This window comes from Protopterus annectens, chromosome 2.part0 (genome assembly GCF_019279795.1).
Source record: "Protopterus annectens isolate FY-2018-M chromosome 2.part0, PAN1.0, whole genome shotgun sequence".
NCBI classification, from domain to species: domain Eukaryota; kingdom Metazoa; phylum Chordata; order Ceratodontiformes; family Protopteridae; genus Protopterus; species Protopterus annectens.
In genome coordinates, this window is record NC_056728.1 from 644,806,741 (window position 1) to 644,950,919 (window position 144,179).

At 39.0% G+C, this 144,179-nt stretch overlaps 1 protein-coding gene across 1 annotated transcript in view; it reads right to left on the reverse strand.

Moving 5' to 3' along the window:
* ACO1 (aconitase 1) overlaps positions 1–8,337 on the reverse strand; it is a 1,039,508-nt gene extending 1,031,171 nt beyond the window's left edge. The window contains exon 1 of the mRNA XM_044061006.1: positions 7,980–8,337. The gene's annotated coding sequence lies outside the window, so the exon portion shown is untranslated. The remainder of the gene's footprint in view (positions 1–7,979) is intronic.
* Between the last annotated feature and the right edge of the window lie 135,842 nt (positions 8,338–144,179).

Here is a 144,179-nt window from a genome sequence, read left to right on the forward strand (position 1 = left end):
ATAATAATCTAGACAGAAATTCTTATCCTCTTACAGAGACAAACTAAATCAATATATACCTAAAGATACAAAACATGAAAAATCATACCAGGAGATACAAATTGTATCAACAATCTAAACATGAACTATACACCTTTATACAACTGATACAACAACCTAAAAGAATTGTTACTAATAATGCTATCAGACTTGCTATGGACTACAAAGCCATAGAATATAAACAACAATCTGGTGTACTACCAGACTCACTAAGTGATCATCATCCTACCTATGTAGTCAGGACCCACACAAGCTCAAAACCTCCCACATTTTTTAAGGGTTAATCTGAACCAATAAAATAGCAAATCACCGAAAGTCTCCCATAAAATGACAACTACCACGCTCAATAATATACTACTAAACAAGCAGGTACCCCTCATAAAAACTCAAACTGTAGACTGTCACCCTGGTTGATTTCTATACGAGACTTGTGAAAGAAGATAAAATTTGCAACTATGACACAAGAATAGATGGCCACGTTATCAACAGTATACACAAAAATAGATGGCCACATTATCAACAGTATACTTAGAAACAAAACATTACAGAAATAAGGACACAAATTAATGCTACCAGAAATAAAATATTAAAATAATCCTAACCTATTCTGGGCCATTATTAACAAACTACTCAAACCTATCAAAAACCATCAGGCATCCAACGCCAAAACAGCTAGAAAATGAAACTGCTGCAACTTTCAACTCATACTTGATTATTGCAGCCACCTCACTACTAAGTACCCTCCTGCCTCTGCCCACTCCTTCTCAACTCACTCAAATTACCCAAGTAATTGAACCCAAGGAGTCAAATGAAAGGTCTACCCACTCAGTATTTCTCCCTGTACAGATAACAGTCCCACAATGATCAATACCACTTTCCTTTAAAATATTCATCAACAAGCTCCACACTACCACAAGTTCATCCAAAATAATTCAATGTAGTGATGATACCACATAACTATGAGCCCCATACATTAGCTGCAAAACCTTACACAAGATGTATCCAATTCAGTCGAAAACTGGCTACGAGCTCACAAACTAATACAAACCCCTCCGCCGCCAAACAAGCTACAATTATGGTCTTCCATTCCTAGAACATAACTGTTCCAACACTCAATACAATTTCATACCAAAATATAAAAATAGATAGCATCCCACATGTAAACTGCTAGTGATTACAACTGACAATCAACTCAAATCTGACATGCACATCCAACACACCAAAGATACTTATCAGAAGCTTAATAGTGTTAAAAACTTTCTATTATACAATGACCCTCCATTAATATTCCAAAACGTGCACACTGATTGGTCATTATAGAAAAAGTTTGGGCGGACTTTTTCCATTAGTATAACGTTTTTTTACAGCAACGGAGAACGCAAGATCTCCGTTGCTTTTTTACACAAAGTTCGGGCGGACTTTTTCCATTAGTATAACTTTTTTTTACAGCAACGGAGAACGCAAGATCTCCGTTGCTTTTTTACACACCGTCTCGCTATGTTAAATGAGTTTTAACATAGCGACACAGCTTTAAAAAAGTAATGGAGATCTTCCTATCTCCATTGCTTTTTTTTTTTAAAGGTGTCTCGCTATGTTAAATGGGTTTAACATAGCGAGACAGCTTTAAAAAGCAACAGAGATTCTCTGTTGCTTTAACACAGAGAGACAGTTTAGCGAGACAGCTTTAAAAAAGCAACAGAGATTCTCGGTTGCTTTAACACAGAGAGACAGTTTGTAAAAAGCAACGGAGATCTTGCTTTCTCCGTTGCTTCCCGCCACAGCTCTGATGTACTGCGTAGCATGCGCAGTACATCAGAACTGCCGCAGAATACCAGACAGCTGTGGAAGGGCAGCAAGGAGACCTCATACAATGCTATTATTTAAGAACAGTAATTATTTTTTTCTTAAATAATGTCATTAGATAATAACAATAACCACTTCTGGGTGTGGGTAATGCTGAATTTACCCATGGTTGTCTTTGTTTGGCCACTCGGGCTTCGCCCTCGTGACCAAACCACACCAACCGTGGGTAAATACAGCATTACCCACACCCAGGCGTGGGTTATTGCTATAATGAACTCTAGTCGGAAAGCCACTGCTCATCCCCTACATAACCTATGCCTCCCCATATTTAATAATCTTCAAACACTTCAGCTACGCAAGCTCCACCAATGTATGTACATCTTTCGGCTTTTCCCTGTTAGGAGTCGCCACAGCGGAACTCCAGTCTGCTCATGATTGGCAGTGGATTTTATGGTGCAGACTTAGCAGCCCGACGCCCAACCTTCAACCTGCATTCCCTTAACGTCACTCGACTGCGGGGAGGGCATGCAAACTCCACACAGAAGGCACTCTAGCCGAGAATCGAACAGGAGAACCTCTTGCTGTGAGGTGACAATGCTAACCGCTGCACCACCGCAGCTTACGTAAGCTCCCCCAATGCAATAACAAAATGGTCAGATTTGCCATTGCTCTACTACCAAGAACCCACCACTGCGCAGCTTTATACAAGCGACAGTGGCTAGAACTTCCAACTTTCATCAAATGCTCATAACTGAAAGGGTCTCGCTAACTACTATACCAGTACAATACATGTCCATCCAAAACTACCTTAATACAATACGTCAAGCCCCACAGACATTTGCAATCACAAGGAAAAGCACTGGCCGTTGTTAAATCACAAAATGACAACTCCTATCACTACTAAGGAACAGCTTACCTGTAAAACTCATTAAATCCAAATTAAGTTTCTTCAAAGCCCTTGCCTTCACTCTCACTACCTCCATGACGGATAATGCAAGTGCCCCTACTACCTGATTGAAATACAGAATTTAAACCTTCCTTCCTCATGCCATTCCAACTCATTACCTCCATGATGGACAACGTAAGTGTAACCGTACTATCTCACTGAAATACAGAATTTAAACGTTCCTACCTCACGTCTTTCCAGTCAACTGCTGCACTCGTCATATGGCTTTCAATTCACAAATCTGTACATACTCATGGAAATTTCTTCCAGTTTGTCCCAAAACATGCCTGTTTTAAAATGTACTTGTTTAGATGTGTTTGTGAAAACTGTATTTGCATATCTTTCATATCATATTTGCATACGTATATGTATTTACATCCGCCCACCTCAGCTTTACCAACATTGTAAACCATTACAGAAATCAAAACAGACTTCTCTGCCATCTTTCTAGACCTTTCTAAGGTCTTTGATACTGTTTCACACAAAAACCTACTGTCAGAACTGGCTACCCTAAACCTTAGTCACTCCACCCTAGCATCTAACCAGGTGACAAGCTGTTTGGTGGAATCAGCAGCTATTACTCCCTGTTAACACTGGAGTCCCTCAAGGTTCTATACTAGGTCCCCTGCTTTTTAATATATTCACTAACCAACTGCATCAATGCACTCCACTTGCCTCAAGTTATCCAATATGCAAATGACTCTACCATCTTATGTAATGCATCCTCTCACACACAACTACAGGACACCACACAGTAATCTTTCTTGGAAGCTGAACATTGGCTAAACAAAGCTACCCTCATACTAAACCCAAACAAAGCTAAGCTTATGCTATTTCTCCCAACCAAATCTACCACACCCCAACCTCTTTTCATATATATTCCTCAAACACCACAATTATTACTGCCATCTCCCAAACCAAACTACTAGGTGTAACTATTGACAGACTAAAATTTTATTTGAATCCATTAAAAAAACTTCCATCAAACTCAGCTCTCTGTACCGCATTAAGCAATTTTTGACAAATCAAGCCAGATTTGACATAGCTACAACTCACCTCCTATCTGCTCTACTTTACACATCCTCCATACTTACCTTACTCTCCAAACTTGAATTCTGCTATAATAAAATTGCCAAGTTTGCTACAAATTCCCCACATAGGTCACACCATTGCTCCTCCCTACATCAATTAAAATGGCTAGAGCTCCCTCAGTCTTACCTATACCCAACTTACTCACCCACCACTTATCTAAATGACAGAACCCCAGCCTTGCAACAATTACTCCAACCCTATGTTAATACTCAACAACTTCATTCTACAAGTCTCCAAAAGTAATAACAAGGCTTGAGATTCCCTTTACTTTCATCATATTTCCAAAACCTGGAACACAATTCCACAGCATATTTTAAACACTACCAACCAAATTCAATTCAAGAAACAGTTAAAAGACCACATATACAGTAGATGGATTTATTCTTCTATCAAACCAGGTAAACGTCCCCTCTACCAAAACAGTAGCTTTTATGACCTGTTTCTAACTATCAGAATTCTTTCAGCTTCATCTATTTTCTTCTTTCTATACTAAACTGACTAATATATACTCATTTAAAAACTTCTAAACTCTGTAAACAATGCTCATGATATTATTCTATTATCTTAATGTTTATTTTCAATGCCAATATATAGTTGTATTTCTCTTATTTTTAATGCATCTTTTTCTCTACATTTATGTTCATTGCACTTGTGGTGCTTTTCTCCCGGGACTCCATTGAAAATGGGCTTATACCCAGATGGAGTATCCTGGTAAACAAATGTAAATAAATAAATCTCTCAATGTAGGACATTGTGCACTCCCTTGGAGACATTAATTTATTATTAATAAATATTGATATGTAAAAACTACTGATCTTTTAAAGAATAGCATAAAAATAAATGTGCTGCAGTATCACCATGGAGAGAGAAATATGTAGTTAAACAGTGTAAAATCACAACAAAATTTTTTAATGACAAAGTCCTTCCAAAACAAACAGGATAAGTGCTTTTTCTGGAATCCCAAGTGAAGAAGACTCTACCTAAAATGAGAACAGAAAGACACCTCAGAATTTTACAGCTACTGCATGAATGTACAGTGAATCTGGACAGAAGAGAAGGTCTTACAATTGTAACAATGGATGTTTAAAGTCTATTCAAGGTGATTGCCAATGAATATTGGATAAGATCCATTCAAGAGCTTCTGAGAAAGTATGAAGTTTTTGATGGTTCTATTATCACAGATATTCTTATTACTGAATAATATTTTCACCTAAGGAACTGACTACTATTGGCAAAAATGGGGCATAGCTATGGGCACATCATGTGCCAATAGCTACGCTAATTTGGTCATGGCACACTGGGAAGAAGAGTTTGTGTTTAGTGAACTGAATCCTTGAACAAACATCATCATCTATGGAAGATGTTGATGATCTGTTTATTCTAGGGGGAGGTGATGAAAATGAACTGCCAGGATTTGTGAATTTTCTGGGGTGTACATCATCATTTTTGGAGTTTGACATCTAGAGTTCCAGAAAGGAAATACATTTTTGGAAGCAACTACCTTATTGGCAGAGGATGGCAAATTCAACACACGCCTACACAGGAAAAAGAGTGTTGGCGGAACCATATCTTGCATAGGACAAATATGAATCCTAAACATATATATTCACAAATAATCAGTGGTCAGTTTTTATGTGCATCAAGGCTTTGCACTGATGATGAGGTACATTAATATGACTCAGACCAAGTACGGAAGGATCTACTGGCTCGAGGCTACAAAGACTCTAGATCTGACAGGGAACCCTGAGAACAAAGAACAGAGAAGAAATACAGGAAGACCTTACTTTTCAGCGAGAAGAAAGAAGGACATGGAAGAGCAACACAATGAATCAGATACCATGAGATGCGAAAACTCGGCTGTGAGGTTATCAGAAAGAACTGGAAGATCCTAACCTCGGATGAAGATTCAAGACCTATAGTTAGTTGGTGATGCTCCAAGATTCACCTTTAAAAACAAGTTGAACTTGAAGAGACTACTATGTCATAAAGAAAGTTTTACTCCCCAGAGAGTTACCTCCAGGAGGGGCACTTTTTCCGTGTAGTTACCTCCAGGAGGGGCACTTTTTCCGTGTATAAAGTGTAAGGCATGTTCCCATATAGATACCAGTAATTGTTTTAAACACCATGTAACTGGTCGAACATATCAACTGAGGATGTATGTGGATTGCAGTACCAATATCATCATATATGTAGCCACTTGGGATAGCTGTTCATGGTTCTATGTTGGGAAAACCAATATACACTTTAAGGACAAAATTTTGCATCATCACAGTGACATCAGACTCAATACTCAGCCAAATGCTCTATCACAGCATATTCATAGGTAGGTACTAGGCTATTGGCCCTAGGGCTTATATAAGTCTAGCCAAACGGTACCCTGACTTTCACCATCCAAGAAAATTACTTTCCTGTGCCCCTGTCGAGCAGAGCCACAGAAGTGATCCCCGGGGTGAATTTCCTCTCTCCCATCCAATCAAGATTTTTCTTGAAGAGTGCTAATGAGGAGCTTTGTTTGATACAGATAGGTAGCTTGTTCCAGATTATGGGAAGTCTTTGGGACAGGAATCTATCCCTCCAGTTTATTCCAGAGTATGAGAAGTCTCTGGGACAAGAATCTTTAGAAACACGTTGGATAGCTGATTTACAGGCAGACAGCAGCCCTGGACTTAATGGAATGGTTCCTTTAAAACCTATAGTGAAGGGCAAGAAGCTCAGGAGTGGATTTGATCGCATTGGCAATAATATAAGAAAGGGAAGGGTTTTAATTTAAACAGGATCTAATGAAGGCATAGCCAAAAAACGCTTATCCTGTTTGTTTGTAAGGACTTTATTTTATCTGTTTGTTATTACAAACTTTTGTGGTGATTTTACACTATTTGACTAAATATTTCTCTCTCCGTATTGACACTGCAACGCGTTTATTTTTACGCTATTGTTTTTAGCACAACCGTCTTCATCGTAATAGTGCCCTACATTTGGTTCCGCTTTTAAAAATTGTTTGCATACTTAAAAAATGGAGCTTTTTCCTAGGGCCTCTGCTGAAAAGAGATCTTGTATGGTGGCCCAGTTAGATCAGCCTGGTCAACTAATGTAAATAAAATATACTACAGTAAGGAAAAAGCATCTCTTTAGAATCAGAATTCGGTCATAAACTTCCTTCAAACATATATTAATATACATAGATGCATAAAGCAGAGACAGACACATATACTATAGACCCTGAGATGTGTTTGTCACTGACAAATTGTCACAAGTATAAAATAGCAACAGGTGGTTATAGCAATCAAGCTTCTTGAAGGCCAATACGTCATAAGTTTGAAAGCCAAATGTATTGATCAAAACTACAGAAACTCAGTTCACGGGCATTCGTGCCCTGATGCTGCTCATATTATTCACCGAGCCTGTGTTTTGTCTTCACTACTACTACTTGTGTCAAAAGCATTAGTGGTGGCCAATGGCCAGTCTACCTACGCACAGTGCAGCCTAGTCCATTTCTCACCTGTTAGGCATGACACCGGCTATCAGAATGTCTGCTCCTTTCATAAAACACATGTCACATTTTCACACTGGCAAATTTAAAATTAATAGTTCCTATCTACAGTATTATACGTTAGGCACCTACCAATTAAATCGGCAACGTTATCCAGTTTCAGTAACGGAGAGATAACACGCACCCTCCTAACCCCATCGCAAATACATTGTATTAACCATAAAAAGGCAATACATATGTATGGCATAAAATATTACTTTCCTGCTATACCTTTATAAAGCTTATTACCACATTAGAACACCAAAACACTGTTAAAGCAAAGTTGCATCAGCACGCAAGGGTTGTTAAAATACAACATACAGTTCGTTATTGATGTCAAGAGAATTAGCTTTTTAAGAATGAAAGCCAGTATTAACACTGGCCTAGCAAACTTCTCGTGACAACTGGCAACAATTAGGACAATTAGCTAACTGACAAAGCAAACATAAAAGAGCTCCTTGTCAACTTAAGACAATAATGGAAGGGAGAACGTCGTAACAACAGAAAACCTGAACCGTATCTTTAAACTACTAACAGCTGTTACTATCGTTTCAGAAAAAATGTACTTACAATTTAATTTTCCTTGTACTAATGAAGCACCCTCTTAAACAGCCGGTCAGGATCAAGATCACTTACTGCGCTGCTATGCCATACACTGCGGTAAATGAACAAAATCCAGCCAGCTTCCTTGAGAAAAATCAGGTGCCCGCGTTTAACGCATGCGTAATATTACAATTTCATCTGTCTGTAAATCTGCTTGTTACTTTTCCGTTTGAATATTACTAATCATTAATACAGACGCAAGTCCCATTTACAGCGGAGAGCAGTTAGCTGATGTCCTTAAGGATCGGTTTATGGAAAATAAAAATGTATTGGAAACACGCAGTTAGCCTCTCCTCTCATTCAGCATGGTCACAGATCACCCCATCTACGACCGACTAACACGTCTGGCCACTGTTGCGCAAATTACATTATGACGAGCAGTAAATGCAATCGTGCCTTGTTTGCTAAACAACTGACATTTAACGGCATATTATTTGACATAATGTTAGTTCACCCTTCTGGTGTACACTCCTTACCCTGATTCACAAGACCACCCCGATTTTCTTTTCTAACTTTAGAATATGTAAATTGTAATTTCATAAACAGTCACGAACCATTACAATCCCTAAATGGTGTTACGTATTCAATTCATGGACTTCAGTTATTCAGAAAAATATATATGTAAAAATGTTCCACCTCTCAACTGTCTAGAAGCATTTTCAATTTGTAATATGGAGCCTTTAACCCCGTTTATTTTCTGCGTTACCCACTGTTTATAAGAAAGTTTAATTTGTAGGGGGAGGTTCCCCCTCTCCATTATATTACTCTGTAAACTATAATTCTTCCCTTTCCAAAACATAGCATAGAGTAATATAATGGAGAGGGGGAACCTCCTCCTACAAATTAAACTTTATTATAAACAGTGGGTAAGGCAGAAAATAAACGGGGTTAAAGCCTCCATATTACAAATTGAAAATACTTCTAGACAGTTGAGAGGTAGAAAATGTTTACATATATATTTTTCTGAATAATTGAAGTCCATGAATTGAATACGTAACACCATTTAGGGATTGTAATGGTTCTAGGGTTACCAACTGTAGCACTTTGTGCGGGACAGTCCCTCTTTGGGCAGTTGTGTCCTTTGTACTGGCCATGGGTATGTTTTGGCCTGCAAAATCTGATGTTTGTACCAAAAACAAAAATGTCCCACTTTGGGCATTTGAAAAGGTGGCAACCCTAGGTCTCCACTGAAAATGGGCCTTTCGCTCAGCTGGACTAACCCAGTTAACAAATGACAAATACATAAATAAAATATGTGACATATCATCTTAGGATGTGAATAACATGCTAACATTCATCAAATAAAGATGTATCACACATATACTTTGCAAGAAAATAATTGTAGTGTAGCCATGTGGTTATTGTGGCATTTTAAAACTATTAGATAATTCAAATACCAACTGACTAAACTGTCTGTTGTGTGCAGGCTGCAGGATTTGAAAGGAGAACCACTCATGCCAACCAAATGAATAGCCAAAATGTAAGTAGTTTTTTATTTACAGTTTGTTGACCTGGTTAGTCCCAGTAGATCAATGGCCTCTTTTCAGGGAGGAATGGAGGTGGTATTCCTACTGACTAGGGAACTTTGGCCAGGACACCGGGGAATTTCCAGATAAGTGGCATGGGATCTTTCATATCCACTTGATTTATCAGAAAATCAAGCAGATGGGGGCCTCAGTGTAACATCTGAATGTTTTAAGAATTGTGATCCCTCTGTCAGGAATGAAAAAGAAATGCCATCATTTTTCTGGGGGGGTAACGATGTGAGGTATTGCCAGCTATGTCAAAAGGAGTAGGGCAGTCGATATGTAACATATGTCAGCACGGCTAGCTGGAATTTTGTAAAGAATTATATGTCATTTGTATATCAAACTGATTATTTTACAGATGCTTGTGTTGAAAAATGTATTTGTAAAGCTGCTTATGTTAAAAATGTGCCAACAGTGTGCCCTGCTGGACAGAAAAGAATATACATGTATTATTGTAACTGTTTAAATATATGTGTTTTAACAGAGGATACTGGAATAGAAAAGGTTAATCTCAATCCACCTAACTTTGAAAATAGTAAGAAATTAAATAACTTAATTTAGTCCGTAAAGATTGTATTTTACTGCTCTAAATGCAGCCAGAGACAAAAGATATGTACTAGGAAGCTTTCTGTATTGTATTTAGCAGTGAACTAATTACTACTCTGGAAGGGCAGAAGTTTGAAATTGTTTTATGACTTCCAGAAGCTGCATCAGATCTTAGCAAGCTCTATGTGTGTGCATTATTGACATATATGTGCTAAATCCTGGCAGTTTCTAGCAACAGGGGGGGGGGGTTGCATGGGGACCAGAAGTCAGATGACCAGATGTATGCAATGTCATTCTGTAATCCATTACTAAAATACTGTTTTAATACTAGCTGAGAATGAAGTCTCAGAGCACTCTGCTTTTGTAACCTGACAAAAAAGGAATTCTCACCTACTCCAGCTTGCCTTGCTCTAGTAAGTAACCAGGGAATAATAATTCTTTAGACCAGTCAGGAAAATATAGTGAGATTAGTAAAGTATTTTTTTCTGTAACTGTGTGAACCAGTCCACCTGTGTTATTTTTTAAATATTTCCTGTGATTGAAACTCTGGTATTTATTGTAAATAGATATTTAGTAATTTCATGTTCTTTATTTATTATTAAATATATTTAAACATTTCATTGTGGCTGGTCCTTTCGAGAATATTTTAAACTTTGAGAGGACGTATATCTATTTAGTGACACCATGGACACTCCTGGAAGCCTTACTGCACTGGTCAAACATTATCATTTGTATTAATATTAATTTCACTCAGTATAATTGGGTACCCTTGTAAGAGTCTTAGAGTGGATGGCTTTGGCATGTCTGGGTTTGTTTCTCCTGTAAAAAAATCTTTCCATTTTTTACTTTATTTATTTTTAGTATCTTATCTTGATTTTTATTTTTACTATTTAATTTAATCTTATCTTCCTTCTGTAAACTGTCATTCATATGGTACAAGCCTGAGTATCGAAATTTCATGCAGTGATACACAGTTTTTCCTCTGTGTTGATCTGTTTGACAATAAATTTTACTTTGACTTTGGTGGCAGTGTAGCTATCTTATAGGTGGGTAGAAGGGGGCATAGCTAGTAAATGTGTGCCAGCCTTTTGCAGGTGTGTGTGTGTGTGTGTGTGTGTGTGTGTGTGTGTGTGTGTGTGTGTGAAAATCAAATCTCAAAGAGTGTGTGTCTGTGTGTGTGTGTGTGTGTGTGTGTGTGTGTGTGTGTGTGTGTGTGTGTGTGTGTGTGTGTGTGTGTGTGTGTGTGAGCTGCTTGGACCAGGGACACGAAGCACTGGTTTCACAGAGATGCTGCTGGAGAACATGGCTTGAACACTCAGCTGAGTACTCAACCTTATGGCTGTGACAGTGGGGAGTCTTATTATGAATCTGAAGAGAGAGAGAGAGAGATGAACCATATCCTGGACTGACTGTGTTCCTTGTGTGCTCTTAAGGGAAATTGTGGTTGATGCAGAAAGCTGCATCTGGAAATACTGGGTGTATCCATGTTTTATTCCAGGTGAACGTCCCTCTCCAGTGTCAGTGGTGAGGATTCAGGTTCATTGATTACTTGCCTAGAGTATGGATGTCACAGGGGAATACTGTACAAAGTTTAATACTGGACTGACAGCAGCCCTGAAACCTTCACATAAATACAATCGCAAGAAGTGCATTTATTTTCCACTATTATTTTCACTATAGCTTATTCAATGCTATTCAGTTTTGAAAACACTCTAATATATTCCAGTGTATATGCATTTCAGTTTTTGTTTTAGGGATAAGAGCACAAGGCTCTGTCCTGACCTGACTGAAATTCGGACTAGAATTTATTTCTAGTTTCATTTTTGCCCTTTTGACTTTTAGTTTTCCCACATGTTTCTTTTAGTAAATAATTGTTTAGCCTCTATTAATAAATATGACAACTTCTCCATTTGCGGTGTGATTATTAGTGTCCTTAGCTGCCAACTGCATTCTGTATCTGCCACCTGCAGCTGCATAATAAAGTACCTGTTTATCCTGAATCCTTTAATCCATTTTCTAACACATAATGCTGCCATTATTGCATCATGTGCTATGCCTTCATATGCCACTAGCATATTATTTTGCAGATTGTGAAACTTTGTCACCTGGAAATATCTTTAGCAACATTTTGGAGTCTACTAATGGCATGCATGCAAATAATTAATCAGATTCTTTCATGGAAATCATTAGTAAAGCATCTCTGATGTCCGGCTACATTTTTACTCTTGCTACTTCTACAGTGATCCAAATTGTCTTTATCAGTTTGACAGTTCTAAATACATATACTCTGATATTCACAAAATTAGTGTCCAGAAGCACACAAGCACTGTGCCACCATGTTTAGTATACTGACAGTTAGGATCTTGATTCATTGACATGCAAGATGACCTTTAATAACGGCATAGAAACCCGCCTATGCTTTACAAATTGTAAACAGAAGTGCCTAGCACACAGTGATGTGCTAAATGCTCCTGTGCTCAATTAATCTCTACTCTTGCTTGCAGCAGCAAAACTGCTGCACTGTACTTTACTGTATGACACTGCAGAATAAAAACAGCACAGCAGGGAAATACTAGTTAGTAAGATATACTTAGTTTTCCCTATGCTGCTGTACTCCTCTGTCATTCATATGGATGATTCAGTTTTATTTTTATTTTATTTTCATTTTTAACTGGGAGAATATTTTCAGAATTAGCACAGGAAACACAATACAAGTATAGGATATAATTAAATGTAATGAAATGCAGGTATAACAAAGATGAAATCACATGCATACATCAGTATATACGTTTATGTGTTGCATATCTAAGATAATTTTATTTGCAGTAAATGAGAAAACAAAAAGGTCCAGCACAGAGAGGGTGATAACTCAAATTATTTTATTATGGTAGCTCAAAAGACAAACAGCATACCGGGTGGCACACTATACTAAACAATAAAGAATCAGGTTGGATTTCTAGGCTGGGGGGTTTGTTTAAACATGGCCTAAATGAGTTGTCTTAGATTTCTAGCCAACCAATAATATTCTTAAATGCTAATGATGTTGCCTGTTTAAGGGTAAGGTAATTTTTGATTGCTGTGAAGCACTGAGGAAGGCTGTTGCCGAAACCGGTATGCTGTTTGTCTTTGAGCTACCATAATAAAATAATTTGAGTTATCACCCTCTCTGTGCTAGACCTTTTTGTTTTCTCATTTACTGCCTTTGGTTTGGTCCATGCGCATCCGCATGTGCAGGTGTCTGTGTTTGCTGTTAGTTGGTTTCTCCCACTGTTGGAACTGGGGGTGAACTCAATTTTGGTGGCTGAAGCTTTTTCGTAACATCCTTTGTATTTATTCATGTGGTACCAACGATATTGTATGGCTGTGATTTCTACCTTGGACGTGTCTTTTTGAGGAGTTAGATATATGGTGTGCTTTACTGTTTTTTCATCATTCCACTACTCCAGCTATGGAAACGGATGTGTCTGGTGAATTGGGGCTGAGTTGCTTGGCATAATACGACGCCATTCTTCATATGGTCATACGAAGGTGAGCTGAATGGCGGATTGGGACTTATTCCAGTTCCTTTGTGGTTTGGAGGCTGTTTTTTTACATTCACTTTTCTATCCGGCCAAGGAACGATTATATTTGGGGTATTGGGCCGAGTGTTTGGCCTAATACGACATCATTCTCAATTGTGAAACACAGAGGTGAGCCGAATGGTGGATTGGTATTTATTCCTGTTCCTTGGTGGTTTTTAGGCCAGTTTTACCACTAGCTGAAGAGTTATCAGTGGATCTCTTGTTGTTGGATTTAGGTGTTTTGAAAACATCCAGTCATGATGATCATTCATTCTATGCCTATAAATCAGTGTGGTAAGGCTTTTTTAGCTTATATGTGTTTTTGACTTGATTGGGACTACATCAAGGGCATAGACTGGAGGTGACTGTATTCACTTGCATTTATAACCATATTTCATGTAAGGAGTGGATGTACTTGGGGACTGAGCTACAAGGGCCATTCAGACATCCAATCTCATTTCTGGGGGAATTGATACATACGGAGGCGAGCCGAACAGTGGATTGGTATACATATGTTTCCTTTTTCGTGGAGGTTTGCAAACAGTCAGTGACTAGTTTGAATAGTTGCTGAATTTGGAATTGGGACTCTTTACATCCAGAGGTCAATATGTTCAGTCACTTTTGGACTTTCTACTGATCACATTTTTTGATCCTATTGGTTATTGGGAGTCTTTCATTGACATTTTTCTAATATATTTGGCACTGATATTAATATATAAGCATTTTGTCATCTTATTGTTCATATTTATTTTGTTTTTGCTGGTTTAATAATTGATATGTTTTTGTCAAAAGGACATATGTACATGTGTTTTCTTAAATGCATATCGGAACAAACATCTCTATGCTAACTAGTTGATGGGCATTAGGAACCTCTTTTATACAGGTTCATTATCTGAAATGGGACATTGATTGCTTGGCAGTTGAATTGTTAATATTTGGTGGACACTTTTATTATATACATTGGTGCCACATACATCAATATTTTTTGGCTCTTGTCTTCAAGCCTCTTACACCTGGACACTAATTTGTCCTTATTTATTGACCTTTCATTATACATTGGTTTTGGATGAAACTTTTTTACTCAAGCCCATCTTTTTTGGGAGTGAATGTAGGTTTCTTTTTGTAAGGCATTGTTGTTTGCCAATTGGTATATTGGGTTAACACGCCTTATATGGTTTGAAATTTACTATTATTCAATATGGATTTCACTAAACTTTTACAAGGTCTATCAGCAGACCGTGATGATTTATATGCCTTTGGGTTAGGTCCTAATAGCATGGAAGGGAATGCTTTGGGTTCTAATCCCGAAGATATTTGTGCCAACATTTTTCTCAAAATGACTAAAAGCATGAAATCTCTTAGGACTAACATGTGGCATCTCAAGTTATTCAAAGCCTATAAGGTTCGAGGGGTTTCCCTTCGTGGGCTCCGGGTAAGAATACAACCATGGGTTAGTATGATGGATGATGTTCTGTTAGACGATTGGGCTCAGGCCCAGTAAAAATCCTCAGTGATGTTTGTGGATGCCCTCATTCCTCATTATGAAAGGAACATTGATAAATTTAGTGCTGAAGTACACTCTAGGTATGAGGAGGTGAAACAATTTGAGGGTGAGCCATTTTTCACTAAATATTTTAACCAGCTAGCCAAGGATTTATTCGTCCTTGAACAACAACTAAAAAACAAAAAGTTACACAAGTTTAATAGAGATGTTATGGATTATGAAAGGGGTAAGCCCTTTGGGGCCCAACAGAAAAATGTTAGATTTGCTGATTCTGATAGGAATCAATTGGGGCCAATACAAAAAGACCATGCTCCATACTTAAAAAGAGCTGTAATGGGCCCAGTGGCACCTCAGGCGATGAGTTTTCTTTGGTCACTGATATTGACTTCACCCCTTTTTCCGAATCTGCCATTGCAGAGAAACGCCCTAGCAATGACCCCTTAGGGGGAGCAGACATAGGGGTGGGAGGAAACATAGGGCCAATAAACAATTTACAACAGTTGTTGGATTTAATAATACCTCAGTAAGTTCTAGCAATAATGTACATAACATTTCTAGTTATGTTCTCTCAGAAAGTGAATTAAAGCTACTCAGCAGAGGTTTGAATTTTGTTCCTGTTTTTTTTGTATATGAAAATTCATTGGTCAATGATGTTTTGAATTTTTGTCGATTATTGAATCAGAGACTGTTTTTTTGGAAAAATGATAATACCCAAAGATCTACTGATTTTCAGTTTCATAGGTCTAACTTTATTCCTCCAGTTGATAAGTATGTGTGTATTTTCAAGGATTATGTGTTAAAATACCTTCCTTTTAATAAATCCTTATTGCCTAATATTAATCATAATCTAACCATTTTGGAACAACAAGCAATGCACCAGTTGATGGCACAAGACTTGGTAATATTACCAGCAGACAAGGGAGGGGCAATAGTGATTATGGACTGAGCCAAATATTTGGCTGAGACTGAGAGACAATTGGGGATGCACAATTGTATATGTGTATGCCATTAGATCTGACATCACAGTTTATAAAGGAGATCGATAGCTTTCTTAATCTAGCTTTGGAACCGCATATTATTAACAAGAAAGCTGTCTATCATTTGACAGTTTCTGACTCTCAATCACAATATCTGTATCTTCTACCTAAAATTCATAAGGATTTGTCTAACCCCCCCTGGGAGACCTATTATCTCGGGCCGTGGCTCATTAACTGAACCATTGTCGGCCTTTTTCTTACAAAATATCTACAGCCTTTGTTGCCTTTAGTTCGTGCCAGGATTCAGGACACTACACTTTTTTTTACAAATTATTGAAAATATGCAATTAGAGACAGATTGACTAATATGTACCCTGGATGTGTCCTCACTATATACCAACATCCCACACTGGGCTGGGCTTGAGGCTTTGCAGTTTTGGTTGGATCAGGCCAGCCTCTATCCCCCTGGATTCAATGCTTTTTTAGTTTGTTTAACTGAACACATGTTGACCAACAATGTTTTTTATTTCTTTGGTAAATGTTTTTGGCAAGTGAAGGGTACAGCTATGGGGGCATCTTTTGCCCCCATTTATGCAGATCTGTTCATGGGCTATATTGAACATCAGCTTCTTTATGATGCCTCACATAATTTATATCTTGGGGAAATTCACATTTGGCGACACTACTTGGACGATTGCTGGATGGTGTGGAGGGGTGATACTGTTTTCTTACAGGAATTTGTTGAATACCTAAATCAAAATAAATGGGGTATTCAGTTTACTTTGAGTGCTCACAAGGAATCCATCACTTTCCTAGATGTTACCATCACTAGGAATATAGACCATACCATAAAAACTGAGGTTTTTCACAAATACCCTCAGTACAACACACTACTGCATGCTCACAGTCACCACCTCCGACACATCATCCAGAATATACCCAAGTCACAATTTCTGAGAATGTGTCGCATTTGTTCTTCATAGGACACTTAAGCCCAGGATCTGCATAACTGCTTCATCCAGAGGGGATATAGTGATGGTAATATCTGTCAGGCTATCAATTTTGCTAGGCAACAATCCAGATCTAATTTGTTACAATATAAACAGTTTGATGTTGACAAAGATAGACAACAGCCCATCCGATTGGTTACAACTTTTGGATGAAATTTTCAAACCTTTAAACATATTATTAACCATCATTGGGACATTTTAAAAGCCAATGTTAAGCTCAATGAAATTCTCCCTTCTACATGCTCTTTTTCTTTTCGTAGGGGACCCAATTTGGGGTCTCATTTCAGCCATTATAAACACAAGGTTCAGCTTTCATTTTAACAATCCACTATATTTGTTAATAAGGTTAGGGGCTGTGTACCCTGTGGACATTGTTCTGCATGTCCCCATATATTCAAAACTAAGACCTTCACCAGTTCTAATACTCCCAAGGTCTATGATATTTTATGTTTTGGGAATTGTAGTTCTGAATGGATTGTTTATTTGGCTATCTGTTCTTGTTCCGTGTTTTATGTAGGACAAATGTCCATAACATTGAGGCTTCGGATTTCCAAACACCTCAGTAAGATCAGGAACAGGAGAGCCACAAATGTTTTGTTTAAGCACACCTTAATTCATAAAACAGCCAAGTTTACATTCACAGTTATTGATAAGGTCCAGGGTCAGAATTTTTCTAAAGTTGGTTGGCATACTATACTAAACAATAAATAATCAGGTTGGATTACTAGGCTGGGGGGTTTGTTTAAACCTGGCCTAAATGAGTTGTCTTAGTTTTCTATCCAACCAATAATATTCTTGAATGCTAATGATGTTGCCTATTTAAGGGTTAGGTAATTTTTGTTTGCTATGAAGCACTGAGGAAGGCTGTTGTCGAAACCAGTATGCTGTTTGTCTTTTGTGCTACCATAATAAAATTATTTGAGTTATTACCCTCTCTGACCTTTTTGTTTTCTCATTTACTGCCTTTGGTTTGGTCCGTGCACATCCATACATGTGGGTGCCTGTGTTTGCTGATAATTTTATTTGCAACCAACTTCTTAATGGTCTCTGTAATGCATACAATAATTAAGTATTATAGTAACACTTTGATAAAACACTGCTACGCATGATATATACACAATGCACATAAGGTACAATGGAAATGGAAGAAGAAGAAAAAGAGAGAGTAAAGATGAAATAGGTGATGGGTTTAGGTGGATGGTGAGAAACGAGAGAGGGGGAAGAGGGGATTATTTCTCTTATGTGCTCAACTGGTTTAGGTTTCTGAGGAGAATTGGTTGTCTAGCAGGAAATGGGAATATAGTGATTATGTAATAACACTTCAGTTAAAGCATTTACATGTAGCTTCTTTGATAAGAAATAGTTTGAGTTACTTCCAGGATGGCTGCGCACTGAGTAACAGCTTAAGTTCAGCTCTCCCAGTGTGAAATTAGAAACTTAGAAAAGAAAGCCAGCAAACTTGTCTTTTGGGGTAATTTTTAGTTACAGGTGTTAAGGCCACTCCCTGGATGTCAGCAAAGAAAAAAAAAATAGAGAACCTGAAAGAAAATCAGCCACAAAAGGTGAGGAGAAAAGACTGACTGAGAAGAATCCTGTAGCTGTTCAGCAAAAAGAAGTTCAAGCTGAAGTTTTGAAGCAAGACATGACTTCCAGTAGTCTGGAGGAAAAGCTAAGTCATGTGTGCTCAGAGGTGATTAAAACAAACAAAAGAGTGAAGTATATCACACTAAAAAAATAAAAGTCTGGAAAATGGAAGAAACTTTAAAAAGATACTCAGATGAGCTGATAAAACTGCAAAAGTCATAGGCTGTAAAGAAGAAAAGGCCTGCTGAGTATGTGACTGCTCACAAATAGGTGTTTGAATAATGGTAGCATTAGAGTACACAGCATGTAGGAAAACCTGAGATTTTCTGCTGTACCACAGAAAGTGGAAGGAACAGACTATTAATTTTATGAAAGTAGAAATGAGAATTTGGACTTATACTACACAGCAGAAATTGTTAATTGAAAGGGCACATCATGTGTATGCTTCAGACTTGGTCATAAGAAAGCAGCTAAGACATTTAATAGTAAAGATGCTATCCTGCTAGAAGAAAGAGTTGATTCTGACAAAACTGTGGCAGAAGGACAAAGTACTAAAAGTTGGAGACAGTAGAGTGTTTGTGGAAAATGAGTGTACACCAGACATGAGGAGTAAATTTATTCCTTTTCCAGTGTTCCAATTGAAAATGCTTGAGAGACAGAGAGAAAAGCACAGGAGTTGACTAGATGAAATAGAAGTATGTTGGAATGAACCAGAGACTGGAGATGGGAGATGGAATCAACAGGAAGAAAAATAGCAGCTCACAAATTAACAAATTAATGTGGGTTTATAAAGCATCAATCACATTTGTGAAATATGGCTAAACAGGAGAATTAAGAAATATTTGGACTTTTTTGTCATTAATGTGTGGAAGAACATTAAGGAGAGGAGGAAGTAAAGAAGTAACTGTAAGTAAAATAATTTTTGTTCTTAACCACATTTTATGTAAAATATGACATACACTGCATGTTATATAGTAAAGCATTTTCAGATATTTTATGTGTTATAGGTATACTAAAGTAAACAGAGGCCATGCCCTTTTTCTTGTTCTTTCTTTCTTGTTTAGTTTTAAGAAATTAAGGTATTGCAATGTTAAAAGAGAAGAAAACCTGGACAAAAGCATATTTAAGTTAATAGGCTGTAATCTTGTGTTGATGAGGAGAGGGAAGGGTTGTAAAAGTATACAGATCATAATATAGCTAAAAATTGATATGCTTTTTTCTTACTTTTGTATAGGGGAATGACTAGATTAAGGCAACTGGCTTGATCTAACAGGTTTTTAAGTGGAAGCAAGTAAATAATAGGAAACTGAATATAATGAAGTTTTCCTTTAGCAAATTAATGTAAACATGACAGACTTGTAGCCAAAGGCAAAGGTGGTTCTCATGTTTCTATAGTGACAAGCGGAAGCAAAGGGAAACCACAAAGCCTTCTTCAGTTATGTCAGGAACCTCCATGGCAAAGCCCAGGTTTGTTCTGAACTAGTACTTAAGGGTACCACTTACACTGAGCCTGTTGACTTAGCCAACCTGCTAGCAGATAGGTTTAGCACAAAGTTCACCCCCCTGTCCACTACAGAGGCCCTTTCGACATCCCCGATACTTGCCCTCACCTCACATTTCTGTAGATCAAGTGCTAAAGGCCTTATCCAAGGCAAAGAGCACAGGTTCCATGAGACTTGATAGTATCCCAGGCTGTATTTTGCACCATCTCCAGCAAGAGCTGGCTTTGCCATTTAGCACCCTATTCAACCACAGCCTAAGTACAGGCTTCATTCTAGCAGAGTGCGGAACTTCCATTGTCATCCCCTTGGACAAAGATGGTGCCAGTACTGACCCTGGAAACTATCACCCCATTAGCTTGACAAGTCAGATCTGTAAAGCCATGGAGCACATTATTATGTATCTCATAAACAAGGACATAGGCAATCTTCAAGCACTTGACCCCACCCAGTTCAGATTCATTAAGGGTAGATCTTGTCTGTTGAACCTGGTTGACTTCTTTGAGACTGTCACCAAGGCCCTGGATGAGGGAAAGTCAGTGCATACATTTTACCTTGACTTGCCCAAGGCCTTTGACACAATCATTCACTCGAGCATCATCGAAAAGCTAACACAACTTGGTGTAAATCCCTATCTCATCAGGTGGGTGATGAACTGGTTCACTGATAGGATCCTCAAAGTCAAAATAGGTGCACCCGCCTCCTATAGCAGACTTGTCACTAGTGGAGTTCCCCAGGGATCTGTCCTGGGACCCCTACTGTTTGACATCTACTTCTCAGAGGTCCAGGCAAAGACAAAAGGACTGTGGCTGACCAAGTTTGGGGATGACTGTAAGTTGGGTGCTGTCATTGACTCCCCAAATGATGTTAACATACTACAAGAGGGTTTCACAGTAATGAATGACTGGTGCCAAAGTCATGGCCTCAAGCTAAATGCAAAAAAGTATCATCATACCATTCGGCAAAAACACGGCCCGTACTGTTTACCACATCAATGGCAACCCCCTAAGCATGCAACCTGTGGTAAGAGACCTGAGCACTCAGATTGATAACAACCTCACATTCAACCACCATGTAGCAGCAGTGGTTAGAAAAGCCTTTTATTTGGTTCATCTCATAAATAAAGGGATTGCATCCAGAAAAAAGGAGGTTATTACCTCTCTATACTCCTCCCTCATTAAACCAATGATTTAGTATAATGCCCTGTTTGGTATATAGTTCTCCAAACATCTGCACCAACTGGAAAGGCCACTGAAATACCTCACAAAGAGAATACATGGCCTGCAACACCTGTCCTATGAGGACAGGCTCAAATCACTATCACTCTATTTGGTATCATATAGACTGTTCTACTAGAGATGCTCCATATCTGTAACTCTAGCTTCTCACACATTACCTGCCCGAAAGGCCTAAATCTAATATGAGACATCAACAAAACCTGCTGGAGAGACACATTTGTCTGCCAGAGGCTGCACTATCTCACGAATAGACTTCTCATACATGTCAAACAGACCACCTTGCTGACCCTCTTCAAGCGCAACCTTGATGAGTGGATGGGAAACCACAAATTTGTCCCAGGGGTTTCACCGGTGTCCCTCATTGACAGGGGAAACAGGTGCTGACTAAGGTTTCTTTTTGGGGATAAACTCTTGGCTAGGCTTCTAAAGGCCCCAGGGCAATTAGTCTAGTAACCTCCTATGATCCTATAAGAGGGTAATAAAAACAAAATACTTTTTTGATGGCTAAAAGATAATATTTTCTGAAACATTCAAGTTGTTTTTTTACATCTGGGGGAGAAATAAAGATAAGAGAAAAACAGACACCACTTAGTGTAAGTAGAAGCACAGGCTGTGCCATGCATCCTAACACTGATAACCTTAATTATAAGTCAATTAAAGCCTGATAGTGTAGCTGTCAATCTGAGACAATTGCACCAATTGGGAGGGCTAAACTTCATTATTTGAAGATGTACAGTAAACTCTCAGTTAACCAGAACTCAAGCAACCGGCACTCTCAAGTAACCAAAAAAAAAAAAAAATCAAAGAAATACAGTACAATTTTCATGTGTTGCATTTTCTGTTTCTGCCTACAGAAAAATACCTTACATTTTTAGAGTTTTAGCATTTTAAAAAGGAAGATAGGAATAAATTCCCTCTCTCCCAAACTTGAGAACAAGTCAAATCAAACAAATAGTATAGGGTACAGTATTAGCCAGGCCTATTTTTAGTAGTAACTCTCAAGCAATCAAAAACTACAGTTATCTGGCATTTACCAACCCCCATGGGTGCTGGTTAACTGAGAGCTTACTGTACATAGTTTTGTGTGTTTGTATTAAGTTAGTAAGCTATGGGGTGTTCTGGGGTGTTTTTTTTTTGTTTGAGGGTTTTCATTAAAACGAAAAGTCATGGAAGATGTGACATAGGCTCAAATGGATATGATGAAATACAGTTGTATAAATGGTAAACCTGCCAAACATTGGTGTATGTATGTAACACAAAAACTGAGGGTAATGCTACTCAATGCCAGAAGTCTAAACCTCAAAATGCATGCACTCGAGGCACTCCCTAGTATGGAGAAAATCGATAGGGAGGATGGCAGAATGGTTAAGGTGTTTACCTTGCAGACACAAGATGCAGGGTTTGATTCTCACATGGGGTAACTGGCTAGGATTAAAATGGCCCACAAGGGCAATTAGCCTAGTACTAATCTATGAACCTATGATATATGGGCAGTAACAGAAACCTGGTTTAAGGCTCCAGAGAGCACCCCAGCACTACCAGGCTACAACTCATACCATACATTTTGGCCACAAAACCCGGATTGAAATACAAAAGGCGGGGGCATATCCATATTCATCGAGGATACCCACACCTCCAGGTTAGTGGCACAGCATGATGTTTCAGAGATCATCCACGTGCAACTAACAATGGGCAGAACTGCAATTCAAACTGTAGCTTGCTACAGATCACCCACCATGTCCCAGGACTCCCATTCCACATTTCTGGAAACACTGGGAAACATAAAGGTCCTACCAAACACCCTGATATTGGGTGATTTCAATGGGTCTAGACATTACTGCAAACGCTCACATGAAGGAAAATGCCGGTAATCGAACTTGGTATTGTGTGGGGCTGTGCCCCCCCCCCCCGCTAACTATATATTCTAACTTCGAGGTCACACTACAGTGAGGAAAGGGCAAATATCCCACTCCTCACTGTACCATGACCCCACAAACACACTTTCGATTCTCGGCATTTTCGCTCATGTGAGTGTTCATGGTAATGTCTTTTTGTGCTTCTAATATAGACCCGATTTCAGTTACCCAAACATTAACTGGGAGAACTACTAACTCCCTTGCCCAACATTTCCTAGAAATTATAAACTCAAATGCCCTGGATCAACTGGTCAGCACCCCCACCAGAGGTGACAACATACTGGACGTAGTCATCACCAACATGGGCGACCGGTGTTCCACACCGAAGGTCAACCCCAAGCTGGTTAGATCTGACCATAAACTAATCACTCTGGATATTCACATTCTGCCCCCACCCCCGGTCAAAGAAACCAACGTGAAAAACTTTTTAAAAGCAAACTTCACGTTACTTAAGACCGAGGTGGAAAGTTTCAAATCCCCCACGCTAAAGGATAACGCTGCCCAAGCTGCAAAATCCTTTGCTAATGCACTCTACGGGCACCTACAAGAATGCATGGATTGTGCTATCCCAAGCAAAACCAAGACACTCCTCCAAGAAAAGGAAAGCAGTCTGGTGGACCCCTGCCATAAACAAGCTATACAATAGAAGGAGGAAATTAGTACAGAAAAGAGTAAAATCCCAAGAGGGGAAGACATCCCTGATCAGTATCAGCAAGAAACTACGATCTGTCATAAAATCATCCAAGGCTAGCTTCAAAAGAAAAATTGCCAAGGAACCCAAAGATAACCACAAGGCATTCTTTAGCTATGTCAAGACTTTAAGTGGCAATTCCCAGATCTGCTCGGAGTTAGTGCAGAATGGCACAAAATACACTGAACCGACCAATATCGCCAACATCCTGGCAGACAAGTTCAGTGCAAACTTCACCCCCTTTCACCCCAAAAGGGCCCATAACCATACCAGAAAAAAGTAGTGCCCCTGAAATCACAGACAGGTTAAAACAGCCCTCTCCAAAGCAAAAAACACAGCATCAATGGGACTGAACGGTGTCCCAGGCTGCATCCTACATGAGCTCAAAGATGAACTAACCCATCACCTAAACACACTGTTCAAACTCAGCCTCTACACAGGCTACATGCCCATAGGGTGATGCACAGCAATGGTTATTCCACTCCACAAAGGTGGAGCCACAACAGACCCCAGGAACTATCACTCCATAAGCCTGACTAGCTTGGTCTGCAAGGCCGTGGAGTGCATCATCATGGATCTCATTAACAGAGACATTGGGAACCTCCAATACTTAGTCCCTACCCAGTTCGGCTTTGTTAAGAGGAGATTATGCCTTCTAAACCCGGTGGACTTCTTTGAGACAGTTACCAAGGCTATAGATGAGGGAAAGGTGGTACACACAGCCTACCTAGACCTCGCAAAGGCCTTTGACACCATTCCCCATTTTGGTATTATAGACAAGCTCACTAGCCTGAACATAAACCTCTACATCATGAGATGGGTTGCCAACTGGCTCACAGACAGAATCCGCATGGTAAGAGTTGCAGGAGCTAGGTCTGACTCTAAACTGGTTACAAGTGGCGTTCCCAGGGCTCAGTCCTAGGACCCCTCCTGTTCGGCATGTACTTCTCAGAGGTACAGGCAAGCACAGGAGGACTTTTGCTGACCAAGTTCACAGTCGACTGCAAACTAGGAGCCATAATTGACTCTCCAACTGACACAGACATCCTCCAAAAGGGTCTCACTGAGACAGATATCTGGTGTCAAAACCATGGCCTCAACCTAAATGCTAAAAAGTGCATAGTCATCCCCTTTGGAAAAAAACAAAGTACCCAGAAATTACCACATAGGTGGTAGCCCCCTAAATATGGAAGACAAAATAAGGGATCGGAGGACCCAAGTAAATAGTAATCTCTCCTTTGATAATCACATTGCCAAAGTGGTTAGAAAATCCTTCTATGTGGCCCACCTAATCACAAAAGGTTTTGTATCCAGATCAAAAGAGGTCATTGTGCCCCTCTATGCATCACTCATCAGACCCATCATAGAGTACAATGCCCCATTTGGGATGTACCTTATAAGACACTTGCAACAGCTGGAAATACCACAGAATTACCTCACCAAGAGGATCATTGGCCTCAAACAGTTGCCCTTTGCAGCTCGACTGAAGAAACTCCAACTGTACTCGGTTGCATACCGCCTACTTAGAGATGATCTCTGCTTGAGATACAAGGCCACGTCCAACCAAGAATTGATGTACACACTCCACTTAAAGAAAACCATATCCCCTTGAGCCACACACTCTAGGGATCTAAACCTCACCACAGCAATAAATAGGATGTGCTGGAGGGATAGATTCCTGTCCCAGAGACTTCCCATGCTCTGGAACAAGATTCCAGTCTACATTAGGCAGAGCTCCTCACTAACACTCTTCAAGAGAAACCTTGACGAGTGGATGAGAAACAGGAAGTTTACCCCGGGGATCACTTCAGTGGCTCTGCTGGACAGATGCATATGGAACTAATCTAAGGGGGCGGCGAAAGGCAACACATTCCAGCTAGGCTTATAAATGCCTTTGGGCAGATAGCCTAGTACCTACCTATGAACCTATAAACCTATGTAACACAAAAGCTGAAACTAGACATTAGAAAAAGCTGTTATGCATAACAGGTGGGACTAATAACTTCTGTCATAATGACAACATTTCCATATTATCTTTAAATGTGAATGGTCTCATGGATACATACAAAAAAGTAAAGAATAGTAAACTACATTAAGAAATGCAGACTGCAAATAGCTCAGGAGACACATTTTGAAAGAATTAAGCATATGAATTTGATAAAGAAAGAAAATAATGATATATTTGTAGTAGTAATAGGCTACTGGCAAGGGAGGAGGCTTATGCTGGCATGCATTTATATTCAACTTAAAACTGTTACAATGGAGCTTAAGAAAATTCAGGGAGAAATAATCGGCTTTCATGAGAGAATATTACTTATTGGTGTGGACTAGAATTTGATTTGTAAAAGTGAGGATGTATCTGGGGGCCTACAAGGGGAAAATATAGCAAAAGAGGGTAGATCTCTGAAGATATCTTTGAAAATATTGTATATGGTAGATGTAAATTCAGTAGCAGGAAGTCAGAGAGAATTTACATATTATCCCACAAGGTGCAAAAACTGGGATAGATTAGAGAGAAATTATATTTCACAAGAATATGAGCATTTAATTGAAAGTTTTGATATGTATCCAATAACTGTTTCATATCCAGCACCAATAATAACTAAAATAAAAATGCAGGATAATGAAATAAAAATGAGAGGTGCTTTCCCACATCTGTTAGACAGAGAGGAATTTAAGGAATGGGTACTGGAAATTATTCAGAAGTTATTTGGAAAGATAGAAATTTCTTTAGAAAATATAGCTAGGGAGTAGGATAAAATAGGGTAGAAATAAAAGAAAAAGAGATATGGTTAAGAAGCAACAATAATTATTTAGGGGGACTGACAAAGGTTAAAATATTGCAGAATAAGGGGAATCTCACAGAACAAGAAGAAGTGTAATTAAAGAGTACTAAAGAGAAAATAAGGCACTACCTGGATAAGATGCATGAGTTTAGAAAGATTGCTGTTAAGCAGCTGTTTTTTTATATTAACTCCAGAGCACAAAAGCTTTTAACACAACATCTTATGCAACAGAAAGCAGAAAGGGCTGTTGCCAAGCTTAGGGAGCCTATAAGAAGGAAAATAACCAGAGATTCTACAGAAGTAATAGTGGTATGTCAGAAATGTTATAAAAATAATTATAAAGCAGAGAAATGTGGAAGTAAAAAAAAGTACAAATGAAAATATTTATGGAATAATTAAATATGCTAACGTTAGCAGTAGATGAGGTTCAATTATTAGCAGTTAGGATAGGAGGAGATGAGAGACCACAGTCAGTCTGGATCTGCTTTCTCCCGCTTTCTCCAGATCCCCAATAAGACTCCCCACTGTCACAACTATAGAGTTGAGATCTCAGCTGAGTGACCAAGCCAAGATCTCATGCACCCTCTCTGTCAAACCAGTGCTTCATGTCCCTGCTCAAGTAGCTGGCACACACACTCTTTGATATTTGATTTACACACACACACACACACACACACACACACACACACACACACACACACACACACACACACACACACACACACACCTGGGAAAGGCTGGCACATGTTTACTAGCTATACCCTCTTCTGCCCAGACTATAAGGTAGTTTTTACAGCCACCAGCCACTACTTATCAGCTACTTTAAGGCCCTTAGAAGAGGGTGTCCAATCTTACTGTGTAATGTTACTATTAATCCAAATGGTAGTTTGACTTAGAGCAAGGCTATTAGAAGTGACCTGCACAGTATCACCAAATAGATATGCAAGTACCCTAAGAGCTTAAATATCTCTAGACAGACCAGCCACAATTGACATGTTCAAATATATTTAATAACAAATAATAAAAGAACAAGAAAATACCCATTAAACAACCACAGTTAATTGAGACACAGTTAATGCAGGACAATTTCAAATAAACAAAGCATCTAAGCTATACTTCACTATATTCCTAACTGTGTCTAAGATAAATTACTGTACCCTAGACATACCTACTCATAGCAAGGCAAGACAGATGTGATGAGTGGGTTTTCCAGCTGATGGTGTCAGATCAAAGACAAAATACAAAATGTTGAGTCTCTCTCTCTCAGAGAATTCTTAAATTAATATTTCAACTATTACTGCTGAGGTACTTGCAGCATGACATCACTTCTTGTCATCTGACTATCCCAGGTGAAAATCCCCACTGCAGCTGGTAGCATTTAGCATCTACCCACGAAAACACATAGACCTTAGATCTTTTGGCAAATGGTGGAAGTCATAAAATAATTTACATTTCTCCACATTTAAAGACAATACAAAAAACTTCTAGTTCTAGACATTATGTCTCATGTTGCACTGAAACTGAAATATAACATCTCTTTTATTATGTGGTTATAAAATAATTTAATTTCAACTATTTTTTTCAGAAGTTTTGCAAGTTAACCTTCTATGTGCCAGTTCCCACTGTTAAAACATATACATTTACATAGTTACAGTAGTTTATATGCATTTCTGTTCTTTTCCAGTAGGGTACAGTGTAGATAGGGTAGTCTACAACATATCTCTTCAGCACACATGTCTGTACAAACCATCTTATATGACATATTTTCTAATACATTTGTAAAACAAGCATATGAATCATGTTGATATTCACAAATGACACATAACCATTTACAAAGTTCCAGACAGCTGTCAAAGTCAAAAGTCAAAGTAAACTTTGTTGTCATTCAGAAATCACACAAGTGCAAAAACTGAATGAAAGTCTGTGTCTCCGGACTCAATGTGTAGACAACATATAGAGTATTTTCACAGACATTTAAACATATCACATCTAGCATGCAGGTAGACAGACTAATATTGCACATAATTGGAAACACATTTTAACACTTTTCAAAGTGAATACTTACTTGCATAAGACTTTAGTATTGCACAGGTACTTGGTTAAGACATTGTATTGATCTTTGCACAGAAAGAGATATTTGAGTATTGCACTGTGAGCATTAGAGTATTGCACTATGGACCTTAGAGTATTGCACTATGGTTAATTTATGAATTTGCAACATGTATTGCACTGAAAGAAGAGATATTTTACTGCATTACTACAGCCATAGATGGTCTATAAGTTATAGTCATGGTGAATATTGCACTAAGTATTAGAGGAGATTGGCAACCAGGCTAATGCACACTTCGAGACAGTTTCTACTGACCCAGATGGACACCATGGTGTGTAGTGGTTACTAGAGTACAGCAACTTGATAACATTAGGGAAGAAGCTGTTCCTGAATCTCATAGTCCTGTAGTGTATGCTTTGGAAGTGCTTTCTAGATGATAGATGCAGAAACAGTCTGTAAGCAGGGTTAATGCAGTCTTTAATTATTCCTCTGGCCCTGCTGAGACATCTGGATAAGTACAAGTCATGGATAGGTGGTGAGGTGGTCTTAATGATCCTCTTGGTTGTCTTCACCACTCTCTGGAGGGATTTGCCCTCAGAGGTAGAGCAGCTTCCATACCATACTATGAGGTTGTTCATCAGGATGCTTTCTATAGTACCTCTGTAGAAGATAGTGAAGACTCTTGATGGAAGATTCGCTCTCCTCAGCCTTCTTAAAAAGTGCAATCTCTGGTGTGCTTTCTTGACTATGGCATTTGTATTTGTGTTCCAAGACAAGTCCTCATTGATGTGCAGTCCCAGAAACTTCATACTTCCCACTCTTTCCACTGTTTTCCCATTGATGGTGAGGGGAGAATGTTCCTTGCAATTTTTCCTGTAGTCCACAATTATCTCTTTTGTCTTGTTCACATTTAGTGTTAAGTTGTTATTTCCACACCAGGTAATCAGTTGTTCCACCTTATCTCTATACAGTGTTTTATCGTCATTACTGATGAGGCCTCCACCCTTGTGTCATCAGCAAACTTGATGATGTGATTTGTATTTTACCTTGCTGCACAATCATGTGTTAACAGGGTGAAAAGCAAGGGACTTAGTACACATCTTTGTGGAACTCCAGTGTTAAGAATGGTGCTATCTGAGGAGTTATTTCCTGCGCACACTTTTTGAGGTCTGTCTATGAGAAAGTCAAGAATCCAGTTACAAAGTGTTGACACCTACTTGGAGTAGCTTCATTACCAGATGAAGAGGGACAACTGTGTTAAAAGCAGAGCTGAAGTCAAGGAATAGTACCCTCGCGTAGGTGTTTTTATTCTCAAGGTATTCCAATGATAGATAGAGTGCTAGAGAGATGGCATCTGCTGTAGAGCGGTTTGCTCAGTAAGTAAATTGCAGAGGGTCAAGATCAGCAGGCAGCCCAAATGTTATGGCGGCCTTGACCAGCCTTTCAAAACACTTCATTACTGTGGAGGTGAGGATACAGGGCAGTAGTCATTTTGGCAAGATGGTGGAGACTTCTTTGGTAATGGAATGACTGTTGTATCCTTGAACTATTTGCTGACTCAGAGAGTTATTGAAGATATCTATGAGAACATTTGTTAGTTGCATTGCGCAGTCTGTGCTGGCAGTATCTCCCTCTGTCACACTTCCATATAAATCATATTAATATTCACAAATGATATATAATTATTTACAAAATTCCAGATAGCTAGGCTGACAGTATTTCCTTTTGTGACAGGGAGTTCCTCTCTCAAAAATTCTGTTTGAACAGAGGATCCAGGTGAAAATGTCCTCTTTCCCCTTTAGTATTTGCATTGTGTTTTGAACCATTGGCAAAGAAAATAAGGGATTCAGAAATGCAAGGATATACTGGTATGGTAATCAAGAAAAATGTGTTTAATATGCAGATGATATTATTTTGTACCTGATAAAGCCAGACAATGATATTTCAGTATTGTAGAACATTCTGAGACAGTTTGAAGTCTTTTCAGGATACAAAATTAACGAAGATAAAATAAAGGCAATAGATGTAAACTGTGTACACACATGCAAAGTGGTTCAGCAATGCTCCTATTTATGGGACATGATAAAATGAAATACTTAGAAGTATGGGTTAAAAAGGATTCTGTTATGAAAGCAAAGGGTATGTGGGAAGAGACTAAACAGAAGATAATACAAGCACTGAGAAACTGGAATCTCTGTTTCATGCATATGGATAACAAAATACAAGCAGTGAAAATGTTTTAGTCCCTTCAGTTTTATACCCAGGTCAGGCATATTTTTATCAACTAGGGGTGAAGTTGTGGATAGCAATTAATAGAGTTGAAAGATTTTATCTAGGAAGGGAAGAGGGCAAAAATCAAGTGTGATAAGTTAATCCTTCCAGTAGAACAAGGTGGTTTGAAATTGCTTGATTTGAAGGCTTATTTCAGAGCTACATCGTTACAGCTCTCATACATAACACAAGCAGAAAGCTGTAACTCAAACTGAAAAGGGATGATGATGAAACAGAGAGGAAGCTCAAGAATTAAGTAGAGAATGGGATTTTGGATGCAGATCCTTAAAGAGAATTAACTATAGATTTACAAAATATTGTATTCATAAAGCAGCAGAAAGTATTCTAAGAACTAACATGGGAATGGAGAAAAGTGAGTCTGCCAACAGGAATGACTGCAATTAGGGGTACAGAGAATAGTTAAGAGGGGTCTGGCATTTACTAGAGAAGACTGTCAAAGGAGCCAAGGTATTGGGAGCAAATAATTAGAGAAGAAAGGAGATAGAATGGAAAGAGGTTAGTAATACATCTGGACTGCAGGCTAGAGACTGCCTTCCCAATCAAGGACTGATCTCAGACTATAGGCAAAGAGAAATAATAGGGGGATCCTAAGTGAAAGAAAAGGGATCCCTATTTAATTTCAAAATACTGAAATCCCGAATTTCAATATTTCAAAATTTAAATACCGAAGTCTTGAAATACCGGTAAACTAGAAGCACGAAATTCAAAATCTCAAAGTACGGAGATTTTGAATTAGTGCTTCTGGTGTTGTGGTGTGTGAATGGTAAGATGTGAGTTTGGGTATGTATGTATGTGTATGTCTACTGGTTAGGGGCTTTAGTGTCTGTCAGTGTGTGTTTCGACTGTGATGTGCATTTGTGAGGGTGTGCACAATGTGTGGGAGTGAGTTGCTTGTGTGTGTGTCTGATTGTGCGATCTCGGAGTTACTATATATAGGTAGGGGGTGTGGGGGGTGCTTATCTGTAGTGCAGGATGTTATTATTTGAGTTGGGGGGAAGTTGTGTGCATGTGTTTGTGTGTGCTGTATCTGTAGTGTAGCGTCAGGATTTTGAATTTCGCGGTTTTAGAGTTTCTGTGTTTGGTGTCTTCGGCTATGTAATTTAGAAATACTGAAAATAGGGATTTCAGTATTTTGAAATTACATAGTGAATCTCAAAGAAAAGCACTGGTAGAATTTTTTCTTGAATCCAGAACAGAAGCTGTTATTAAAAAGGGATAATTAGTAGGGCATATAGAATATTGCATGATAACTATAGAAATAAATCTGAGGAGGTTAAAAAGGATTGAAAGAGAGACTGGATAAGTAATTCACAAAGAAACAATGGAAGGATATATGTATGGCTCCCAAATATGCAACAAAGTGTAGAAGATTTAGGGTTTTTGCTTGGAAGTGTTTGCATAGGTATTGTTTATACTCCAGGCAAACTCCAAAGACTTTTTCTCAGGTAGCTGAGGTGGATACCAAATGTTGGAGGTGTGATGAGGAAGAAAGAAGTAATTGGGAACATATTTTGGGGAGTGAAATGAGTTGGCAGACTTCAAAAATTCCATGCAAACTACTCTTTCAGAAATACTGGGCGAACTAATTGCTGTAACTAAGGAAATGAGTTTTTTTGAGCTGTGATACAAAATCAGAATTGCATAGACATAGTAAGGTCTTGCTGAGTTTAAATCTGATGGCTGCCAAAAGAAAAAAAAACAGTTACTAGAAAATGGAAATCAAAGTCTAAACCAACCGCTTTAGAAGGAGTGAATATAGTAACAGAGAAAAAAGAACTGGGAGTGGGATCCTTAGAAAAAGGCATGAGCAAATTACATAAAAAATGAAATTTTGGGAACAATACATGCAGAATAATGCTTTGGAGGAGGATGAAGTTTAAGGGAAGGCAGGGATTAAATGAGCTATGTAATGTTTGAGTGACAATGATTGTACAGAAGATAATGTGTGATGCATAATGTTTGCAACTGAAAATATGTCAATATAATTTGTTTTCATTTATATAAATGCCTGATTGCCTGTGTCATAAGTAATAATTCAATAAAGATGTTTTTTGTTAAAAAAATGTTTGAGTTGTGCACAGAACTCTAGGAATGATGAGATAGATCTGATTTTTGAGGCTAGGGATTCCCAAATACAGGGGACCATAGTACAGATGATGTGAGCCATGCTATGAGTTTTGTTTCTTTCAGATCAGTTAAGATGGAGAGGAAAGGGATTGGTATCTTGGGTTGTAACTGGGTCTTCATTTGCTCAGTCTGCTAGCATAGTATGAGAAGGAGACTGTTCAAAATGTTTTGGGTAGAGAAGCTATTAATAGTGCATTTTGCTTTTCTCACTAATGTGTAGTGGTTATTTTTTTGGTGGGGGGGAGCATTATGAATCTACAAATGATGTTAGTAGAACACTGAAAAAAGATGTTAGTTTTTTCTTTGAAACATTGGCAATGACTGACAATCTATATTCAGTTTGGTCTAGCAGAATGCCTTTGCCAAAGGCTAATCTAATTTCTGGGGAAAAGAAAGTGTAAGATTTTTTTTCTAAAAGTGTAGATGGATAATTTTTGATTTTGTTAAAGTGATGTTGTAACCAAATGTGAGAGTTTGGTCTAGCCAGACTACTAAATATTTGATAAGGAGTAGTTTTGATGAGTTAATTGTTGCTCAAATGTATGATCTAATTTTGCCGGGCAACTGCAGGTTTTTGTCTTGTTCCAAAAAATAATAAATGTGCGTTTTTAAGCATGTAGGATGAGACTACTATGGATGAGCCGGATGAATCCTGTGAGGGGGTATTCTTCCAGTCATTTTTTAACGACGAAGGGGGGGAATGGTAGGCCCTGTTATGAACCAAGACATCAACATATAATATGATTTTAAGTATATAAAAACAGGGAAAACAATATCAGGGATAAAACTGAGCCATGGGGAATGCCTTTAGTTAGGTGGGTAGAGGGAGAGATGGCAAATCCTATCTTAAGGACTGCTTTTAGTTAGAGGGAGAACTGTAGAGTCTGTCTTAACTTTACAATTGTCTCTTGATAAGGAAGTATTTTTACCAGGCTATCAGATAATGACTAATTCCTACATTAAGAAGTGAATTTAATGTCAAAGAATGATGGCACACCTGCCACCAGTGTTATAAAGTAAGGATGCCACTGCCACCAGTATGACCTCTAGATGGAAGAATGCTACCCACAATGATGCCAAGATGGCTAGCACTGATGTGGTTTGAATCCCCCCACTGACAGCCATGAATGACGTAATAGCAAGAAAGTGCACAAAAGTCTATTTCAATAATTAAGTCATGAAGTACAACTTGGCCCTAAGAGTATAAAGGGAATATTTACTGATGTCTTGGGCATAGGCTTCCAATATCCACATGCAGACTGAACACAAGCCACTTACAGAACTGAGTCTTTGACCAAATAACAGCAGACCCCCTCCTCACAGCTCCCTCCCTGTGAAACAAAATCTTTGAGTTCTCCTTTATCCATAGTAACTGCCGCTATTATTATGTTCACACACACACACACACACACACACACACACACACACACACACACACACACACACACACACACACACACACACACACACAACTCCCAGGAAAGGCTGACAGGATCCACCAATACCTTACAGCTTTCTTCCTGGCATGGTAGTACTGCCACATGGATCTACACGTACCTGCTGCTCTAAAATTAAGTCAAATGCAAACACACCAGTGAATATCTCTAATAAAGAAAACAGCACAAATGCAGATAAAACACATGTAGTTTGGTATACACCAAGAAATAAAATAAAAGATAACAAAAATGGACCGGATGAATACAGAAACAACTAAACTCCAGTTACCTGAGTTCTCTTGCTGTAGCATATTTTAGAAGTACTGTTTATGAATAGTGCCCAATGTCATTTTGTTCATTTTCATTTTCTGCACTTGTTTTCAATTTAACCATGAACCTTCTTCGCTTCCTGTAGCTAACATTTTGTGCATGAAAATTAATAAGTAGCATGACGTCCCTCCTCTGCACCTAATCAAGGAGCCTGAATCCTCACTACTGACACCAGTGAAGGACGTTCACTTGGAACAAAGATAGATACATACAGTATTTCCAGATGCAGCTCTCTGCATCATGCACTGTTTCCGTTAAGAGCACACAGGGAACATACTCAGTCCGGGGGCTGGGTTTCTCTCTCTCTCTGTCTTTCTCCAGGCCCCCAATAAGACTCCTCACTGGCACAGCTGTAGAGCTGAGTCCTCAGCTGAGTATCTCTCTCTGTCTTTCTCCATGCCCCCAATAAGACTCCCCACTGGCACAGCTATAGAGTTGAGTCTTCAACTGAGTATCCAAGCCAATTCCTCCACCACTGTCTCTGTGAAACCAGTGCTCTATGTCCTTGCTCCAAGAAGCTGACACGCACTCTTTGAGATTTGATTTATACAGATACACACACAGACACACACACACACACACACACACACACACACACACACACACACACACACACACACACACACACACACACACACCTGGGAAAGGCTAGCACAGATTTACTCCCTATGCTATCCTTTGCCAAGACTATAAGGTAGTTGCTACCACTAGACACTCCAAAGCCAGCAACTCTAATGCTCTTACAAGGGTACCCAATTGTACTGAGTGAAATTAATATTAATACAAATGGTAATGTTGATCAAGCAGCAAAGCTTTCAGGAATGGCCACAGTGTCACCAAATAAATATGAGTATTATCAAGGGTTAAAATATTCTGTAAAGGACCAGCTGCAAGGAAAAGTTTAAATATATTTAATAATAAATGATAAAAGAACATGAATATAGTTACTAAATATCTATTTATAATAAACACCAGTGTTTCAATAACAGGAAATATTAAAATAACACAGACAAACAGATTCATACAGGTACAGAAAAACAGTACATAACTATTCTCACTATATTTTCCTGACTGATCTAAAGAATTACCATTCCATGGTTACTTTCTAAAGCAAGGCAAGAGGGGTTCTTCTTTGTCAGGTTCCAAAAAAAAAAAAAAACAGACTGCTCTGAGACTTCTGTCTCATCTAGTATTAAAACATCGTGTCATCACATACATCTGGTCACCTGATTTCTGGTTCCTGTACTAACCCCCTTTAGTAGAAACTGAACCAGAATCTTGCACATATGTGTTACCATACACACAAATAGAGCTTTGCTAAGATGTGTTATAGCATCTGGAAGCCATAAAACTATTTCAACAATTCCACCCTTCCAGGATAGCTATTAGTTCACTGTTAAGGACAATACAGAAAGCTTCCTAGTACTTGTTTTTACAAATATTTAATCTCTGGCTGCATTCAGAATTGTAAGATACAATCTTTATGTCCTACTAGGTAATTTAATTTCAGTCTATGTATTAAAGTTAGCTGGACTGAGATTAACCACTCCTCTTCCAGTATCATCTGTTACAATATTAATTTCAGCAGTTATAATACAGTCTGACATAAAGGTGTATTTGTTTCTGTCCAGCAGGACCTACTGTTGGTACATTTTTAACACAAACAGCTTTACAAATACATTTTTCAACACAAGCATCTGTACAAATCAGTTTGATATACACATAACATATAATTCTTTACAAAACTCCAGCTAGCTATGCTGGCATATGCTACACATCCACTGCCTTACTCCTCCTGCCATAGCTGGCAATGCCTCCCATCATCACAAGTAGTACACACAGATTGGTCCACCACAAATAAGAAAATACCAATATCTTCTGAGCATAGCCCAGCACATAAATTTGCACAAAACAGCATTAACATCTTGTTAACAAAGCACAGTACATAAAGTTCCATACAATGTTTTCGCCAGCTCATTGTTCATCGTATGACACCACCTTCCTGAAGCTAAAGAAAAACAAGTTGTAAAACTAGTTTTTGCTTGCCATAGCAACAACAGAAATTGCCAATACATATCCAACTCTGCCTCCTCTCCTTGAAGCCACAAATGTGTGTCTTGGTGATATGCAAGCTATTATGTTCTTTGGACATTACAGTAATTACATCTCCGAGCAAAAGACACTTCCTAGTCTTTCATCTTTTTTGTTACTTAAATGAATACAAGAAGTCTGGACATCCAACACACTTCAAAGGACATTCCTCATTCTTTTATATTCAAACAAGACAAAAGTTGCACATTCCTAAGCCATGACAACAACACATTGATTTCAAATGAACAAAGGAGAAGAAAACATATGAAAAAATACATTACATTTTAACTGAGTTTCCATAACCTGGTATTACCCCGACATTAAATTTAGTAGTAGACCATGATCTACCAGATCAAAGGCTTTTATGAGATTAATACATACAATAAATGTTTCACACATTATGCATGATGGTGTCGCTGGAATCATTGCCATAGTGTGGTAATGAGGGGAGTCTTGTGCTGTGCAAATTCCATTGGTGGGAGCTCTGTAGTGACCCTTTGTGTGAGTGAGGTATGGGGTAGTTTTAGTAGCAAGGTTACCCAAACAACAGAGAACTCTTTGGCTGGTATGGTTTTTCCTACCATATAACAGAGGTTTTGCATTTTTTAAACAGCACTAATATGATTTGCAGATCTGTACATGGCTAGAGTCTCATAGGTTACCCCTTTTGGACCAGCAAGTATACTAATAGGATAAGACTCTCAGCTGACTCAGTTGCATAATGTGTCATTGTTACTTTGGGATGGGTGCTTGTTGCTCTTTGTTAGTCTGGCAGTTGGCACAGAGACTTAACACTGTGCGTTTAATTTCCTCAGCCCTATTTTGCCTATGTGATCCTGAGCAAGTCACTTAACCAAACAGTGCTTGGTTACAACTGAGAATCTGGGCAAGTCTCCTCGGTGATCCCCTGAACTGCAAGCCTAGTAACTTCCCATGAACCTACGAACCTGCACACAACTGGGGAGGGTGATTGTATGCATATCTATTGCATGTGTGGATACAATGCCTTCACAAGGGAACATGTCAGGTTCCTAAAGGTATTTTTGTCAAACGTGAAATGTTCAATGAGTGTTCACCAAAACTACATTTGCCAACAGTGGATTTAACCACCTTCTCTATTGTTGTATGACCTTTGAACTGGTATATATAAATTTGGTTAGTGTGGGTTGTATCCTCCCACATGGTGGTAAGGGTGCTTGCCTTTGGGGGAAAAAAAACTCCTGTTAGATTTTCACTGAATGTAGTTTGAGTGAACCTTTTTAATTTTTTTTTTTTTTTTTTTACAAAACTACCTTTGTTGATTTGACATGAATCTCTCCATAATAGGGCAGGACTGCATGCAGTGTCTTACCCCTGTGTATAGTTTGCTATTGCTATACCATTATATGGCATATCAGTTATTTTTGCACACAACTTACTGTTCTGAATAGTATTCAATGTCATTTTGTTCATTTTCTATACATGCATCGATTTTGACTGCACCTCCTTCACTTCCTAAAGATACCATTTTGTGCCCACATTGACATTAATCCTTGCCACTTTGCACCTTGTATTTGCCATTTACTTTCTTTCTTTTATTCTTACATATGCACATATTGTTTTGGTATGACCATTTTTATAGCATCTTCTACTGTCTTTTTATTTAAACCATCAAATACCAATTTTATGTCAGGTTTATTGTATTGTATTTAAAACGTTCATGTTTCTTAGAGGAATTGTCTGATGCTCTATTAGTAAACTGCTTCTTACTGTGATTCTGTGACGTCCTTAGCTGCTGCATACATGAAACTGCCGTTTTTGATTGTTGCCCATATTTCTGGATTCCTTTGGACAACAACCCTATTTGTATATTTTCACAATGTAAAGTACCAGTTTGTCCGTATTGTTCCAAACTGTCAACTCCTAGCTAATCGGTGCAGCTCTACAGTTTAGTTCAGAATGCTTTTATGCCTCATTTTCCCTCATGGAATTTTAATTGATCTGCAGTTATCAAGTGTTTTTTGATCTACATGTTTCTTTAAAATGTTATAATAAGTGTAAATTATCTTTATGAATGTGCTTTCAGAACAATACAACAGTCTAAATCCTGATGCTCAATACAGTTAACAAGACTGGTACGTTTTTATCACTTTGATTTCCAGTTACAATATAATCTACCTTCACTCTTTTGGTGTAAGTTCCCAGCCTTCCCTAGCTGCATCAAAAACAGTATTACAAAGGGCTCAGTCACTTTAAAACTATATCCAGGGATGCTGATTTTCTATTTCTCCAGGAAAATTCTGATACATCTCAAATTTGGACTGCTTGACTAGTGGGAAAACACATGATTTTCATGAAATGTGTCATTTTTAGGTCAGAACACCCATTCAACAAATTCTGTATTTCTTCTTATATTTAATTTTTATAATACTGTCAGTTTATAGAATCTGATTTAATTTTTCATAAAGATAGATGCACTAGAAATTATAATTAAATCACAGTACTGACAGGAACTTACACTTAAAAATCATTGTTATAATTCCTAGATTTCATCTCATGAAAATGAAATTTATTTTTGAAAACTGTAAAGCAGTGTCTCTGATTGTCCAAATTCATGCATTCTGCTTTCTGGGGTTTCCAGCAACACTCACTATATGATTAAACATTTGTTTAGTCACCAACATGAAAATAATTGTACTTCTGTCACTAACACACACACACACACACACACACACACACACACACACACACACACACACACACACACACACACACACACACACACACTCATGATGTTTTTCATTGACAGTCAACACTTGTTACAATTTCTTGTTTGAACAGCTGTACATCATGTGAAATACCTTTATGCTCATTCATTTTTATTCACTTAATATGTGAAAATTGCTCCAGTTTGATTTTCCAGACTAATGCAGTCTTGTTTGCTCTAAAATACTACATTTCACCTGAATAAGCCACAATTTATCTGAAATATATGCATACACATTTGCATTTACTAATATGCAATGGTGCTCCATTTTACACACCTGATAGTCAATTTTACTTAGAAACACAGATTATTACTATTTTGTGTAGCCATGATTCACTTGAAATATTTGCACACAAATCTGTATTCACTATCACATGAAAATTGCTTTGCTTTTGCGTAGCTTGTAAATTGTGATTCTGTCTTTGGTTCAAAGTACTCTGCACATTTTTGCTTGCTAAAGAAGGGACAAGTCATTCAAAATTCCTCAACATATGACTTGTATAGTAACATATGAACATTGTTTTGTTTGTATTCACAGAATTTGTTTGTTTACTGAAATTTAGTTTTTTTTTATTTACCTCAACATTCAGGCATCAGATTACCCTTTTAATGCAATATTTAATGTATATTACCATTAACTGATCACCATTCCAAAAAGCATGTAATACTGTTCACTTCTTGATAATTGTTACATATTATGTTTACTATACATTGCAACATTTGACAATTAATATTCCTCTTTGATAGGTAAACATTCTTTCCAAATACATATACATTCATTGTATGTTGACTGCTGCAATATTTGATCATTATTAAGTCAATTAGTCAGTAAACTATGTTCCCACACATGAATGGATACAGCAATACTCATATTTATGGGAACATGATAAGATGAAGTATTTAGGAGTTTGGATTAACATGGATTCTATTGGGCAGCTAAGGATATGTGGGAAGAGACTAAATAAAAGAATAGAAAAAGTTAGAAGTTAGAAGCTTTTGACAATGGATATGGACAGTAAGGTACAAGCAGTGAGAATGTTTTTAGTCCCTTTAGTATTATATAAAGGTCAGACATATTTGTTTCAACCAGAGGAAAAGATGTGGACTAAAATTAATAAAGAATTGAAGGAATTTATTTGTGAGAGAAAGAGGACAAGAGATTAGTGGTATAAGTTACTTCTCCCAACAGAATAAGGTGGTTTAATATTACCAGATTTGAAGGGATACTTTGGAGCTATGCGTTTTAAGGCTAATATATATATATATATATATATATATATATATATATATATATATATATATATATATATATATAGTATTAGCAAAAGACTACAAATCAAAATGGGAAGAAGTTATGTTTTAATGGGTGAGGAGTTCACGAAATAGAGAGTGAGATTTTGGATGCAGACACTTAAGGAGAACAGTAACAACTATACAGAATAATATATGTACAAAGTAGCAAAAATATTTTTGAGAACTAAAACAACAAAGGAATGGAGAAAAGAGATTTTACCATATATGGATGACTGCAAGTGGAGATGCAGAAAATAGGGAAGAGGGAGCTGAAATTTACTAGTGAGAAATTAGAACAGAAAACAAGATAATTGGGAGCAAATAACTAGGGGAGGAAATGTCATAGACTAAGATGAGACCAAGCATAAGTTTGAACTGCAGGTTGGAGACTGCCTTCCCTAGCAGGGACTTATAACATTGTATAGGCATAGAGAAAGGATTAGGGAAGTGTTAAATGAAAGATGAGCTTTAGTTGAGTTTAAAGTTTAGTCCAGAAGAGAAGCTGTGGTTAAAAAAAAGAAATAATTAGTAGGGCATATAAAATCTTCTTCTTCTTTCAGTGTTTCCTGGTTAGGGGTCGTCACAGCGGATCACATTTTTGCTCATGATTGGCAGTAGAGTTTTACAGTGTCGAGTTGCCAGCCCGACACCCAACCTTCCACAGAAGGCACACACATGCACGCAGTCACGCCTAGGACCAATTTAGAGCGTCCAAACTACAAGAATCAATCAAAAGATGTTAGAAAAGATTGTGAAATGAGAATGGAAATGCAACATACAAATAAACATCAGGAGGATATTTGTATGGCTCTGAAGTATGCAACAAAATTGTATAATTTTAATCATATTTGTATAATATGTACATAGGGAAAAGTGTTGCAATAGTTTTTTTTTTAATTGAATGTATTTGATGTTAATACAAATGTTTAAAAAAATAAGTCAATTGGTTAGGTAAACAATGTTTAACCAGTGCATATAAACTGGTTCACTGCCATAAAAAACAGCTTTGAGAATTCCACTTAGAAGTGAACACAGAAAGCTTTCAGTGGAATTTAAAGCAGTGTTCTTTTGGAGGCAAAATGTCCACACCTACATACCATGGGCCTTTTTCCCCTGCACCCTTTTAATTAGTATCATTTAATCCAAAGTCACTGTATCTTGGGGAAAGGAGATCTTTAGCAAAAAACAAACAATGTAAGGATGAAGCACCTCCTAGAGAAAAAGTCCAAATACAAAAAACAAACTCAGGAGGTGACACAACGGTGCAGGCACAAAAACACTTTTATTCCAGTAAAATCCAAGAAGTGAGTGCTTTCGTGTTTCTACCATGAACGCTTTATCAGACATAATAAAACCACATTTTAAGCTGTAATTTAAATAGTACATTCAGCCTGTCAAAATGCAACATTAATTAAACACAAAACTGATACAGATACATAAAACAGAAAACATAACTCTTCAGAATCAAGTTAAAACTTATAAAGCATCACAGCCTCACAACTTTTAAAACACTACTGAAGCCATTTAACTATAGCAAAAATAAAACCATTTAGATGTATCAATATAAATTCTTAAAACTGTATGACACAGTAAAATGGGTGACACAATAAAAAATATGTAGCACTATGAAAAATATAAATCTTAACATCCTAATGCTTCAGAGGTCTATCCACTAGAAATGGTTTTAAAGAAACCCTATCATTCAGGCCACAAGCTTTATCAGCTTGTAGCCTGATGATCCATTTGACTTCTTGTTTCTCTGTATGATTTTTCACATTACCAAGTCTAGTGCCATCATTAACCAACTCAATGCCCAAGAACAAAAACTTATGGAAAAGATCGTTACATAATGTATGCCTGGCCAAAGCATTTATTTCATCTTTTTTGTTCACTGCGTATAAGTGTTCTCTCACCCTTTCCCTCAGTGTCCTGTTCGTCTTTCCTATATAGAATGACGAACATTTAGTACAACTGGCTAAATAAACTAAATTCCATGTTGTACAGTCATTGTAGTGGTAAAACTCATATTTTCTACCATTTATAGGATTTATAAAAGTATTACTCTTTGCCATGTAAGTGCAAAATCTACAGTTTCTACAAGGAAACGATCCTTTCCGTATCGATTGAGGTCTATCATTATTTCTTTTTTCATAACATGACAGTCTCTTTAACGATTTAATATTCCTATATGTATATTTAGGTCTTATACCTACTAAACCAGTGATCTTCTCATCAGCTGTTAAAATACTCCAATTCTTAGTGATGACTTCATTTATTGCCTTAGTGTTATTGGAATATGGAATGACAACCCTAACATCTTGACCTCTACTGTTAGTACTATCACTGTCCATTTGTTCAATGTTGTTCTTTCGCCTAAAAATGACAAACTCTGTCAAATGATGTGTATTTTTGCTTTCAACTACACTGAGAAAACTATCACAAAAAAGACATCTAAATTCACTGGATACTGTTATGACAATTGACTATAAATAGAGATATAATACCAAGTTAGGATAAGAGTAGTGAAGCTACTTTCTTGAGTCTCTTCAAGACTTGTAAACTTTAATATTCTTGCAAGCATTATTGAAGATATGATAAGTGACACTGGATTTGTAGGAGGGGACGAAGGCTAAAGAAAGATCCTGAATTAAAATAAATTACAATAGAAAAAATACAAAGTCAGCAATGCAAAATTCTGACTTAAAAAGGGCATTTTCTTCTATCCCTTATCTCTAAATATACTACAAGACTGTGCAACATTGATAGTAAAGAGAAACTTCTATACCCCACAGTTGTGTGATATCATTTAAGGTGGAATTTTCAACAAAACATGGATGTTGACAAAACAGTTTAAGTATTCCTTTTTTGTCAGAATAGGATGCAATGTTTAGCAAGTAACCTAATGGGTTGTACTACCATGAGGGACAGTCCAAGAGCAGAAAAACTATCAGTGAAAGAAAAGATTTTTCAGGCAAGATCAAGAGTTGAGAACTGTAGAGGAAAAAATAAGGGTACAGACAGACAAAAGGAGGAGAATGACATGTAGTGGTGTGTAGACTGATATTATTTCTTAAACTAAATTAAAAGCCGGGAAAACTTAGAAGCAAGTAAGGGGTGGGACCCACTGAGGCTGATAAGACTGATATTATTTTGTGAACTAAAATAAAAGTCAAGAAAATATCAGAAGCAAATAAGGGAGAGGACCCACACTGAGAAACCCAAGTCAGATAAACTAGATGAAGGAGGGAGGGGGAAACAAGTTTATAGTATCCTGGTTGGTGTGCATGCCACAAAAACTCTACACATAAACAATTATTGTTCAATAATGTTATTACATACTTTGGCAGCTACTGAGAAAGAAAAGCCAAATCAGGGGAGACATTCTTGCACAAGGGGGGATTTTCAGGAAGATAGATTGTCCGTCAGGTTTGTGGAGTGTAGTAGAATGCTGTATAAAGAAGCCAATATGTAGTTAGGAGGGAGGGGGACTGCTTAGAGAAATGAAGACATGTAGTTACAGTCTCAGAGAGATGGGATAAGGTAAAAAAAAAAAAAACAAAAACAAAGTATACATAAATATTCTCTACTAACAAGTAGCAATAAAGTTCACATTAGAGCAGCTAGTAACACAGCAACGTACAACTTGCAACTGTTTCTCAGATTAGATACATTAAAATAAAGGCTAAAACATGTGCAAGTGGCAAGTGTACACCTAGCAGTTAACTTCAAAATGATTATGACAAATTTATGCTGCAGAGGGAAGAAAAGCCTAAGACAAGCTGCAGAACAATAGCTAATAGGATGTAGAATTACAACTTTTATACAACTCTATAAAAGATAAAAAATAAAAATAGCAGTAGAGTCACCCAAAAACAATGTGCATCCTGTAAACAGTCTAACAATATTTAACTTAGTCTGTGATTCAACTTACTTCTTTGTGAGACTTTAACAACAACTTAGAAATGGTGAATAGATGGACACATGAATCACATTAATATGGAACGCTAAGAAAACTGAGTAACACAAGCTCTTAAAGGTAGAACCTAGTGGCTAGTTTCATTTCTTGGCTCAAATAAATGGCCGATCAGTATACAAAATATCAGATCAGGTCTAGTGAACATTGTGACTCCCATGCACTGGCCCAACAATCAAGGAGTCTCAATCCTCACCACTAACACCAGTGAAGGGCGTCCATATAGGGAAAGGATAATAAATACACACACAGTAAAGTACAATTTCCCTTAAGAGCACACAGAGATCACAGTCAGTCTGGGGCTGGTTGCTCCCTTTCTCTCCAGGTCCCCAATAAGACTCCCCACTGGCACAGCTATAGGGGCCAGATCTCAGCCTAGTGGGCAAGCTAAAACCTCCAGCACCCTCTCTAGCCAACCAGTGCTTTGTGTCCCTGCCTGAGTAGCTGAGACACACACACACACACACACACACTTTGAGATAAGAGTTTATACAACCACACAGACACTCCTGGGGAAGGCTGGCACAGGTTCTCCAGCTGTGCCCCTTTTATAGGTTCATAGGTAGGTACTAGGCTATCGGCCCAAGGGCCTATGTAAGCCTAGCCAACAAGGTTCCCTGGCTTACGCCACCCAAGAAAGTTAATTTCCTGTGCCCCTGTTGAGCAGAGCCACAGAAGTGATCCTCGGGGTGTATTTCCTATTTCCCATCCACTCATCAAGATTTTTCTTGAAGAGTGCTAATGAGGAACTTTGCTTGACATAGATGGGTAGCTTGTTCCAGAGTATAGGAAGTCTCTGGGACAGGAATCTATCCCTCCAGCATGTCCTGTTTATTGTGGTGACAAGGTTTAGGTCCCTACAGCATGTAGCTCGGAGGGACTGGGATTTCTTTAGGTGCAGCATATCCAACAGCTCTGGGTTTAACATAGCTTTATATGTTAGGCAGAGATTTCCTCGGAGTAGGCAGTATGCTACAGAGTAAAGCTGGAGATTTTGAGTTTTGTTTACCCAGACTATACGGTAGAAATCACTGCCACCACCCAGCTAATATTTATCAGCTACTCAAAGGCCCTTATGAAGGGTGTCCAATTATTACTGTGCAATATTATTAGCCAAATGGTAAGTGCAACCAGTCAAGATTTATTTGGAGTGACTTGGACAGTATCACTATATACATGCAATGTACTCTTAGAGCTTAAATTATCTCTACACAAAACAGCCACAGTTGAAAGGTTTAAAAATATTTAATAATAAATAATAAAAACACAAGACAATACTTCTTACTACACAGTGCTAGTCAAGAGATCAGAGATCACAGAGAAATACTTAAACTAATACAGCAGTAAAAGTTCTGACATCACAGAAAAACAAACTAGTCTAATCTTCCTATTTTCTAGCTATATCTAAGAGAAAACACAGTTCTAAAATCCTACTTACATCTAGACACAGGCAGAGATCTGGTGAGTTGGATATTCTCAAGACAAATGCTCTAATGCTTTCATTCTTTCTGTCCTTAAATTGATAACACAGTACCACTGATTCATTTCAGATTACATCATTTCTTTCTGGTTACCAGGCCAACAGACTCTAGGTTCATAGGTAGGTACTAGGCTATTGGCCCAAGGGCCTACATAAGCTTAGCCAACAAGGTTCCCTAGCTTACGCCACCTAAGAAAGTTATTTTCCTGTGCCACTGTCGAGCAGAGACACAGAAGTGATCCCCGGGGTGTATTTCCTATTTCCCATCCACTCATCAAGATTTTTCTTGTAGAGTGCTAATGAAAAACTTTGCTTGTCATAAATGGGTAGCCTGTTCCAGAGTATGGGAAGTCTCTGGGACAGGACTCTATCTCTCCAGCATGTCCTGTTTATTGTGGTAACAAGGTTTAGGTCCCTAGAGCATATAGCTCAGAGGAATTGGGATTTCTTTTGGTGTAGCATATCCAACAGCTCTGGGTTTGACATAGCTTTATATGTTAGGCTCTCAGAGGTTAATAGCCCTTTTGATCTTGCAGCTGGTCAGGAACCAGAGCAATAAAAGAAATTATACATGCAAATTTTAGCCATTAACTCTGGCCTCGAAATAATAGGCAAAATTCCTTCATCCAGACATATTGGCTCCAAGTTTTGACATCAAAGAATTGACTTGTCAGCTTTGTTACAGCAGAGTACACTGTTGTTACATTTTTGCAGTTCAATATCCAATGCAGTCTTTTCACATTTAAGAGAACAAGCCTGTGGCTTACATTAATATTTACAAATGACAGTCTTCATCTATCTTCACAAGCATCCTAAGGACATCTGCAGTTAGCTGGTTCAAACTTGGCTAATGCCAAGGAGAAAAACACTTGTAGACTATCAAAACAGTATTGAAATGAAGCTGTTAACAATAAGAGCAGTCACAACTTGGCAAGGAACACTACAAGACTCCTTGGACTGGAAAAACCTATGTGCTGAGCACACCAAACCCTAGGTGTAGGGAGAGTGTATCTTTCCTCTGGGAGTGAGATTTTAAAAATGGCACCAGGAGAGGCAGGACCAATATGTAACCTTGGTTGGAGGGGATCTTGGGATAGATGCTTGAACGGGGGGAGGGGGGAGAGGAAGGAGTAGCATAGGAAATCTAAGAACCCATGGTGTGTGCAAGGAGTATAGAGGGGGAGATAAGTGATCTGGCACCACCACAAGGGCCAGTCCCTCAGCAGAAAAACTATCACAGGAAAGTAGTTTTAGTGCATTAGTTTGTTTAATCTTGAACTCCATCAGAAACTGAATACAATTCACTTCCTGTTGAGCAGTATTCTTTTATTATTTGGTTTAGCAAGATTTGTTTGTATGGACAGCCATGTGGCAAACAATTTTGCAGTCAGGTTTTGTCATTTGTACCTTTTGAAGCTTTTTCAATTTAATTTTCACTGGTCTTACTCTGTGCTTAGAACAGAGCTATTACTATTGTCACTATAAGGCTATGCTTAACAAATAAGTGTGGTGGGTTATAATACATTACAGGTAAGTGATTTAAGAAGTCTTGAGGGACTGTATAGCATTATTATAGCATATAATATAGCACTGGTAATAGTAAAAGTATTCCTTTCTCCAGACTAGAATCAAATCTGTTAAAAATGTCAGCAGAATACAATAGCTGGTAGAGGCCAGAATCACATCTGTTACATGTGCTTTATTCTGGGGTTATTTATAGATTCATAGATTCATAGATTAGTACTAAGCTAACTGCCCTTGCGAGCCATTTTAAGCCTAGTCAAATTCAGGAGAGACTCAAACCCCCCACCACCTGTTTGTTGTAAAGACAAACACATTAGGCCTATCTCCCAACTCCATCCTCCATGGGTTTTTAACATGATGACGGGAATTGCCCCTATTATTAAGTCAGTGTACAATTACAGCTCATTAAATTAGCACTGTGTCAGTCTTTGATGTTACCTAAACGTTAACTAAGAGTGCTCTATTCAACACCTGCAATGTGCCCTTCTGTAATTCATATGGTGTTACATGGAATTGAACAGATGGTAGAGAAGATGATGTTATAGACGAAATAAAGGAGTTGTTGCCTTTTGTTAGTAAATGACTGGGAAATATTATGCTGCAAAGGGTGATATTCATGTAGAAACAATTTCTGTTTTAAGGCTTTGAAAAAGTCCCTCTTTTTTTTTTTTTGGCATAAAATTCTTTAATTGTTGAGAGGTGTGATTGGGATCAAAATTTCCTTTGTAGCATGTTGTTTACAAATGTAAGTATGGAGAACAAGTCTAACAAGATTTGCTCTGTGTGTCTGAGCAATGCTGATATTAAGATTGTGGCTGGGATGTTTAAATCACAGTTTGAGGACTTGACAGTCCTAACTGTAAAAATGGTACAAGATGTGACGATGTGCCGTATGATAAAAACATTGAGCTATGAGTACTTCCAATGCTGGATGTTCTTAGAAAAATTATTTGAGGTAACAAAGGAAATGTTGTTATTATTATGTAGGATTTTAACTATGCTATAGCCATTACTGGTGAGAAATCACTTACTATCTCGAATTAAAGTCTGTTTGCTGTTTGGTCCATGTTGTTTTTCTTTTTGATACGTTTCTGTTTGACTACGGGACCGTTTGTGCATTGTGGAGTACCTCTTGGTTTTATATCCTGTAGTTAACGCAAGCCTCATACTATAGCAATAATATTTTGTTAGATTTTTTTTGTAAACAGAAATAATCTGAAACAGATAATTATGCCCCCATTAAGGGATCCATGTATGCCATCACAATTTTGGTTGTGCTGCATCAGAATAAGAATTAACTGCATGTTTCATCAGTTTTTGTTTTATCAAAATCAATGCATGTGTTTTAGGGTGAGACAGGTGAACAGTGGGGGTAAGAAGTTTCTCCTTTTTTCACTGTTGTGTGATTCTGGACTTAGTATATTTAGAGTTGAAGCGTTGAAGGTGAAACAGACCCCCAGAAGTGGTGTAGGTAGGACACTGATTGTTTTTGCTCCTATTTCAGTGGATTGCATGGATGATTTTTGTTTTCATTTCAGTTTCAATAAAAGTTACTTTCCTTTATATAAACTCTCTATATTATTTTAACTAATATTAACATATAGTTAAAATGAGACACTTAACACCAGTAGGAAATGCTGACCATGACAGTGTAGAAATTGTGGCATTGCTGACAGTGCCACTGTATCATTGGACTGTGCCATGTACATAGTGTCGTCATCATCATCAGCCACAGTGACCTGCTGACATCAGACATGCTCTGATTAGCTGTTTTGGATCCCGTTCTCACTGAAATTGTAAATGTATTCAGATAATGTACCTGTGGCAATGCTGGATCATACTTATGACTCCTGCCACCATGAGGTACACAGACTGCTCCAAGATAGTCGTCTCATTAACCTATGGGCATATACATATCTTACAGTGCAGTTGTCACTGCTGTAGCTCTGATGTCCCTGCTTGGCAGATATTCTTATCCAGTTTAGTAGGTCACTCATAGTTGCAAGTCACTGTTCTTCATTAATGGCACATGCGACTAATAAAGTGTTGCATCCCCTACAGACATTTGGCCAGTCATCACCAGCCCAAGTCCCATATCCAAGCCACCACCAAGAGTGAGGATCTGTCAACTTTCCCAGTGAGGAATACCATGAATTCCCACAAATTCCTTCACCTCTGTGAGGCAGTTCTGTAATGGCGGCGATCCATCCCCACTGGTCAACATTTTTGGCAATTTATTGTGCTTAACGTTTCTGACATGCAGTAACATATTAGTGATCCTGTGATCTACGTGTTCTATTGTGCTATGATGGCTACCCGCTCCACTGATGCCTTGTACTGGTCCTGCCACAGTTGGTCAAAGAAGGCCTTTTCTATTTTATGTTTCTCAAGGATATGCATGCAATATGTGCATTAGACCTGTAGCAGTACCTCTCTCTACGGTGTGTTGAACTTTTTCAGTAGTTGCTGTTCTTTCAGTTCCATGATAAGACATGTACATCTGTAAGTGACAAACGTGCATCAGTGTGTGCATGTATAACTATCCATGCCAGCCTACAATTATCACAGTACTATCCTCTGCCCCCTTTCAGTGGCTACAGCCCTGTGTGCTACTGGGTCTATATCAGAACATCGAAGTTTTAAAACTTTGAATGTTCTAATATCGATCCGTTTCAATCGAATGCTAAAAATAGCGAAGCTGCAGAACACCAAATTCTTTCCTAGGGAAAAAATTCAGTTGACCGGTTCTGTGGCTTCGCTATTTTCAGCGCTGTGGTGGAGATTTACGGGTCAGGTTCAGGTAAGTGTGTGATTGTGTGGTTGTTAGGATTAGGGCGCGAGTTAGGTGAGTTAGGGTTAGGGTGTGGGTTAGGTGAGTTAGGGTTAGGGCGCAGGTTAGGTGAATTAGGTTTAGGGGCGGGTTAAGTGAGTTAGGGTTAGGGCGCGGGTTAGGTGAGTGTGTGATAGTGACGGAACTTAGGGTTAGGGTTTGGGTTAAGGTAAGTGGATAGATAGTAGTGTATGTATAGTTTAGTGTAGGGTTAGTTGTAGAATTATAAGTGTATGTGTGTGTATTGATGTTTTTTAGGTGTGCTTGTGTTGTGTGTATGTGTTTCGGAATAGCAAATTTTTTCCCAAGGAAAAAATTTGCTGTTCTGAATGTTCGATATTATGTGGTTTAGATATTTTAGGTTCGATAAAATAGCGTTCGCTATTTTCATCTTTCGATAGCGTGATATAAATGCGCGCTACTATGCTGTCACCATTCTGACATAGTACCACAGTGAAGTAGCAGCAGTGGGCATGCTGGTAATGCTTGCTGATCATTAAAACTGTAATAACAGCACACTCTGTCCCCAGTGCAATTGAGACATCATATCCCCAGTGGTATGTCTTGCAGTCTATGTAAATATAATGCATTGCTGTGGACTCTACACAGCAGGACAGTAACCTGGTCTGATCTTGTTCCCTGAGTCCTATCAAGTTGAACCTTCCCTGATCATGACTGCAACCTATCTTGTCCTAATCCATGTGACCTATCAGGATGAGCCCCCAACCACAGGATTGCAGCCAGTCCTGCCCTATTCCCTGTGCCCCATCAGGTTGAGTTCCCCCAAGTGATGTTATAATTTAACCTTCCCTTTTCCCTGTACTGTCAGGTGGGACCCAGTCAGCCAGTGCAACAGTCCCTTGTCATATCCAGTGCTTTGTTACATCCTCGCACTTCTCTGCTCTGTTACCATTCCTATTGCCTTTATGCACCCTTGTATGGTCTGAGCAGTCCTGAGGTCCTCTGCCAACAGCCATACCAGTAGTTTGCTTATATGGCAATACACTCTATTATCCACTATATTCTGATTCCTAAGTTGCTGGCTGTAACACAGCCTCCCTCAATATGATGACCATGATTTGTATCACTCTACAGTAAGTCTCATAGCACAGTAATTATGCTAATAAGGTGATTTAGTGAAATTGTCTCAGAAGCACAACTATAATATAATGTGTTACCAGCCACAGTTTGTGCTACAATGTTTTTGTCTGTCATTGCCAGGTTTGGAGTTAATGTACACTGTGAACAATGCATAGCCAGTGTGAAGGCCCTCTTTCTTCAGAATTAACAAAGTAGTTAATAACAGTGGTATCATTCGATGCGCTGCCAAGCTGGTGCCAGGCAGCAGTTTTACAGAGAGGGTCCGCATAATCTCCCAGCAGGCCCTCCCTGTAGTCACTGTACAACAAGTATAGGAAGAGCTTGTTTCCTGGCTGCTTGTTTGGACTCAGTTATGCTGTCCTTACTGAGTTTGTCCAGATTCTTGCATCTTAAGTTTGTTCCTAATACAATTTGTGGTTTTCTGGCAAATCAGTAAGGATTTAAATTACTAAATAAAGCTAGACATTTGAGTTTTAAACTTCATATCCTTCAGAAAATGTGTGCTAATGGAAAACATGTTATTCTAACAATTTTCTAAGTTCATAAGAGAAATTAAGAGGTCGAGAGGTACGAGTGAATTGTATAACAGAAGAGGTAGGTTAGAAACGTGGAAGGGAACATGGAGTATTGCATGAGGTAGCAGTGCATTGTAAATCATCAGAGGGATGCTGCTTGGCACAAAGGACGACAAGGATGGAGGCAGGATAAGTGGGAGCAGCTAAGCTCAGGTAGTTGCTAATTTACCCTCAGATGGATTTGATAGGCCACAAACCTTTTTTTCTGCGTCTTTGTGTCTATGTAAGGCTAGGATACTCTTTATTTTCGTTTTGTAAGTGCTTCAGTTGTGGAACATACATTTCTTTCTCAAACATGTATTGAAACAATTACACAAATAGCACCAAGACATTAAACAACTAACAACATAAGGAAGCTCGATTCATTACATGGAATTAGATAACAACCTAAGCCCATAAAGAGAGCATAATTCCTAGTATGAGAGCCTTTAAAATTATTTTAAAATCTTCACTGTAGAAGTTAAATTGAAAAATCACTGTAGTAGTTATTTTAATCATTGTCAATCAGATAAGGTTAGTATAATGGCATCTATGTGCTAGAGAAATGATCATGGGATGTGTGTGTTCATATATTTGAGAGATTTAGTAAACTGTTTTGTGTGTGTTTGTGTGTGTATATATAATTGAGTCTGATATGAACATAACACATCAGATCCCACCAAGTGGCTGATTATTTTCTTGGTTTCCTTATCCTACCAGTTTATGGTTCTTTTAGGGGAAGGCAAAAAACAGCTGCCAGCAGACCATCACCCTGGAGACTAGACTTTTTTATACTGCACCGTTTTACTATTGTGATGATGTGCACATTAGTGAAAAAGAACCTGAGATACTGGTCCCATTAGGAGGTGTGTGCTTGCACACATTGCACACACCACACACACACACACACACACACACACACACACACACACACACACACACACACACACACACACACACACACACACACACACACTCTGAATCTTAGTTGCAGTGTTATCACTCTGTTTGACATACTAAATCACCTTGCATCAACTCTTCCAGTGGTTGCTACACCACCTGTGTTTCAACATGTAGCAGTCACGAAGCAAGCTGAAGCATGCAGGCACACCATTCACTGGGAAAGAGACAAAATGACAGGCCCTTTATCTCTCCAATAATCAGTAATAATTCAGATACTTAGTGATAAAGACAGCAGGACACACTAAAGTGGTTTTGGTCAATCCTGTGGTTTCAGAAATGCTTAAATGTAGGGCTTTTCAGTTGTTCTGTATCACAAAAGATGTAATGCATATGAAATCATAAAAGAAGCAAAACGTAAAATATTTAAATTGCAGTTGATATACAGTACATGATTAACATTGTTCCATATGGGTGAACCAATGATTGTTGAAATGCTAGACCAGGTTGGTACATTTTTCAACTTCTGAGCTGAATCTGCAGTTCAGAGATGAAGAGAAAATGTCTGCTGATCTGTGAAGATTACATTATGAAACTGTTGAACACAATACACTATGAAACACCTGCTTCAGCTAGGTCTTACCATTCTCTGTGTCCACTGGCTAGGTCTTACCATTCTCTGTATACATTGGTTAGGTCTTACCATTCTCTCTATGCATTGGTTAGGTCTTACCATTCTCTGTATGCATTGGTTAGGTCTTACCATTCTCTGTATGCATTGGTTAGGTCTTACCATTCTCTCTATGCATTGGTTAGGTCTTACCATTCTCTGTATGCATTGTTTAGGCCTTACCATTCTGTGTACGCATTGATTAGGTATTGCTGTTCTCTGTATGCATTGGTTAGGTCATACCATTCTCTGTACGCGTTGGCTGACTTTATGTTTCTCTGAACCATTGCTCTGCATTGCTAGCTACACTCTATAGCAAGTACTTTAATGATCCTTTGGATACTGCGTTGAAGACAGACACAGTCTGCAATAGGCTGAAAGTGAGGAGGAGGATGATATATAAAAGGTATGAGAGTAAAAAAACATGGCTCATTAGTTGGTGCTCTAATAGCAGTTATAAGTCTTGGACTACTCATAGGTGCAGAGCAATAGGTGTGGGTTTATTTTGGACTCATAATACTTAGATAACAAAAAACACTGGGTGTAAAGGGTGGGTGGTTTTAGCATATCTAATGGACAGCCATGGTGAGATGAAGAGAAAGACTAAGGTATCTGGGACTGCCATTTCTGTAAGTGGAACAGTACAGTATCTGGTGTTTCATTTAACTGTAAGGTGGCACTTTTTCAGGGAGTAATATCCATCCTGATTTTGTGCACTTTTGTCAAGATCCGACTATACACAAAGAAAAGGAAATGAATAAGCATTGGACTAAATGTAATGAATGAGCATTGGACTAAATGTAATGAATGAGCATTGGACTAAATGTAATGAATGAGCATTGGGTTTTGGGGATGACCCTAGTCAAATGTCAAGTTTTTATCAACTCAAAGTGTTTCTTTTTCCCAATGTTTTAGCCCCTAGAATAGCATATGTAAAGGCACTTGATTTTAGTGTTTTTTTTCTCCCACATGCTTGAACTTTGTTCTTCAGTTTGCTAATGGAGATGATGCTAAATAGAGATGGGGAACTGTCTTTCTTTGAATGCATATTGGACAGATTGCTTCCTTGCACTGCATTGAAGACAGGCACAGTCTGCAATAGGCTGAAAGTGAGGAGGAGGATGATATATAAAAGGTATGAGAGTAAAAAATCATGGCTCATTAGTTGGTGCTCTAATAGCAGTTATAAGTCTTGGACTACTCATAGGTGCAGAGCAATAGGTGTGGGTTTATTTTGGACTCATAATACTTAGATAACAAAAAACACTGGGTGTAAAGGGTGGGTGGTTTTAGCATATCTAATGGACAGCCATGGTGAGATGAAGAGAAAGACTAAGGTATCTGGGGCTGCCATTTCTGTAAGTGGAACAGTACAGTATCTGGTGTTTCATTTAACTGTAAGGTGGCACTTTTTCAGGGAGTAATATCCATCCTGATTTTGTGCACTTTTGTCAAGATCCGACTATACACAAAGAAAAGGAAATGAATAAGCATTGGACTAAATGTAATGAATGAGCATTGGACTAAATGTAATGAATGAGCATTGGACTAAATGTAATGAATGAGCATTGGGTTTTGGGGATGACCCTAGTCAAATGTCAAGTTTTTATCAACTCAAAGTGTTTCTTTTTCCCAATGTTTTAGCCCCTAGAATAGCATATGTAAAGGCACTTGATTTTAGTGTTTTTTTTCTCCCACATGCTTGAACTTTGTTCTTCAGTTTGCTAATGGAGATTATGCTAAATAGAGATGGGGAACTGTCTTTGTTTGAATGCATACTGGACAGATTGCTTCCTTGCACTTTAAATAGATTTATTCTTTTTAGTGCCCATGTAATAAATAGACTGGTGGGGATAATTGACTGATGACAATCTTAAGCACTATCAAAGAAATTTAGACAAACATTAGTGTCAAATCACTAAAACAAAACTGTGGCATGCCATAGCTCTCAATCTTCCATCTCCAAAATGTGGACCACTAACCCTCATACTGTGGAACAAACAGGCATAATGTGGAACACTTACTAACAGCTTAGTAACATCTTCCACTAGGAAACTCACAGGATGGTTAAAATGCAATACTTTATATTTATACAAAGTTCTTTTGATGAATTTTTGTTGAATTAATATTATTCTTAACAGTGAATGTGTGACATACCCTTTCAATGTGGAACAATGAAGAACATGGACTTTTTAAGCACAAACATGGGGAACGATCTTCATGAGGAAGAACACTTGAGAGGTATGTGACTTCCCAATGCTCAAGTAGTGGGTCACTGTACAACCAAATAAAAATGAAAAGCAAGGCAGGGATGTAGAGAGCCAAACCATGCTCTATTTTACTGAAAGCCTTCTACAAAAACTCAGTATGTACTTTTCTCAGTTGGAGCAGACATCATCAGGCTGATTAACAGATTATGCAACAAAAGCAAATACTGCTCATGATCTTAAGTATAGGCATGCAGGAAATGCATGGGGGAGTGAATGCCTATGAAATACGAAACAACCAATACAGCAGATTGGTGATAAAGTAACGACTTACCAGTCAAATAACAACAATAAAGGCAATTTGTCAATCATGTGACACGATAGTCTGCACATGGTAGTAGAGGTAATCTCAGATTCTCCAGTGGGAGGAAGAAGGCTTGGAAAATCAGGCAATCATACCTGTGGAAAATATCTCAGTGGAAGGAAGGAAAACACTTAACTGTCATCCCATGCGTATCATTTGCCAGTTATGCTATGACAGTCAAGAAACCAGGTAGGACATCCAATTAGATGCCAACCAGTGGGAAAGAGAGGAAAGTATGAGTCAAGACTGATAGGTTTACATACATGCATACAGACATATATTTCAAGCACACCATTAATGCCCTTCTAGCTTGTCAATATACCAAACTGTTCCCATAATAAGTGTCCAGGCTGTTCTTAAAAATATCTAACCTAGTACTTGCTTTGATGTAATTTAGTAGTCTGTTCCAAGCATCAGCTACTCTGTCAGAGAACCAATTAGTACACTTCTCATTCCTACAGAATCGCCTACATAGGTTGTCTGATGATTCTCTAGCACTTTTTGTTAACCCCAAACATTTCTAGAGGTAGTTTTCTCTAAATCCCCTATACACTTGAATAAGATCTGCTCTCTGATATCTGTTAGGAAACACTGTACAAGTTCAGATATTTTAGTCTTTCATGACTTAAATTTTCACATCCATGGATGCCCTTGGTATTTTTCCGCTGTACTCTTTCCAGTTTATTCATGCTTGTTTTCTTATAGGGTTTCCATACTGTTATTCCATACTCAAGTTTGGGTCTAATGTAACTAACAAACAATGACTTCATCATTTTTGATTCCCTAGACTTTATAAATCTTTTTATACAACCTACAGTTCTATAACTATCATTAACCAATTGGTTGATATGATTAGAAAAACTCATAGCTGAAGCTACCTGTATACCCAGGTCCTTAAATAAGTCTACAGTTTCAATCACTGTGTGCTGTATTAAATATTCACCTTTCAATTTATGTCTCCCAAATCTCATATGCTTAGTTTTTGATGTATTTATCAGTATTATTCTCCTGTGCCCAAATGGTCAATTTAGTCAAGTTATTTTGCAGACATGCCGTATCTGTAGCACATGTAATCAGTTTACCCAATTTCAGGTTGTTTGCATATAGACAGTAGAACGGTTTCCTATTAAAATCGCAAAGGTCCACTTACCCGAATACGGAAACGTCGACATGTATATGTCGAACCGCGAAAACACTGATTGTCCTGAAGTGCGAAATCCAAAATGTCGAATCATCATGGTTGGCCCTTCTGTGGTATAGCTCCATAAGGTAAATGTACGATGGTTACGGACCTTAGGGTTAGGGTGCGGGTTAAGGTAAGTGCATAGATAGTAATGTATGTAAGGTTTAGTGTAGGGTTAGAAGTAGGATTTTGTTAAGTGTATGTGTGTGGGTTATTTATTTTGTTTGGGTATAGCTCCATAAGGTAAGTGTGCGATCGTTACAGACCTTAGGGTTAGGGTGCGGGTTAAGGTAAGTGCATAGATAGTAATGAATGTAAGTTTTAGTGTAGGGTTAGAAGTAGGATTTTGGTTAGTGTATGTGTGTGGTTTATTTATTTTGTTTGGGTAGGTAGTATGTAACACGCGGTGGGGTTGGACAACTATGATGGTTCGAGATTTTGAATTTCGCGGTTTAGGGCGTTCGGTGTATTCATGGTTCGCATAATATATGTCGATGATTACGTATTCGCTGAATAGGTCTTTCGTGGTTCTAATATAGACCCCAGTAGAACACCTCAGATGAAAAAGTTAGGTCTGATCAGTATGGCTTGCCAGTATGTCAGGCCTCAGAACTAAACTCTGTTCATACATTTACTTACAAGCTTGATTGACCGGGTTGGCAGATGACCTACACCATGGGATCAGGGACACGGAGGGGATGTTTCTCCCTTTTATCAGGAACTCTATCATATCTAAGCCTATAAGATACAGACAATTGAAGGTTTCTGCCCTCCCCAAAAATTAGTGAATGCCCTCTTAAATTACTTGCTTGGGGTACTTTGATCAACTACTCTGTTATGAACTACTTTTGGGTCAGCAGTATGAAACTGGAATCAAGGCAGCTTAATTATAAAGCTAGTTGACTGCTTTGTTGCTACCAGAACAGTGTTGTTTTGAGTTCCAAGGTGTGGCAAACTTGCTGCACATTGAAAACTGGAGGTGGGGACAAGGTAATGCAAGCAGTCTACCTGATGGTTTCAAACTGAGGGGTGGTCATTCATTGTTGATCTTGCACCCATCAGAAAATGGGGCAGACCAGTCAGCAGTAGAGAAGCTGATAGGGTTGCCAGTGATGACCATGGAAGAGCTGACCCATGGAGGCTATCAGGAATTTTTCATTTGTCATAACTGCCAGAAAATATATTTTTCTGGAGCCTGTGTGGGGGACCAAACAATGGACCAAATGACAGGAATGCTCTGCCATGGACAATTTAGTTCAAAATTTGCTGTGTTTCTGACTCCTGTTGTGACTTTGCTAGATGATGTTAGAACTTGGGAGACTCAGGGAATCTGGGGCAGGGGAAAAGGTACCACTGTTGGAGGCAAGCCAGTCATTCCTCACAACTCCCGTCACTGGGAAGACTATCTTTCTTCCTCCTGAAGCGGGGCAAGATAAAATTGGGAGTTGGGGAGGTTTAACTTAGGAGAAACTGGCATAGGTAATCAAAGATGCGCCACTGATGGTGGTGAGTCAGTTATGTCTTGTATACCATCCATCCTTCCACTAGAGTGAGAAAAGCTCACTGTAAAGGAGACTGAGCATCTTCCTCACTGGAATACCACCTTGAACAGGAAATAGAACCACACAGTGCAGGATTTGTCTGAAGTTTTCTCTTTTGCTAAGTGCCTGAGGGACTGGTCATCTTCCCTTTGCTATGCGCTGTGCCTTTGCTAGCTGGCCCTTCTACCTGCCCTAGGACTGAAGATTTGCCTCTGTCTTAAGAGGTTGGCTAGACATTTAGGAGGTTTTGAATTCCAGGACTATCTGATGAGGATTTTTGACAGGGGTGGTCTCATTAGGCATGCTCCTATTTTCAGGGGATATCTGAGGTAGTATTTAATCAGCTGTTACTGATCCACATACACTCCCCAAATCCAGCTGTGTTATCTGTCACAACTTATATCTGTAACAAGAGTAACTAAGACTGTTATTAAAGAAAGCATCCTAAACTTGGTCTCCTCCACAATCAGATAATACCTGGAACTCAGGATCATATCAGACTCAGTTAGTAACTATTCTCTTATCTTTGCCTACTTGTCACATAGTAAACTACAAAAAAAAAAAAAAAAAAACGCAAGTTCTGCTCAGTAAAAAAATATATTTATTTATTTCATTTTGTTTAGCAGGAAAGACCTATGGGGCATAATGTCTATTTTCAGAGCAGGCCTGGGGAGAAAAGCTCCAAAAAGTAGTAGATGCACAATATAGCATAATTCCCCACTAAAATAACGCTGCTCACCTAAATGAACCTCCTAGAAATTATATACATTGTTGTTAGAATTAAAGAAAGTTAAAATGAAGAATGAATAAATGAAAAATAAGTATAGAGACAGCAACAAGCCAGTCAAAAACATCATTAACAGCATTACTGGTAAAAGATATGCAAGTCTAGTTATGTATACTAATTAAAATAAAATTAAAACTGTAAAACAAATAAGTCCTATCAATACCCAGTTTAAACTGCTAAAACATATCTAATCAATCAGCTGTTAAAATGTATTATTAAAATTTTACCTCGCCACTAGACTAAAAGAGTCACCCATGAGACAATTCGGAAGGGATACCATGAGTGGTAAACCTTGTCATGAGCAGGCAACCACTTGCGGTACCCCTACTGCAAGTACTTTTCTGGTCACAGAAAGCTTAGTGCAAAGGGCGGTCCTGCCAGATGTGTTAAATGGTAATGAGGCAATTAAGGAAGTGGCTAATGCTAATTACCCATTTGATTTCCTTTGTAAATGCCTGCAGCAACCCATTCATGGTGTCAAGAAATTCAAGTGGTTTTAGCATAGATGTAGTGATGTGTGTGTGTGTGTGTGTGTGTGTGTGTGTGTGTGTGTGTGTGTGTGTGTGTGTGTGTGTGTGTGTGTGTGTGTGTGTGTGTGTGTGTGTGTGTGTGTGTGTGTGTGTGTGTGTGTGTGTGTGTGTGTGAGACTGTGTTTATGTGTATATGTGTCTGGCACTGAGAATCACTTTGTTATATAAATTGCGTGGCCAGCCAAGAAAATTAACTCAGCAAAAAGGCTGTAGTCACTCATTATAGTGGTGTGTGTGTGTGTGTGTGTGTGTGTGTGTGTGTGTGTGTGTGTGTGTGTGTGTGTGTGTCAGTGACTCATACCTCTCAACTGTCCAGATTTTTGCCTCATATCTTTGGTCAATTACTCATTAAATCTGAGGTTTTTCTGGCAAATGACTCATACCTCTCAACTGTCCAGATTTTTGCTCATATTTTTGGTCAATTACTCATTAAATCTGAGGTTTTTCTGCCAAATCACTGGGATGTTATGAGGACTGAAGTCACTAAATAATGACACACATTTGAATTTCAGACTTCATATTCTTCAGAAAAATGCATGTTAAGACAAATCTTGTTATTCTGTCAACTTTCTGGGCCTTTGTACCCCCCCCCCCCCCCCATTATGTCAGGCTTTGTCCAGATTTATTGCGCTAAGAAGTGGAGATGCATGGTCAGTGTGTGTGCATGCTTGCATGGGTATAAAGGGAGTAGTCATGTACTCTCCCTTGGCAATGCCTATAGGCACCCATTTGTGCTGTCAAGTTATTCATAAAATTGCTCAGCTTTTAAATTAACATGGTCAGCCAAGAAAACTAACACTGCAAAACTGCTGTAGTCACCTGTTGTGATCAATGGGAGAAGCCGTGTTGCAGGTAAGTTTAGTGAATTTCAGCAGAGATGTAGTGGTGTTTGTGTGTGTAAGGCTGTGTGTCTGGGTGGTAGCAATAGGGGGGATTAGCTAGGGTATGCAGAGTCTGGATGCCTCTGTGTGTGTGTGTGTGTGTGTGTGTGTGTGTGTGTGTGTGTGTGTGTGTGTGTGTGTGTGTGTGTGTGCGTGTGTGGGTGTGTGTGGGTGTGTGTGTGTGGGTGTGTGTGTCAGAGCACACACGTGGGTGAATAGGTGAGTGTGTCCATGAATCCAGCTGAGTGGAGGGTATGATCCTGAATGGACGTTTGTGTGAGTGTAGGAATGTCTGTCTGTATGTGTTTGTTCCTTTACCTATGTGATGCATAGGCTACCAGAGGTAATTCTGACCCCCACTAGAGGAAGCAACATCCTTGACCTGGTTATTACTAACATGGGCGACCGTTGCTCTACACCAGTAGTCAATCCCTCCCTGGTCAGATCCTACCATAAACTAATCACCATGGAAATCCACATCTCACCCACACCCCCCACAAAGGTAACCACCATGAAAAACTTCTCCAACACTGACTTTGGGCTCCTAAAAACAGAGGTGGCTAACCTCACAGCATCCATGCCACCGGAAAATAGCTGCATGACTGCAGAATCATACAACAATGCATTGTACGAACATGTACATAAATGCATGAAACTAGCCATACCCAACAGAACCAAGACGCTCTCCTCCAAAAAAAAGGAAGCCAATCTGGTGATCCCCAGCCATTAATAAACTCTACAACAGAAGGAAGAAACTGTTGCAGAAAAAAGGTGAAGTCCAAAGACTGGAAAAACTCCCTTATTAGCCTCAATAAAAATTGAGATCCCTTGTCAAACCCTCTAAAGACAGCTATGAAGGCAGAATTGCGGCAGACACTAAAAACAATCACAAAGCCTTCTATAATTATTTCAAGAACCTCCATGGCAATACCCAGATTTGCTCTGAGTTACTGCACAGTGGTACCTCCTATACTGAGCCAACAGATATTGCCAACATACTTGCCAACAGATTCAGTGCCAACTTTACCCCCCCCCTCAAAGGACCAATCACAATACCGGAAGAATGTCAGGCACCCAGCATTACTTCAACACAGGTTAAAGCTGCATTGTCCAAGGCCAAGTATACAGCTTCCATGGTACCCGATAATATCCCTGGCTGTGTTCTACATGAACTACAAAGTGAACTGGCACCGCATCTGTGTGCCCTGTTCAGTCACAGCCTCATCTCAGGCTTTGTCCCTACCGAATGGCGCACTGCTACAGTCATCCCTCTCCATAAAGGGGGAGCAACTACAGACCCTGGGAATTATCTCCCCATTAGCCTGATGAGTCTGATATGTAAAGCTATGGAGCGCATCATCATGGACCTGATTAACAAAGCTCTAGGAAATCTCCAAACTCTAGACCCCATGCAATTTGGCTTTGTGAAAGGGAGATCATGCCTGCTCAACCTGGTTGACTTCTTTAAGTCAGTCACCAGGGCTGTGGATGAAGGTAAGTCAGTGCATACAGCCTACCTCGATCTGGCCAAAGCCTTTGATATCATTCCTTACTCAGGAATTATCGATAAACTCATTAAACTAGGCATCAACCCCTATATCACTAGGTGGGTTGCAAATTGGCTCACAGATACAACACACAGTGTGAAAGTAGTAGACTCCAAGTCAGACTGTCGATCAGTCACGAGTGGAGTCTCAGGCCAACACAAAGGGACTCTGGCTGACCAAGTTCACAGACGACTGCAAGCTGGGAGCCATTATTAACTTCACAAATGATGCAGACATCCTACAGAAAGGCCTCACTGAGACCAGTGACTGGTGTCAAAACCATGGCCTTAAGCTTAATGCCAAAATATGTGTCGGCAACCCCTTTGGTAAAAACTCAGTTTTCACTAATTACCACATAGATGGAAGCCCACTGAACACTGAAGGTGTTATAAGAGATCTGGGGACGCAGGTTGACAGCAACCTCTCCATCTACTACCACATTACCACTGTGGTCAGAAAGTCCTTCTATGTGGCACATCTCATTACCAAGGGTTTTGCATCCAGGAAGAAAGAGGTCATTGTCTCTCTCTAGTCTTCCCTCATTAGACCAATCATTGAGCATAATGCCCCATTTGGTATGTTCCTCACTGGACACCTGTAACAGCTGGAGAGGCCACAGAAGTATCTCACGAAGAGGATACTAGGGATTAAACACATATCCTACACAGACAGACTTAAAAGACTCCACCTATTCTCTTCCTCATATCGCCTACTTAGAGGTGATCTTTGCCTGACTTACAAAGCCATGTCTAACCCAGCTCTGTTAGAAATGCTACATCTAAAAAATCCCAATCCCTCCACACCACATGCTCCAGAGACCTCAACCTCATTACAACAATCAATAGAACATGCTGGAGGGACAGGTTCCTCACCCAGAGACTGCCCATGCTCTGGAACAGACATCTCATACATGTCAAGCACAGCACCTCACTGTCCCTTTTCAAGGGAAATCTTGATGAGTGGATGGGTAATAGAAAGTTCACCCCGGGGATCACTCCAGTGGCTCTCCTTGATAGAGGTACTGGGAGCTAACTTCGGGTGGCACAATGCCAGGGCACTTCTATGGGCTAGGCTTGTAAAGGCTCCAGGGCCATTAGCCTAGTACACACCTATGAACCAATGAACCACTGCACAGGTGGTAAAAAGAGTGCTTCAAAGACATTCAAATTAGCCAGTAATGAGGACTTTCTCACTGTGGCTAAAACTAACTCTGAATCACTTTTTTGTGATTGTGTAAACTGGCCTACCTGCAGTAGGTACTTTAAGTAACTGTGGACCCTTATTTCTGAATTACAGTGATTATTCATTCAAGTCCAAGTAAGCTGCAAAAAGCCATCCTTTATTCAGTAGAAACTTAGGGAATAAACATTGTATACCGAAGAAAATGGAAAACAATAAGATAAAAAGTACAGAAAATGGGATAAATGGAATAAAGGGTATCCGGTCTGTATAATATGCAAAATTACTTGCTCTCTGGGATTAATAAACTTGATTCATGACTAATGGTTCCATAACTCACCATAAATCATCTTAAACCCAAAATATTTCATGTATCACATACCAGAACCCATTCTGTACGTGTGTGTGTGTGTGTGTGTGTGTGTGTGTGTGTGTGTGTGTGTGTGTGTGTGTATGTATGTGTACACACACACACACACACATATATATATATATATATATATATATATATATATATATATATATATATATATATATATACATTTATATATATATATATATATATATATATATACATACACACACATATGTGCATAGTTATTTATTATTTATTTTACATTTGTTAACTGGGGATGTCTGACTGAGCCGAAAAGGCCCTTTTTCAGCAGAGGCCCAGGGAGAAAAGTTCCACATAGAAAAATTACAGATACATTTAGATATTTAGACATGATCAGTATACACAGAAATTACAAGAGACATGTTTTTACAGTGGTATGCAGCACATCAACAGTTACAGTGGCGAGAACAAACAAGAAAATATTAATTTAAAAATAAATTACTCCATCCAGGTCAGTCCACTACTCCAAACCCTCAAAATACTGACCACAAAAATCCAATGCTTGCAATACCTTTTTTACTAATGCTATCCAAACACTAGCAGGTCAACTATCACCTAATAACTTCACTCTACCTTCCTATAAATCAACCTCACCCCCTCCTTTTCATATTCAACCTGTCCCAATAACATATATTCTAACCCTACTACAGAAACTAAAACCATGCTTTCCCTCAGCAGACAAACTACCTGCTGAATTCCTACAACAATCAGCCAAAGCTATTGCTTATCCCATTTCCATTCTGATCAATAGAACTATTACCGAAAGTCATATCCCTAACTTATGGAAAATTTCCCATATTATCCCCCTCCATAAAGGTGGACACTCCACTGAACTCTCCAACTACCACTCCATTGCCCTTCTCTCTCCTTTGGCAAAGATCATGGAGAAATGCATTCATAGACAATTACTCGACCATCTAACCCAAAATAATTTACTTTCCAACTGTCAACATGAATTCAGACCTTCACATAGCACTAACACTGCCCTTCTTTCCTTCACAGATTGTATCAATAAAAACCACAACCTTAACAAGCTTTCTTCAGCACTATTTAATGACCTGTCTAAAGCTTTTGACATGGTAAATCACCAGATTCTCATCAAAATACTTAAATCCCTGTCACTAGATACATCTTCCATAAAGTGGTTCCAGTCCTACCTGGATAAAAGACAACAGGCCTTACTATGGCACAAGTCTCTATCCACCCTCCTGCCCGTTAACCTTGGTGTCCCTCTAGGGTCCATCCTAGGACCTCTACTTCTCTCCATATTTATTAATGACCTTCATCTTGCCATCCCTCAAGCCACATGCATACAATATGCTGATGACTCCACACTGATATGCTCAGCCACTTCCTCTTCTGAACTTCACTCTCTTACCCAGAAAGTATTTAACACAGTTGAACAATGGTTCACACATAGGTGCCTTCTTCTAACCCCCAAAAAGACTAAACTCCTCCTCTTCTCTCCTACCCAAAAGTCCTCTCCTCTTGATTTCTCAGTTATCTCTACCAATAAAACTATTATATCCCCAGACCCAACCACCAAACTATTGGGTATCACTATTGACAACAATCTGAACTTTGATATCCATATTAACAATACTATAAAAACTGTCAACAAAAAACTTGGCTCTCTCTGTAGGATTAAAACCTTCCTTTTACCTACAGCTAAAACCACTATAGCTCACACTCATCTAATCTCTACACTTTTTTATGCCTCACCCATTTTTACTAAGCTATCTAAAAATAATCTTAGCAAATTGGAAATGTCCTACAATAACATTGCCAGATTTGCTACAGGCAACCCATTTAGAACCCACCATTGCATTAATATAAAGCAGCTGGGATGGCTGGAACTACAAAACCTGATTAAATTCCATCAACTATCCATAGCCCATAACACTTTTTACAAACCTTCCAAAACTCATATTCTATCCACACTCATCACCCCATATAAAAATCTGAAATCCTTAAGGTCGTCTCACAAACGTCTAGTACATACCTCTAAACCAAACAACAAGGCTGGCGACTCCCTCTTCTCTAATACTGTTGGAAAAGCCTGGAATCTCCTCCCCAGTGAACTCTCCTCACTTCCCTCACTATCACTCTTCAAAAACATATTGAAAGTGTTTCATAGTTTCATAGTATAGTACTAGGCTATCTGCCCTGGGGCATTTGTAAGCCTAGCCATAGTGATGTGGCTTTTGCCACCCCATGAAATGGTACAAAAATGTACAGAATAAATCTAGAATACTGTGCCTCTGTCTAGTAGTGACACAATGAAGGTCCCCTTTTATAATAGAATTAGTTTACTGTGCCCCTGTCTAGCAGTGACACAGATGTGACCCCTGGGGTAAACTTACGATCTCCCATCCACTCATCAAGATTTCTCTTGAAGAGAGTCAGTGAGGGGCTGTGCCTAATATGAACTGGGATCCTGTTCCAAAGCATGGGAAGCCTCTGGGTTATGAATCTATCCCTCCAGCATGTCCTATTCATACTTGTGCCGAGGTTTAAGTCTTTAGCTCTCGTGGTCCTGATGGATTTGGATTTTTTTGAGGTGGAGCATGTCCATCAGATCCTGATTGGACATGGCCTTGTACGTCAGGCAGAGATCACCTCTGAGCAGGTGGTATGCTACTGACTAGAGCTGAAGTTTCTTTAGTCTGGCAGAATAAGACATATGTTGGAGACCCTTGATCCTTTTGGTGAGGTACTTTTGTGGTCTCTCCAGCTGTTGCAAATGCCGGGTGAGGTACATACCAAATGGGGCATTGTACTCAATCATGGGTCTGATGAGGGAGGAATATAGGGGTACAATGACATTCTTGGATCTGGATGTGAATCCCTTCATGATGAGGTGTGCAAGGTAGAATGTTTTTCTAACCACTTTGGCAACGTGGGTGTCAAATGAAAGGTCGCTGTCTACTTGGGTCCCTAGGTCTCTGATTACTTTTTCCGTACTCAGTGGGTTGCTGTCTGTGTGATAATTTGTGGGTACTTTGTTTTTTCTAAAAGGGATGACTATACATTTTTTGGCATTTAGTTTAAGGCCGTGACTACGGCACCAGTTGTCCATTTCAGTGAGGCCTTTTTGTAGGATGTGTGTGTCTGCTGGTGTATCAACTATGGCGCCTAGTTTGCAGTCATCTGCGAACTTTGTCAGCCACAGCCCTCCCATGTTTGCTTTAACATCTGAGAAATAAATGCCGAACAAGAGGGGTCCCAGGACAGATCCCTGTGGGACACCATTTGTGACGGGCTTTGAGTCTGACATTGCTCCAGCGATTTTAACTTTATGGGTTCTGTCCTTTAGCCAGTTTGCAACCCATCTAGTGACATAAGGGTTTACTTTTAAGCTGTTTAGCTAATCTATGATGCCTGAGTGGGGTATTTTGTCGAAGGCCTTAGCCAAGTCCAGGTATGCTGTATGGACTGCTTTGCCCTCATCAATGGCTCTAGTGACTGTTTCAAAAAAGTCAACCAGGTTTAAAAGGCAGGATCTGCCCTTTACAAAACCGAACTGGGTGGGGTCAAGTGTCTGTAGGTCCCCTATGTCTCTGTTTATGAGTTAATAAAACCAACCCAGGAAGGTGTCCACAAAACAAATAAACACAAAAAAGACACCAAGGAGCCACAGGCAGCCACAGGCAGCAAAAATAGTTCCAACACAATTGTGTATGAATAGGTTCCATAATGATTCTTTCCATAGCTTTGCAGACCAGGCTAGTTAAGCTTATGGGGCGGTAGTTTCCAGGGTCTGTAGAGGCACCCCCCTTGTGGAGTGGGACCACTGTTGCTGTACGCCAGTGTTCAGGTACATATCCCGAAGTAAGGCTAAGGTTAAATAGCATTTTTATGTGTGGGTTTACTCCTCTTGGAGTTCACGTAACACGCACCCCGGGATACTGTCAGGTCCCATTGTTGCTGTGTTTTTTGCTTTGTTTAGGGCGGTTCTCACTTGGACATCTGAGATGACAGGGAGATTACATTCAGCTGGGATAAGTATTTCTTCTTTTGGGGGTGAAGGAGGGGAGAAATTTGCACTGAACCTGTCAGCCAGAATGTTAGCAATATCTGTGGGTTCAGTGTATTTTTTGTTGTTGTGAACCAACTCTGAGCATATCTGAGGGTTTCCGCCCAGGTTTCTAACATAGCTGAAGAAGGCTTTGTGGTTATCTTTAGTGTCCTTAGCGATTTTTCTCTCAAAGTTTGCCTTGGATGTTTTTATGAGAGAACATAGTTTTCTGCTAATGTTGATCAGAGATGTCTTCCCTTCATGGAATTTCGCTCTGACGTGCAGTAGCTTCCTTCTTTTGTTATACAATTTGTTTATGGCTGAGGTCCACCAGACAGGACGCTTACATTTGGTGGAGAGGGATTTGGATTTGTTTGGGATTGCATGATCCATGCATTCTTGGAGATGTCCATAGAAAGCATTTGTGAAGGATTCGGCATTGTGGGATGTGGTATCCACTGGCACAGTGGGCTTAAAGGATACCATCTCAGTCTTAAGAAGAGTGAAGTCTGCTTTTGAGAAGTTTTTCACTGTGGTCTTTTGTGCTGGGGTGCAGGTGGGATATGTATATCCAGGGTGATTCGTTTGTGGTCAGATCTCACTAGTGAGGGTATACTTCGGTGTGGAGCATTTTGTCCCCATGTTTGTGATGATCAGGTCTAGTATATTATCTCCCCTAGTGGGAGAGGTGACTAGTTGTTCCAGTGCATTTGAATTTATGAATTCCAGGAACCTTTGGGCTAGGGTATTAGGGCTAGAATAATGTACCCAATCTATGTTTGGGTAGTTGAAGTCTCCCAGTATGATGGTATTTTGTGATACATTCATATCCTCCAATGTCTTCAGGAAGGCTGAGTGGGGTTCCTGAGATTGGGAGGGTGGTCTGTAACATGCTACCAGTTGTATAGCAGTTTTGCCTATGGTTAGTTGCACCTGTATGGTCTCTGATGCTTCATGTGTTGCTACTAACCTGGAGGTGTGGGTGTCCTTTATGAATATGGACACTCCCCCTCCCTTTGTGGTTCAGCCCGAGTTTTGGGGCCGGAAAGCATAATACGAGGTATAGCCTGGTAGCGCTGGGGTGCTCTCAGGAGCCTTGAACCAGGTTTCAGTTACTGCACAGACGTTGATGTTCTCCATGCAGAGGAGTGCATCAAGTGCCTGCATCTTGAGATTTAGACTTCTGGCATTGAGCAGCATTACCCTTAGTTTTTTCCATTTTGTTTTCTAAGGAGGTGGGTTTGTCTTTTGAGCCTTGCCTAAAAAAGGCACTATGGGGGTGGCAAGAGCCTTAGCCAATATCCGGAAGCCCAGTGGTGACAGGTGTAAGCCATCCCTTGAAGCAGCGTGGCTTGTCCAACATATCATCCCAGGCAGACAGACATTGGATCCCCTTAGAATGACACCAGTACTTGAGCCAATTGTTAAAGCTGATCATCTTGTCTTTGTATTGTGGTATCATTCTTGGTGAGGGCAAGATGCTGCTCAGGGTCAGGGTCATACCAGCCTGGGCTACATAATCGGAGAGCTCCTCTATGTCTCTTTTCATGTAGTCCAGGGAGGTGCGTCTCAGGTCATTCACACCAGCATGGACAATGACGGAGTCATATTTGTACTTGCTTTGGAGTGACCTGAGTGCGTGTGTTATGTGGCGGATCCTAGCTCCCGATAGACAGCTCACAGTCACCTTCTCCTTGTTCAGCCTGGTCAGTGGGACATCAGTGTGTCTGACTATGGAGTCACCTATTACTAGTGTATCAGGCAAGGTGTTTGGCCTTAAGGGCTGCGATTGGTCGACACACTGATTTATTGAAGTATGTGTTGCATGTGTTTTGTTTTGAGGTGGTGGATTTTTGGATGTCTGCTTTGGGAGCCTCTGTTGTTTTGGTAAGTTTTTTATTAGAGCCTCCGAGTATGTCTTTGTGTTTTTATGTGTTTGGTTTCCAGTTGTGGTAGGTCTATGTGGGACTGGGATTGTTGTGCCATCTCCACCTGTCTGGTCATGCCAGCCCTGAGTTGAGAGAGTTCAGCCTCCAGTTTGGCTATATAGTTGCATCTCTCACATGTATTTGTGTTTGTTGGGAGGAGGAGAGGGTTGTCTGTGTACATGAGACAATTGTAGCATTGTCTCAAGATACCCAGATTGACCAGATGAACTGGAGACGACGCCAGTAATCTACCACTCAACATGCTAGAACAGTATAAGGGAGTGGTATACCTTTAAGGGAAGTGGATATTCATAGGGGTGGTAAGTAGATGTAGTGCTTTACTTAGAACGAGAGTGCTTACTTAGTAGAGAAGTATTGAGAACAAGTGCTAGGCTTATAATACTGTGAGTAGTCTGGTTATACTAAGAGTAGAGCTTCCTTAAGGGAAAATTTGAACAGCAGACTTGGCGGAGCCAGAAAAAGTTTAACCTTGTTTAACCAGCGCTGAGCTATGCACACGACTGTGCAAAGCCATGCAAACGCGGATTTTAAACAGTGAACTACAAAAGAGCTAGAAATGGTCCAAAACAACCAATTACTACATCTTCTTGTGCTGAGGTCACTTCCCCCAAGGACAGGTAGGCTGCTCAAGGCTCCCCACTCCCACTGGTGAGCAAAGAAAATTCCTTCTATCCAAGTAAGGTAATGGACAACACAGGAACTACACCACAGCCCAGAATACAGCAATGCCTGTAAACTGGTCTAAACTAGTCGAGGAAGGCGGGAAAACAAGGATTTTTTTTTTGTTTTTTTTGTTTTTTTGGTAGAAACACACAGAAAATGCAGAAACAGTGATAAATTAGTTACACAGGCTAGCACACTTTAGTGGGCAGCCTCCACAGTTAAATTAAACAAACAAACAAGCAAACTTTCAATCAAATTCGACTAAAATGTAACTTTAAGTGCAGATTTTAAAACAATGCAGCAATCAGTTAAAAAATAGTTCAGGCTAGTTCAAGGTAAGCTACAGAAGCTATTCCAAGTGAAAAAAAAGCAAAGATACTTAAATCCAGAAGGTAGTCACTTTTCTGAGTTCCCTGCTGCTAGGACCACTCTGTAAACCCACGTGGAGCTTGTCTGAGCAGTATAGCCAGAAAAAAACGCCCAGAGGTGGATTTTAAACAGTGAACTACAAAAGAGTTAGAAATGGTCCAAAACAACCAATTACTACAGCTTCTTGTGCTGAGGTCACTTCCCCCAAGGACAGGTAGGCTGCTCAAGGCTCCCCACTCCCACTGGTGAGCAAAGAAACTTCCTTCTATCCAAGTAAGGTAATGGACAACACAGGAACTACACCACAGCCCAGAATACAGCAATGCCTGTAAACTGGTCTAAACTAGTCGAGGAAGGCGGGAAAACAAGGATTATTTTTTGTTTTTTGGTAGAAACACACAGAAAATGCAGAAACAGTGATAAATTAGTTACACAGGCTAGCACACTTTAGTGGGCAGCCTCCACAGTTAAATTAAACAAACAAACAAGCAAACTTTCGATCAAATTCGACTAAAATGTAACTTTAAGTGCAGATTTTAAAATAATGCAGCAATCAGTTAAAAAACAGTTCAGGCTAATTCAAGGTAAGCTACAGAAGCTATTCCAAGTGAAAAAAAGCAAATATACTTAAATCCAGAAGGTAGTTGCTTTTCTGAGTTCCCTGCTACTAGGACCACTCTGTAAACCCACGTGGAGCTTGTCTGAGCAGTATAGCCATAAAAAAACGCCAAGAGGCGGATTTTAAACAGTGAACTACAAAAGAGCTAGAAATGGTCCAAAACAACCAATTACTACAGCTTCTTGTGCTGAGGTCACTTCCCCCAAGGACAGGTAGGCTGCTCAAGGCTCCCCACTCCTCCGAACACACTGGTTATGCCCCTGTACTAAGCCTGACTAGTTATGTGTCTCTTCATACTTTGCTCTACCTACCCTTTCTACTCATAAACTGTGATTCCTTCCTTATTGACCACAATACTATCTCCCTCTAGAACATCATATATTGTACCAGTATGCTATATTATGCCTACATTCTGCACTGCTGAATTTACTGTGTTAACCTGTAATATGCATTGTAAATATGATTTTTGTTTAATGTTGCTTATTTGTTATGTTGTTGTTTTCATTGTTCTGTCTTGGAGCTTATCTCCCCGGGCCCCTACTGATAATGGACATGTATCCAGTTAGACTAGCCCAGTCAACAAATGTAAAATAAATAAAAATAAATAAATAAATATGGTAATTAATAGATTTGTGGTGTACAACTGAAATTTGGAACATAGGTAGAATACATACATAGTACACAGGTACAGTACATACATTGTACATTTAACAGTATTAACAATATTATAGATATAGATATTTATATTATATTATATATATATATATATATATATATATGTATATATATATATATATACATATATATTATATATATGCACATCACACACACACACAAATATATTGCATTTTACTACCGGTGTATTCTATAATTTGAGTCTGTGACAGTATCACCTGATGTAACATGTTTCCACTGACTAGATCAATGAATGAGTTATGAGCCTATACTTGAAGTAATACGGTAATGGGCAGTGATTCAAGTAATACGGTAATGAGTCAGCTGATCCTGAAATCTGATTATAGTGCCTGTTCACAGCTGTGAACTTGGTAAATTAACCTCAGAAAAGCTTAGTACAGCAAATCCATCTCATGTAACTGAAAACCTTTGTCACTGGAACTAGCAAGTGCCAGAACTATGCAACAGTCTGTCACAGGGGATTGTTGAAACATAATGCTTTGTACTTTTACAAGGTCATGGTTCACTCACAGAGGCAAGTCAGAGCAGGGATTAAATTTCAGAGGGTGGGGAAATGGCCTGTACTATATGTACGTATATGTATGTATGTTGTAAGAGCTATAGGTATTTTTTCATGGATAAAATCACATCTAATGTAAAATGTTGATATACATGTGTCAGCCTGAAACACTTTGTAAGGATTCATAACTTTTATAATAAATCTTATATAAACGGAACAAAGATGTGACATTGTGCAGGATTTTCTTATGGAGACTGTCATTGTCAAAGTGGCACCCCAACATCTCTTGAAGCAAGAAATCTGGACAGTCATAAATAAAAGTGGAACAAAGACCCAAAAATAGGGACAATTTTTAAATATTGCTCCTACAAACTAAGAAAGTTGATAGACTAGGAAGTTTTGCATTAGCATGAATGTTCTGAAGGATATGAAGTCTGAAACTCAAATGTCTGACATTATTTTCTAACCAGTCTTGAATGATTTGCCTCTAATCTGCCAGAAAACCACCATTTTATGAAAAACTGAAAATATGAGACACAAGTCTAGACATTCTGTGAAACTCTGTACAGCTGAGAGGTATGCCGATCACATGTGCAGAAATGGGGAAAAAGTGGTTGAGGATGGATAGATGAATTGTTACTATAATGCTTGTGTGAGGTTATCTTCATATGTTACTTTGCACCACCTTGGAATGCATAAGACAGAGATGCAAACAACTTTTTGCCAGTATAAGCATGGTCAATCATTTATAAACACAGAATTGCATTAAGATGTGGAAAAATAACACATGGTTCAGTTCTGCTAAACTCAAGGGTGATTACCTAACAGAATGAATGACACTGCACACTAATGTAACACATCACAGAATGCAGATCTGTAGTCTTGGAACAGTAAATGCTGTGTAAGCAGGACACAAAGGCAGCTTTACCTTTTGCCTCTATACCAGGAGAAGTGGGTGTTGTTTGTCACTGGGAAGTTCCTCTTATACTGACACATTTCCACAGCTTGAGACAGTTCTTTACAAGAGTGACATGCAAAACAATTGATTTGTCAAGTTACATAACGTTTTCAAGTATCACGTATAAAGGTACTCAATAGTTAACAGATAAATGCTTGTATTTACTGCATATAGACAGCAGCAGCAGTGCAAATAAATACGCCCACATCCCTGTTTCTTCTACACAGGTCACTGACATTGGATAGTCAGCAGTCTGAGGGTTATGACAAGTCTCTCCCTTTCACCATAATCTCAAGATACAGAGTTCATATGTTCAAAGGAAACAATAAAATATGTGTGCATGCTTTATTTCTATCAGTCACATTAATAAACGGCTATCATTTTATTTTCTGCCCATGCAATGTATGTGCCCATTTATAACTTGCCCACTTATAAAGTTTAGAACACAGAAATGTTTCTTCTTTTGGCTTTTCCCGGTTAGGGGTCGCCACAGCGGAACTCCGGTCCACTAATGATTGGCAGTTGATTTTTACGGTGCTGAGGTGCCAGCATGATGCCCAACCTTCAAAGAAGGTACGCCCATTCACGCATGTCTTTCGAACGCCACTCGACCGCGGGGAGGACATGTAGACTCCACACAGAAGGCATTCCAGCCAAGAATCGAATGGGAGAACCTCTTGCAGTGAGGCGACAACACTACCACTGCACTACATATTCTGTTTTATTTTACATTTGTTAACCAGATAGGTGAACTGGTTCTAAAACATTTTTCATCTGTGACTTGGGTGTGATAATGATGGCTACAAAGCATTTTGATATCATGAGAACAATTAAAATACAAAAATATACATTGTTAATAGTCTGGATACAGTAGGAACATACAATTCAAAAACTGACAAAATATTCATCCATCCGTCCATCCATCCATCCATCCATCCATCTACATCCCCTTTTTCCCATTAGCAATAAATGATGAGCATACAGTCGAAAACAAAGAGACAATATTATGAGGCTACATTATAAACAAAGTTATCAAAGCATTCATTTAACAATACAAGACTATTTATAATGTAATATAATGTAGTGATGAGCAGCATGGAAACAAACCTAAAGTGTTATAACTTTGAAATAAATGTTGTCTGTACTAATATAACAGAAACAAGTATCATTAGCTTAGACCAAATACCACTAGTATACAACAGACTTGAGTCTTTCACACATTGTCACTTGCCTGCTATAATACTTAGATACACTTGTCCTGTTGGCACAATAGCTGTAGGACTTGCCTTAAAACTGGTTGATCAGCTCTGTTAAGTCTTCAGTGTCTGTTTCTCTACAATTAACCACATTTGTCATACTTTGTCATGCATGTTACTGTTTGGAATGCTGAGGCAGCCTCTTTCCTTAATCACATGTCCATAGAAAAAGGAGGAAGTTGTTTGTGTCCCCTATAGCGTGAAACGTGTGTAAGCGCAAACCTTCAAGGTTAAGAAAGCTATATTCATGAAGGATAAATGTACAGTTCTCCAGAAATCCCTGTTAATGTTTGGTCCTCAAGTCAGTCAGGAATCATGGTGGTTAACCAAGGCATAATTTGTGATGAATGCACAGCTGTGACTCTGTATTCATGAATACTGTAGCCTGTCATTTTACTGCAACTTGTGCGCCCAGAGCAGTACACACTTTGGACACGTCTGCTGTTCATAAAAGGACACTATGCTTCAGTCCAAATATGGAATTATGTCAATGTTTATGAACAGTGTTCTTTGATGTTCTGCACAACAAGATAGGTGTGAACCATTGTTTGTGTACATTGGAAGCAGCCATCAAGCACATACGTCATCTCTCTTATATTGTACAATGTGGTCAATACTATGGGAATAACTGATGTCTCAAGCTGCCGTAGTGCTATGTTGTGTTATATTGCTATGGCAGTTAAAGACAAGTGTGGGAAGTTTGCTGGATGGCAATACACCATTGGTGCAATAACAGTATTAGTATGATCTGACTTTTTGGTCCTTTGTTACCTGGTGACTGTGGCCATGGCCTGGTGCAATTTACAGACATTTGTGGTATGTTGGCAATGACCACAGAGAACAGGCATTTATAGTATATTCATATTATGGGATCCAGTCATATAGCTACTACTAGTAGTAAGTGATCAGGGCCGGTGTTAGCATTTTGGGGGGCTCCCAGCATATGTCAAGTTGGGGGCCCTTAAGGCCTTTCCAGTCTACGTATCACCCTGTCAATGCCACACCTCCTAAGCAACCTCTTAATTCATGCTGCAAACTTTTAGGAGTAGTAATGACAGACTGACCTATAGCTACAGTGCTCTTACATTACAACAGGCCTGTGTATCAAACTACTACGTAGGCCCATCTCACAAAGGGGTATTTAGAGTTACTAGAATTTGGTTGCACCAATGATATGTTGCAGCAACTCTATGTACAGGTCTGGATTTTGTCAAATGGTGCCCTAGGCCTACTGTTTCAGCCCCCTCCCCAATGCACAGCCACCCCAACCATACTCTCCAGTAATCTCCTGCCCCTCCCCTAATCTTGGGTTCCCTTTACCATGCACATTACTTTTTTCTTCCCTTTCTCAGATTTTGCCTTACTCTTCAGCTTTTTCAAGAAGCCATAACTTCCTATATGCTCTAAAGTGCATTTTAAAGTTTTTTTCTTTTTACACAAACTTCTCATCCAATGATGGCTTGAACTGAAATTTTGATAAAGGAAAGAAACTGTTGCTGTTCAGCTTTAGTTTTCCTTGCATCCTTTCAACACACTTTTCCTGACCAAGTAAGCAGAGTAATAACCATTTATAAAATAACAGTTAAGCCAGAGACCCCAGTAGCCATTGGATTGTGCATGTTCTGAAATACATTTAGAGCATTTTCCCAATGTTTTAATCCAATGGTAACCTAAATAAAAATCAGGAGTAGGAAAAGAATTTCAGTCTTTTTGTTTGTTTGTTTACTTTCAAGGAAAACATAAGTTGTACCAAAGGCTTAATGTTCAAAGATGACACAATAATAACTCACAACAAACTAACAAACTAGTTGTTGTTTGGATAACCCTCTGGTGTTAGACTGGTATGAGGTTCAAATTTCTACAGTCATGTATTTCAAGTGACTGATGATATACATACACATAGCATGCCTCCTCAATCTTCAACCCAAACTGTCAAAGGCAGCTACCTGTATACATACCTGAAGTGTGACTGTGAGGAAAGACGAAAACAATAATAATAAGTACAATAACGTATTCTTTGTTGCTCCTAGACGGTACACTGCCCTTGAACAAACTATAGTAACTTTCTTTGTATACCTTTCAGGTTTGTGAGAAGTAAAAAAACAATGGCCACAACGTCCTCAGCCCAAACCCAAGCTGTAATAACCTCATGTGCACACCTCTAAGGTTTGACTGCCATGAAAATGAAAGTAACAACCACACAATCCTCCCACACACAAACACATAACCTACAGCAGCTTTCTGTACACACACATCTGAGCAGGACTCATTTTATAATAGGTGCAGTTATAGCAGAGGCCATTATCATATCACAGCCCTGTTCAGGTTAATGAGCGTAATCAGAACGTTAATACATTTTTTCCTCCTCATTTTTCCCAGCCAGCAGCAGCTTTTGTGGGGCCACCACACAGGCAAGGGTGATTAAGGGAGCTACCTGTATGCAGTTATAGAGTCTGGGGAGTGGGGGCCCCAGACTCTAAGAAGGTCTAAGTGTCTGAATCTTCTCTGAAATATTTTGTTCATTATCTCAGAAATATCATTATTTGTTAGCTACATTTTTACTGATACTCAGAAGAATAATGTATGTGTCCTGGCATTATTGGGTGTGTGCACAGATAAAAATCACTGATATTTTTACACACACACACACACACACACACACACACACACACACACACACACACACACACACACACACACACACACACACACACAGACGCACACACACACACACACACACACACACACACACACACACACACACACACACACACACACACACACACACACACACACACACACACACACACACACACACACACACACACACACACACACATACGCATAAGCCATAGCAATACTAGTTTTGTACTTATTTCAGCAATACGTTGTACAACACTAGTACAGACACAACAGATCAGTGACTGACATTTAACAGCTGTCAAACAGCAGCAGGGGTTAAGTCACTTTTATTTATGTTAGTGAGGAGTAATACAAACCTGTCACTCTCCGTGATTTCACAGACCTTCCCTGATTTTTCTCATAATTTTGTCTATCCTTTGTAAAACGTTTGACTTGTTTCAGGATTACAGACAGTGAAAAAATCCGGACATCAGAGTTTCATACTTAACTGTCCAAAAAAAATGCATGCTGATGCAAAACGTGTTATAATGTTAACTTTTTAATTGAATTAGAGTAATATTTAAAACTTGTTCTTGATTTTAAAACTTTATTCTGCTAGTATATGTATTTCGCTAACTTCTTCTGCAAAGAAGTTGAAAGTTGCAGTATCTGGTGTTCTGCCAGTGTTTAGAAAATTCCCTGAAAGAGAAAACCATCCCTGAATATTAGAAGCATCAGCTTTTCTTAAAATCCAAGGTTTGCACTGATATCAGTCACTCTGGGCTGCTGATCTCTATAGTGCTTACTTTGCTTATATGTTTTATCAGCTTTATCCTTACAGGGGCATATCACAGACCTATGCGGGTTAAAGAGCATAATCAGAGGTCATTGTCTCCCTCTACTCTTCCCTCATTAGGCCAATCATCGAGTACAATGCCCCATTTGGCATATACCTCACTAGACACCTGCAACAACTGGAGAGGCTGCAAAAGTACCTCACAAAGAGGATCTTTGGCCTTAAATACTTGTCCTATATGGACAGACTCAAAAAACTCACAACTATTCTCTGTCTCATATCGCCTACTTAGAGGCGATCTCTGCTTGACTTACAAAGATATGTCTGATCCAGCTCTGTTAGAAATGCTACATCAAAAGAAATCCCAATCCCCCTGCACCACACGCTCTAGAGACCTCAACCTCATTACCACAATTAACAGAACATATTTGAGGGACAGGTTTATAACAAAGAGACTGCCTATACTATGGAACAGAATTCCCATACATGTCAAGCAGAGCACCTCGCTGATTCTCTTCAAGAGAAATCTTGATGAGTGGATGGAAAACAGAAAATTCACCCCGGGGATCACTCCAGTGGCTCTACTCAACAGAGGCACTGAGAACTAAGGTCAGGTGGCACTATGCCAGGGTAATCCTATGGCTAGGCTTGTAAAGATCCCAGGGCCATTAGCCTAGTACACACCTATGATCCTATGAACCTTGCAGCCATGGGTATTGCAAGTACCTAAGCTGGCTATGTTGTTAGTTTTAGTGGAGTGAATGTCCACTAGCTGAGTTTAACTAAGCCAGGGGTACTAGATCAGTCGTAAAATATTTGATTGGATTGTGAAGCCTGTTGCTTGATAAAACACTATTACTATAGCCAGAGATATCTTTGAATGTTAAAGGAGGTATAAAGAAGAGTTATTATTACCCACCTGGTTTATTAAGTATACAAAATCAGAAAAAAAGGCCAGCACCAAGGAAGGTTCAAAAGTAGTTTAATAAAACTGAAACTAGACCGGTTTCAGCAGCAAGGCTTTCCTCAGTAGTATAGTCAGCAAAAAGCACTTAGTCATCATCTTATATAATGTTCTTTAAGGCATCTATATGACATCACTTCCTGATAAGTCAAAAATGCAAACAAGGCAAAAGTAATTGAAAAATACAATCAGGCAAAAGTAATTGAAAAATACATAGTTCAGTAAACAAAAAAGTTTGCCTGAGTTGCATGCATATCTCCAGATTATAATGAAAAAATCCAAAGAGACACAGTATACTGGTATATCAATGATAATAAACAAACTTAATAAAAAACATACAATAAAGGGTAAATGCCCAAAAATAAACCCGAAACAAAAGTCAGGTTATAAAAATTCTGGTGTTGAATACCAGCCACAGTATCCTAAAATGAGCTGAAATGCAAAAACCTAAGCAATGCAACCTGATAAGAAATAAGTACATATACGTAATGCAAGTATTGGTTAATTACAAATTATAATTTATCATTTAATCCAGGAGGAAAAGCCCCCAAGTTTAATGATCCACCTTTTTCTTTGGTATTTAGGATATCATGCCAACCTGTTTTAAAAGAACGATTCCGTATGATATGATCAATGATGGTGAATGTAAATTTGGCAGTGGGATGTTTGATAACATGTCTATATAGTGCATTAGTTAATCTTCTGTTTCTAATGTCACCAAGGTGTTCAGAGATCCTGACACGAAACTGTCTAGACGTTTGGCCAATATAAAATGCATGACATGTACATGTGGCAAGATAAATAATCCAGTCTGAACTGCAGTTACCAAAAACTGTATGTCGATATTTGTCCAGTGTTCCTACTAGTGAAAGAAGTAGTTTTGAAAATATAGTTACAAAACTGCAATGTCCACATGGATAAATGCCTGAAAGTTTATCTCCAGTAAGTGTTCTTTGAGTTGGAGTGTGATCCATGACCCTGGTTTTTTATAGTGTGAAAATAAATTCCCTAAAGTTTTGCCTTTCCTATAGGAAAAATAACATCGTTCTCCGAGATAATCTTCCAACAATGGATGAGAATTCAATATATTCCAATGAGTATTAATAATATTTACTAAATTGGCACTATTCCTGCCATAAGTGGTGACAAATCTACATACATCTGATTCCTCATTATGAGTTTTAGTATTGTATTGGAGAAGAGAATCCCTGGATTTAGCATTACTAAATTGGACTGCTGACTCAATAGTATGAGTGGAATAACCTCTGGACAAAAATCTCTTGGTTAGATCCATTTGATGACTTTGAAGATCATCCACTGAGGAACAAATCCTTTTCATTCGCACAAACTGTGATTTCGGTATGTTCCGAATAATATGTTTTGGATGAAAACTATCAGCATGTAGAAGGGTATTATATTGTGAGAATTTTCTGTGTACGGATGTTCTAAGAGTGTTATCCTCCTGTCGAATTAAATTGACATCCAAATAACTGATTGCACTCCTATTATATTCCACAGTGAATTCGATACCCCAGATGTTCCCATTCAAATGTTGAATAAATTCCTGGAGGTATTCCTCACCTCCTTTCCATATAAGCCAACAGTCGTCCAGGTATCTTCTCCATATATCAATCTCAGGTAGATATATGTTGTGCAAAGGGTCATATAAAATCATATCTTCCATGTAGCCCATAAAAAGATCAGCATAAATGGGTGCAAAGGATGCACCCATAGCCGTACCCTGTAGTTGCCAATAGCAGTTTTGTTGGAAATAAAAACATTTTTAGTTAGAATGTGTTCAGCCATACACAACAATAAGGTGTTCATCCCTGGGGGGTATAAATTGGTTTTATTTAGCCAGTATTCCAAGGCATTAATACCGCCCAATGAGGGATGCTGGTATAAAGCGAGGATACATCAAGGGTACACATAAGCCATTCAGGGTCCAATTGAGACTCGGAGACTATCTGCAAAAATTCAGTCGTGTCCTTGATTCTTGCTCTAACACATGTTAACAGTGGTTTCAATTTTTCAGTTAGAAAAACAGACAAGGGTTCAGTGAGTGACCCAATGCCAGATACAATCGGTCTGCCTGGTGGCTGATCAATGGACTTATGAATCTTAGGAAGTAGATAAAGTTGTTGTTTCAGAGGATCCTTAACCGTCAAATGAGTTTTGGTTTTATCAGAGATAATTCCAGATTCTACAGCCTTTTCCAAAAATTCATTAATTTCCAAGGCAAAACCTGGAGTAGGATCAATCTCCATCTTCATGTAATGATGATGGTTGGAAAGTTGTCTAAGACCTTCATTCACATAATACTCAGTATCCATCACCACCACCGCACCTTTGTCGGCAGAAATAATAACAATATCCGTATTATTTCTGAGTTGTGTGAGTGCTATTTGTTCCTTCCTAGACATGTTATGCTTTATAGTGTCAACAGAACCCAAATTGAAGTGTATATCCTTTATAACCGCCTGCTGGAAAACAGCAACATGTTTATCCATGGGAGGGTTAAATGTAGATTTGTGAAATCTAAAATCAGATGATCTTTGAGCATTGTCAGTTTGATCTTGTTGTTGAAAAATAATTTCAAGTTAATTTTCCTACAAAAATCCATTGTATCAGAAACCAAAATACTTTCATCAGTGAAAAAACAGGTATGAAACCAAGGCCTTTATTAAGAAGCGAATATTGATCATCAGTCAAAATATGACTTGAAATATTTAAAACATTAGTACATGAATGATTTACTTCACTATCGACATGAAGAGCTCTTCTAAGTTTTTGACCTCTGTGTTTCCTTCCTGCCCTGTGTTTTTTCCCCCTAAAGGGACCTCAGTCCTTCGACCCCTTTTAGCATTTGGAGAATCACCAATATTAGGTGTCTCAGTATCAGTAGTCGAAGAATCCTCACCAGAGGTAATAAAGCTAGGCCCAGTCTTTTTTAAAATAGACCTTGGTCTTTTTTGATAAATGAAGCATTCTTGGTACCATGAGCAAACCTCACCCCTTTGTGAATCAAATTGTTTGCCCCTATCATAGTCTTCCTTATCCCGGGCAAATTTATGCAATTTCTTTTTCTTAAGATTATTTTCCAAAATAAAGATTTCTTTAGATAATTTGCCAAGACAACCCTGAAAACTAGCCTCATGTTCAAACCGTTTCAGGTTGTTACATGTTTTTTCTACTTCAATAATATTACTCTGTATTGTTCTCTCATAGAAAGAGGCCAAGATATTAACTCTAATCATGGCAGCCTCCTGTTGTGCTTGTTGCCAATCTTTCAACAGAGTTTCATCCGGTGTGCCCACTAGTGGTTGGATTTTACATCTCAATCCTCTAGGGGATATATTCTGTATTCATGTTTATCTAAGTTAACAAGTGAGTATATTGGATGCATTAACGCTGTTGAGTTTATCGTTTGCGTTTACACGTGGTTGCAAGTGTTTTTCCACCATCTTTTGGATTGGGATTTGTTTTTCAAGGTCGTTGTGGTTTCCATACTGTTTTTGGACATATCAGGACTTCGAGGATCGATTTGGCCTTTTGGGACATTGTTTGGAACAACTTTTTAAGGGTCCTAATACATTTCAAACTTCATCTTTCCAGGTACTGTTCTTGACATCTATTTTTGGATCAATTTTCATTGGTAATTGTTTTACCATAATGAAGAATTTTTCTGTGACAATCATTTAACTGTCTGGATGGTGTTGTTAAGTCATTTTTTCTTGAATACTGGACTTTAGAGAACTGTTGTAGCACAATATAACAGTGCCATTTTTTCAGGACTTTTCATGTATGTGTTCTTAGTTTATAACACGTGTATATTTCATATCATTTTGCCTAGTCGTTTTCTTTTTTTTATACTGGATTTCTGAGTACTGTTGTAGCACAATACAACATTGCTATTTTTTCAAGGACATTTCATGTATGGGTGCTCAGTTTGTAATATGTGCATAATTTTATTTTATTTCATTTGATTATGATGAACTAGCCATTGTTATATACACTAGGTTGATACAATATTATTGCTTATATCTGTTCATTCCTATGTTCCTACTGATTCATGTTTTGTTTCACATTTGAGTCAATATTGGTCACATATTTTGAGGGCTTTTGTTTGCCCAGTGTTGCACTCAGGCCTTCTTTTAGAATAACTGCTGGGCAGACAGTGCTGACAATAATCATCTGTACATTTATACCTTTGATAACAATTTCATCTGAGGACTGTATTGAACAATTATTGATTTCTTAATATTGTTATCTGATTTAAATAAGGTGCATAAGTGTGTCTGGCTTAAATTCATTACATATTGGTATACTCCATATGGATTTAGCCACCTCTGAACAACTGTAGGTTGTGCATTACTCAGAACATTGCATTTTAGACATTACAGGCCTTTGACTTTTTGGTCTGTATAGCATTTTTGCCTAGGTGCTAGGGTTAATTATTCCCTATATATAGGGTTACATTTGCCATTTATTCTGGCTTCAACTTCTTTGTGACTCTGATTGTGATTTTCTGTTTTGGACTTATTCGTGATTTGCCATTCAACCCTTAAGAATAAAAGAATCCTTTCAGGGTTCATTTTTATTTTTTATATCTTCTTCCTCCGGTTCATTGCAACTTATTGTCATGGATCTCAGTAAATTGTTATCTGGTTTATGCTCCGACAAGGATGACTTAAAAATTTTTGGCATAGGAACTGAACATACAGAAAAGGTGGATTTGGTAATCATGGATCCAGTTGACGGTTGCGAAAACTTATTCTTTCAATTAGGTAAACAAATTAAGATGCTTAGAACAAACATTTGGCACAGTAAATTGTTTAAAGCTTACCAAATACAGAATATATCCCCTAGAGGATTGAGATGTAAAATCCAACCACTAGTGGGCACACCGGATGAAACTCTGTTGAAAGATTGGCAACAAGCACAACAGGAGGCTGCCATGATTAGAGTTAATATTTTGGCCTCTTTCTATGAGAGAACAATACAGAGTAATATTATTGAAGTAGAAAAAACATGTAACAACCTGAAACGGTTTGAACATGAGGCTAGTTTTCAGGGTTGTCTTGGCAAATTATCTAAAGAAATCTTTATTTTGGAAAATAATCTTAAGAAAAAGAAATTGCATAAATTTGCCCGGGATAAGGAAGACTATGATAGGGGCAAACAATTTGATTCACAAAGGGGTGTGAGGTTTGCTCATGGTACCAAGAATGCTTCATTTATATGCAAAAAAAGACCAAGGTCTATTTTAAAAAAGACTGGGCCTAGCTTTATTACCTCTGGTGAGGATTCTTCGACTACTGATACTGAGACACCTAATATTGGTGATTCTCCAAATGCTAAAAGGGTCAAGGACTGAGGTCCCTTTAGGGGAAACAACACAGGGCAGGAAGGAAACACAGAGGTCAAAAACTTAGAAGAGCTCTTCATGTCGATAGTGAAGTAAATCATTCATGTACTAATGTTTTAAATATTTCAAGTCATATTTTGACTGATGATCAATATTCCCTTCTTAATAAAGGCCTTGGTTTCATACCTGTTTTTTTCACTGATGAAAGTATTTTGGTTTCTGATACAATGGATTTTTGTAGGAAAATTAACTTGAAATTATTTTTTCAACAACAAGATCAAACTGACAATGCTCAAAGATCATCTGATTTTAGATTTCACAAATCTACATTTAACCCTCCCATGGATAAACATGTTGCTGTTTTCCAGCAGGCGGTTATAAAGGATATACACTTCAATTTGGGTTCTGTTGACACTATAAAGCATAACATGTCTAGGAAGGAACAAATAGCACTCACACAACTCAGAAATAATACGGATATTGTTATTATTTCTGCCGACAAAGGTGCGGTGGTGGTGATGGATACTGAGTATTATGTGAATGAAGGTCTTAGACAACTTTCCAACCATCATCATTACATGAAGATGGAGATTGATCCTACTCCAGGTTTTGCCTTGGAAATTAATGAATTTTTGGAAAAGGCTGTAGAATCTGGAATTATCTCTGATAAAACCAAAACTCATTTGACGGTTAAGGATCCTCTGAAACAACAACTTTATCTACTTCCTAAGATTCATAAGTCCATTGATCAGCCACCAGGCAGACCGATTGTATCTGGCATTGGGTCACTCACTGAACCCTTGTCTGTTTTTCTAACTGAAAATTGAAACCACTGTTAACATGTGTTAGAGCAAGAATCAAGGACACGACTGAATTTTTGCAGATAGTCTCCGAGTCTCAATTGGACCCTGAATGGCTTATGTGTACCCTTGATGTATCCTCGCTTTATACCAGCATCCCTCATTGGGCGGGTATTAATGCCTTGGAATACTGGCTAAATAAAACCAATTTATACCCCCCAGGGATGAACACCTTATTGTTGTGTATGGCTGAACACATTCTAACTAAAAATGTTTATTTCCAACAAAACTGCTATTGGCAACTACAGGGTACGGCTATGGGTGCATCCTTTGCACTCATTTATGCTGATCTTTTTATGGGCTACATGGAAGATATGATTTTATATGACCCTTTGCACAACATATATCTACCTGAGATTGATATATGGAGAAGATACCTGGACGACTGTTGGCTTATATGGAAAGGAGGTGAAGAATACCTCCAGGAATTTATTCAACATTTGAATGGGAACATCTGGGGTATTGAATTCACTGTGGAATATAATAGGAGTGCAATCAGTTATTTGGATGTCAATTTAATTCGACAGGAGGATAACACTCTTAGAACGTCCGTACACAGAAAATTCTCACAATATAATACCCTTCTACATGCTGATAGTTTTCATCCAAAACATATTATTCGGAACATACCGAAATCACAGTTTGTGCGGATGAAAAGGATTTGTTCCTCAGTGGATGATCTTCAGAGTCATCAAATGGATCTAACCAAGAGATTTTTGTCCAGAGGTTATTCCACTCGTACTATTGAGTCAGCAGTCCAATTTAGTAATGCTAAATCCAGGGATTCTCTTCTCCAATACAATACTAAAACTCATAATGAGGAATCAGATGTATGTAGATTTGTCACCACTTATGGCAGGAATAGTGCCAATTTAGTAAATATTATTAATACTCATTGGAATATATTGAATTCTCATCCATTGTTGGAAGATTATCTCGAGAACGATGTTATTTTTCCTATAGGAAAGGCAAAACTTTAGGAATTTATTTTCACACTATAAAAAACCAGGGTCATGGATCACACTCCAACTCAAAGAACACTTACTGGAGATAAACTTTCAGGCATTTATCCATGTGGACATTGCAGTTTTGTAACTATATTTTCAAAACTACTTCTTTCACTAGTAGGAACACTGGACAAATATACGACATACAGTATTTTGGTAACTGCAGTTCAGACTGGATTATTTATCTTGCCACATGTACATGTCATGCATTTTATATTGGCCAAACGTCTAGACAGTTTCGTGTCAGGATCTCTGAACACCTTGGTGACATTAGAAACAGAAGATTAACTAATGCACTATATAGACATGTTATCAAACATCCCACTGCCAAATTTACATTCACCATCATTGATCATATCATAGGGAATCGTTCTTTTAAAACAGGTTGGCATGATATCCTAAATACCAAAGAAAAAAGGTGGATCATTAAACTTGGGGGGCTTTTCCCTCCTGGATTAAATGATAAATTATAATTTGTAATTAACCAATACTTGCATTACGTATATGTACTTATTTCTTATCAGGTTGCATTGCTTAGGTTTTTGCATTTCAGCTCATTTTAGGATACTGTGGCTGGTATTCAACACCAGAATTTTTATAACCTGACTTTTGTTTCAGGTTTATTTTTGGGCATTTACCCTTTATTGTATGTTTTTTATTAAGTTTGTTTATTATCATTGATATACCAGTATACTGTGTCTCTTTGGATTTTTTCATTATAATCTGGAGATATACATGCAACTCAGGCAAACTTTTTTGTTTACTGAACTATGTATTTTTCAATTACTTTTGCCTGATTGTATTTTTCAATTACTTTTGCCTTGTTTGCATTTTTGACTTATCAGGAAGTGATGTCATATAGATGCCTTAAAGAACATTATATAAGATGATGACTAAGTGCTTTTTGCTGACTATACTACTGAGGAGCCTTGCTGCTGAAACCGGTCTAGTTTCAGTTTTATTAAACTACTTTTGAACCTTCCTTGGTGCTGGCCTTTTTTTCTGATTTTGGATCTAACAAGTGCTCTTGCCGTGCACCAGCCTAACTTGCTAGCTCCTATATACTACATTTATTAAGTATACAGGATTGATGTACTAACTTTTGTTGGTTTGACAGACATGTTACAAAATGTCAAGATAAGGCAACTTGCTGTGGTTGGGGGGCCCCCAGTGACTGTAGGGTTCGCTGGTGCCTAAAGCCGGCTATGTAAGTGATCTTTCTCATTACCAGTGTGGGAGGGTTAGCAGTTATGGTTAAAGTGCAGCATTTTGTCTGTGCAATAAGGTGAGGTGTAAGTGTCAGACATGATGATGATGTTGCTCAGCTGTGCACACCATCGGTGGCTGGTAGACATCATCAGCATTAATCATGCATTCGGCAGTGGTAATTCGCAGTTGTGCCGCCTTAAAATGTCTGCTTCCCCGTCTAGTAAAGTCTATAATCTGCACATTTGTGAATTGTAGAAAATAGTATGGTATATCATTTACATAATAACTGTGTGCCTAGGCTCTCCCTCCACCAAATACGTGGCAGTGTCCGTCACTACTCCATTGTGCACATGTTCATTTATGAATTGTACAGGGCTCTGCTATGTGGGCGGCCACGGTGGTGCAATGGTTAGCGTTGTCACCTCACAGTAAGAGGTTCTCTGGTTCGATTCTCGGCTGGGGTGCCTTCTGTGTGGAGTCTGCATGTCCTCCCTGTGGTCGTGTGGGTTTCCTCTGGGTGCTCTGGTTTCCTCCCACATCCCAAAGACATGCAGTAGGTGAATTGGACACTCTAAATTGGCCCTAGGTGTGAGTATGTGTGTGCCTTCTGTGGAAGGCTGGGCGCCGGGCTGGCAACTCGACACTGTAAAACTCCACTGCCAATCATGAGCGGACAGATGATCCGCTGTGGCGACCCCTAACCGGAAAAAGCCGAAAGAAGACAGGGCTCTGCTATGTGTTTGGTCTATGTACCAGCCATACACAACTGTAGATGAAGGCTAATGAATCTCATCTAGAAACTTGAAAATATCAACTTTATTTTGATTTATTTATTTACTTATTTTTGCCTATAGCCTATCTTTTCTCATGTTTTACTGGTGAATTAGTGGCATAGATGATCTGTACTGCAAAAACTGTGTGTCTCACTGGTCAGTGGTGTGTCCTATACACTATACTTATATGGAATGGGTGCCTGTGTTGCACCATTATTCTGCTGGCTGTGATTAGTCCTAGCAATACGAGTGAAAGTTGCCCATATCTGATGTCAGTATACATATGTTGGCACACCTTATTGATCATGCCACTGCAGTTTTTGAAGACATACTAAAGTCTGCATGCTCAGCTTATTTTAATGCACATATTTATTAAGCTAATGTTAGTAGTGCAACATTTGCTTTGCAAATACACCACAAAATGGCAATGAGGGTAACTTGTGAAAAGCGCAATTCTGATTACTCCACATAGCACACCTCTGAGAAAAAGATCATGAAGAGGACTAATTGTATAATGTGCACAAAGAAAACACTCTGCCTACCTAGGAAGCAGACTAGGCGTCTGTGAGAGTAAGACAGTAACAGATATAGGCTTATACATCATAGTGCTCAGTAAAAAACGAAGATTTTCAAAAACTTTTAAAATACAGAATGACTTAAGTGGTGCAATGCTGAGGCACAAAGAACTGATTTTAAAGAACATTACAATACAGTTTTTAAACAGTGTACGTGAAATATTTAAAGGCAATAACTATGCAATGTACCTAGCAGAGCAGCTTATACTTTTAACACTGCAACACTTAATATAAAGTGAATTTCATATGTAACTTTATTTAGTAAGGGACAACATTAAGTGATTCTCATAAAACAATACAAATCATTTAGTTAATGATAATATATAGTGGCTTTCTACACTGAAAAAAGGCAAGCTAATGTAAGGTACTGCACTCATCTCTGTGGCTCTGTGACCTCACTGTTAAAATACAGCAGCAGGGGTATGCTGGAGGGCAAAGGGGATGGACTTGTCGCACTGAAAAAATATGGATGATTTGCTTCATTTTGCTGTATCGTTACACATTTTTCATCACATTGCTAAATATATAGATGCACTTTCATTGTTTCTGTTACATTTTGCTTTTGTAGGAATAATCTTTAAAGCATGAATAGTGTGTTTTATTTCTGTCTGACCTTTCCTACACTCCCCCTTTACTTAATATATAGACAAAGCATATTTATACCTGAACCCACTGAATCCTTCAGCATACAGGCTGAGATTAAGTGCAGTGTAATTGTGTAATGATAATTTTTGAGGGGGTCACTGTGTGAAGAACCACAGAGCTAATCAGACATGTATTAGGCATTGAACAGATATGCCACTTCTTGCTAAAGGACAGCATAATTAAAGAGAGGTACACTGATAATGTGAAAAGCAGCATTAGGCTGCTCTACAACTGGCACAGTGTTGTGGTAGGGCATACAGCAGACATGACAGCTGTCATAACAAAGGTGGGCTAGCACTGGCAAGTCGATGCATGCTCATGTGCGCAACGTCTCACCAGATAGATATATCTTGCTGTCATTCAGCACAAGGAAAAACAGCATGGTGGCTTCCAGATAGACCAATGTAGGTGAGAACAGCAAAGTGCCAGCCTTGTTCATCACATAAATGGTGAGGAAATGGGATAAATAGGAAAGGTGGAAAAGGGTGAACAGCAGGCAGAGGTAAACACACAGGAGTAGTCATAAGCATGAAAGTTGTGGAGGTGAAAGGATAATTTTTGTGGAGATAGAGCTCCTTTTCTAATTTTACAGAAGAAGGGAAAGTGGGGAGGGTCATGAGGGACACCTATAGATGGGATAGAGGGAGAAAGGCAGGTGGCAGAGGCAGACCAACAAACAAACATGGAACATAAACTCACACAGGTAGGGGCAGTATATGGACAAAAGGTGGCAAACAATAGTGAATAGGCACAAACATACAAAGAATGGGCAAGTGGTGATAGGGAAGGATGGACAATGAAAAAGGAATTGTGACTGACTTATAAGGGATATAAAACACCAGGATGGTGACAGGATAGCATTTTGGCATGGTTGAATGCAAGTCTAGCTCAAAGATCAACAGGTCCAGGCATCACTCACCTGGATGGCCAATGTTATGGTCTAGTTACTTCCTCAAAAGCCTATCTGCCAGTTGTGTGACTCCATAAGTCATGCCAGAAGTTACTACACATTGCTGTGGTGGGCTGGCACAACCTGGCAGCTACAAGCCTCTACAAGTTGTAGACTACAAATGACAATGCGACACTAGGAGGGAGGCCCTTCCAATCCACTTTCAGAAGAGGAACCTTCATCTCTTCTGAAAAGCAGACTCAGAGACCACCTGTGATTTTTCCAGGTCACCACCAGCAGGGAAACCTTCATCTTTTCTGCCACCTGTATCCCATTGACAGACATAGCCTGAGATGACTGGGGTCTCACCTCCAATTCTTCCACAACTGGACCCACAGAAAGATGACACAATGGGAAAAAAATATAATGCACATGCACTGCAAATACACTTGTGGTTTTATGGTGGACTGAGACAGATGCTGTAAACTCCAACAGCCAGCATCCATCCACGGTGGAGAAAAAACAGCACCAACTCACAGAATTGCAAAGTACTTTATTCCAACATTCCACAATTTTTACAGCATGCTGGTTTCAACTAAACCAGCCTTCTTCAGTGCTTAACCATCAAAACGGTGTAACATCCCTTAAGTAGCAACACCTTAACTCTGATTAGTTAATTGCACAGAGTCACTTAAATCTGGAGAGAATAGTACACCCAACCTAATAATCCAACCTTTCTCTTTTTATCCAAAATACTATGCCAACCCCCTTTATAGCCTCTGTCTAACACAGTTTTGTCTATAATTGTAAATTGTAACCTCGCTGTTGTATGATGTAGTGTGTGTTTAAACAAAGCATTTGACCCTCTGGCACATCTGATATTGCTAAGATGTTCTGAAATTCTAAGCTTTAACGGACGTGAAGTCTGTCCCACATAAAAAGCCAATCAGCTACATGTTGCCAAATATATAACCCAATCTGTGTCACAATTCCCAAAAATTCTTAATTTATATACTTTTGGTGTATTGAAAGATGAAAAACATTTAGTCTTAGAAATATATTTATAAAAACTACAGTGACCACAGGGCTGGCAACCCTGAGTTATATAATGGATGTATTGAAGATGGGCTACCGAGGCAAAGTAAGTTTTTCAGTTTTTTGAAGACATAATATTTGAGATCAATCTTTGGAGTCTTCTGGTTAAATGGTGTGTCCCATTTATATATTGGGCTGTTTTACTGCTTTGTTCATATGTTGAGATACTGTTGGTTTATAAAGTGACTATGGACAATTTTTTTTTAATATAAGTCTGTGCACTGAACTTAGGAAAATTATAAAAACACCACCAGATTGATCAAAATCAAGTTATTAAAGTTTTACAGTAATTTTCCAATGCTGTACTTTTTAATTCCATTCCTGCAGTTTTTTGAGGCAAATGGTGTGCTTTATTTGTATACTGAGCCTCTTCACTGTTTCAATTTTTGTGTAAAAGTGTGGTTAGGCTTGGTCAATAAAATCCTAACTTGTTTGTAGTACAAATTTAACTATATTCTGCATTCTGAGGTTGTTGGTTTAACTGTTTAAAATGGATTTGGCACAACTGTTGAAGGGATTAATGGCTGATAAAAATGAAATGGAGGTGCTTAAATTAGGTCCCCATAAAGAATGGTCAGGTGTTGGATTAACATCTGTTACATTCAATGAATGGTTTAAACAATCGTCAGTTGCAATTAAAGAATTAAGATCAAATGTTTGGCACTTGAAGCTTTTACGGCTTACTTTACTAAAGGTTTCTGTCCTAGGGGTTTAAGGGTTCAGTTACAAGGAAAACCTCACAGAAGCTGCACCGCCCCAGAAACAGCCTACAATGAGAAAAGAAGAGGAGACCACCCTAGAACAAGTAAGAACAGCACTAAGGAAAACAAATTCAGGGAAAGCAGCAGGCTCACTTGAGGTCACAGCAGATATGATAAAGATGGTGGGTGAGATAGGGGAGAAATGGCTCCTGAGGGTACTAATAGCAGTGTGGAGAGAAAGTTGTATCCCAGATGACTGGAAAATAAGCATACTCATGCCAGTGTACAAGAACAAAGGGGACATCCTCAACTATGGGCAGTACAGAGGCATCAAATTCCTATCACATTGCATGAAAGTTCTGGAGAGGGTGATTGATAAATGGATATGCAGAGTAATAGAATGTAAGATGGGAGATGAGCAGTTTGGATTCAAATCAGGATGCAGCACAATTGACCTGATGTTTGCAGTGAGACAGATACTTGAGAAGAAGCTAGAGATGAGGAGACAGTCCAACTGGGCATTCCTAGACTTGGAGAAAGCATATGACAAGGCCCCAAGAAAGCTGATCTGGGCAGTACTGTGTTAGATTGAAGTCCCAGAAACATTGGTAGAATTAGTACAGGCTATAAAAAAACAAATGAAAAAACCAAGAATGAAAAAAACACAGCCCAGCAGTTCAGGACCCGTAATTAGCAGCTACTTAATCCAACTTGTTCCAACCAAGGTGAAATTACTGGCAATGGCCAAAAGGTCTTTGAAAGAAACAGACTTTAGTGAAACAAAATTACTCCAAGCGCTTTCACCCGTATATTATCGGGCTTTTTCAAGGAAAATCACTCAACAACATTGTGCGCATCTCCTTCGTTTTTGAAAGCCGGCAACAGAATCAACACATTGCTCTCAGCATACCGCTCTCCACCTCTTTTACTTTCCTTAGTACAGGCTATGTACAATGACCCAATGACTCAAGTACAAACTGTGTTCAGCCTCACAGAGGGGTTCCCAGTGGGAGTGGGTACACACCAGGGTCCAGCTCTAAGCCCACTGCTGTTCATACTGGTGATGGAATACATTAGCAAACAGGTCAGGGGGGACAGATCAACAAAGTTGCTGTATGCAGATGATGTGGTATTACAGGCAGACTCTGATCTAGAACTTCACCAAAGGATAGGAGAATGGAATGCAAAACTAAAAGCACATGGGATGAAACTAAGCACAGATAAGACTGAGGTAATGGCAGCAAACTGGGGAAATCAGAAGAAGCTGAGAATAGTGATAGAAGGGAAGATAGTGGAACAGGTAAACAGCTTCAAGTATCTGGGAGGGGTGGTTGAGGAGAAGGGAAGTCTGAATGAAGAGGTCAAAGCTAGAATCAGTGGGGCTGCAGCCAACTGGCATGGAATATCAGGTGTAGTCTATGACAGAAGAATGCCAAAGAAGCTATAAAGCAAAGTGTACAATACAGTGGTGTAACCAGTATTACTGTATGGTAGTACTGGTTACACCAGTACTACTGTATGGTACAGAAACCTGGGCAGTAAAGGCAGAACAGTTGAAGAAGCTAGAGGTGATGAAAATGAAGTGCCTGAGAAGGGTGGTAGGATGCACACTTTGGGACAGATGAAGAAATGAGGACATAACAGCAGAAACCAAAGTAGCTCCATTTGCAGAAAAGATCAAAGAGAGCAGATTATGGTGGTTTGGGCACATGTGTAGAAATGCAGAAGGCAATCAATCTGGTGAGGAAGATTTGGGACAGACAGGAAGAAGGTGAGAGGAAGCAAGGACATCCAGCAAAGAGGTGAATGGATTGTGTGAAAGAAGATCTGCGACAGCCAGGTATGTGTGTTGAAAAAGGCAGGAGTGTGGCACTGAATCGCGAGAGCTGGTGACAGTTAACAAGATACCCCAACGCCATGTAGAAAAAAAATGGGTAAAAAGGGGGCTGATGATGATGACGATGATGATGATTACAACTACTAGTTAAGGGGTTGAATGAACAGCTTATGCAGGATTGGCAAGAGGCTCAGCAACCTGCTTCTATGCTTTTTGTAAATGTATTGTTAAGCAGTTGTATGATGGAATAATGAAGTTTGAACACCAGGCAGAATATGGGAAACAGGTTGATTTATTAACAAAAAAAATTGGTTATGGTGGAACAGGAATTAAAAACTAGGATGCTTAAAAGTTTTCTAGGGATTCCACAGATTATCAGAGTGGCAGGCAATTTAATATGAAAAAGGTTGTCAAATTTGCCAATACCAAGGAGCAGCCTTTTGTTAAACACAAAAGGCATTAGTCTATATTAAAGAGGACTGATAGTACACCAGAAACTTCGGAAGAAGAATTTTCTTCAGCTACGGAGATAGATTTAGAGGCTTTTCCATCCTCTCCTTCTACTAAAAAGAAAGTGTTGGATACCCCTTTAAGCCAATGAAAAGAAGTGGAAAGTTACACCAAAGTGGGTGGTCCCACTTTAGAGACCTTATTCCAGCTGATGATGGCCAAGTAATTAAAATTAGGAATGTTTATAATATTTCATCTATGCCTTCTTTATCTGCTGAATGTGAGTTATTAAATAAGGGTGTGGGTTTTATCCCATGTTATGTAGTACCAGAGGATGTATTTGCTTATAATATTATTGCTTTTTGTAGATTGCTTTATTTGAAATTCTAATTTTTTAATAAGCAAAGTGATAATGGTACACCTTCTGAATTTAGGTTTATGTCCCCAAGTAACAGGTTTGTGGCCACTTTTCAGCAACAGCTGTCAAAAGAATTACATTTTACATACAATGCTCATTCCACCATAAAAAATAATAATTTAACTAAGGCAGAATGACAGGCAATTAACAGTTTGGCTTCAAATAAACATTTAGTTATTAATGAAGCAGATAAAGAGGGTACAATGGTATTGTAGGATTGGGCCATGTGCTATGCTGAAGCTCAAAAACAGTTGCCTGACCATCATTATTATCAAAGAATGTATTTGGATCCAACTATTAAATTTAAAATTGAGATAGATGTTTTTTGGAATTGGCTGTTGAGGAAGACTGCATTTCTAGGGATATTTTCTGTCAGTTAGTGGTACAGGATCATTAAGACAATACCTTTACTTGCTGCTGAAGATTCATAAAAATCCTGAATGTCCTCCTGGGAGGCCTATTATTCCCGGTAAAGGTTCATTGACAAAACCATTATCAGAATTTCTTTCATACCATTTCAAACCTTTATTGTTTATGGTCTGTTTTAGAATTCAGGATACTACTGAATTACTGACTATTATAGAACAAATACAATTGGACTATGGTTGTCTTTTATGCACTGAGGATGTTAAAGCCCTATATACTAGCATTCCTCACTAGGTGGGCCTGATGGCCTTAGAATATTGGTTAAATAGGGCCTCTATATACAGCTCAAGTTTCAATACATTTTTGTTATGCTTGACTGAACATGTGTTGACTAAAAATGTGTTTTATTTTAAAGACAAATGCTATTTACAGTTGAGGGGTACTGCTATAGGTGCAGCATTTGCATAAATTTATGCAGACCTCTTTATGGGCTTTATTGAAGAACAGCTTGTTTATGGTGAGTCCCACAATATTTATTTAGAATCCATGGACATCTAGAGAAGATATTTAAACAACTGTTGGTTGGTCTGGAGGTCAGATATCCCATATTTATTAGAATTTGTTGAATATCTAAATGATAATAAATGGGGTATTCAGTTTAGCATACATTATGACCCTAGACAAATCACTTTTCTGGATGTGATGGTCATTATTAAAGAGGATGGGACATTGAACAGCCAAATTTCCCCAGACTAATACCCTCCTGCATGTTGACAGTTGTCACCCACCTCATGTGATAAGAAATATACCTAAATCTCAGTTTTTAAGGTTAAAAAGGATTTGTTCTTCTGAGCTGGTATATAACAATGAAGCACAAGATATGGTCAAGAGGTATTATGATAGGGGATAGAAACAAGCTGATAGTATGGAAATTTGTGATTCAACAAAAACTGTTGACAGTTTGCATTTAATAAAATATAGAGCTAGAAATGGTTCAAAAGGGCCTCTCGGGTTACAACTAGTTTTGGGAGCAATACAGTTTTTTTATGGATCTTGTCAAAAAACTTTGGAATACTCTTTTATTGGATGGCAGGTTAAAAATATATTATCAAGTAGCTGTCTTTTTTTCTTTTAGAAGGGGCAAAATGTTGGAAGGGTGGTTTAGTCATTACAAAAGAGGTGATCTAATCAATCAGTCTTTGGGTCAATTGACCTTGGAGGTTACCATAATCAAGGGTTGTCAGCTCTGTGATCATTGTAGTTTTTGTAAATATATTTCTAAGACTGAATATTTTTCATCTTTCAATACATGAAACATATATTAATTAAGAATTTATGGAACTTATGACACAGATTGGGTTACATATTTGGCAATATGTAGCCGTTCAGAGTTTTATTTGGCACAGACTTCATGTCTCTTAAAGCTTATAATTTCAGAACATCTTAGTGATATCAGATGTGCCAGAGAATCAAATGCGTTGTTTAGACACACACTACATCATGCAACAGTGAGATTCCAATTTACAATTATAGACAAAATTGTGTTAGATAGAGGCTATAAGGGGGGGTTGGCCTAGTATCTGGGATAAAAAAGAGAAGGGCTGGATCATTGGGTTGAGTGCACTATTCTCTCCAGGTTTAAATGACTCTTTGTAATTAGCCAATCAGTGTTAAGGTGTTACTATTTAAGGGATGTTACACCGTTTTGATGGTGAAGCACTGAAGAATACTGATTTAACCAAAACCAGTATGCTGTAAAAATTGTGGAATGCTGGAATAAAGTACTTCATTCTTCTGTGAGTTGGTGCTGTTTTCTCACCACTGTGGATGAGTACTGGTGTTTATAAGTTTAGATTTTGTGCTATGCACCTGGCTATACTTGCGTGGAGCTTTATGATTTGATTATACAGATGTTGTAGACATTGTGCCACTGAAAGAAGTGCACTGACCTATTGTGGCACCCAGACATATTCAGGTGTCACTCCCCCACTGGTGGAAAGCAAAGTATGTACTCCTAAGTCTTACATGTACAACAGTTAAAATAGATGGCTACACTAGTATAGAAAAATGCTTATACTTCATTTTAGACACCCACTGCCAAACCTCTTCCTTCTACTGATGAAAAGCAGGACAGAATGGTTCTTTCTCAGAACTGTACTTATATCAGCATTCCTCATCAGAATGGGTGATGCCAGTGAAATAATTTACTTTCCTGGCAAGTTCATGCCAGGTATTCACTTTTCACAGTGGACATCATACTTGTATAGCAGATACTCCCTAAAGTTCATGTGCAGAAGAAACAGGAAAGCCCTGTTCTCCCTTGCACATTCTGTTGCAGTTGTGCCTTCCACAATGCCTGAAATAAGCATGGCAACTCATTCAAATCTGCAGGAGGAGCAGAATGAAAGCTCTTGTGCACAGATTCACATTTGTGCATCACATGTTGTTCAGTGAAGTGCTGCCCCATGGTGATAGTGCATGGCTGTAGCACTGTATTGTGCCGACAGGGCATTATTATGCTATTGTATCTTGATCCTATGGATATAGACCTGTCTGTCTAGCATGAATGTGTAGCTTCTGCCAGTAACAACCAGATGACCCTGTGGGAAATGTCCTCTCAGGAACCTTTGGTATATGTCAGAAAGTTTGCTCAATGTGAGAATTATGACAAATGTCCAGCTGATGAAAGGACACATTATAAACAATGCCCTGGACATTAAAGACTATCTGGCAGTTCATGGAGTGGAAGCTCTTCTCTTAATATATCTTAGGCACTCTGGACCAAGTGGTGTCTAGATGCAATGTGTGAACAATGTATGGCTCTCAGGAACTCAGGTAAATGGGCTATGTCATACAATTCTTGCATGGTGCTGGTTCTCTCCATATATTAACCCAGTGTTATAGTTACTTCTAGAAATGAAGATATTTCTAGCTTTCTTACATACGGAAATGGAATATTCTTCTAAGTGATACCTAATTATCAATATGCATAAAGGGCCTTTCCAATATATTTGAATTAATTCTGAAGTACTGTTTGCATCTGACATACGGTAAATGTAAAGAACGTAGAAGTCCAATGAATTTCTAGTATGCGATGCTCTTTAAATGACCTCCTGGTGACAGAAAAAAATGCCATAGAATACCTGGAGCATTTAGAAATATTTTCAGACAGGAAAGAAGAAAATGAGCTTTGACTAAACAAAGACAAGTGTTAGGTTATCAATGACGAATATTCACATTGTGGGCATTTGATTCACAAAAATGAACATGTGAGTCACAAAATAAGATGAAAGCTGTGCTAAGAACACTGAGTCCTCTGAATGTGTCACAGGTAGGACCACAGTTACATGTTTCTACTGACCCTCTCATTGTTATTACATCCATGACATGTACTGCTACACAACAAGTCTGTTTAGACATGAACATGTCTTCCCAGAAATGAAGACAATGGCTACACTTGATAAACTGCTTACTTGTTTTGATTTATCTTTCCTTGTTAGGCCATCATATGATGCTTGACCTTATCAAATTAGTGCTGTTTCATGACATAGACTCCAGGTGTGCTACATAGTCAACAGAGGATGTACAATGGGCTTTTGTGAGGAATGGTGACCATCTTTCTGAGTGGTATTACAGTAGCTGCACCCATCACATAGACTAGTGCCCTGATAGTTTTCTTTTCTTCACTGAAGACTATAATGCTGGGACACATCCCAAGAATGCATCTCAGTTCCTCCCCCTGAGGAGAGGCTAGAAGGAAACGCCCCCTCAGTCCTGTCCTGCACCATGCACTCTTGTGGGAGGAGAGGCTGGACTCTGCCCTTCTGAGCTGAGAATTTCTGGTTAAAGGCTTATAGTGCCTGCATATTTGAACTGTTTCTTACTGAAATTGGTACACCTTGTTTGCTGTAGCATAGACTAGATCCAGGCCTGCTGAATCTAGCTTTGTTTGTATGCTTCTTGTTTGTTTGCTTGTTATTTCCCTGAAACGCTAATTCCACCTAAAACACATCTTTTCAGCGCTTCTGTGGATCCCTAGTGATATCTGCATTGCTTACTGTACTTATTTCCTTGTTTCACTTGAATGAAAGTTATTGTTTGTCGTTTTTGCATTTAAGTTACCTGCAGCACATTGCATTTAAGTTACCTGGCACTTGCTCACTAAAGCAATTATATACGTCAGCACTAAAATATTAAAAGCACTACACCCTCACAAACTCCCCTTGAGTACCTTGTTCCCCATTGGCCCTTTTTTTCAATTATAAAGGAATTCCCAATACTATTCTAGCATGTCCAAAGGTCAGTTGTCAATCTCCTCTCTGGTCCAGCTGGTGAATCTGGGAATCTTGAGGCAATGTTACAACTGCCTCATGTACACAGACAACCCTCTCCTCCTCCCAACAAATTCCAACACATGTGACAGATGTAACCATATAGCCAAACTGGAGGCTAAGCTCTCTCAACTCAGTATTGGCGTAACCAGTCAGGAAGAAAAGGAAACCACACTCACTACAATTCCAGTCTCACATAGACCTACCATGACAGCAAACCAAACACATAAACACACAAAAACATACTCGGAGGCTCTAAATAAAAATATGCCTAAGCAGCAGAGACCTCCAAAGCAGACACCCAAGCAACCGCTACCCCAAAACAAAACATGTGCAACACATAGCTCACAAAACCAGTGTGCCAAACAGTCACAGCCCTTAAGGCTAAACAGCACACCTGATACACTTGTAATAGATGACTCTATCGTTAGGCACACTGACGTCCCGCTCACCAGGCTGAACAAGGAGAAGGTCATGATGAGCTGCCTGTCGGGCGCTAGGATCCACCACATAACACAAGCACTCAGGTCACTCCAAGGCAAGTACAGATATGACTCAGTCATTGTCCATGCTGGTGTGAATGACCTGAGACGTACCTCCCTGGGCTACATGAAAAGAGACACAGAGGAGCTCTCTGAGCATGTAGCCTAGGCCGGTATGACCCTGACCTTGAGTAGCATCTTACCCTCACCAAGAATGATGTCACAATATGAAGACAAGATGATCAATTTCAACAATTGGCTTAGGTATTGGTGTCGTTCAAAGGGGATCCAATGCCTGTCAGCCTGGGATGACATGCTCAACAGGCCATGATGCTTTGCTAGGGACAGCTTGCACCTATCACTCCTGGGCTTTCGGATATTGGCAAAGGCTCTTGCTACCCCCATAGTGCCTTTTTTAGGCAAGGCTCAAAAGACAAACCCACCTCCATAGGTATCACAAGGGATAAGAGTAATGTTACTCAATGCCAGAAGTCTAAACCTCAAGATGCATGCACTCGAAACTCTCCTTAGCATGGAGAACATCGATATCTGTGCAGTAACAGAAACCTGGTTCAAGGCTCCCGAGAGCACCCCAGCACTACCAGGTTATACCTCATACCATGCTTTTCGGCCCTAAAACTTGGACCGAACCACAAAAGGAGGGGGAGTATCAATATTCGTCAAAGATACCCATACCTCCAGGTTGGTGGCACAGCACGAAGCATCAGAGACTATCCATGTGCAACTAACAGTGGGTAAAACTGCCTTCCAGTTTATAGCCTGCTACAGACCACCCTACCAAACCCAGGAACTCCACTCGGCCTTCCTGAGAACACTGGAAAATATGAAGGTCTCTCCAAACAACATTATATTGGGCGACTTCAACTACCCAAACATAGACTGGGAGCATTACTCTAGCTCTAACACCCTAGCCCAAAGGTTCCTAGAATTTATAAACTCAAATGCTATGGAACAACTTGTTACCACTCCCACAAGAGGGGAAAACATACTGGACCTGATCATCACCAACATGGGGACTCTATGCTCCAGACCAGAAGTGTATCCCTCACAGGTAAGATCAGACCATAAACTAATCTCACTGGATATTCACATCCCGACCCCACCCCCTGCCCAGAAAACCACAGTGAAAAACTTCTTTAAAGCAAATTTCACACTCCTCAAAACTGAGGTGGAATCCTTTAAAGCCCCCGGGCCTGTGGAAAATACAGCCCAGACTGCAGAATCCTTTATAAACACATTCTATGAACACCTTCAGGAATGCATGGATCATGCAATCCCAAATAAAACCAAGACCCAATCCTCCAAAGGCAGACGTCCTGTCTGGTGGACCCCAGACATAAACAAACTATACAATAGAAGGAGGAAGCTACTACATGATAGAGCAAAATACCAAAAAGGGAAGGCATCTCTGATCAGTATTAGCAAAAAACTACGGGCACTCATAAAATCGTCTAAGGCCAGCTTCGAGAGAAAAATTGCACAGGACACTAAGGATAATCACAAGGCTTTCTTTAGTTATGTTAGGAACCTGGGTAGGAATTCCCAGATATGCTCAGAATTAGTCCAAAATGACAAAAAATACACCGAACCCACAGGCATTACCAACATCCTAGCTGACAGGTTCAGCGCAAACTTCTCCCCCCCTCCCCACCAAAAGGGCAAATATCTATCCCAGCAGAGTGCTGCCCCCCTGCCATCGCAGATGCTCGGGTAAGAGCCGCCCTCTCCAAAGCAAAAAACACAGCATCAATGGGACCAGATGGTGTCCCGGGCTGCATCCTACATGAACTCCAAGAAGAGCTAAACCCAAACATAAAACTACTGTTCAATCTCAGCCTTACTACAGGATATGTACCCAAAGAGTGGCGTATAGCAACGGTGGCCCCTCTCCACAAAGGTGGTGCCTCAACGGATCCTGGAAACTATCGCCCCATAAGCCTGACTAGCTTGGTCTGCAAAGCTATGGAAAGGATCATCATGGACCTTATAAATAAAGATATTGGGGACCTACAGACATTGGATCCTACCCAGTTCAGCTTTGTTAAGGGCAGATCCTGCCTCTTAAACCTGGCCGATTTCTTTGAAACAGTCACCAAGGCCATTGTTGAGGGGAAGGTGGTCCACACAGCCTACCTGGACCTCGCAAAAGCCTTCGATACAATACCCCACCTGGGCATTATAGATAAGCTCACCAGCTTAAATATAAACCCCTATGTCACTAGATGGGTTGCAAACTGGCTCAAGAACAGAGCCCACATGGTTAGAATTGCTGGAGCCATGTCAGACTCCAAACCAGTTGCAAGTGGCGTCCCACAAGGCTCAGTCCTGGGACCTCTCTTGTTCGGTATATATTTCTCAGAGGTACAGGCCAACATGGAAGGACTGTGGCTGACCAAGTTCGCAGATGACTGCAAACTGGGCGCCATAATTGACTCTCCAGCTGACACAAGCATCCTCCAAAAGGGCCTCATAGAAACAGACAACTGGTGACAGAGCCATGGCCTCAAGCTAAACGCCAAAAAGTGTATAGTCATCCCCTTTGGCAAAAACAAAGTGCCCACAAATTACCACATAAGTGGTAATCCATTAAGTACAGAAGAAGTAATTAGGGACCTGGGGACCCAAGTTGATAGCAATCTCTCATTTGACAACCACATAGCCAAAGTGGTTAGAAAAAGATTTTATATAGCCCACCTAATCATGAAGGGATTCACATCTAGATCAGGGGAGGTCATCGTGCCTCTTTACTCATCCCTCATCAGGCCCATAATTGAGTACAATGCCCCTTTTGGGATGTACCTTACCAGACACCTGCAGCAACTGGAAAGGCCCCAAAAGTACCTCACCAAGAAGATCAAAGGGCTCAAACAGATGCCATATGCTGCCCGGTTAAAGAAACTCCAGCTCTACTCAGTGACATACCGCCTGCTCAGAGGTGATCTGTGCCTGACGTATGAAGCCATGTCCAACCCGGAATTAACGGACATGCTGCACCTCAGAAAATCCAAATCCCATCGAGCTACGCGCTCCACTGAAATAAAAAGGACATGCTGGAGGGACAGATTCATAACCCAGAGGCTCCCTTCACTCTGGAATAAAATCCCAGTCCAGGTTAGGCAGAGTCCCTCATTGACTCTCTTCAAGAGGAATCTTGATGAGTGAATGGGGGATCGTAGGTTTACTCCGGGTATCACTTCTGTGTCACTGTTAGACAGAGGCACAGTATACTAACCTCAAAAAAGGGCATAGAAAAATTAATTTAAAATGGGTGGTGAAAGCCAAACACACTCTGGCTAGGCTTATAAATGCCCTAGGGCAGATAGCCTAGTATGAACCTATGAACCTATGCTGATTTTAACAGACACCTGAACTGGTAATCACACTCAGGCTGCCTGGGTCATGATCAGGGGTTTATCACTCTCCATCTGTACAAACTGTAGTGAGAATAATTAAGAACTCATGGCATACTGGGTGCAGCCCTCCACAAGACGGTACTAAGGGCATGCCCACCTTACATATATACTAACATTCTCCTCACTGTAAATTTGTTAACACAGGCCTTTCTTTCGCTGTCAGGGATATGAGATTCTCCTGTAAATGGAGATTTAATTGTAATACAAAGACTATTATCTTCCTGGCTAAGTGTAAGGTATGCCCTGTCTTCTATATAGGAAAGACTGATAGGAGGCTTAGGGACAGGGTGTATGAGCACACATATGCCATCAAGAACAGGAAAGCTGAGAATGCTCTTGCTAAGCATATAATAAATTTCCCAGATCACAATTTTGATTTTAGGGTGCTAGATCAGGTGAACAACAACATAAGGGGTGGCCCCATCTCTTTATGGATGGAGAGATGTGAGCTGCTGTGGCAACTCAGATGTGATGCCTTCAAGTATCCTGGCATCAATGAAATGTGCTCTATAGCATGTATATTGAAACTTAGAAGCCTTATCAGATAGGGAGCCACTTAATTGTTGTATGACATTTTTAAATGAATAACATTAATTTTTATAACAATATAAACATTCATAAATAGTGCTACCTTTTTAATTTTGTAGAAGGTTTTTTATGATATATGTACAGTATTTTGGATTATTTATAGATACTTGTCCTTTGGGATGTTCTTTTATATTAGTATTTATATCTCTTATTCATGTCTTTTATACTAGTATTTACATTCCTTATCCATGTTTTGCATATGTATTCCATATATTTTTTACTCATGCAAGCACTTCAGTAACTTTTTGTATTTGGTATTGCTTATATTTGTAGTTAATTAATTGTTTAATTAATCATGTGATTCTAACTAGGTGGGGTTGTCTCTTGGGAGGATGTATATAAATGTAATGTTCTGCTGTGATTTTACTTTTGTCTGAGGAAGTACAGGTACTATCCTGTAAGAAAGTGCTTACATTATTTGGATTAAATATTAAATATTTGTTTCATTTTGGGTACTACCTTGTCCAGTGCCATATTTTTGTACTTTTACAGTAAACGTTATCTGGCAGGGAAAGTGTACTGAGAACAATGTGCACAGAAATCAAAGATATGTATACAGAAATGCATAAGATGGGAGGATAAATGTTTAAATTGTACCAAGATAATTTATTTAAATGTGCATATGCCACGAAGACAATTTTTGAATAATAAAATGATGCAATATGTATGTCATACTAAATAATGGTGGTCTCACTTCCTGAGCAAATATAGGTAAATAAAAACAGACATGATGTTAAAGGATGTGAAAGTTATACAAAGTAACATTGTAACAGAGGGAGTAAATGAGATATAAATGTGATTAACATGCTGAGTTGAGGTGACAGTTAGCAAGGACAGCACATACACCAGGGGATGTTTGCATAGCCTGCATTTTACATACATACAAATATTTCAAGCATGGGCATTAATGCCCTTCTAGTTTGCCAGTATACCAAAACAGTTATTCCCGCAATAAGTGTCCAGGGTGTTCTTAAAAATATTCAAACTAGTGCTTGTTTTAATGTAATTTGATAGTCTGTTCCATCTAGCAGGTATTTTTTCATTCCTACAGAATCCTCCACATTGGTTGTTTTATGATTCACTACTACTTTTTAATAATCCCAATCATTCCCAGAGGTAGTTGTCTCTAAATGCCCTATATATCTGAATAAGATCTCCTCTTAAATATCTGTGAGATACTGTACAAGTTCAGATATTTTAGTCTTTCATAATAGCGTAAATTTTCACATCCATGGATGTCGTTGGTATATTTCTGCTGTACACTTTCCAGTTTACTCATGCTTGTTTTCTTATAAGGTTTCCATGTTGTTATTCCAGTCTCAAGTTTGGGTCTAATGTAATTAACAAACAATGACTTCATTATTTCTGATTTCCTAGACTTTATAAATATTTTTGTACAACATATAGTTCTATAAATACCATTAACCAATTGGTTGATATGATCAGAAAAACTCAAAGCTGGATCTACCCAAATACCCAGGTCCTTAAATGAGTCTACAGTTTCAATCACTGTGTGCTATATTAAATGTTCACCTTTCAGTTTATTTCTCCCAAATCCCTTATGCTTAATCTTTGATGTATTTATCAGTATATTATTCTCCTGTGCCCAAATGGTCAATTTTGTGAAGTTCTTTTGCCAACATGCCTTATCTGTAACACATGTAATCAGTTTACCCAATTTCAGGCCATCTGTATACAGACTCTAGAACACCTCAGACGATATAGATATGAAAGATACAATCTAAACAAGTAAGGACCTAGGACAGAGGCCTGTGGGACACCCTGACAGTAACCAAGAATTTCACCTGTCCAATTGATGTATGATACTTGCCATGTCCTATTTGTAAGCCATGCAGCTATCTATTTTATCAAGAGTAAGTCAATACTTAGTTGTTCTAATTTATTGATCACTGTTTTGTGTATGACCCTGTTAAATGCAGAAGTTAAATTTATATAAATTACATCACAGCACACATTTTCATTCATAGCTGTTATTATATTGTTATAGAACATCATATTACAGTTGGTAAGAGATCTATTTGTTATATATACATGCTGATATAGGGTTTCAAGTCCCAACCTACCCAGTTCTGACAATAACTTATTCAACATTACCTTCGCCATTATTTTTCCACAAAATGAAAGTAGACTTAATGGTCTCTCTGACTCTGAGTTTGTCCTATTCCCCTTTCCCTTAAAGATAGGTTTAATAAGTACATGTCTCCAATCTTGAGGAATATCCCCATAATTATATGACCTAGTAAATAATAGATATAATGGTACTATAAGTTCGTGCTGAAGTGTTCTCAGATGATTACTTATTCTGTCTCCTCCCTGTGCTTTGTTTGGATCCAGTTTGCATAGTTCCTTTTCAGTATAATCTATTTTGATTGCAGTATCTGAGGTTTCCTGGATATCACTAGAACAACTTATCACACCCTTTGTGGAGTCAAACTGTTTTACATAAGATTTTGCAAATATATCTATACTCAATTGTGCCTGAGAATAAATTTTAGAATCTTAACATGGTTATCAATTTATATGTCTTTACTCCTTCCAGAGCTTATGTATTCTATAAAATGTTTTCCTATTATGCTTAATATCTTTATATACATTTTCTTCAAATTTCTCTTGAACTTGTCCAGCTTGTTCATTTCAGTTTTCAAAGTTGTAGTTCAACTACTTTTTCATTTCTTACATTTTTGCTTGCCTCTTTAATCAAGTGTTTTGTTCTTATGGAAGTATGTCCCCTGATGTGTATACCTAGATCCAGATGTTAGACGTTTATTTATTTTTTTTGCACTCAAATAATTTATCTTTCAAAACTTTTCACATTCCTTCTGCAGTTTTTCCACTGAATGCATTATTCTAATTAGTTTTACATAGTGATTGTTTTGCTTCCATATACTCTGTAATTAACCTTCTGTGCATTGGTTTATATTTCAGTTTGGCAGAATTATCTAGCAACAAGTTGACCTTTATAACCCCATAATCACTGGACATCAATGGTGGTAAAACTTGACTTGAAGTTACAGTAATTTCTTTAGGAACATAAACAATGTATAGTATGTTCCTTTCCCTGGTAGGTTTTTTTTTACTATCTGAAGCAAATGTTGTTCCTCAACATACATTGTTAATAATTTCCTTACTAATGTTGTTGAATCAATATTATTATAGTCTGTTTCTGGTAAATTTAAGTCCTCACTATTATTCTTCCCTGCTGTGTTTCATGCAACAAATGTATGAATTCTTCCAGATAATCAGCATTTGACTTTGGTGGTCTATACATTCCAACAATTGTTATATGTTTCAAGGTTGTCTTTATTGTCACACTTATACAATCTATAGTATTACAACGAACACACAAAATAGTATCCACCAGTACGTTGAAAGACCTCTGTGTCTTGGGAACATCCACACCCCTGTTCAAATCGCAACACTTGCGCTGACAATGTGAACCGTAAAATACAATGTTGAAATAATTCCGAAAGATGTAAAAAAATTCCCAAAGGATGAATAAAAACGTTTTATTAAATCCAATAGTAATGTTAAGCGCTTTCACTTGTACTACAACAAGCTTCATCAGAACACTGAAACTAAATCCAATAATCTTTAAATAACTTTTTTGGTGCCAGTGCAGTTCAAAACTGCCCATCCAATTTAAAGACATACAAACTTAAATTCAACCTAATTATGTTATAACGCAAATAAATACTTACAAAAAATATGTTAAAATATGATAATGCTATTACTTTGCTGTTATAAATTATAAAATGCATATAATTTCAAAGCCAAAAGTGGCTTAATAGATATGAAATCATTTAAACCAGGTGGAGTAGAGGCATCTGTAAATATTTGCCACCATATTTCTTTATAAGATAGTATTCCCTTAAAGTCTCCCCCTCTTTGATCTATTGACACAATATCTATTAAAGCAAAGTTAAAAAAATGACTATCACCATGTTCTTTTATGTGTCTATATAAGGCATTCTTTTCATCTTTTTTCTTTATACTGTAAAGATGGGAATAAATACGTCTGTTCAATTTCCTTTCGGTCTTGCCTATATAAAATCCGGGGCAGGTCATACATATAGCAATATATATCACCATTTTAGTTTGACAACTTCCTCTATAGGGCTTGATCTTAGTGCAGTTAAAGTTGTCTAAAACTATATTGTCCCCCTGGAATATAGCGTGGCATTGATTGCACATACCGTATTTGGAAGTGTTATTATTAAAAATCTTAAACATAAGACCTCTCTCTAAAATATGTTTTATATTAGTTCCAATTTTGTTGACAAATCTCGGACCTCTTCCTAACACAGAGACAATGTCCTGATCCGCCAATATAATATTCCAATTGTCAGTCAAGATTCTCTTAACCTTACCTATGTGTGGACCATATTCCAATATACATTTTCTATCAAATGAACTACTATTTTTATTTTTATCTTTTTCACTAATAACACTATTTTCAACAATGCCATTATTGTATCTTTCACCTAACAATGGTATATATTTTCCCCCACTCACTAATTATATACTTACTAACTTTAGACATAGCCTTGCCATCATATCCTTTCTCCTTAAATAAGGAAGTAATATATAGCACTTCATCTAGCATATCCTCATATTCTGATGTCATCCTAACTGCTCTTATGAGTTGTCCTTTGTATATATTCATAGATTGTCTCCTAGGATGGTTACCGGTATATTCTAGGTAATGATTGGAAAGCGTATTTTTCCTATATATATCCGAGATTTAAATGTATTTCCCTTCTTAGACACAAACGTGTCTAAATAGGCAAGACCGCAATTGTTTTTAGAAAAAGTGAATTTCAAATATTTATTGCTCCTATTGCTATATTCCAAAAATTGGTCTAATAAATTATCTCTGCCATCCCATATCATGTATATGTCGTCCAGAAATCTGGAGTAATACCTGATGTGTTTCATATATATATATATATATATATATATATATATATATATATATATATATATATATATATATATATACTAGTGAATACTTGAGTCTCTTCCCAATCGAGCATAACCAGGTTGGCGTATATGGGAGAACAAGCGGCTCCCATAGCTATGCCCCTGGTTTGCCTGAAATAATCACCTTCAAAGAATATATAGTTATGATCCAAAACCAGTGACATCATATCCAGAAGGAGACAAGTAGTATCCCATTGTATATCTGCGTATTTCCTGATACTACTGGTGAAGGCCTCTAGTCCCTCTTCCTTGGGGATACAGGAAAATAAGTCTATGACATCAATGGTAACTATATGAATGTCATTCCTAGATAAATAAATAGGATAACTTCTTAAGAAGTCCCAAGAATCCTTAGCTATGTGTGGTATGTTTTCATAGACTTGTTTTAAATATGTATCAATCACTGATCCCATAGGAAAAGTCTTAGACCTGCTGCCTGATATTATAGGTCTAAAAGGGGGGTCATCCACTACTTTATGAATCTTGGGAATATCTACTATAGTGGCTAATGTAGGATATTCAACTTTAATAAATTTATAAATATCCTCAGTAATCCTGTTGTCAATTAAAAATTCTTCTATACACATATCTATTTTTCTATATCCTATATTAATTTCATTCAATGAGACATTTGCATAATTGCCTGAAGTATAGAGAAGGTCATGTATTTTAGAAGTATACACTAAGCTATCATATATAACTATACTCCCCCCTTTATCGGGTTTCATCACCCTGATGCTTCTATCTTTTCTTAAATCTTGAAGCACCTCATACTCTTCTGTGGACAAGTTAGACTTGTAATGAAAAATAGCTATCTGTTTGTTTAACTGGTATATCTGTTGTGTAACCACTTTATCATATATATGAATAATAGGGTGCATGGGGGGTTTAAACATACTCTTCTTTTTTATCACTTGCGAGGCCACTCCGGCCTGGGTTGGTTTATCTAATAAGTAAGTGTCCTTATACATAATTGGCAGGTTGAGTTTCCTGACATATTTTTTAATTTCGCCTATACACTCCACTAATCTAAACTTGTTAGTTGGGACATATTTCATCCCTTTAGACAACAAGTCAAAATGTGACGTTTTGAGCTCATATCCAGTATAGTTATAGATGTTAAAGTTCTTGTATGTAAAAACTACTCCATTACATACAATACCTCCTCAATCCTTATTCTCATCCATGTCGACAGTTACCCTACTTTGAATGGGGAATCTGTCTTGCTCATATGATGTCAATACTGGCTTCGATGTTACTAATAATTCTGTCTTCTCCAGTTCCCCCCTTTTTTCCAATATCTCTGCCTCTCCCTGTGTTCTGTGTATAAAAATCATCTCTCTCTGACCTGTGCCAGGTTTTGCCTTTATCTCCTCTTGTATAGTTAGTCTCACCTTTATTTTTATTTTTGTCCCATAAATATGCTTTCCCTCTTTTGTATTGTTCCAAATCTCTTTGAAATTTCCTCATCTTATGAACATGCGTTTTCTGTATAACATGTTCTGCATTGGAGAACTGCTTAATATATAGTTTCTCCCATTGGGAGAACAATAAATCATTTCTAATCAAATTGTTCAGTTCTTCCAGTTCTTGCATTAAAATTGCTAACTTATCATCATTAAACTTGAGCAGTAGTGACATAAATTTAAAACCACATTGGTAAAAAAAAAAACATTAAATTCTTGAATGGCATTATCTGTAATAACTATTCCCATAGGAAATTTAAAAAACCTGAGCCCCATCGGCACAATTTTAACTTCAATACATTTTGATAAATAAGCATTATCTAATTTGATATTGTTTATCTGTAACAACTTTTTACCTAATGTATATATAGAATCCTTAAGTGAGCTGTTTGGTGATCCTTTCGGTGTAAACACCCTATTAACATCCGCATTAGAGTTAATATTGTCAAAAAAACAATTGTTCTCCAAAAATGTTTTCATAGGGTCTATAGTCTGTCCTTCCCCTTTAGCCATAGGATTAATGTTGTTTTTATTCAAAGGTTCATTGGTCTTAATAACCACTTTAGCCGTATGTGCATAAGTCATTAAAGGTTTCATTCTTTTTGGTTTTGTACCCACTTGCCTGGCTTCCTCTTCCAAATTGCCAAAGGAAAAATCAAACGTAAAGTCCGATACCCCAATCTACTGCTATTGCGCTGATCGGCAGTTTGCAGAGTGACGGGTATATCAATAGACCTTAATTGCTCAGTACTTGTCCCTTGAACATTGGGTAAAATCGTCTCAGTAGGTAAAATCATCTCAGTACATGTCCCTTGCCCGTTAGGTATCCCTGTAGTATATATGGAAGTGTTAGAAAGTCCAAGTGTCTCTTCCATATTATCAATAGAATCTCTCAAAGCCGGGGAAATACAGGCTTTTGTTTTAATTTTGCTACCAGCCAAAGGTGATTGCTGGTACGTATTAGAACCAATACAACCATTACTAGTAACAGTAAAAATGCTGCTGAAATGATTGAGCATAGCAGTAAGTCTACTCACTCCCCCTCTCAGTTCGTTGATTTCAGTCTGTACCAAAGCTAGTTCTCGTCGCTCCGAACTGTGGGGTGAGTTGTGGGGTGAAACGAATGAAGCTTCCCGATCAGACTCCATGAGGCACTAAACAACCAACACCAACAATAGTGTACAGTGGAACAACAACAAACACACAAAATATTATCCACCAGCACGCTGAAAGACCTCTGTGTCTTGGGAACATTCACACTCCTGCTCAAATCGCAACAGTTGCGCTGACAATGTGAACCATAAAATACAACGTTGAAATAATTCCAAAAGATGTAAAAAAAATCCCAAAGGATGAATAAAAATGTTTTATTAAATCCAATAGTAATGTTAAGCGCTTTCACTTGTACTACAACAAGCTTCATCAGAACACTGAAACTAAATCCAATAATATTTAAAGAACTTTTTTGGCGCCAATGCAATTCAAAACTGCCCATCCAATTTAAATGCATACAAACTTCAATACAACCTAATTATGTTATGACGCAAATAAATACTTACAAAAAAATATGTTAAAATATGATAATGCTATTACATTGCTGTTGTAAATTATAAAATGCACTTTGGTGGTCTATACACTCCAACAATTGTTATATGTTTCAAGGTTGTCTTTATTGTCACACTTATACAATCTATAGTATTGGTGTTTTCACTGAGCATATAATAATCACAGGTCTCATAACTGTCTTTAATCCCTATCATAACACCTCCAGCTGATTTTTTGTTAGAATGTCTGTTGCAGTAAAACCATTTATGCCCTGACAGAACTGGTTTCCGGTCATTGATCTTTATCCATGTTTCACAAACAATAACAACATCAATCTTGTGGGAATGTAGCATATTTTCCAATAAAAACTTTATTATTTATACTCCTAGCATTAACAGCCATCAGAAATGCATCAGATGTTGCTATCTGTAAACTGTTAAATTTTTGATCTGGCAAAAATACTGCCTTGTGTTGGTCAAATATTGCAAAATATCTCCTGCAAAAGTTTTCTTCATTGATCTTTATAAATGTACTCCATCTGAACACGTGTGCTTAAAATTAGGCTTGAATGTTCTACACATTTCCATTTTTTAAATGGGATATTTTTTTCAGGTAGGTATTTACCCAAAATAACTTTTCATTCACAGTTACCTGACTCTCCTTTCTATATGTGATTTGTGAAAAATATATCCTAACACCAGTACAAGCTATATTGTCTGAGAAGGCTGTAAGTTCCCTACTAACAGTCAGAGAGTCCTTATGGTTGAGATCATTTATACCAACATGAATAAAAACAGATCCGTACTTCCTTACATTAAGAAGTTCTAAGGCTTGTCTCATATCCTCCATTTTTGCTCCTGGCAACCATAACACTATTTGATGTTCATTATCTTTTGTCGGTATAATATGTTGGAAAATAAGAATGGCCATAATCTCATTTTACAAGAATCTAACCCATGCCATCAGTGTTACCTCTGAGCTGTTCAGTAATTGCATATGCCACAGAAATAGATGCACAAGGAGGATTACCCTTGAAGGTAATTATGCACTTTCATATTCTAATGGTTACGTATCCCATATGCAGGTGTATGTGTGTGCACCTTACAAATGTGGGAGGAGAATGTGCCATATGTAATACAGTTGCCTTAGGCATGCCTGCCTGACACAATTACTGGGCAGACAGATAAGAACAGTTGCAAAAACCCCACTGTGATGTGATTTATTCCACAGGGCTGTGCATTGTCTACATCTGGCACAGGAGATAGTAATGCATATTGTCACAAACAACTGAAATTAATGCGTGAATTAAGTAGGATCCCTGATAATGAATGTCATATCAGCATGTCAGATTGATGGCAATTAATTAACTGGTCTTTGGTCAAGGAAAGTTTCTCTGCATTTTTGTACACATACCACTCAAAAACTGGAGCACACTGAAGGATTTAAAGTCTGAAACTCAAATGCATATCATTATTTAATGACTTCACTTCTCAGATCATCCCAGTGATTTGCCAGAAAACAACAAATTTTATGAGGAGCAAGCCAAAAATATGAGTCAAAAATCTGGACATTCTGCAAAAATCTGAACAGCTGAGAGATATGCAAGGACACAAATGCTTACAGTCACACAATGCTACATTTGAACACTTGACTAAGCATTGAGAAAATCAACACAATAGTGGGATCAATGAATGTGTCATGGTGAGCAAATAGGATCCACTGCTGAAGGAAAAAGTGAAAACTTTAATTTGGTTAGCCTTCTGCAGCACAAACGGGCTTAGCTGTAATGCCCAGCTATCAGCAGACTGGACAGTACTAAGTGTAGAAACTCCACCTGCCACCTAACCTTCTCCGTGGCACAAGGTATAAGGTCAGTGAGCAAAGTGAAAAAAAACTCACAGAGTTGAAGTATAGTTTGAGTTCAGTATGCAGACCATTTTACAAAGGGAGTTAGAATGTGATTATCATAAGTAATTTTGATCATGACTGTAAGACTACGTAGGAATTATTATCCTAAATATGTTGATTGTCCAAACTGTGCTAATAATACCTACTGTAATAAACTTTTATACCTACTATATCTCCACCATGTTTCAAGGGAAATCCCAAGTTTATTGGGTGTACTATTTGTTAAACATGACAAGAATGGTATGTATTTTGAAATAATTCTTATGACTCAGCACATATCCTATGTGACTAGGGCAAGATGTCTTGAGAAGAGTGAGCAGTAAGCTTCCTTACAATAAGGACAGTAGCTAATGATATAAGATGAATATTTCATGTATCAGTGTATTAAATATGTTACATTATAATGTGATGAGCCAGAAGAGGTGATGAGGGACACAGAGATTGAAAGACACACAACAGTTTGTGTTATGGCACATGTCTGAACACCTGTATTGTGTGTCTGTATTACTTGCTTCCTCATTCAGAATGTATCCTGCTCTGTACCATTAAGTGATTGATACAGGGATAGAGAAAGTGTAGGAGTGACAATAACCAACATATAAACATACATCTGGTTGAAGAAGGGGTGGGAAGTTGGAAACATGATGCTGACATTAGGATAGTGTTTTGTTGAAAACAGATGCAGCATACACTTACATGGGTAATATTAATATGGAGAAAAATTACATCACCGTATAACATATGTCAGAATTTAAACCTTTGGCAGTAGAAATAAAACTTTACAGAAACGTTGATTATCTTAGTTTACCACAGAGAAGCTCATGCTGTACTAACTTTTTACATACCTCTCAACCTTTTAACACAAGAAATCTGGACAAAGCCTAAAATAATAGGGGAACAAAGGCCCAAAAATGGGAACAGATTTTAAACACTGCTCTCATAAACTTAGAAAGCTGCTAGAATAACAGGATTTGTATTAGCATGCATTTTCTGAAAGTTATGAAGTCCAGAACACAAATGTATGCCATTATTTAGTGACTTCATCCTCAGTGGTTTGCCAGGAAACTGCAAATTATATGAAGACCTGACTAAAAAATGTGAGGCAAAAATCTGCACATTCTGTGAAAATCTGGACAGTTGCGAAATATGACTTTCAATCACACACTGTAAGAGATACTCACGTGCTGCGGTAGCGTTGTCGCCTCACACCAAGACGTTGTCCCATTCAATTCTCAGCTAGAGCGTCTTCTGTGTGGAGGCATATGTGAATGGGCGTGCCTTCGTTGAAGGTTGTGCATCAGGGCTGGTAACTCGGCATGTAAAAATCCACTACCAAACATTAGCGGACTGGAGTTCTGCTGTGGCGACCCCTAACCGGGATAAGCTGAAAGACACAACAACTGTAAGAGATACTCGCAGCATGTTCTATAAAAGAATTAGGTAGGGAGCAGTATTCATTACACTTACATCAACTGTATCCTCCGTTACATGTTATGTGATATCCAGCAGCCCTGATACATATGGAAGATTGACTAATCACAGTTTATTACCCTAACTCTGTTTTACTATAATGCAGCAGATGTAGTGCTATTTGCAGTAAGCTCACCATGGCAGTGCGGTCTAAGGCAAAAACTCACCACATTTTGCAATAACACTTGCAATGCCATTTAGCATCACACAGTATACTTGCTTGTTGCCAGACCTCATGCAAATGCTGAGGACTACTACTGATAAAACAGAAAGGGGGTAGACAAATACATAGGTAACATCTACACATGAAAGAAACTTATAAAAACAGGCATGTAGAGTTTCACCGAATTCTGGGTTTCAAGCCATTGTCCGGATGCAAAATTAAGTTTATAGATTTGATCATTATCTCAACACACTACCAAGAAATGCTTCTTCACACATCAAAATCACACAATTGAAGGTACAACAGTGACCAATTGAGCCAATGGAAGATATAAGTATTAGTCCTCAACAAAGTATTGAGAGTATTAAAATGCCATAAGTTGAATTTTACATCCATCAGCCTAATAAATAGTCAACAGTACAGAGAGGTGAGACAGTAGGGGTGAAAATAGAGACGGATGGACAGACACATATCAAAGGCTGGTGTTATGAGTCATTAATATTCATTTTTATGGGGTGTCCTCATTACTCATCTATCATGATCTGTATCATTAACTGATGGCTCTGGGGATTAAGAAGCTGTAGGAGAGGCAAAACATGATTAAGACATGAAGTGAATAAGGGTGGTTTCCTAATTATTCATTGTAGGCATGGATTTAATTGCATTTGCATTTTTGCAACAGTTTTCAAAATCTGTTCATTAAAGTTGTAACTGGATATAAATCAAGATGTATGTAATGAAACATATTCTAGAAGTAAGTTTTGACTCTTTTTTTTCAGTTAGTGCTTGCTAGAATTTTATTGCCTGTTAGCGTTATCACCTCACAGTAAGACGCTGTCCGGTTCGATTCACAGCTAGAGCGTCTTCTGCGTGGAGACATGTGTGAATGGGCATACCTTCGTTGAAGGTTATGTGTCAGGGCCGGTAACTTGCATGTAAAAATCAACTACCAATCATTAGCGGACCGGAGTTCCACTGTGGCGACCCCTAACCGGGAAAAGCCGAAAGACACAAACAAGTAATTGCAGGCGGGGGTAGTCTCATTCATTGCTATCCTGTCACTGCCTATTTAAGTGGTACATTTTGGAATATTTTCTGCTTAAAACCTCAGCTTTGGCCGGCTAAGATCTAGCTGTATTCAACTGTACGTATAAGAGAATTTAAGTACCTTTTATCTGCACATTTTTTAAATAATACGGCATTTAAATTGAATTATTTGTGTTACATTGAATATTAACTGAACTGGAAGTTTCGACTCTGTTTTTTCAGTTAGTTACCCATGCATCGTCCCTGTTTCTGTTTTGGTGTTAATCTTGGTGGCTTTGAAACTCTTGTAAATTTGTGTCTGGATACTCCTTCTGGGCCCATCTCATTTGCTCACTCAACTGAGTGCAGTGAGATCATATTCTGATTTCTGGCACTCCTACTGTCTACAAAGAGAGCATCTGGGAAAGAAAAACATTTTTTTAAGCTTGTTTCCTGCCTTTCCTGTAAGTGGTCTAGACTGTTTGTAGGCTTCTGAGCTCTCAAGCATTTCTGTGTTGGAGGGAAGCCTTCTAGCTTAATTTTGTTTCTTATAACTAGCCAGTTTTCTCATTTCAGCACTCAAATCTGTGTCTTTGAACTCAGCACTTGTTCAGAAGTCATTGTAAGCACAAATAAGCTGCAAATTACTACAGCACTCAACTTTCCTCACTTGTCTAGAGGAAAGCAGTTTTTAGTACTTAATGAATAAGCACCTATCCAGGCATGTCTAAGGGTCAGCTCTCAGCGATTTCTCCTGTCTACCTGATGAATCTGGGCATCTTGGGGCAATGCAGCAATTGCCTCATGTACACAGACAGCCCTCTCCTCCTACCACCCAACACTACAACCTGTGAGAGATGCACTTATATAGCCAAACTGGAAGCAAAGCTCTCTTCACCCAAGACTGGACTAGACAGTCAAGAGGAGAAGGTAAACACTTGCACCACACCACACTCATCACATAGTCCCTCAAAACCTACACCACCAAAACACACACATAGAAACACAAAACACACACCTACATTCATGGAGGCTCTCAATAAAAACCTGCCCAAGCATCAGGGACCTCCAAAGCAGAAACGCAAGCAAACGCCATCCCCCAACACAACCCAAATGACACATAGCCCACAAACTCAGTGTGCCATTCAACCACAGCCCATAAGGCATAACAACGTACCCAACACTTTAGTCATAGGTGACTCTATAGTTAGGCACACATATGTTCTACTCACCAGGCTAAACAAGGAGAAAGTTACTGTCAGCTGCCTGTCAGGTGCCAGGATCCGCCACATAACGCATGCACTCAGGTCACTCCACAACAAGTACAAATACGACACTGTTATTGTCCATGGTGGTGTGAATGACCTGAGACGTACCTCCCTGGACTACATGAAAAGAGACATGGAGGAGCTCTCTGATCTTGTAGCCCAGGCAGGTATGACCCTAGCCCTGAGTAGCAATCCTGCCATCACCCAGAATGATACCACAGTACAAGGACAAAATGATTGACTTCAACAACTGGCTAAGATTCTGGTGTCATTCTAAGGGGATCCAGTATTTGTCTGCATGAGAAGACATGATCGACAGACCACGATGCTTTGCCAGAGATGTCCTGCACCTGTTGCCCTTGGGATTCCGGATACTGGCTAAGGCTCTTGCCACCCCTATAGTGCCTTTTTTAGGCAAGGTTCAAATGACAAATTCACCACCATAACAGGTACAAGCAAGCAAAATCTGAGGGTAATGCTACTCAGTGCTAGAAGTCTAAACCTCAAAATGCACTCACTCGTGGCACTCCTTAAAATGGAGAACATTGACATCTGTGCAGTGACAGAGACCTGGTTCAAAGCTCCAGAAAGCACCCCTGCATTACCAGGCAATAATTCATACCACACCTTTCAGCCACCTAACCTGGAACGAAGCACTATAGGTGGAGGCGTGTCCATATTCATTAAGGATATCCACACCTCCAGGCTAGTTACCCAGCATAATGCATCCGAGATTATCCAAGTGCAACTAACTCTGGGAAAGACCGCAATCCAAATTGTAGCTTGCTACAGACCCCCCACCATGCCCCAGGATTCCCACTCCTCATTTCTTGATAGACTGGAAAGTATTATGGTACAACCTAACACCCCAGTAATGGGTGATTTCAACTACCCCACCATTAACTGAGAAAAATACTCATGTACCAACTATTTTGCTCAACGTTTTCTGGAATTCATAAATTCCAACGCCTTGGATCAACTTATTCACACCCCCACCAGGGGCAGCAATATCCTAGACCTGGTCATTACCAACATGGGCCACTGGTGTTCCACACCAGAGGTCAATTCCTTGTTGGTCAGATCCGACCACAAGCTAATCACCCTAGACATCCAAATCCTGCCCCCACCCCCAGTTAGGGAAACCACCATAAAAAACTTCTCCAAAACCAACTTCACACTTCTTAAGACAGAAGTAGCAAACTTCATGACACCCATGCAGATGGACAATAGAGGTACGACTGCTGAATCCTACACAAATGCACTTTATAAGCACTTACACGAGTGCATGGATCATGCTATTCCCTAATACAACCAAGATGCTATCCTCCAAAAAAAGGAAGCCAATCTGTTGGTCCTCTGCCATAAACAAACTCTACAACAGAAGAAAGAAACTGTTGCAAAAAAGAGTAAAATCCCATGACTGGAGGAACTCCCTGCTCAACCTCAGTAAGAAGCTGAGATCCCCCATAAAATCCTCCAAAGCTAGTTAAGAAAACAAAATTGCCACTGACTCTAAAGATAACCACAAAGCATTCTATAGCTATGTCAAGAATCTCAATGGCAACACTCAGATCTGCTCTGAGGTACAGCACAATGGCACTAAATATACAGAACCAACTGATATTGCCAACATCCTGGCAGATAGGTTCAGTGCTAACTTTACCCCCCTCTCACCCCCTAGAGGGCCCATCTCTATACTGGAAGAATGCAAAGTTTCTGTAATCACGGCTGCACAGGTAAAAAACACACTCTCCAAAGCCAAGAACACAGCATCCGTGGGACCTGACAATATCCCAGGCTGCGTTCCACATGAACTACAGAATGAACTGGCACCCTACCTAAGTACCATGTTCAGTCATAGCCTCACCTCAGGCTTTGTGCCCACTGAATGGTGCACTGCAACAGTTATCCCACTCCACAAAGGTGAGCCACGACGGACCCCGGGAACTACTGCCCCATGAACCTGATGAGCCAGGTCTGCAAGGCCATGGAACGTATCATCATGGAACTCATAAACAAAGACATTGGTAATCTTCAAACTCTGGACCCCACCCAGTTTGTATTTGTAAAAGGCAGATCATGTCTCCTAAACCTGATTGACTTCTTTGAAGCAGTCACCAAAGCCATAGATGAGGGTAAAGTGGTTCACACATCTTATCTAGATCTCACCAAGGCTTTCAACACCATCCCCCACTCTGGAATTATAGATAAGCTCACTAAACTAGGTATAAATCCCTATGTCACAAGATGGGTTGCCAACTGGCTCATGGACAGAACCCACACTGTGAAAGTAGCAGACTCCAAATCCAACTTCAGACCAGTGACAAGTGGAGTACCACAGGGTTCAGTCCTGGGTCCTCTCCTGTTTAGTATCTACTTCTCTGAAGTAAAGGCTAACACAGGAGGTCTTTGGCTAACAAAGTTTGCAGATGAATGCAAACTAGGAGCCATAATCGAAACTCCTAATGATGTGGACATACTACAAAAGGGCCTCACTGAGACAGATGCCTGGTGTCAAAGCCATGGCCTGAAGCCCAATGCCAAAAAGTGTATTGTCATCCCCTTTGGTAAAAACTCTGTACCCATGAACTATCACATAGCTGGTAGTCTAATTAATGCCGAAAATGTGATGAGACCTTGGGACACAGGTGGACAGTAGTCTCTCCTTTGATAATCACATCGCCACAGTGGTCAGAAAATCCTTCTACATGGCTCACCTCATCACAAAAGGTTTCTCATCCAGAAAAAAGAGGTCATTGTTCCCCTCTACTCATCACTCATTAGACCCATTATAGATTACAATGCCCCTTTTGGTATGTACCTCACAAGACATCTACAACAACTGGAAAGGCCACAGAAATACCTCACAAAGAGGATTACTGGCCTCAAACAGATGCCCTATGCAGACCGTCTAAAAAAACTCCAGCTTTACTCCATCACATATCGCCTACTCAGAGACAATCTCTGCCTAACATACAAAGCTATGTCAAACCCAGAGCTGTTGGACATGCTCCACTTAAAGAAATCCCAATTCCTCCGAGCTACACGCTCTAGGGACCTAAACCTTATCACCACAATAAACAGAACATGCTAGAGGGATAGATTCCTGTCCCAGAGACTTCCCATACTCTGGAACAGACTACCTATCTATGTCAAACAGAGTTCCTCATTAGCACTCTTCAAGAAAAATCTTGATGATTGGATGGGAAATAGGAAATTCACCCCAGGGATCACTTCTGTCGCTCTGCTCGGCAGGGGCACAGGAAAATAATTTTCTTGGGTGGCAAAAGCCAGGGTACATTTTTGGCTAGGTTTATATAGGCCCTAGGGCCAATAGCCTAGTACCTACCTATGAACCTATGAACTTCACAATAAGAAATAATGTGACATACATCTGGAATTGAACCCTTGATGCTATGGCCAAAAATCACTCTTCAAACAAGTGATTTATGTCAACACTCTACAGAAGAAGTTGAACTTTGTTACATCTAGTAGTCAAAGAACTGTTACAGTAACTGTTGCCAGATATTGCCTTTCCTCTGCCTTTATCTGTATTCTGACAGCATAGTATGTTTAACCACCTTTGAATGAGGATAACCGGACTATTGCTGCTGATAGACCTTGGCCAAGGAGTAGAAGGGTGTTAGACCCAGTTTAACACATAATGGACTGTGTAATATTGAAATATTAGAGTGATACAGGGTTGATATGAAACACTACAGGAATTCCGCAATAGGACATGAACAGCCATTCATCATCACTTGGCACTGATAAGGGATGCCAAACTCCATGCAAATGGTGAGTTCAAAAAGTGAAGGCTTTCTTATGAGCCATTCCTGGCCATGCATGTTATGTGCGATTCTATTTTATGACCAGATTAAACATGTGAAAAGGGTGTTGATATGAAAGTGGTGACATGGGGGGTAAGCAGAGAGATTGACTGGCTGATACTAAAACAACCATTACAGGAGGACATGGGGAAAAAATAGAGGAATTTACAGGAAGGTAGTGGGAGAGAACTATAGCTATCCACTTCTTCACAACATAAATGTAGAAGTGTAGACAGAATTTGCTGAATTTGGAATGTCACCACACCAAGTGTAATTGATAACCACAAAATAATGTACAGCCAATTGTACCAAATCATGTGTGTCAAGAAGACACATAGATGAAGTGGACAGCTATGTATGGGTCTTTATTTTTTGTGGGACAGATACTCATTTTTTTAAGTTTCAAAAAGAGAGAAATCTTGGGGAAGAGACTTAGGAATTTGAGGGTCAAGTGGGTTAGGGTAGGTGAGGAAGCAGTGCAGACATACAGGACATAGAAGACAGACAAGGATGGTGACAGACACAGAAGGTTGGGGGACACCATGATTGGGGATTAGTTGTGGACACTGGAGGTACACCTACATCAAGCCTGAGAATAGTGAGATTCCAGTCCCCACCCTCAGAACTGTCAAAATTGCCTCCTGTCTCACTTAAATGTGTCAGCACCTTTTCTACACAGCTGATTCAGTCACTGAGGCCCCTTTTCATGATATCATCCACCAACTCTGTCAGCTCTTGCAGGGTGACAAAATTGCTGTCTCCACTGCTACTCTCAGAAGGTACCAGTGCACTAGCAGCTGGAACAGAGCTACCTGATGCAGATGGAGGATGTAGGGTAGGGGTTGTAAAGGCAGCACTGACAGCTTGGGACCCTGAAGTGCTGGGTGTCAGTGCCGCAACCTGTGGAGGGATGGTGGACTGATCCAAACATTTTAAGCCATACAAAATATTCAAAAATTAAACAAAATTGAGGGAGAAGGGGTGTGATTAGACAAAAAAAGAAAGACAGAGAATTATATCCATGGCATGTCACATGACTATATAATTTCACTGCATACACATTTATAATTACCTAGTCTATACACCTTTGCCACATCCAGGTATGATAGGAAGTTCTTACTCTATTGTACCATTCAGCAATTCCACAGCTATATCATAAATACAACTATTTATTTCAGTATTGACAAATTGCAGATAATTACAACAGTTAGTAGGCTTACAGTAAGACTGAATGCATTCATACCCATCTCTCTGAGGTGATTCAGCCTCTCTCTTTGTGTGCCTCCCTGTCTGTTGCAATGTATTCAGCAGATGTACAGTAGAGAAGAAGAGAAGAAGAAACATGAAACCATAATGAATACCATTCTTGGCTGTCTACTGTATTCTATATAGTTAAATGTTGATGGGGCAGTATACTTACACAACTGAGGAATGACAGCAGCTCTAAGCTCATCCTCCCATGAGTTGAGGAGGTCATTCTTGCACCATATCAGGCCACTACAGTGGTGACAACAATTTTCTGCAGTGTGGGGGGTGCCAGCTGCACCAGAGATAGCCTTGGCTAAGCTGTTGCAAACCTCAGTCTTATATTGAGAACCAGTACAGTCACCCTGCAGCAGCCTGTGGCTGTTGTGCTTCACAATGAGTGCCACAAAACTTCTGGACTCCTCAACACCCCACCTCTGTGCTCTAAATTTAGCACCATCATCTCCCTCACCAGCCATGTTTGCAGAAGTCAAGCAACAACTCTGTCTGAACTGATGCCAAATTACAGTCTCACATTTAACAGCCAGTGTGGAAAGATGCCCAACCATGTCAACTGCATGTGCATGATGGAATACAGAGAGATCCCTTGCCAGATAAAGAGGCAAGAATTTCAACAAACAACGATGAAGGTGTGAAACATGGTAGTATTATTGCCATGTGTGATGCTCACCCTAGTCACACTTTTTTCACTTGTCAACACTGACATGCTTAATGCCTTGCATTGTAAACCCTGGTGTTTGGAAGGTTAAATAGGATGAATTGGTACATAATTTGCTGGTAACTGCACACTATAAGAAGTTAGTCTTACAAGGCGAGAATCAAACCTATGGAATAAAGATTGCATACATTTCAAGCCAGGTTATTATTTTTCAGTGCTACAGAAGAGCTCCCATTCAGCTGTGGTGATTACAGATATAATGCATTCAGTATAACTGGAGATATACTTCAGATAGGCCTGTATGTGTGTGACTTTAAGAACTACTGGTAACTACATTGCCATGTAAGAAGCACTATTACTATTTGTAAATATATGTCAGATGGTTAGACTTTCATGAGCTGAGTAATACAGTTTGGGGTATGATACATACATCCTTCACAGCGCATACTGTCCTAAACACATAATTGGGCTATGTGAGGAGTCCAGATGATTTTAACTAAACTATTGTGCCCATCATAGATATGCAAGTTGATTTTTCAGTTTATCATAATTGCCATGCTTAATTACACACACAATTAAATGTGTTTCATAATTAAATCATTAATGAGATACACTACCTAGAAAACTGTAGTTATCAAAGCATTACTGAGACATTTCTTGCAATCAACCTTCTTGTGATAGCCATTTGTTTGTAGTGTTACTCTCTAATCAATGTTGTAAGAGATTGCATTCTGATACCCTTTGTAAAAATAAGTGTTATCTGGATGAGAACCTTGGATCATCTGTGTTCTCTCTCTAAAGTTACTGCACTTATACATGTGTCACAGAGACAATTAGACAGTGGATTGATGTTCTCCACTCAGTACTGTCCAGTGTGCTGATGTCCGCACATCACCGCTAAGCCTGTTTGTGCTACAGAAGGCTTCCCAAATAAAATGTTTCTGTTTTTTTCCCTTAAACAGGTAAGTGTTATTGCATGCTGCTCAGCAGTGAGCAACTACAGAAGGCAAGAAACAGAAAAAATAGCATATGAAGTTATGTAAGTAAGTCATACATCCTGTGTAATCATTTCTACATTTCTTTCACACAGTATGGATTTGATCCCAGAGCAGCTGTGTTATGGGTCAAAAGTCACTACATTTACTGCTTGTACCACAGAGAGAGGTCTTTATCAGGTGTACATCTCTCACTCATTACAAATACTGAGCAGCAGTGCCAGAAGTGTTTGCACTAATGAGTATTATAGGAATTAAAATGTTCCCTTTTTCCTTCACCTGTGAGACCCATTTGTTCTCTGTGAAGCAGTGTGCAAATTGCAAAGGCAAATATATATATATATATATATATATATATATATATATATATATATATATATATATATATATGTATATTCCGTATCACAAAATACAAGGACAAACATAATTAGAATTTCTATTCAACAGTTATACCATTATAAAGATATATAATGGATTTTCACATCTATTGCAAATATTGTAAGCACCATGTGGCCTACACATCTTCAGCATGTCATGTACTGACAATGGTCCAGAAAGGGGCCATATAGACAATGATAGGAGGTCATGCTTGGCAGACTAGATACAATCAGTCAGGACACAAAGTATATCATTGAGAAGTATGCGCTCCAGTAATGAGGTATGATTGTGAGAGTTTATACAACATGCCACATATCTGTTCACAGTGCTCATGTTAATCCTTTTGTGTTATAATACTGTACAACCTGTCATATGATACAACATTCCTTGCTACTATTATTATTAATAAGGATAACAGGTGACTAGACAATAGCAACACCTTTGCAACCTTATCTTACTTGAACTACAGGTAAGATATGGAATATTTATCACATAGCATGTGGATTTCATTTACAACATATTATTTTTCTATAGTTTTTGTACATCCAGTTAAAAATACAAATATCTGCAAGTTGGATTCAAACTCTGTATTATCTTTCCTGTTTCTTTAAACTCATTTCATTTACACTGTGTGCTACAGTGATACTTAGATGAAATATAGATTTTTTTCTCTTACTACTGTTTAGCATGCTGTAGCAAAGCATACATGTGTCACTATAAAGTGATGTGTCACTATAACGTGCTAATGACGCATCAAATTAAATTTCTCAGTTTGTAATTTTGGGAAGTGGACTCTCATCCAAAATCCATGAAAACAATTAAACCAATAAAGAAAAAAATGTCAACAGTAGCAAATATCAGGAATTATACTAAAAAAGCAGGATTGTGAGGTTTCCTTGCTCTGTGTGTGTGTTGCAACCTGATCATATGCTTAGGAAATATGCATTAACTCTCTCAAATAGCACACTATCTGGATCCGAATCCCCAATTTAGTGCATTAACAACTCACACTCTGTTGGGTTTCTTATTGTTCTTTGCCACCAACATAGGCTTAGAGTTGTTGTTGTTGTGTCTTTCGGCTTATCCCGGTTAGGGGTCGCCACAGTGGATCTCCGGTCCGCTAATGTTTGGTAGTGGATTTTTAAGTGCCGAGTTACCAGCCCTGATGCACAACCTTCAACGAAGGCACACCCATTCACACATGCCTCCACACAGAAAACGCTCTAGCTGAGAATCTAACGGGACAACATCTTGCTGTGAGGTGACAACGCTACCGCAGCACCACTACTGCGGACTAGTAATCAGAAAATGTACATACCATACAAATCTCATTTAGAAAGCCATCAAATTAAGGTCCACCAGAAGAAAGATCAGAAAATGTTCCTTTCTCCTTTGCTCAAACATGTCTAGAGAAATATGATATTGACAAATGTAGGCTAATAATAGTCCACATGATATTAATGTAAGGTTGCCAACATTGCCAGCTATTTATTCCCTTTATTTTCTGAGCATCTTCCCCTTCTCTCAGCTTTACTAACAGAAATGCAGTGTCAACGGCATTTATTTGCATCTTTGCTCCAATATGTTCCAATGTTGTTAAGGTTGTTCTCCTAGCTCTCCATGTGCTTCCACTTTTTTCTCAAGTCTACTCTACATGATACACATACTTCAGAGAGAAGAAACTCTTCAGTATTGCTTCCTGTTGTAGTCAAGAGTAATCATTAGCCCTTGCAAGCCATTTGCAGCTAATAATTATCATTGCTTCTCCCTGCACTCTTAGGGTGTATGCATGCAATTATGTAGCTGCTTACACAATGTTTGCCTCCCCTACACCAAATGAGATTTTTTTATATTAAGAATGCTAATGATTTCAAACTTCATTCGCATCTTCACAGTGCTCAGAGGGGAGAATCTATACTATATAAAGCTAATTCTGTAGCTATGGAAGTGGAAAGAAGGAAGAATGATTTGATATAGACAGGCCATTACTGGTATTTACTTAGAGGGGATTTGTCTGCAAATTACTGCATTATTTCCTAAGGTTATGTTTGACCTCTTCATAAACTGCCTACATTTTCATATCTGAAATATATTTCAATATGAAATAGAAACTGTTTTTTTGCCTGTATGAATTTTTTTAAATCTATTGTTGGTATACTGCAGGCATATCAGTTCTTGCTGTACTTTCAAAGCTTGTTAATGAAGGATGTGGTTACATCACATTATTGTGTTAACATTTGCTCTTGGAATTTCGCCAGTTACTGCAGATAAGTGTATTGTGTTTATTATCAACTTCAAAGGGTTGTGCTTGTGTATCTAACAGAGGCATTGGGCTTCTAAGATGTCCCATGGCAACATCCACAACAATGGAGAGACCAAGGAAAATGTCTTAGCATTTTTGCTTTGAATTTTTGCATATTTATTGATAATGCATAATATTATAATATTGATAATTCAATAGTCAGTTACACAAATGCTGTCCCCATTACAGAAATGTTAACAAAATGGATGTAATGCTAATATATTACAATTTATTTTATTTTTTGGGGTGTGTGGGGGGCTCCATTAGCTTGTGTGTAGTCCAAAATGAGCATTGTGTGTTCAGTTATTTGGGTTGAGGATGGGTGCACAGATTTTATTTGAGGAGAATAATTTCTCTATGTGCTATCAATGTGTTTTGTCTTTTTTTCTGTTTCATGTCATACAGGATTATGGCACCCAACCATCTGTTTCCCACAAGCCACCATTCAGTGAAGCACAGAATGAGGTCATCATTGAAGTCTTATACTGCCATGGATCCTTTCTACTTGACAGAAGCAGAAGTGATATGTCTGCCAGAAAGTGCACATGGTAGGAGGTTGTTGCTAACAAACCCAGTGGGTGGCCATGCCAGAAATTATAACTGTGCCACTGATATGATTACAGTGGCATGCATGATGGCAGCTATGCTAGCACAGGAAAATATAGCTACATGGGGGTCCTGCTACTGAACTATCACTCACTGAAAATGAGCAGTTCCTGTCCACTTTCAGAGATCCTGACAGCTCAGCAGAGGGTACACACAGACTCTTTGATGTTGGTGCTGATGTGTATAACAGGCCAAGCATGCCCTAAGAAGAACTTCCAGGTACACTATATAAGGCATTCACAGCTATTCGAAACATCTTTATGTGTTCATACTTGTATACTTTTGATATATCTGAAAACAGTGAGATATGTGTTTTAGAAGAGACACAGTCCAGCAGAGATCGTGTTGGGGGGATGGTCGATCTGATTGATTCTGAGATATTTCTCAAGGAGAAGATCGGCAGAGCATTATTCTCTTGTCCTTGTGTCATTTGCATTGTGACAATTACTAACTTTCTTTCCACTGCCTTCTCCTTTTTCCAGGGACATCAGAATTACCATCTGAAACATCACCTGCACGTAGTAAGCACAAACTTTCTTTGAATAGTAATAACCATTAGTTAGATGCAAGTCTGAGGAAAGAGTAAGTATTGTATACCTTTAGCATCTGAAATTATTTAACATGAGTGTCTACACAGTTTGGATAATTTCTAGCCACTGTTTCTCTCCTTCTTGTGTTTGTTGTTTATTACCACAGGTGATCCTGACAGTGGCTGTGTAGAACCTATACCACCTGATGTTAGAGTATTGGTAGCCTCTGATGATGATGGTGGCAATATAGAGGCACAGTCAGAAGGTGCAGAGGTTCCCTTTGACACTGAGGTTGTGGCTCACATATTGCCTGACCTTATTTCAGACACAGTCAGTATGTATATGCATACCCATTCCAGAGCCCTTAGATATAGGACAGGTTGAAGGTGATACAGTTGATTCGGGTACTGTGGTTACTCTGCTTGCAGAGCTGGTTGATTCTGCCCATAGCCATTGTGAGGGCCTGGTACCACACAGAAAAGCTGCTAGAGGTGCTCAGAGGAGGTTTATTGTTCACCCTCCTTCTTTTGCTTGTGTGTCATTACCTGCAACCAGCAAAATCCCAAAGAATAAGGCACCACGTCTGGAACAACAAACTGATTTATTATAAAGAGCTTTTTGTCCACATGAATTTTAGAATTCACCCACAACTTTCATGAACATAACATTTCCTTTCTAGATGTACAACTAAGAAAAAACATTGAGGAGGGGAGATATGATGCTAAAATGTTCAGGAAACCAACTTATTCAAACACATTCTTGCACTACACAAGTGCCCATCCATACCACCAAAAAAGATCAGTGGTTAAAAGGCAACTCATACGGGCTACTTAGAATGGTAACTACTGAAATGGATTTCCACCACAAATGTGAATTTTTAAAACAAATGTTTATAAGAGCCTACCCAACCTCATTACTGGATGACTCAATAGATGAAGTCAGGTCAAAAAGGCATAATGGTTTTTATAGGCAAATTTTAAACATAATTCAGACTGTAAACATTTCTTCCTCAGATACCATACAGTCAGAGGAGTCGGTACATGTAGCAACAACAACTCTTGCCTCAGAATGTAACTTTAGTCTAGGTTTTGTCATGGCATTTAACTTGGACTTTAGATACATTAGAGATATTGTTTGCAAAAACTGGAATATTCTCACGGAAGATAAGGAATTAGTAGGGAAACTGGGGCCTTCTCCTAAATTTATTTTGAGAAGAACTACCAATTTTAAAAATCTGCTCGACCGAAACACTAAATCCAACTCAATTTATGGAGGAAAGAAGAAATGCTGGAATTGCCATTCCTGTAGGTACACGGGCATGGGCCTTACAACAATAGTGAACAATAATAAGATAACCTGTAGAATGAAACACAACTGTAACTCTATGATGGTGGTTTATTTAGCCAAGTGTCAGTTGTGTGAATCATTCTACATAGAAAAATAGAAAGAAGGCTTAAGGACAGAGTCTACGAACACGTATATACTATCAGTAGACACAAAATGGAAAATGCTTTGGCAAAGCATATCTTTATGAATCCGGAACACACATTTACATTTTGAGTTATAGATCAGGTGGCACAGAATCCTAGGGGAGGCCCCATCCAGATAGAACTCAAAAGACAAGAACTTATTTGGCAAATTCGATTAAATGCCTACAACCACCCAGGACTCCATATGTGTTCCCTAATGTGTATTTTGAAATTGAAAAATCTAATGAGATAGTATTGGGGACCTTTCTCCTAAATATACTTTTACATTTTTTTAAGTTTTATACTCATATTCACTTGTGTCTTCCGGCTTTTCCCAGTTAGGGGTCGCCACAGTGGAACTCCGGTCCGCTAATGATTGGCAGTTGATTTTTACGTACCGGCTTGCTAGGCCTGACGCACAACCTTTAACGAAGGTACGCCCATTCACGCATGTCTCCACGCAGAAGACGCTCTAGCTGAGAATCAAACTGGACAGCATCTTACTGTTAGGCGACAACGCTACTGCAGCACCACCATTCACTGTTCTATTAAATTGTTGGACAGACGTTTAGCATATTTTTGTTTTAACTAGTGTAACTGTGGATTTTAGAAATATTAACATGGTCATTTTAAATATATGCTGTTATTCCTTAAATAGATGTGACTAGCAATTTAAATTTTTTTATCTGGGATGTCATGTGACTTACTGAGCTGGGATGTCATGAGACTTACTGAGAGGGTTATTTAAACTGTTTCTTGTGAATGAAGTACTTGTATCTGATGAAGTTCAACTATTTGGCGTGGACGAAAAGCGCTTTATAATAAATCAATTTGTTGTTCCAGATGTGGTGCCTTATTCTTTGGGATTTTGCAGTTTGTTTTCTTGTGTTTCATTGGAATAAGATTACCTGCAACCAGATGTATGTATCGGGCCATCATGGAGGCACAGGCACATTCCACCAGGGCCTCTGAAGAAATAGTGTGAGTCTTAAATGTGGAGCATTTTGATGTGTGTGACTGCCAAAACCATGTGGGTGACTCCTTGAATAGGATGAGTGACACATTGGATTGGGCATTGACTGTGATGGAACATCTGCTGGGGGAGAGTGGGCATCCACATGCCCTTACAGCCACAAAATACTTTGCTGTTAACCAATTGGCTGTGCCAGATCCCACTCCTGTAGTGGCACTACTTCCACTGCTCCATCAATGACTGAGGTGTCCACACTCAGATGTGGTAGGCTACAGGGTCATGGTCCTGGATGTAGTCATGAAGAGAGCTCATCCAGCAGATATCATTCATGTACAGGTAGCACCCCCACTTCAAACCAGGGATGTGGATGTGGCAGTGCAACTCCTGGCAGAGACAGTTTGCATGGTTGTGAGCGATGACGCTAAACTGAGAACTCTATCATGCATGGCTCACACCTGTCTGACATGCCAGGATGTGGTGCTAGCATATAACTTGATTGTGTTCACAGAGACACACACATACACACACACACACACACACACACACACGCACACACGCACACACGCACGCACGCACGCACACACACACACACACACACACACACACACACACACACACACACACACACACACGTTTCTCAAGAAATGCCCATACCAACTCACACACATGTAAGCAAAGCAAATCTTAATTTTGATTGTGATACAGATACTGTTAGTAGCCCTGAGATATTTCCCACTTTACTGAATGTTCTTTGTTTCTTATTCTCACACACTCACTACTTTGGTGTCAGTCTTGTCCTCTTGCCCCCCCCCCCCCAAGACTGTGTAAATAATGATGACTGTGTCATGCCCTTTGTTCTTTGGGTTTGACTTAGGGTTGCATATATGTCTGATGCACAGAATAGATAGCTAAATTAGTCTTTCTCACTGTGTTGATTTTATGCATATGTATTACATGAGAACACTCAGGATATTTTTGTACTTCATCATTTCAGAAGGATTTTTTTCAGTTAGTATTGTAAGTCATGTATTCAAATCACTGATATTGCAATCCTGCTTATTGCTGTACTTGTGAAACTGTTGATATAATTGTCTGTTTTGTGTACTGGGTAGGTGACCGACTTGATGCCAGTTATTGTGTACAATGCACAGTGGTATATTGCAGATATCATTCCTATAAGCCCTTAATGCCATTGGTGGACACCTCACGCAGGTTCTGCTTGAGTGCATTTATGACTAACAGTATGCAGGTATATCAGTTATGTTTATCTTCTTACATATTTATTCGTATACCACATGGTCCAAGCTTACCTTTACATTACTGCAGGTACAAGTAGTGTCCTTTGGGGCTGTCTCTGATACTATCTGTACACAGCCATTACATGGGGGAGTAAGGACTGTGGACACTGGCTGGCATCAGTTTTAATATTTGTATGGGCTTAGGTTGTTATGTGTATTCTTTACCTGGTGAGTGTGTATGCTATCCTTTGCCCCTTAGGTGATAGGTCTGTGTGCTGTCCTTTGCTCTTAGCCAAGGTAAGGACATATTGGGCATGCCTACATCTGCTGGTTTCCTCTGCAGCTGGAGGTTATCCCTCAGAATCCTTGTCTGTATGTGCTGGAGGTGCTGGCTCTGCCTGTGGTCCAGGAATGTGTGGTCCTGGCCCTTATCATCCCTTTTGCAGCTATTTCCTCAAGCTGATATTGTACAATATGGCACATACTGTGAGAATTTCTGTGCAGGTTCCTGGGTTGTACTGCAGGGCACACACTGATGTGTCTAGACAGCAGAAATGTGACTTCAGCATGCAAAATGCTCTATGATGTTTCTAGTTTGAGCATGGACATAATTGTATCCTTCTTCTGTGGGTGTGTGTGCATTTCTGATGGGTGTCATGAGCCATGTTTCCAGTGCATAACCTGCATCACCCAGTATTTATTTTATTTATTTATTTAATATTTGTTAACCGGAAAAGTCCGACTTGGAATGAGCCAATTTTCAGTGGAAGCCCAGGGAGAAACGCACCAGATGCTTTTCTTTGTAATGTGGGAGGAAACCGGAGCACCCAGAGGAAACCCACACAGACACAGGGAAGACATGCAGACTCTGCATAGAAGGCACCACAGCTGAGACTTGAACCGGAGAACTTCTTGCTGTGAGGTGACAATGCTAACCGCTGCACCACTACGCTGTCCAGTAGGAACATCACCCCTTGCAAACCTTGTGTAAAGCTGGGAGGTGTGCCACATGTGTGAGTCATGGTAACTGCCTTGGTTGCCTGCACATATCCTTAGGATGATACCTCACGCATTAGAGATAACCTGGCAGTTGACTGAGTGGAACCCCTTCCTGTTGATGCAGGTTGTTCCCTCTTTAGCAGGTAGGGAATTTATTTCTATGTGACTGGTCTATGGCCCCCAAAACATCAGGAAGGTGTGCTATAGAATAACACTCCTGCATTGTTCTTTCTCTCTCCTGTTTTGTGTATGGAAAATAGCTGTACCCCCTTGCATATTTTAGCATGGCATCAAGATATTGGTGCAATATTCTGGAGGCTGAGACCTCTGAAGTGACTAGTATATCCCCTATGGCTCTCTGGAATGTACCAGTAGCTAATATCCTTAATGGTATACATGCCTTAGTTTCCATAGGTATAGGTTTTTCTCAATTTCCCCTGGGTCTGAGGTGGGGGCAGCAGAGGCTGCAGAGTTCCTGGACTGTTTCCCTATCAACCCTGTATTGCTCTAATATTTCCATATCATGTAGTCCATGATATGTTAAATGGGGTTTGAACACCCTTCTTCTCCTTGGCTGAGTTCTATCATCAGCAGCAGGATAGATTTGAGCCTGTGGCACACACACATGCAATAGAGCAGCAGTAGCCCCTAGCATTGCTTTGTTTTTCCTAGTATGATGGTGGCTGTATTCCAATAGGTTTTGGAGTTCATGGCGAAGAGGTATACCAAGTGTGCACAATTAACTTTATAGCTTTCTGAATGGCTCCATCATCTTGGATTGGTTAATTAGGGTGTAGTTCAGCTAGTTATGCTTTCATTAGCATAGTCTGCCACTTACCTTTGCTTTGTGGTTCTACATGACATACAGATGGTAACATAGCGAAGTTTAATCATTCATGAATCTGGCCCAGTATGTTTTCTCCAGATACTGTGTCCCATGCTAACCTTGTACATCTCTGGCCCAGTTCTTAAAACTATTTAGTTGGATTGACATTTGTCATTTATGCAATCACTGTAAACAACATACATTTATGAGTTTCAGACTTTAAATCACATCCTTCCTTCATATAGCAAATGTGTATTCTTTGCTCTTGTCTTCACATATTTGATTTCACTGTTTCCTTTTGGAATACAAATTGATATTGAAGCATGACACTGCTGGGACAGTTGTGATAACTGCTTGTAGTGTGCCTGGTATTTTGGTAAATGAAGAGACATTTAATCTGTCTTATGCTTTGGTTGCTAAATGGTTAGAGTCATGTATGGGCTTGCTTTATCACTAGCCACTCATCATATCAGGCATACATGACATAGTCACTCCAAGGATTCAGGCTTGAATATTTTTCTTTTGTTTCTCAGTGGAATGTCCTACATGAAATGGAGTATGTTTTTACATACACAGATTCTGTGGTCCCTTACGTACACAGATTCTGTGGTCCCTGTGTAATTCATATTTACATTTAATTGACTTACAAATACAGTACATTTGGCAGACTTTACTTCAACAGAAAAAAAAAGTTCTTTTTTTTCACCTTTCCCCAGGCTTCCCTTTGGTCTTTATGGTACAGTTTCCAGCCATGCTGTCAACATCATCAGTTAGAACAGTTCTTAATGAATTTACATATTTTACAAATTATTGCTAACACTTAAGACTTCACTTTATCTTATTAAGGTTCCTTGACTGAGTGGTTAATGGCTACAGATCTTCTATTTTAAGCTAGGTATAATTTCAAAACATATGCATATGGGATCTGTACTGATCCCCAAATGACAATATCACCGAATCACTAATGGCCGGGCATATGCGAAAGTGCTTTTCACCGAAGAAGCACTTTTGTGTAAGTATGATTGTTGTGGAGGTCATACTATGGTGCGGATAAGGGAACATTCCCTTTTCCTCACTGTAGTGCGATCTCGGAGTGAGAATATTAAAGTAGGGGGGTGCAGGGGGGCTTGCTCCCCCGCAAAAACGTTAATTTAGTGTTTTTTTTAATTTTTGTTTAACACGCTTTAGTGAAAGCGCTTTTTCGGTGAAAGCGCTTTTGCTAAAGTGTGTTCGGTGAGAGTGGATTCGGACTGTTGAACTTTCGTTCAACAGTCCTAGATCCATGCATATATATGGCTTGTTGACCTGTAACTTCTTGACTCATTGAAAATACACAATCAAAGTCACTCTACAAACCCAAACCCAGGAAACAAGCACTGACATGGGTTTTGCAGGGGCTGTAAGTCTTTTGCTGCTCTGTTCCAGGTCTGGAAACCAAGGAAATTAGCACTAACATGGGTCCTGCAGGGGGTAGGTTCATTATCATACTTCCCTAGGTTCAATTTCAACTTTATAATTTCTTTGAATCTCCCAGTTGCAGCTTTGATGAACTGTATGCATGCGTTTGTAGGTTTGTGAGTATGTGTGTGTGTGTGTGTGTGTGTGTGTGTGTGTGTGTGTGTGTGTGTGTGTGTGTGTGTGTGTGTGTGTGTCTGTGTGCATGCAAGTGTGTGTGTGTGTTTGTGTGTTTATGCTAACTAAAATAATTAGAAATGATCAGGTAGGTGTAGCAGATGTCATGAAGTATTTATACCTCAAATTCTCTGTTGGGTCAAACCTCTATGCAGGTTAGACTCAGAAATGTGGAGCCTATAAAGGATATACAGGACCATTCTGAGTCAAACCCTGTTGTTCATCATTTTGATCACACTCATCATTCTGACCTGAGGTATTTAATATTTTTCCTTATATATATATATATATATATATATATATATATATATATGGATGACATAGATTTGATCATAGCATGCATTTATCTCATGCCATTATTTTTGGAAATTTTTCACTGACGCAAGTGACCAAATTATATTACAGTCGAAGTGTGGAGTATGTGTGTGTGTGTGTGTGTATGTGTATGAATGTCTTTGCTTGTGTGTGCATGTGTGCTTGTGTGCGTGTGTTTATGCTAACTCAAATAATTAGAAATGATCAGGTAGGTGTAGTAGATGTCATGAAGTATTTATACCTCAAATTCTCTGTTGGGTCAAACTTCTACGCAGGTTAGACTCAGAAATGTGGAGTCTATAAAGGATATACAGGACCATTCTGAGTCAAACCCTGTTGTTCATCATTTTGATCACACTCATCATTCTGACCTGAGGTATTTAATATTTTTCCTTATATATATATATATATATATATATATATATATATATATATATATATATATATATATATATATATATAAATATATATATCTATGGATGCCATAGATTTGGTCATAGCATGCATTTATCTCATGCCACTATTTTTGGAAATTTTTCACTGACGCAAGTGGCCAAATTATATTACAGTCGAAGTGTGGAGTTAGTTCATAGGTTCATAGGAGATTACTAGGTTGATGACCCTAGGGCCTTTGCAAGCCTAGCCATGTTATACCCATGTTCCCTAATTGATCTTGGTTAGATGGTCATTATTCACAGAGCGAGTCTATAATTAACAGTGACTGCCCCTTCTCATGAAGGACATAGATGGTACCCCCAGGGTAAATTTACAGTCTTCTCTCCAGTTGTCTAGGTTGAGCTTGAATAGAGTTATTGAGGAGCTCTGCTTTAATTGGGAGTTTATTTCAGAGTAACGGCAATCTTTGGGAGATACATCTGTTTCTCTGGCATATTCTGCTAATGTCACAGGCTAGGTTGAGATCCCTGGAGCAACTGACTCTTGTCCCATTTGATTTGCAGATGTGCAGCATTTCAATTAGCGCAGGGTCAGAAACTGGTGTGCAGGCCAGGCACAAGTCACCTCTCAGCAGCCTGTAGGATACAGAGTACAGTGATAGAGCTTTCAGTCTTTCCATATAGGTCTTGTTTTGGAGGTCATGATTTTTCTTGGTGAGCAACTTCTGTGGTCTCTCCAGCTGCTGCAGGTTTCCTATGAGGTACATGCAAAAGGAAGTGTTGTACTCTATTAGTGGTCTGATGAGGGTCAAGCACAGAGGAGTTATAACATCATTCATCATGGATGTGATGCCCTTACTTATGGGATGTGCAAGGTAGAAGGCTTTCCTTACCACTGTAGACATGTGGTGATCAAAGTTTAGATTACTATCAACCTGTGCTCCCAAATGTTGCACCACTGGGTTTGAGCTTAGGGGGATACTGTCAATATTGTAATTTGTCAGGGACTTCCTCTTTTTCAAGGGAGATAATAATACACTTTTTTGTGTTTAATTTTAGTCCATGGCTTTGTAACCAATCACTTGTCTATGTTAGCCCCTTTTGTAATATGTTAACATCTTTGGGGACTCAATGATTGCATCCACTTTGCAATCATCAGTGAACTTGGTAAGCCACAAGCCATCTACTTTCATCTGGACTTCTGAGAAATAGATTCCAAATAGTAGAGGTCCCAGCACAGATCCTTGTGGTGTGCCACTGGTAAATGGTCTACTGGTAGAGGTGGAATCCCCCAACATTGACAGTATGCATTCTGACGGTGAGCCAGTTGGCTATCCATCTAGTGATGCAAGGGTTAACCCCCAACTGGGAGAGTTTCTCAATAATACCTGAGTGGTGGATTGTGTCAAAATCATGCTCTACCCTTAACAGAGCCAGACTAGGTTGGGTCAAGGGTTTGAAGGCCATCTATGTTTTTGTTGATAAGGTCCATGATGATTCTTTCCATGGCCTTGCAGATAAGGCTGGTTAGGCTTATGGGTCTACAGTTCCCAGGGTTGGTATATGGACCCCTTTTGTGCAAGGGGATTACTGTTGCTATTCCCCACTCTGCGGGAACAAGGCCAGTACTCAGGCTGAGGTTAAAGAGAGATCCAAGTGGTTCCACTAGGTCTTGTTTTAGATTGCTTGGGATGTTATCTGGTCCCATAGAGGCTGTATTCTTGGCCTTGAAGAGCGCAGATATGACCTGTTCTTTGGAGATACTAGGTAGAGGACTAGTGTCATAATTATCAAGGCTGTGGCAACATTTTTGGTTATTTTAAGTAATTACAAGTGTACTACATTTGTTTAATTTGTAATGACCTCACTTTGATGTTTTTTAGGTGAATGTAATCGCTGATTAACTTGTTCGACATATATACTGTTGATAAAAGTTCATCTGAGATTTGAAGACATGTGGGTCTAATTGAAATTATCTAAATTCATAAATATCTAAACACAAAAGACTGACAAAACTATTTAAACTAAAAAATATCTAAACACAAAATACCAACAAAATCTAATCACATCCAAAACCATTTTTTTCATGGGCAAGCCCCCCCACCCCCCTGCACCCCTTTGTAGGGCATTACACCTCCCACACCCTCTGCTAATTATATATAACAACTCCAAGGTTGCACAACATTGGGAAAGGGCAGAAATCTTTATTTTTTAATTTAGATTTTTTTTGTCAATCTTTTGTGTCTAGTCAGTCAGCAGAAATTATGCATAGAAGCACTTTAAATGTTTTGTTTCCAAATTGAATGAATAGCAAATTCAATTTAAAGTATTTATTTTAGTATTTCTTTTAGTATGTGTCTTTAAGGTTTTTTGCTTTCATGCCTGATTTGAACATGTTATTTTTGCAGTGTCTATTGTTTTTCATATTACTTAAATAGGGTATTTGTTCATGTTTGTATTTGGCAACTTAGAAGGCAGTTTTGCTGAACTCCTTGTTTCTTTTTATTTCAGTAAATAAAAGCTAAGATTTAATATAGCTTGTGACACCCCTGCACTGGCCCTGTAATCAAGGAGCCTCAATCCTCACCACTAGCAACAGTGAGGGAAGTACACAATGGGGGGGGGGGATTACAAGTACACACACAGTAAAGTACAATTTCCTTAAGAGCACACAGAGATCACAGTCAGTCTAGGGGCTGGTTTCTCCCTCTTTCTCCAGATCCACAATAAGACTCCTCACTGGCACAGCTATAGGGTTAAGATCTCAGCTGAGGGGTCAAGCTAAGACCTCCAGCACCCTTTCTGTCCAACCAGTGTTTCGTGTCAATGCGCAAGTAGCTGACACACACACATTTTTTGAGATTTGATTTATATACAAACACACAGACACTCCTGGGAAAGGCTGGCACAGGTTTACTAGCTATGCCCCCTTCTGCTCAAACTATAAGGTAGTTATCACTGCCACCAATACCTCTTTATCAGCTACTTAAGGCCCTTACAAAGGGTGTCCGATCTTACTGTGTAATGCTACTATTATCCAAATGGTAGTTTTTGACCAAGCAAGGCTATTGGAGTGGCCTGTACAATGCTACCAAATAGATATGCAAGTACTCTATGAGCTTAACTATGTCTCACAGATATCAGCCACAAAGATAGGTTTAAATATATTTAATAATAAATAATAAAAGAACAAGACAATAATAAAACAACACAGTTACTACAGAGATCAAAATCACAGGAAACATTTTAAAACATAATTGAGGGACAGTCTCAAATAAGTACAGAAAACATCTAAATTAATCTTTACTATATTCTTATCTATATCTACGGGAGATACTATGCCCTAAGTCTTACTTACAGACAACACGCAGGTAGAAGTGCTGATGATGGAAGTCTCTAGGTCCAAGACAAGATACAAAATGCCCAGTCTTTCTCAGAGAATTCTTAAATTAATAATAAACATTACTGCTGGGTTAGCTTGGATGACATCACTCTTTGTCACCTGACTTTAGTTCCCAGGCTAAACAGATACCAACAGAATTTTAACATTTCTGTGTGAGAAGTACATATCTCTCAGAGGTTTGGAGAACATGGAAGTCATAAAACAATAAAATGCTTTTACATTTGAAACCTAGTAATTATTTCTGTTCCTAGACAATACAAAACCTTCTAGCTCTAGATATTGTGTCTGCTTGCTGCATTGAAACTGAGAGTAAACACAATTGCAGAACACTTTAATTTCAACTTATTTCCTTGAAGTTTTGCAAGTTAACTCCGTACGTTCCAGCTTCTACTATTAAAACATACATTTACACAGGTATATAGTTTATATACATTTCTGTTCTTTTCCAGAATGGTACACTGTGGACACATCCTTGAAGCTCAATACTGTACAAACCCTATTCGACACACACTTCTGCACCAGTAGTATAATATACACATAACATATAGTTCTCTTACATTTGTAAGACAAGCATATGAATCATATTAATATTCAAAAATGACATATGATTATTTGCAAAATTCCAGATAGCTGGGCTGGCAGTGTCACATTTCCCCCCTCCCAGAAAATGCAAGGTAGTTTTTCAAGTTTCCCTTAAGAAACATTGCTTGAGAGGGTTGACTATCTGGGGATACCTTACTCCATTCCCTGTCTTGAGATTCCAACTGCCTTGGTATTGCTGATCCCAGTACAGTGCAGCACTGTCCCATCTTATGCCTGTGCCCCTAGTCTCCACCATAATAATTTGGGATTTGGCTGGCTCCCTGCAGCCATAGATCCCTTTCAGACTACTCCTGCCTTGTACTGCAAATCCTCAGCACAAAGGCCTTCCTATCATGGCAAGGTTTCCTCATGTTAACATGGTACAATTTGTGCCCCTGCCTCCTGCCTATCAGTCCTACCATGTAGTTAACATGACTGATCTTCCTTACCACCTTGTGGGGTCCCTCCCAAGCTGCTTGCAGCTTGTTGTGTCTGACAGGAATGAGAACCATTACCTGCTGCCCTACAGCATACTCTCTAGTTCGACCATTCCTGTCATACCAGACCTTTTTCTGCTGTTGGGCTTCTGCCAGGTTCTCCTGGGCTAAGCCCATGAGTTTCATGATCCTTGTTCCAAGGTTTAGGACATATGCCACAACAGACTCCTTGTGGGATTCACACTCACCCTCCAACTCATCTTGAATCAAATCTAAAGGTCCCCTCATCCTATGCCCATACAGCAACTCAAAGGGTGAAAAATCTGTGGATTCCTGGGGCACCTGTCTGTAAGCAAACAACAGATGAGGCAAATATTTGTCCCACTCCCTCTTAAACTGGTTTGCAAATGCCCGTAGCATGGACTTGAGTGTAGAGTTTAACCTTTCAACAAGACCATTAGTCTGGGGATGGTAGGGTGTGGTCTTTAGGTGCTTCACCCCACAGTGCTTCCACAGACAAGCCAGTAGGTCTGACATGAAATTGGCACCTCTGTCAGTCAGTATTTCGTCTGGAAAACCTACCCTGCTAAAAATCTCTAACAAAGCATTTGCAACCTTTTCTGCCTCAATGGAGGACAAAGCCACAACCTCAGGATATCTGGTAGCATAATCTACTACCACTAGGATATACTTTTTCCCTGTGGAACTTGGGGTACTCAGAGGCCCCACAGTATCCATAGCTAACCTCTGAAATGGCTCCGCAACACAGGCAAAAGCATCAAAGGAGCTTTCACCTTGTTTCCTGCCTTGCCTACCTTTTCGCACTGCTCACAGGTCCTGCAGTACCCTGTTAGATTTCTCGAAATCCCAGGCCAATAAAAGTTCTGCATAATACATCTCTTCATACATTGTATGCCCATATGACCTGCAAAGGGAATACAATGGACTATGGCTAGAAATGCCAGATGGTAAGTTCTGAGCACTACCAACTGCTGTATTCTCTCACCCTCTAGGCCTCCCTCAGGGGTCCACTCTCTATACAGGAACCCTTTGTCCCAGTATACAGATTCCCCCTTCCCTTGAAAATCAGGTGCCTCACTAGCTACCTCCCTCAGGCCTTGTAATGTAGGGTCTGAGAGCTGAGCCTGTCTCAACTCTCCCTTTGTAACCCTTCCCAGCTCCTCTTCCATAATAAGTCTGGTATCCTCTGACAGTGGTGCCTCACTGTCAGCCTGGGTACTACTATTCACCTCTGCCCTTGCAGTCACTCTGTCCAAGGGAACATCAGTACCCACAAGCAGATGTGGCTCAAACAGTCTCAAATAAATACAGAAAACATGTAAACTAATCTTTACTATATTCCTGTCTATATCTAAGAGAGATACTATGCTTTAAGTCTTACTTACAGGCAACATGCAGGCAGAAGTGCTGATAATGGATGTCTTTAGGTCCAAGACAAGATACAAAATGCACAGTCTCTCTCTGAGAGAGTTCTTAAATTAATAATAAACATTACTCCTGGGTTAGCTTGGATGACATCACTCTTTGTCACCTGACTTCAGTTCCCACGCTAAACAGATACTAACAGAATTTTAACATTTCTGTGTGAGAAGTACATATCTCTCAGATGTTTGCAGAACATGGAAGTCATAAAACAATAAAATGCTTTTACATTTGAAACCTAGTAATTATTTCTGTTTCAAGACAATACAAAAACGCCTAGCTCTAGACATTGTGTCTGCTTGCTGCAATGAAACTAAGAGATAACACAATCGTAAAACACTTTAATTTTAACTTATTTTCTTGAAGTTTTGCAAGTTAACTCTGTATGTTCCAGCTTTTACTATTAAAACATACATTTGCACAGGTACATAGCTTATATAAATTTCTGTTTTTTTTTTCCAATAAGGTATATTGTGGACACATCCTTGAAGCTCAGTACTGTACAAACCCTGTTCAACACACACTTCTGCACCAGTAGTTTAATATACACATAACAAATGGTTCTCTTACATTTGTAAGGCAAGCATATGAATCATATTAATATTCACAAATGACATATGATTATTTACAAAATTCCAGATAGCTGGGCTGGCAGTGTCACATAGCATATGGATGTCAGTCTATGGACTTTTTATATGACATTTTCTCTTTGAACAATTCATACTTGAGTCTGTTTCTTCTAGGCCATACTCT